The 144,179-nt window shown below is 42.9% G+C and overlaps 1 protein-coding gene and 2 pseudogenes across 1 annotated transcript; 1 reads left to right on the top strand and 2 right to left on the bottom strand.

Moving 5' to 3' along the window:
• Window positions 1–25,951: 25,951 nt before the first annotated feature.
• On the bottom strand, window positions 25,952–32,761 carry LOC130838903 (ADP-ribosylation factor-like protein 13A). Its single transcript, XM_057712623.1, has 7 exons — window positions 32,703–32,761; window positions 32,257–32,327; window positions 28,550–28,799; window positions 27,565–27,670; window positions 26,856–27,043; window positions 26,151–26,241; window positions 25,952–26,056 (listed from the first exon to the last, which is right to left on the bottom strand). Exons 1-7 carry the CDS (start codon window positions 32,759–32,761, stop codon window positions 25,952–25,954), a joined length of 870 nt encoding a protein of 289 aa, XP_057568606.1.
• A 44,628-nt stretch (window positions 32,762–77,389) lies between these two features.
• On the top strand, window positions 77,390–104,113 carry LOC130838050 (coiled-coil domain-containing protein 113-like; annotated as a pseudogene).
• On the bottom strand, window positions 103,276–116,129 carry LOC130838049 (inactive serine protease 54-like; annotated as a pseudogene).
• Between the last annotated feature and the right edge of the window lie 28,050 nt (window positions 116,130–144,179).

The raw sequence follows: 144,179 nt of genomic DNA, 5'->3' as shown, positions 1-144,179 counted from the left end.
ACAAACTTATGGTTACCAAAGCAGATAGTGGTGGTGGGGAGATAAATTAGGAGTTTGGGATTAGCATATACACACTACTATATATAAATAGGTGAACAACAAGGACCTACTGAATAGCACAGGGAACTATATTCAGTATCTTGTAATAAACTAAAATGGAAAAGAATTTTAAAAAGTATATATATGTGACCCACCTCCTAGAATCAGGGAAATAAAATCAAGAATAAACGAATGGGACCTCATGAAACTTAAAAGCTTTTGCACAGCAAAAGAAACCATAAACAAGACTAAAAGGCAACCCTCAGAATGGGAAAAAATAATTGCCTATGAAACAACGGACAAAGGATTAACCTCCAAAATATACAAGCAGCTCATGAAGCTTAACACCAAAAAAGCAAATAACCCAATCCACAAATGGGCAGAAGACCTAAATAGACATTTCTCCAAAGAAGACATACAGATGGCCAACAAACACATGAAAAGATGCTCAACATCACTCATCATCAGAGAAATGCAAGTCAAAGCCACAGTGAGGTATCACCTCACACCAATCAGAATGGCCATCATCACAGTCTGGAAACCACAAATGTTGGAGAGGGTGTGGAGAAAAGGGAACTCTCCTGCACTGTTGGTGGGAATGTAAGTTGGTACAGCCACTATGGAAAACAATTTGGAGGTTCCTTAAAAAACTACAAATAGAACTACCATATGATCCAGTAATCCCACTCCTGGGCATATATCCAAAGAAAACCATAATCCCAAAAGAAACATGTACCATCATGTTTATTGCAGCACTATTTACAATAGCCAGGACATGGAAGCAACCGAAATGCCCATCAACAAATGAATGGATACAGAAGATGTGGCATATATATACAATGGAATATTACTCAGCTATAAAAAGGGATGAGATGGAGCTATATGTCATGAGGTGGATAGAACTACAATCTGTCATACAGAGTGAAGTAAGTCAGAAAGAGAAGGACAAATATTGTATGCTAACTCACATATACGGAATCTAAAAATGGTACTGATGAACTCTGTGACAAGAATAAGGAAGCAGATACAGAGAATGGACTGGAGAACTCGAGGTATGGGAGGGGGCGGGGGGTGAAGGGGAAGCTGAGATGAAGCGAGAGAGTAGCACAGACATATATATACTACCAACTGTAAAATAGTCAGTGGGAAGTTGTTGTATAACAAAGGGAGTCCAACTCGAGGATGGAAGATGCCTTAGAGGACTGGGGCAGGGAGGGTGGCGGGGACTCGAGGGGGGGGAGTCAAGGAAGGGAGGGAATACGGGGATATGTGTATAAAAACAGATGATTGGGAGAGAAAAGATGGCGGCAAAGTAGAGAGACGTGGAGTGCATCCCTCTCCACAGATGCATGGGGAATGCACGGAAGGACACCGTCATTCCCACAGAGAACCAGCTGAACACCAGCTGACGGCCTCGGACACCAGAAAGGGCTGCGGGGAGCCCAAGATAGCTGGTAGGGAGGCATCTACGAGGGCTCAAAGAGGGTGAAGCGGCGGAGCTGTGGCAGACGGGAGGGAGTGAGAAACATACGGAGGGTCCGCAGCGCAGCTCAGCGTTCCTGGACCGAGACATCGATCCACGGCTGAACGGAGGGTCCAGGAGCGGGAGCGTGGGAACCAGAGAGCTGGTTCAGGGTGAGAAACATTGTTACCGGTAGGGTGACGGACCGAGAGGACAGGAGGGAGGAGGTCCGCGGAGAGGAGTGCCGGTCCCTGAGAGTTGCCCGGCCATGGCGGCTGGAGGCTGCAGGCTCCTGGGCGGGGGGGAGGAGCCGCGCGCATAGCCTTTCCCTCTCTTTCGGTGCCTCTGCAACAGGCAGTGGAGAGATGCCCTGCGGGCCACCTAAGGCGCTCAGGGATAACAAGCACCCTCAGGCGCTCGGGTGGGGCTAGATTAAAACCCCTTGCAACGCCAGCAGCAGGGAGGCTGCTGAGAGAAAAAAAAAAAAAAAAAAAAAACAGCATCAATAAGAATAAAACCCCGAGAGAGGCCCAACTCTAAGACTTTCTGTTTACGCCTGAGCCACCAGCGCCCTCTGCAACAGGCACCTCCAAGCCTGACTGAAACAACAGTGCGCCACTGCTCACTCACTCCCAGGAGAAGGAGCCACTATTGTACCCTCTCCCTCCCCACACACGGAGGCTTACAGACGAACAATAAAGGAACCTCTGCTGTTCACAGAATAACGCAAAAAAAAAAACTCAAGGCAAGGAGAAGGACACTTACAGCTGAGACGCTAAGGAAACAGAAATAGTAGTATCAATACCTATTGAACTGGTCCATTCTGGGATCAGTTCTGGATTTTTTTTTTTTTTTTTCTTTCTCTCGCTCTTTTTTTTTTTTTTTTTTTTTTTGATTTATTAAATACGGTCTTAGCCCTAAGGGATCTACAAGTTTTATAACATAATTTTTTAAGGATACTTTTTCTTCTTTTTTTTTTTTTTTTTTTTTTTTTGCCTTTTTAAATACTTCTATATCTAGCTAAGTTTTTGGTCGTACGGACAAAATATCTCTCATACTTTCCTTTCATCCCTATCTTTTATACACTTCTATTCCTTTCTTTTTCTTTGCATATTTCCAACCACATTATGCTCTTCTGTTCCCCTTTCTTCCAGCCATTTTAAGTTTATTTTATCTTAACATACTTATAAGCAACACTATCGGTCTGCTGAGACTCCTTGCTCTATTCTCCAGATGATGCACTGCCTTGGTATTAATATTAGGCTGTTGTCTTTATCTTAGTTCTTAGTACAGTTGTCTAATTACATTCTGAGAATCTCCATTCTCTCTGGTGGTACTCCAGCTCTTTTCTATATTTGATCCTAGCTTACAAAATCTCCCTGGATTGATGTTTGTATGTGTAGGCTGTTATTTGTTGTTTGTTTGCTTTTGCTTTTGTCTCTGATTTGTTCTGTTTCAGTTGTCAATTTCTGCTGGGTTTCTCTTTGAATATCTGATAGCACACTGGGGTTCTGTCAGGTCTTTCTAGAGCCTTATGTCCTAACGGATTCAATAATTGTGTGTCTTATACATGTATGTGTTTCCTAGACTGAATATTCGTTTAATCCAATACTTGGACATTAGTCTGAGGCTTGGACAGTCTTCTATAAACACCTCTATCACCAGGACAAGCAACCCCAAAAGCTTGGACAACCATGAGGAAACAAAGAAACCCCATGCAGGCAAAGGAGCAGGAAAAAAACCCACAAGACCAAATAAATGAGGAGGAAATAGGAAAAATGCCTGAAAAAGAATTTAGAGTCATGATAGTAAAAATGATACAAAATCTCAATAACAAAATAGAGAAAGTACAAGAAACAGTTCATAAGAACTCAGAAAAACAAACAGCAATGGATAACAAAATAACTGAAATTAAAAATACTCTAGATGCTCTAACCAGCAGAATGACTGAGGCAGAAGAACGAATAAGTGAGTTGGAAGATAGAATGGGAGAAATAAACGCCACAGAGCAGGAAAAAGAAAAAAAAATAAAAAGACTAGAAGACAGCCTCAGAGACCTCAGTGATAACCTTAAACGTACCAACATTCGAATTATAGGCATCCCAGAAGAAGAAGAAAACAAGAAAGGGTCTGAGAAAATATTTGAAGAGGTTCTAGTGGAAAACTTCCCCAACATGGGAAAGGAAATAATGAACCAAGTCCAAGAAGCACAGAGAGTCCCATACAGAATAAACCCAAGGAGAAATACACCAAGACACCTATTAATCAAACTAACGACAATTAAACACAAAGAAAAAATATTAAAAGCAGCAAGAGAAAAGCAACAAACAACATATAAGGGAAAACCCATCAGGATAACAGCTGACCTTTCTACAGAAACTCTGCAGGCCAGAAGGGAATGGCAGGATATACTGAAAGTCCTGAAAGAGAGAAACCTACAGCCAAGAATACTCTACCCAGCAAGAATCTCATTCAGATTTGAGGGAGAAATCAAAAGCTTCCCAGACAAGCAAAAGTTAAGAGAATTCAGCACCACCAAACCAGCCTTACAACAAGTGCTAAAGGAACTTCTCTAAGGAGGAAACACAAGAAAAGGAAAACACCTACAAATACAAACCCAAAACAATTCAGAAAATGGTCATTGGAACACACATGTCAATAATCACTTTAAATGTAAATGGATTAAATGCTCCAACCAAAAGACACAGACTGGCTGAATGGATCCAAAAACAAGACCCTTCTATATGCTGCCTACAAGAAACCCACTTCAGACCAAGGGATACATATAGACTGAAAGTGAAGGGATGGAAAAAGATATTCCATGCAAATGGAAGTCAAAAGAAAGCTGGAGTAGCAATACTCATATCACACAAATTAGACTTGAAAGTAAAGACTGTTAAAAGAGACAAGGAAGGGCACTACATAATGATCAAGGGATCCGTCCAAGAAGAACATATCACAATGGTAAATATCTATGCCCCCAATATAGGAGCACCTCAATACATAAGGCAAATGCTAACAGCTATAAAAGGGGACATCGACAATAACACAATTATAGTGGGAGACTTGAACACCCCACTTACATCAATGGACAGATCATCCAAACAGAAAATAAATAAAGACACACAAGCTTTAAATGACACATTAGACCATCTCGACTTCATTGATGTTTATAGGACATTCCATCCAAAAACGACAGACTACACTTTCTTCTCAAGTGCACATGGAACATTTTCCAGGATAGATCACATCTTGGGTCACAAATCAAACCTCAGCAAATTCAAGAAAATTGAAATCATATCAAGCATCTTCTCAGACCACAACGCCATGAGACTAGATATCAATTACAGGAAAAAAACTGCAAAAAATACAAACACATGGAGGCTAAACAATTCACTATTAAACAACCAAGGAATCACTACAGAAATCAAAGAGGAAATCAAAAAATATCTAGAAACAAATGACAACGAAAACACAACAACCCAAAACCTATGGGACGCAGCAAAAGCAGTTCTAAGAGGGAAGTTTATAGCAATACAGTCCTACCTTAAGAAACAAGAAAATGGTCGAATAAACAACCTAACCTTACACCTAAAACAACTAGAGAAAGAAGAACAAAGAAACCCCAAAGGGAGCAGAAGGAAAGAAATCATAAAGATCAGAGCAGAAATAAATGAAAAAGAAAGGAAAGAAACCATAAGAAAAATAAATAAAACTAAAAGCTGGTTCTTTGAGAAGATTAACAAAATTGATAAACCATTAGCCAGACTCATCAAGAAAAAAAGGGAGAAGATGCAAATCAACAGAATTAGAAATGAAAAAGGAGAAGTAACAACGGACACCTCCGAAATACAAAACATCATGAGAGACTACTACAAGCAACGATATGCCAATCAATTGGATAACCTGGAAGAAATGGATACATTCTTAGAAAAATACAATCTTCCAAGACTGAACCAGGAAGAAATAGAAACCATGAACAGACCAATCACAAGTACAGAAATGGAGGCAGTGATTAAAAATCTCCCAACACACAAAAGCCCAGGACCAGATGGATTCACAGGCGAATTCTATCAAACATTTCGAGAAGAGTTAACACCTATCCTTCTCAAACTCTTCCAAAATATTGCAGAAGGCGGAGCACTCCCAAACTCATTCTACGAGGCTACCATCACACTGATACCAAAACCAGGCAAAGATGTCACAAAAAAAGAAAACTACAGACCAATATCACTGATGTATATAGATGCAAAAATCCCCAACAAAATACTAGCTAACAGACTGCAACAGCGCATTAAAAAAATCATACACCATGATCAAGTGGGGTTTATCCCTGGGATGCAAGGATTCTGCAATATACGCAAATCAATCAACGTGATACATCATATCAACAAATTGAAGGATAAAAACCATATGATCATTTCAATAGATGCAGAAAAAGCTTTTGACAAAGTTCAACATCCATTTATGATAAAAGCTCTCCAGAAAATGGGCATAGAAGGAAATTACCTCAACATAATAAAAGCCATATATGACAAACCAAAAGCCAACATTGTTCTCAATGGAGAAAAACTGGAAGAAGTTCCTCTAAGAACAGGAACAAGACAAGGGTGTCCACTCTCACCACTGTTATTCAACATAGTTTTGGAAGTGTTAGCCACAGCAATCAGAGAAGAAAAAGAAATCAAAGGAATCCAAATTGGAAAAGAAGAAGTAAAATTGTCACTCTTTGCAGATGACATGATATTATATATAGAAAACCCTAAAGACTCTACCAGAAAACTGCTAGCACTAATTGATGAGTTTAGTAAAGTAGCAGGATACAAAATTAATGCACAGAAACCTCTTGCATTCCTATACACTAACAACGGAAGAGCAGAAAGAGAAATTAAGGAAACTCTCCCATTCACCATTGCAACAAAAAGAATAAAATACCTAGGAATAAACCTGCCTAAGGAGGCAAAAGATCTGTATGCAGAAAACTTTAAGACATTGATGAAAGAAATCAAAGATGACACAAACAGATGGAGGGACATACCATGTTCCTGGATTGGAAGAATCAACATCGTGAAAATGACTGTACTACCCAAAGCAATTTACAGATTCAATGCAATCCCGATCAAATTACCAATGGCATTCTTCACAGAACTAGAGCAAGAAATCTTACGATTTGTATGGAAACGCAAAAGACCCCGAATAGCCAAAGCAATCTTGAGAAGGAAAAATGGAGTTGGTGGAATCAGGCTTCCTGACTTCAAACTATACTACAAGGCCATAGTGATCAAGACAGTATGGTACTGGCACAAAAATAGAAAGGATGATCAATGGAATAGAATAGAGAACTCAGAAGTAAGCCCAAACACATATGGGCACCTTATCTTTGACAAAGGAGGCACGAGTATACAATGGAAAAAAGACAGCCTCTTCAATAAGTGGTGCTGGCAAAATTGGACAGCAACATGTCAAAGAATGAAATTCGAACACTTCCTAACACCATACACAAAAATAAACTCCAAATGGATTAAAGACCTACATGTAAGGCCAGACACGATAAAACTCCTAGAGGAAAACATAGGCAGAACACTCTTTGACATACATCAAAGCAACATCCTTTTTGACCCACCTCCTAGAATCATGGAAATAAAATCAAGAATAAATGAATGGGACCTCATGAAAGTTAAAAGCTTTTGCACAGCAAAAGAAACCATAAACAAGACTAAAAGGCAACCCTCAGAATGGGAAAAAATAATTGCCTATGAAACAACGGACAAAGGATTAACCTCCAAAATATACAAGCAGCTCATGCAGCTTCATACCAAAAAAGCAAATAACCCAATCCACAAATGGGCAGAAGACCTAAATAGACATTTCTCCAAAGAAGACATACAGATGGCCAACAAACACATGAAAAGATGCTCAACATCACTCATCATCAGAGAAATGCAAGTCAAAGCCACAATGAGGTATCACCTCACACCAGTCAGAATGGCCATCATCACAAAGTCTGGAAACAACAAATGTTGGAGAGGGTGTGGAGAAAAGGGAACTCTCCTGCACTGTTGGTGGGACTGTAAGTTGGTACAGCCACTATGGAAAACAATTTGGAGGTTCCTTAAAAAACTACAAATAGAAATACCATATGATCCAGTCATCCCACTCCTGGGCATATACCCAAAGAAAACCATAATCCCAAAAGAAACATGTACCATCATGTTTACTGCAGCACTATTTACAATAGCCAGGACATGGAAGCAACCTAAATGCCCATCAACAAATGAATGGATACAGAAGATGTGGCATATATATACAATGGAATATTACTCAGCTATAAAAAGGGATGAGATGGAGCTACATGTCATGAGGTGGATAGAACTACAATCTGTCATACATAGTGAAGTAAGTCAGAAAGAGAAGGACAAATATTGTATGCTAACTCACATATACGGAATCTAAAAATGGTACTGATGAACTCAGTAACAAGAACAAGGAAGCAGATACAGAGAATGGACTGGAGAACTCGAGGTATGGGAGGGGGCGGGGGGTGAAGGGGAAGCTGAGACGAAGCGAGAGAGTAGCACAGACATATATATACTACCAACTGTAAAATAGTCAGTGGGAAGTTGTTGTATAACAAAGGGAGTCCAACTCGAGGATGGAAGATGCCTTAGAGGACTGGGACGGGGAGGGTGGGGGGGACTCGAGGGGGGGGCGTCAAGGAAGGGAGGGAATATGGGGATATGTGTATAAAAACAGTTGATTGAACCTGGTGTACCCCCAAAAAAATAAAAAAAATAAATAAATAAAAAACAAAAAAACAAAAAAAAACAGATGATTGAACCTGATGTACCCCCCCCAAAAAAAAGTATATATATGTGTATATATATATATTTATAAAACTAAATCACTTTGCTGTACACCTGAAACTAACACAACATTGTAAATGAACGATACTTCAATTAAAAAATTTTTTAAAAAACCCCACTGTTCTTCACAATGCTTATCCCTTAATAGATTTTAGAGATTGTTCTACAATGATATAGAATCTACATCAGTACTTCTAGGCCTACTTAATTTTTAAAATAGGCTATATAGTTTTAACTTATATCATTTAACTTGTCCCTTGCTAATGAACTTTAAGGTTGTTTCTACTCTGTTGTTACCACAATATTACAGTGAATGTCCTTGTGCATGTATCTTTGCATATTTGTGTAGTAACTATGTATATGTGATAAGTGTATGTGATACTATATATATTAGATAAATCCCTGATGTGGAATTGCTGGGTGAAAGGATATGTGCTCTTTCATGTATTTTCTAACAGAACTCTAGAATCAACCTATCAAAAATACTCTTTTGGGCTTGTGATTGGAATTTATTGATTCCAGTTTATTAATTAATTTACAGAGAATTGAAAGCTTTACAGTATTTTTTTCTGTCCAGGTATGTGACCTGTCTCTTCATTTACTCTAGGCTTATGTCATTCTCTAAAAATACAGTCATATTTTTTCCCAATATAGGTCTTTTTTCTTCAGATTAATACGAGATACTGTAAAGTTTCTATTGCTACTATGAAAGGGACCTTTTTCATGATATTTCTAACTGGTTATTGCTGATTTTGTGTCAAGCTACCTATTCTTTTATCTGTTTAATATGTTTTCCAGTTGATTCTCTTGCATTTTATTGGTAGCTGGCCATATGATCACCATATAAAAACAGTTTTGTCTCTCTCCTTACAATACTTTTTTTTGTTGTTGTTACATTGGATAAGAAGATGTTCCAGTGTAGGAATGCTAGTGAATATCTTGTCTTGTTCCTTGTTTTAATAGGACAGTGCTATTGAAACTACTGAGTGTTAGCGAGGGAAACAAGAACTCTTCTGCTTTGTTGGTTTGAGTGTAAATTAGTACAACCTTTTTAAACAGCTATTTAGTCGTACATATCTTAGGGTCTTAAAAACATGTAGGCCCTTCAACTCAGCAGTTCCACTAAATAACTAAAAATGTGTGTGAAGATATAACTATAAGAATATTCATGAAGGGACTTTTTGAAATAGCAAAAGGTTAGAAACAGCTTACATTTCCAATAGCAAAGAATAGATAAATAAACAACATTACATTTATTTAATGAAATAGCATATAGCTAATAAAAGTGAGGTAACTACATATAATATACTGGAGAGATGCTCATGATGCATTATTATGTGAAGAAACTGTTGTAAAGCAGTATGTGTAATACGTACAGTGTGACTCCACTTTAAGAAACCAATTTAAATGTACATATTTGGAAAGATATATCCTGAAAACTTAGCAGCGGTGTTCTTCTCTGAATGGTGAGTTTATAGGTGAATTTTTGTTCTCATTTTTACCTGACTTCCGTGAAATCAGGGAAAAAATAATTTGCTTCAGTAATGTATATTACATATGTACAAATCATACAGAAAAGTGTATGACTCAGGCCCCTTGCTCCATTCACCATTGAACCCTTACTCTGTGTCACACACTGAGAACACAGAGATGAAAAATAAGCAGTTTTTGCCTCGTTTCTACCCTCCAAAAGATTATATACTCCCATGAGGAAGATGGTTAAAAAAACCCAGGTAGTTACATTAAATATGATAAATGCTGTTACAGGGAGAAACACAGAGGGCTGTGGGAACCCAGAGGAAGGACTTAAATTTTAAGGAATTGTGTCCCTGTAGTTTCTCCTTGGTTTCTTAAACTGATATTATGATCTGTTTCTACAGGTTGTGCTGTCCTCCAAACTCTGCTAAGAAGCTCCTCGGCGAGCCTTTCGTCCTAAGACAAGCTGTGCCCGTGGATCTGTTCCCTCACACCCCGCACTGCGAACTCGTGCTTCTCTTCACTCGATAAGCAGCCTCCTACAAGCCTGCAGGTTCTTTGTTAAGGCTGAAGTGTCAGGTAACTTGCAGGTTCGGCATATTGCTACCTCGCAGACCCTGAGAGCATTACCAGGGAAAGCAATCTTTGGATCCTGAGCAGGAAGAATACAGTGGGTCTCCTACCTGAGGCTCATTTCTAACCTTAGTTTTCAGGTTTGCTGGCTCTCTTGCATGTTTGCCTGGTTGTGACCACTCCTTGGCCCTGGATCTGGACTGTTCCTTCCTTTTGCTGTCAGCCTGTTATGGCTCCCTTGATCCTAGTCTATATAGTCTGTCTCCTCTGTCTGGCTCTGCCTGAGGTGGGGTGACAGCTGAGCTTTTCTCTGTATCTGGTCATAATGTCACATTGACCTGGGTTACTATATCTGCCCAGAAATTTTACTAGATGTGTTCTGCATTCATGAAGGAGACAAAGATTAGAACTAGAAACAAGTCTAGCTTTTTTAAAAAGCAGAGTAAGCTTTGAAGCGATTACAGAGTGACTGCGTGATCTCAGTAGAGATTCATTCCTTTGGGTTTTCTGGGCTTTGAGGCTTCCAGAACAGCCTTTAAAAATGTGGTTACACTGAAGAGCAATACCGCCAATTAGCTCTCACCTATGGAGGGAGAAGTGGTTGTAGTAGAGACCCTATGGGAAGGGAGACCATCAAAGAAGACACTGAATACCTGTAATTGTGCTTTGTAGTATGGAGGCAGAAAGCTCCAGAATCCCCTAATGATCCAGTATATATATACTATAATAAACTGGATATTGAAACTGACATTCTCTAGTCATGATTTCTTCAACTCTGGAGTTGATATGGGATACGTGCCCAACAATTAAATTATGTTTTGAATCGTAATAGCCTAAGGACTTGTAACTCAGCACTGTCTGATTTACAAACTGATATCAGGTCAGCTAGTGTTTTTAATTCTCAATCCTAAATATCTCTAGAGAAGCCTCTTTCTCAGAAAAATAAGGCTCTTAAAGCTACTATATAAATATCTATATAAAAAATATTAGAAGGAAGTAATCTAAAATGATAAAAAGTGTTGATTAATGGTAGTCAGATAAATTTTATTTCAATTTCCCTATTCCATTTTATGTAAATATTATTATATATTTATATATCATATACATTGTATATTTCCATTTCCCTATTTTTTATTTTATATAAATATTATTTTTATAACTGAAACATCTTAATGTAAAGCAGAAGTGTAAAGTGACTTTTATTTTCTCCTCCTTTGTTCCCCATATTTGTAAATGGCAATCCCATCTATTATTTATGTAAACTGGAAGCCAGAGTTATCTTGCTCATTCTCATAGCCAACTGCCTACAAGGTGGATTCCACCTGGGAATCTCCTAGGTACTCTGAACTCATATCTAATGTTGCATGCTTCTCATCTTTCCCCCAAACCATATTTCCAATTTTGATGAATATACCAATCTCCTTGGTCACTCAAGCCAGAAGCCTGGGAATGAGTCCTTCTTCTCCTATACCCTCTGCCCACATGCAGTGTATCACCAAGTTTCCATCCCTGCAGGTTACCATCCTCTCTCACCAAATTCTTCCTGAAAGGGCCATCTTCCCAACTTGTGCTGCTGTATTCACTGTTGCCCCCATCCATTCCAGTCTCTAGAGCCAGAGTGAGTTTTCTGAAATGCCAATCTCATTGTGTTTCTCCAGTGCTTGAAATCTGTCATGGACTTCTTTTAAAATTAAGTCCCCGATTCTTCATGTAGCCTCAAAGACCCTTCATAATCTGGGTAGCGTCATTTTTCTATACACATTGAGTTTCTTTCCTTGCAAAAGACAAATTTCTTCCATTCTGGTCCTTTCTACATTCTGTTTCCTCAGCTTGGAATGTGCTTTTTTTGTTTTGGCTAACAACTCATTTTTCTGTTTTTAACTTAGCTATCCCCTAAGGAATATCTAATGAATAAATATAAGATTAGCTGTAGATAATCAGCTTCCTGGTGATTCTGTTAGTGTTACATGTTGTAAGTAAGATGATTTTAGAATCATGTTTTCGTCCTTTTTATAATGAAAACTTTAAACATACAAGAAAGTTGAAAGAATAGTACAATGAACACGAGTATATCCACTGCCAAGACTCAACAAAAGTTAACATTTTGCCATATTTGCTTCATCTGTGTGTGTGTCTGTTCTTTGATAAACCATTTGAAAGTAAGTGGTAGACACCATGACACTTCACCTTTAAACATCTCAGCATACATCTTCTAAGTATAAGGACATTTTTCTCCATAACCATAATACTGTAAGCCCAGCTAAAAAAGAAATTCCAGTACCTCACTGATCGTTACGAATGTTATCCAGTATCTAGTCCAGTGCTTCCCAAAGTGTGGTCTGCAAACTGCTTTGATGGTTCATAGGGAGATAAGGAGCTTGTGCCAGAGTGTGTATCAGCGTGCCACATCCTTCATTTAGGAAGTTTCACTACCAAAAATATATCAGCTGGACTAAATTGTGTGCTTAGTGACCTGGTTCATTTACATGTGTGGGCTGGCTGAGTAGGACTGCTCTATATTCAGGTTCCCCCACCTGTCCCCTCAATGTCTTTTATGGCCAGTTCACATGTTGTATTTGAGTGAGGTCTCTTTTCATCTAGAACAGTCTCCCCACTTTTTTTTTCTATAAATTTATTTATTTATTTATTTAATTGGCTGTGTTGGGTCTTTTTTTTTTTTTTTGCTGTGCGCGGGCTTTCTTTTAGTTGCAGTGAAATGGGAGCTCCTCTTCATTGTGGTGCGTGGGCTCCTCATTGCCGTGGCTTCTCTTGTTGTGGAGCATGGGCTCTAGGCGCATGGGCTTCAGTAGTTGCAGCACATGGTCTCAATAGTTGTGGCTCACGGGCTCTAAAGCGCAGGCTCCATAGTTGTGGCGCATGAGCTTAGTTGCTGTGCGGCATGTGGGATCTTCCTGGAGCAGGGATCGAACCCATGTCCCCTGCATTGGCAGGTGGATTCTTAACCACTGCGCCACCTAGGAAACCCCCCACTTTTTGTGAATGGCACTGACTTTTAGAGACCAGGTCTGCCTCACTTACGAATCTGATTGTTGTGTGTGTGCCCAACCATCCTGGTTTTCCTGGGAGTCTCCTGTTTAATGCTGATCCTGCATCCGGGACATTCCTCAGTCCTGGGCAAACCAGGATGGTTTGTTTTCTTATGATGGTGTTTAGCTTTCCCTTCCAGCCCCCGGATTTCCTGTACACTGGAAGTTGTTGGATCTAGAGGCTTGAATAGATTCAGTTTTGATAAGAATGCTTCATAAATCATGCTGCATACTTCATGTAATATCCCATCCGGTGGTACATAATGGCAGTTGTCCACTTTTTTTTTTATAAATTTATTTATTTGATTTATGTATTGGCTGCATTGGGTCTTCGTTGCTGCACACAGGCTTTCTCTAGTTGCTGCGAGCGGAGGCTACTCTTCATTGTGGTGCGCAGGCTCCTCATTGTAGTGGCTTCTCTTGTTGTGGAGCACAGGCCCTAGGCGCGTGGGCTTCAGTAGTTGCAGCACATGGGCTCAGTAGTTGTGGCTCACGGGCTCTAGAGCACAGGCTCAATAGTTGTGGCGCATGGGCTTAGTTGCTCTGTGGCATGTGGAATCTTCCTAGGGCAGGGCTCGAACCCGTGTCCCCTGCATTGGCAGGCAGATTCTTTACCACTGCGCCACCTAGGAAGTTCCAGTTGTCCACTCTTAGTAAAGGTGATGGTTAAGGTGGTGGCCCTCAGAAGTCTCCATGTACTTTTAAATTTCTCTTCCTAATTAACAAGAAAACTACGGTGTTACTTTGATACCATGTGACTGTCCTGTTCCCCAATAACCTCTCATCTAAAAATTTCAGCATCCATCAGTCACTGTTTCCTGACTCGGTAATTTGTTGTTCTAATTTTTAAAATGTATTTCCTGACTTTGTGATTTAATTGGGGGTTGCAAAATGGTGATTTCCTAATTCTGCCATCCAGTCTATGCTTCCTGGCTCTGGCATTCTTCTGCAAAGATGAGCTTTCTCTCATCCAGAGGATATGAACCAAAAAGGCCAGGTAAAGACCTAATTCTTTCCCCTCAAATACCAATTTTCATGTAATAGTTACTTCCAATAGTAGAGAAGTAGTTTTGTTTATTTTTTGAAATTCACTTAATTCAATGTTTTTCTTAATGTAAATTCAGTGTTTTACATTCAGTTCAGTCATTTTCTTTGTAATGCTCAAATTTTCTCCGGTTTGAGCAGTGGGAGTCCCTTGAGTCCTTTTGACATGCTTCCATGAGTCTTTGAGCGCTTCCTTAGATTCTGACAGAAGAGTCCTAGGCTCACCCATACATTTTTCTGCGCTAGTCCTGGAATCAGCCATTTTCAAGGAGCCCTGGTTCCAAGTGGGGAATGGTATTTAGAGACCAAGATCTGGATGCTGGATGTTAGAAGCAAAATCTAGTAGTCCTGTATTCCAGTCTGTGAGCTGTAACACATTACTACGGTGACAACTGTCCTGATTTACTTGGAAACTGTAACTTTCAGTGCTAAAACCAGGAGTGTCCTAAACAAACCAGGACAAGTTGGTCACCCTGAATTGGCCATATTGTCTTTTATTATCATTTTTTAAATTTCATTGAAGTACTGTTGATTTACAATTCACATTGTCAATACGTGGTAATGATTACGGAAGAATAGTGGAAATTGGGATTGGGACATGTGGACCAATAGTAGCTAAAGTAGCTCTAAATGCTCAGGCAATTTAAGGGTTTATACTAAATGATCTCTTCCAGCTGTAAAATATCTAGGTCTAGGGCAGTGGATCACAAACTTCAGTGCACATTAGTATCACCTTTAAAATCCTGATCCCTGGGCCTCAGACATTCCAATGTAATTGGTTTAGGGAGGGGCTCAGGCATCAGTATGTTTCAAATGCCTCCCAGTGATTCTCACGTGCAGCCAAGGCTGAGAACCAGTGGTCCACTTGGGGCTCTCCCTTTCACGGTGTGGTCCCTGGACCAACAGAATTGTCATCACTTAGGAGCTTGTTAGAAATGCAGACTTTCAGGTTCCACCCTAATTGGATGAGACCCTCTGAGGGTGAGGCCCAGCTATCTGTGTTTTATTTCATGTGCTTTCCAGGTGATTCTGATGCACACTCAAGTTTGAGAACCACTGGTTTAGAGTGACAATTCTCAGCCTTGGTTGTGTCAACGGAAATAAAAACATGCAGTGTGAGAGCTGTGAGTTCAGTTTTCTTTGGGGACTTAGTGAGGACTAAAGCCCGGGAGACAGCCTGTCAGAGAGCTCTGAGGAACTGCTCCAAAAAGATGAGGTGAGGAGGTCAGCATGTATGTTATTTTGGAGAAGGGGATACATGCAAGCCAAGCACACATCTTGGTAGAAGGTTGCTGCTAGTCACGAGGAACAAATATCTTAGCTAATGATTTTGGTGCTTTCCTTCCTCCTTCCCTCCGTCCCTTCCTTCCTTCCTTCTTTCCTTGGCTGTGTTGGGTCTTCATGGCTGCACGCGGGCTTTCTCTGCTTGTGGGGAGCAGGGGCTACTCTTCGTTGCAGTGCGCAGGCTTCGTAGTGCAGTGGCTTCTCTTGTTTGGGAGCACAGGCTTTAGGCACATGGGCTTCAGTAGGTGTGGCATATGGGCCCAGTAGTTGTGGCTCACGGGCTCTAGAGTGCAGGCCCAGTAGTTGTGGGGCACAGGCTTAGTTGCTCTGCAGCATGTGGGACCTTCCCAGACCAGGGATTGAACCCGTGTCCCCTGCATTGGCAAGTGGATTCTTAACCACTGCACCACCAGGGACGTCCCTGGTGCTTTTCTAAGTATGGGAAGATACAACAATCTGGGCTCATAAAAAGTTTTCCTGAAAATATGTAACTATCTGAGAGCCTGTTCTGCCTGTTTTCCCAGAGCAGAGTACGTCATTCCTGATCTTCTTCCTGAATTCCTTTCAGGGTGTACTGTAGGTAGAACTGAATGGCAGGCAACATTCTTTGTTTTACAGTTGGCAACATTAGAATCACCTGCAGACCTTTTTTTTTTTTTTTAGCATTTTTAAGCGATTTTTATTTTAAAAGTATTTTTATTTAAGGTATGTATTTTTTAAACTTTTTATTTTATATTTGAGTATAGTTGATTCACAGTGTTATATTAGTTTCAGGTGTACAGCAAAGTGATTTAGTTTTACATCTATCTTCTTTTTCAGATTCTTTTCCCATTTAGGTTATTCCAGAATATTGAGTAGAGTTCCCTGTGCTATACAGTAGGTCCTTGTTGATTATATATAGCAGTGTGTATATGTTAATCCCAACCTCCTAGTTTATCCCTCTCCCTCACCTTTCCACTTGGGAACCTTTTAAAACAGATTCCTGGGCGTCACCCCTTCAGAGATTCTGATTTAATTCTCCTTGGGTGTGGCCCTAGCATCATTATTTTAAAAGCTCCCCAGATGACTCTAATGTAAGGTAAGGATGAGAATCATGGCATAGGGTTTTTTTTTTCCTACAAGCCCAGCGTTTGGCTTGATGAGTAAAAACGCACATCAAGTTGCAGATAAAAACTAACTAGTTGGGAAATATATAGGCCAAATAGCTTGCTTTTCTGCTTCCTCCTTGTCTACATACATGCAGAGTCTCTGAACACTGGTTTGCAGTCCTTTGCAAAGGTTTTCATCCCTTTAAAGCACTTTCTTTCCCATTCTTTCTGCAGTGATTTTGGTGGGTGTAGTAGGGAGTAGGGCTTCGATGCCATCACGGACTAGTGATCCTAGACAAGCCTTAAAGTTGACCCTCATACGTGGCAAGAGAAAAGTGAGCTTATTTTAATATTAAACTAAGACAGTTGTTCTAAGGGTTGGTCCCAGCCTGCTTTCTACCTGGCTTCTAGAACGGGCTGCTTCTCATTAGGCACATCTTAGAGTTGCTGAACCTCTGAGTGCAAATTTTGCCTTTGCCCTTATTGCGGGTGTGGAGTTGCACCTACAGCTGTGCTTCCCAGTCTTGGCTGCACATTGGACTCCTCTGGGAGATCTTCCAAAAATCCTGGTTCCTGGGACTTGGGCACTACCCCCAGATCTTCTCATTTAATTGGTCTGGGATGTGGCCCAAGCATCTGGATTTTTAAAAGATTCTCCAAAGGTGATTCTAATATTCAGCCAGGGTTATGATCCTCCAATGAAGGTTGTGGTTCCTGAACTTGTCTGCACATTAAAATCCCCTGGGGATCTTTTAAACCTTCCAAAACCCAGGCCACACCCCAGGTCCATGAAATCATCACAATCGCTGGGGTGGGTCACAGGTGTTGGTAATTTTGAAGTTTCCCCAGGGATTCCCATGTGCAGCCAGTGTTGAAAACCACAGGGTTACGGTATTTGATTGGAGGTTGGGAGAGAGAAGAGAATGATTGTCAGTTGCTGAGGTTTACATCTGCCAGCCCATCACTTTTAAAATCATGTTTCCAGTTTATAATTTACAGGGTCATTGCCATTTTTCTAAGAAATATATTTCAAAATGGCATGCCATAAAGTAGTCATGAACCAATGGAAGCTCCCTTAGAGCTCACCAATTCATGCACGTTCGAAAGGACAGTTGAAATGGAATATGATTACGATGTCCCAGACGTTAAAATTTTCCATCAGCGGATTTGATTTCATCATTGTGTGTATTTGCACATTATAGTTCCCGTGGTTTCTCGTCCAAGGAGACTGTGTTGGAGGGGCGGGGGCAATGGTGACATCTAGCCCAGAGCCACAACGTGGAGGCGCATGTCAAGTCCTCATGTCCATTCCTAACTGTTAGGGGTCCTCAGGGTCCACAGAGGGGAGAGGTGTTTTCTCTGAGGACCTAAAAAAGAGATTTCAATACATAAAGGTGTTGGGATTCCCTGCTTGCATGTACGGATCACCTTTACTTGTAACCAATACAAGGAATACTGAGGAGGAGAAGAGAGGGCAGGTACTTAGCTGTTTAAGGGTCACTCTCCTCCAACTGGACTGTAAGATTTGAGGGAATAAGGGGTGTTCCGTTATTGTATCTCTCTCTAGCATCAGCCGTGTGTCCGAAATGTAGCAGGTGCTCAGAGTGGCAATATAGCATGCTGGCCAAGACAACCAGCTTTGGAATCAGCCTGACCTAGCCTTGAATTCTGGCTCCATCACTCCCTGCTGTGTGACCTAGGGCAAGTTACATAACCTCTTCCATCCTCTGTTCCCTGCCCCTCTAGCTGTAAAAGAAGGGTAATAATAGTACTTCCTTCATGAGACGTAGTCAGCGAAACAATATTTGTAAAGCACTTTGCACATTGCCTGGCGCATAGTTGGCATGGATTAAGGGGGGGAGTTATTCCTAACAATTCAATTATTTGTTGAAGGAATACATGGATGTGATAGCCTGCTTTCCCTTTCCTCTCTTGAGATGAACGAGTCAAAAGAATCAATTTGGTGTCTGTAAGACTGCAATACTTAATTTCAGGCAAACAAAAGCAAACACATATTGGAAAGAGTCCCTTCCCTGTTGGTGTGGGTGTTTCTCAGCATTTGTGTTACAGTCAGATATTACAGCTTCTAGTAAAAAGTTTAAATACAGTTTGAAAAAAAAATGACGCATAGGAAACAGGTAAGGCCTTCCCGCTCATTTTGTCATCCTCATAATAGTGGTTGCTAAAATAACCCACTTGTCAAATCCCTGTGTACTGCTGTGAGACGTGCTGATGTGAGACATATTTTCTGAAAATAACCATGATGAGGTGTTATGAATGAAGGGCTTTGGTACAGAAGTGATAGAGTTCCCTTCTGGGTAGAATAGCTCAGGATCACAAATTGCCCAGACACCTACTAGCTTACCTGTTCCACCTCCTAAAAGGAAACTTGTTTCTAGAGGTGTTGTGTTTTGTTTTTTTGTTTTGTTTTTTTAACTAAATATACTATAATCGCTGCATGGGATCCTGGGTTGAATCCTGCACAGAAGAAGGACATTAGTGGAAAAACTGGTGAAATCTGAATAAAGCCTTAGTAAATAGAATTGTGCTCATGTTCATGTCATAGTTTTGATCAATGTGCTGGAGTTATATGAGGTGTTAACGTTAGGGGAAGCTGGGTGAAGGGTATATGGGAACTCTTTGACTATATTTACAACTCTTCCATAAATCTAAAATTATTTCAAAATACAGTTTTTTTTTTTTAAACCCTACACATAGTCTTTTAAAAACTAATACTGATTGGAAGCTCATTCTAGAAAAACCCAGTCTGGGCAGGTGTTGAGGCCAGGGCCCCAGAAAGAGAATAGTGCTCATCCAGACACCCAGATATGTGCTAGATGTTTGGCTAACGGTAAGCACCACCAGTCACAAGGTAACGGGGTGGGGCTGGGGGAGAGCATTTAGCATTTCTTTTTCAATAAGGAATTTCTGGCAGCCTATCAAAAAATAGTTCCTTTCTCTCCGTAGAAGCTAGCTTCGTTCAAAACACAGCAGCCCTACTTAAGAGAGGTCCAAATCCATGTTTCCTTAAACTCCCATCTTGGAGTTTGGTGGGCTAGATGTTCTGAAGGAATTTCTCATTGGAGTGCTAAACCTGAAATGGTCATGTACCCTGATCTTGAGAAGGGGCATGGGAAGAGGAAGGATGCAGTCATTTTAAAGCACCAGCCCCCTTAGCATTCAATTCTTGATTCCCTGAATCAAATGATCTGCAGAGTTAACTCCTGTGTCACTAAAAAGGCAGGTGCCTCAGTAACCTAGGATGAGCAGCATGACAATTTTAAAAAGTGTATTATAATCAAAGGTGTTGTGGCGGGGGGCGGGGGTAGGGTGGAAACTCAAAGGACTGTGGTGCTCTTCAGTCTCTTTGCTTCGTTAGGGATGAACTCTTCGATGTGTTTTCCATAGTTTTGATCAGCATGTGTACCTAGTTCCTATTTTGCTGTTTTCATGTACCATTATTTCACATTCTGGTTCCCACCTGCACAGGGTGCGTCATTGGCATCTTTCATGGCTGTCTACCATTCCATTGTATCGAATAGCAGGATAGTTCTTAGGGCTGGACTTGTTTTTCTGAGCAGACATAAAAGGCCTGCTGTCTCTTAGCACCAGAGGTCTATTTTCGTTCCTGGAAGTGGCGACTCGCAGGAGCGTGGGAGTGCGTGGGATTCCTGAGTCATCATCACACAGCACAGTTTGAGCGCTTTGTTAACATCCCTCTGCCCACCACCCGACAGCAGAGCCCCCCGGGCTCTCTGGTCCCGAGCCAGGCACGTCAGGGGCACCAGAGCGGAAGTACCCGTCCTACGACCCACAGGTGATACTATCTCCCTGCCAACAGCAGGACGTTCCTGCTGCTCTCTCTCTTACCTGGGTACCAACTCCACCTGTGTTTCCCACAGAGCTTAATATGAGAGAAAAGGCAAGGGGGAGTGGGAGGATGGATGATTATAGCGAAAGGAAAAAGGCACAGGTCAGGGGTGCCATGGCTGCAGTTTTTAGGTGCACCTGTGAACATGGAGTGGGATGGGGGGATGGTTTCAAGTCCTGGAAAGCTGGGCGATAGAGCTTCTGTTCTCTACACCCCTTCCTGTCAGAAATCCAAGTCTGGGCCATCCAATAAAGGGTTTACAGGGGTGAATGACAAAGCAGTGAGTCCAGGCTTGCCCCCTACTCACCCATAGCCAATGGTGTTTTATAGTTAAGAATGTTAGTTGGCAAAATTCTCCTGAGTGGTGTTGTGTTCAGTGTATTTGGTTAAGTCTTGCCGGTTGCAACGGCCTTGAAAATGAGGGATATTTAATAGGATTCTGGGAGGGAAGAGTGATATGTGAAACACAACTGGGATGGCCCATACACCAAACACTCAAACCTTCAGGGGATTCGTGACTAGGTTAGCTATTCTTGGTTTCCATCTCCAACCCTAAATCACCACAGTTCTTCCTTAACCCTTGTGGTGTACTGACTCTCTGACCCGTGTTCTGCAGGTCATACTGGATACTAACCCTACTGATGAGACACTACAGGGTGGGTAGAAACAGTATATGAAGAGTGGTGACACGATTTCAGGAGTAAAAACCACTCAGAGCAGAGGGACCCCTCTACCTATACATATGGAATTCTCTAGTCTGAAAGCCCAGGTCTGTCTTGCAAGACAAAATGGACAAGTACCCGGAGCTTGTTGAATGATGGGCCAGGGTCATATTTTCGAAGTGCATCTGACAGAAACGAGACTTTACAAGTCCTGGAGGAGGGAGGCCAAGACCTTGACAATGAAAGGAGAGAACGCCAAGGCAACCACTTGCCTGAAAGAAAATTTGCCCTCAAGGCTCAAGAAACTCTCATTCATCTTGGTCCCTGGGGTGCCACGCTGAGACAGATTTGTAAGATGTTTTTGGCAGGTTCCGGATTCTCAAAGACAAGGATATGGGAGGCAGTGGTTGGCAGTGGTTATAGTTACCCTAGATTCTCTATACTCTTTGCACTAAGACATCTCTCTTTGGGTTGTTCTCTGCAGAAAAGAGGATACTTCTCCCAGAGAAGAGGTATAGCTATCGAAGGATCTAAGACCCTCCCCTAATCATAATAATAGTAGCTAACATTTCATGAGCTACTTATTATGTACCAGGCACTCTGCTAAGCATTTTGCTCTAGATTGTCCCCTTTGGTCTTCACGACGAGCCCGTGAGGTACATACTCTTATTCCTGTCTTCACTGGGGGAAATTGCCTGGTCACGCAGCTTGATAAAGGGTTTGGAAAGTATGGTAACAGCCTGCAGCAACAATATTATTCCCTCAAAAATAAATAAGCAAAAAAGAAAAAAAATGAGTATGCTGGCTGTATTTGGAGGATATTCTTTAAATATTTTTGACTGAGAGATTTTATGTAGGAAAATTTGGTTCACACCCAGGAACACATATATTGTACAAAGGGAAGTATACCAATACACTGAAATTCAGTTTTGTCAGAGGTTGTTTCAACCTAAATTCTCCACCTTGCCCATAAGATAGCACTCCCAACCCCTTTTAGCCATACTTTCCCTTCCCTCTTGGCTGAGGAAGTGTGCCTGCCTCATAGACATACATGCCATAAAGAGAAATACGGGTGGTCCAATTTTCTGAAGAACCTTGGTTTTTTGAATTATAGTCTCCTGCCTGATACAACTCTTCTTCAGTAAAGATATTTGCTGCGTCCCTGGGTGAGAATGATTGTCAGCAGAATTCTCCAGTGACATTTATTGGGAAAATTGGAGGAAAGTAGGTGGGTCAAGAGTGGCCAGAGAAGACCCAGGGAAGGGAAGGAAGACAGCATACTAGCTTGGGCATGCAGGAGATGTGGATTTTAGGAGCATGTCTGTCAGTGGTCAGCTGTACAGTCGTGGGCAAGTCACTTAACCTCTCTGTATCAAATGCCTAATCTGTATAACAACTGGGGTTGGACTAGAGGTTCTGTAAGGTTCCTTCCAGCTCCATGAGCAATAAGCTGAGCCTTAGTCGGAATCCTGTCAAAGACCCACAAAATGCCTGGAGGTGGTCCCCTTGGATATAAGGCCATATGCAATGCATAATAGCAAATTCTGCAGCCTTTGACCGTGTCAGGCCCTCCAGATGGGGTTGTGAGACTGATCCTTATGTGCCAGGTTTCTATCTCTCAGAAACAATTATGGGCTAGTTGGTTTATATTGCCTGGTGAGACCATATAGGGTAGGAGTTAAGAGCATGAGTTATGGAGTTGGAACTTTGTTTGAAACCCAGTTCTACCATTTCCTTATGGGTGCCCTGGGACAAATGATTTGACCTCTCCAAACATCCGTTTCTGCCTCTGTAAGATGCTCGTCATAGAACCGACCTCATAGACTTGTGAAAATGAAAGGCAGTAATGTTTGTAAACCACTTAGCCAAGTCTGGCAGAATGGAAGTGCTCACGCACCCGTGTCTGCCGCGACCATGGATGTGCTTATTGCTGTCAACGTCGTTCTCCTGACATGGGCACGGTGAAGCTGCAGCATTTTTCCTCGGTATAGCTTTCTCCTTCTGGTTAGAGTCTGAAAAAAGCATAAGCAGATCTTTCTGGCCTAAAGTTGCTCTGGAGTCCGATGTGGATTTGGTTCCTTGCTCTGCATCTTACAGGCTGTGGGGCCTTGGATACGTTATTTAACGTCTCTGTAAAATGCTGGCAGGTCTACAGCCTACTCCCAAGGGTTTTTAAGAATACGATAATGAATGTGAAGAGCTTAGTGCTGCGCCTGACATCCAGAAGGCACTCGGTAAATGGGGGCTGTGGTACTGAAAGTAACAGCTACAGGAATCGTGACTCATGATCACCACCACTACCACGGCCCTCCTTGGAATGGAGAGTTGAATGTGTTGAAGCTCATACAGTTTTTTGCATACCTAACCTAAGTGTTAGGAGAGACAGCAATGGCTACTCCTGAAGGGACAGCAAAAGAATTGTTGCCAGGCTTCTCAGACAGTGGCTGGGAATGTAAAACGGAGTTATTTTCGGAGGCCTGACGGAAAATGATTCAGCAAAGCGTACTTCTCAGCAGAACAATTCTATTTATTTTTGCCAGTCCTCTTCCACCCAAGAACATGGTTTGGGGGGGGGGGGAGGGGCGGGGAATGTAATTCTAAACTGACCCTGTACTTCTAAGGCTCCGTTGCCATTGGTCACCCACAACATGTTGCTAACGAACTTCATCAGGAGCATCTGGGTACAAAGAGTCGGGGCTCTGATCTTCTTTGCTAAGGTCGTCTTCATTCTCAAACGGATGCCCCCTGACTGTTCTTGAGCCTGTTGGTGGGGGTAAGATTCATTTGATGGCTCGAATGTCGATATACAGGCACAATGGGAGTTCTCAGGGATATTATGTTAGAGTAGGTGGAGTTGTAGGTGGACTGTAGAGGTATTCACAAACAGAAATTAAAAAACTGAATAATTGTAATGGTTCTGTAGATGCAACCATTTGCTAAAGGAGGGATATGCGATGTTTCTTTGGACTTCCCTCCTTTTTTCTCTTTAGCGCTCTGTTAAAAGTCTAAAAAGAGAAAGAAAATAGGCAGTCACTGCAAGTGAAGCTAAGCACCAGGCTTCCTGTCCTTCCAGGTCAGGAGGCTGTTAGCTACTTTCCAAGGGGTGTAGATTCCCCTCCCCCCACTAGGTGCCCACCCTCTGCCCTGGCCTCATACTTTCTCTCCCTTTTGTTCGCTCCCCTCCACTTAAGGAATACTAACTGTAGGATCCAAAGGCTTCTTCCCTGGGATCTTCCAGTCACATCTCCTCTGTGTCCCAGGTGTCCATTCTCTTCTTTGCCCTTGGTTCTGAGCTTATAGAAATGAAAAATGGATTTCAATTTTGGACAGAGATGTAGGGGTAGATTCTGACATCTAGAAAGACACTTCCTCCACTCTTCTTCCAGATTCCTTCCACTCAACTCTCCATTCCCAGAGCAGTACCTCTCTCCTCCTCAGTGTTCCTGTCTAGAGCCCTCTGTGTAGGGATAACAACTCAAGGTTCTGGGGTAGCCTGAAGGACCAGATCCTTTGGAGAGCAGAAGTAACATTATAATATTGACAGTTTACTATTGTGGAGACTGGGGCTAAGGAATACTGAGATGGAGTAGCCATTAGCAACAATGGTCCTTTAAGTCCTCACAGCTTTTTTTTAGTGCCATTAGTATACTGGGAGAAATCATATATTATTATTAAAAAGCTTTCCAATAACACAAATGGCCAAGGAAAGGTACCTTGGCTCTTCTCAAAATCACCTAGAATCTTACCCCTAGAGAAAACCACTGCTTGTGTTTGGTGATTCCCCTCCAGATATTCCGTACGTGATGTGTATATACATCACGCTCTACATGTTGTACTCTCACTTGCTGTTTTCCCTAACAGAACATCAGGTTGTGGAAAACTTTCCATGGCAGTAAATACAAGTCAACATTAGCCCTTTGAAGGTCTGCATAGTATTCCATTGGGTGGGTGCACCACAATGTAGCCATTCACCATGGTTAGGCATTTAAGCTTGTTTCCAACTTTTAGCTGTTATACATAATGCTATGATTGAACAACCATGAGCATCCTTTGTGGGTACTTGTGTAATTATCTTTGGCTTCAGTTCAAGACATGAGATGATTGGCTCATAGGGTTTGCACAATTTTAAAGTTCTCGATATCTATCTATTGAGAGAGAGGAGGGGAGAGTAGAAGGGAGACAGACAACTAAACGACTCTCCCTAAAGGTTGTACCAATGTGTACTTCCACCACTGGAAATCATAACCTTAAAGATAACCCGATAGCCATCCAAACAAAGGTCTTGGGGCATCATACTGGGCTGCCAGATGGTGATCCCCAAGCACTTCATCTACTTTTCTTTCTCCTGACCACCAACCACAGTAAGAGAAAAGAGTTTTGGACTCAAATAGGAATACTGTTTCATAAATTGTGAGGGAAGGCCTTTATATCTTTTCTTCTCTGCTAACCACTGATCCAGGATTACCTTCAAAAAGATTGCCCTTGGCATATGGAGCTGGGGGCCGAAAGTCATCTTTCTGATTGTAGCGAAGCTTAGTGGTGTTACATGCACCATCGCCCCCGAGAACATTCACCCTTCTCCATGGGTTCGTCTAAAGCAAATGTTACTGATAAGTTCTTTTTAGGTCTTGTTCTTATATCTCCTTTCTGTAGAGCAGGAAGATGAAGGAAAAAAAGTCAGTTGGTGCCGGAGAGCTCACGGATGAGTCCCTGGGGCAATAACATTTAATCAGCCACTTACGTATAGGATTGACTTTAGAGGCCTAGGTGCCATTGACTGTTGTTCTAGATGCTGTCCTTTTTCTTTGGACATTTGCATCCTGGTAGCAACGCTGGGGAAGATAGAAAGGACAAAGCCATAGTGAAAACAGATGCAAGCTCCTTTATCAAATCCAGCTATCACTCCATCCCTGCCATATGTCTTTGGAAAATTAAAGGGACAACAGAACAACAGAACATTTAATCCCTTCATTCCTCAAAATCTTGATCACCTCCTGTTGTTCTTTTTCTTCTTCTTTTCCATATTCCTGTTCCCTCCCATCTTTCCTTATCATTGGGATCATCGGGGAACAGGAAGCAGAGAATGTGGGGTACCTCCAGGACATTCATCCATAGAATATTGCCAATAAGCTTCTTAAGGGGCTTTTTCTCCTTTTCTCCTCTATGTGACAAACCAGGACGTTGAAGCCCTGTTTTGGAGATGCTCTGATACTGATGGCTTAACTCATCCCACTGACGTGACCACTCCAATTGTGCCGAGGGGAGGGTGTACCTAACAATGTTGGGATGTTTGTGGTCACTGCCCTTGCCCCATTTGGGCCAACTCATCTTGAGAGACTTACTCAGCACTGCACAGAATCCATCCCCTCCCAGAACTCCTTGCTTATTTTTGAAGATTGACTTTTGCATGTTCTTATCAGTTCACCTAATAGAGGCAGCTCAGTACCTGTCTGATGAGCATCTTTCCCCAAAGCCTCTGGTGCCCTTAGAGGCTGGGATTCTCGATGGGGGTGGCTCTTGGGGAGTACACAGCTCTTCATATGTATCCCCAATGGCAGATAACAGCCAGCGCAGGCCTTCAATTATAGGCTGTTGGTTCCCTCTTTGGAGGTTTTTGATGGCTGAACAGGGTTCCTGTGACAAAAAGAAGAGTAGGCTTCAGCTCAGGAGGCTGGGACCCCTGGGGTTCACAGTCCCAGTCACCCGCAGCCAAAGAGCTCAGCTACACATAAGTTCTGCTGTGCTTGACAAAGCTCTTAATACTTCCTAGGAGACATTCAGCATTCACTCCTGAGAAGGTAAATGAGAGGTACAAAAGCTAAGATCCTTTAATCAAGTGTAACATCTTGAATGTGTGACCTTGGACAGGTCACTCAAGAGTCTCTGAGCCTTTGCTTTCTTAACCATAAAATGAGGCTATTGAAACTTCCAACTTTAAAGAGCTATTTTGCAGGCCTAATGAGAAAACAGATGGGAATGTGTTATAAAAGCGTGATGTTTATGATCGCTGTTGAGTCAGAAATCATCACTGTAGCTGTTGCCTGGCAGGGAGAGGCCTTGCCTGATACCCAGCATAGGAGGCTGATCACGGACTGGGCCAAGGGAGGCATCAGCCTTATTTGAGAGGACAAGGGAGGGGAGGGCTGGACACTTACCACTCGGCACATGGACTTGCTCTTGCTCATTAGCTTTTCCAGCAGCAGATATTTAACAATATCACAAGGTAGCAGGGCGTCTTTCTTGTCTTGCTTGTTGGCCAGGCTAAAGCCAGGCATTGGAGAGAGGGAGGGAAGGAGAGAGGAAGAGTGAAACTAAGATAGAGGCCAAGGGCAAGAAAAGAAGGGAAAGAGGGGGGCAACCAATTCTGGTACAGCTGCTATATATGCAGGGACCAGCTTTTAAGCCATCCCCAGTGAGGTGAGCCAGACATTTTTCTAGCCAGCTCTCAATGAAGGAGAGAATAGCACAAGTAATTTGAACCTGAGATAATCCCCAGGTCTCACGTCTCACTTCCACACGACACACTCAAACTTTAATTAGAATTGCCAACTGGGATAGGAACAGATTTGGAGCTTTTACATCCTCCCCCGAACTCTCTTCATGTTTGAGATGGGGGTGCTAACCAGCAACAAAAAAGGCTAAAAGGGAGTGGGAGAGAGGTGAGAATTGACAGGCCACCTGAATTATTACCCTGGAATAAGAGTTACGTAACTGTCGAGTGAGGAGGCCAATGGCACTGAATATACAAAAGAGGGGTTTTCTACCCTCGTCTCAGGGTCAGAGACTGAAGCCAGAATAAAGAAGCAAATGTAGGAAGGCAGTCTTCAGGAAGAGTTGAGGGATGGGTTGGGGGGGGGACAGTGTTGGAAGATCCAGATATTACTCTCCATTTCCCTTTAATGCTTGCCTTCAAAATTACCTTTGCACAGTTAGATAACAGGTTCCCCCATGGCAGTGCCTGGTAGAAAGTAGCTCTTAAAAACAGGCCCCAGAGGAGAGGGGGGCCCCTTTGCGCCACTCAAAGAGGAGAGGAGCTCTAACTGGATGTGACAAAGGGACCACCTAGCCCTTTCTCTGTCTACTTCTCTTCTAAAGGCATAAGATGGGAAGGGGAAATTGGACACAAAAGCAGACTCTTACAGTAGAATGGGTTTCCCGGAAACTCTTCTATCAGACAGCAGGCGGGTTAAGATGACCCTCGCTTCCTGAATGCGCCTTAAGTTACTGGAATCCAGAACAAAAACCAGCCCATGTGCCCGAGCATAGTAGTTGGGCCAGATTCCTTGGCTCTTCCTGTCTCCATTCAGGTCGTAGATGGAAACGTCATAATTATCCAGCAGGAGTGTGGTTGTTTCAGGTTTCACAGAACTGTCTGTCCTACTGGGGAGGACTATGCATAGGGGAAGAAAGAAGCGAGAAGAAAACAGGGGACTCTAGTTAGATGAAAGAATTTGTTAAACGATGATCTGAACCTTGACTAGAGCCTGCCCTGAGGAATCCTACGGAGGTATCCTGCCATCCTGCTCCCACTCACCGATCCGTCCTCCTAAATTGGCACTTTGTTCATGCCACCCTCTCCTGGCTCAGTAACCTTCTGTGAGTACCCACTGCACCGAAGATAGAATACAGACTCCTTTCCTTCCTAACCTGTCAGATCCATCGCTTCCCTGACTGGTGTCCAGGGTCCCTCGTACCCAATCTCTTCCTATGCTTCTTGACTCGTTTGCCTCTCCACCCCCGACTCCGCATGAAGGTCTTGCTCTCTCTTGCCTTGAGCCTTCATAAGATGCTATTCCTGCTGGTTAGAACACTCTTCCACTACCCTCTGCTTGATTAACACCTATTTTGTTTTTCTAATATCAATTTAGATCTTGTTTCTTCTAGAAAGTTTTCTCTCACACCACCATCCCCCAGTACAGATAAGGTGCCTTTCTCCTGCGCTTACCACTATCACAGCACATATTACAGTGTTATAGATTCTATGATTTATTTATCTGGGTTAGAAACTGCGACAAGATAGGAACCCCTTCAGTTTTATTTACTGTTATATTCACGATGCTGAGCACAGAAGCTGGTACACAGGTGCTCAATAAATATGTGTTGAATGAATCTGATGAATGAATGAACATCCTTTCTTCAAGGCCCAGCTCAAACACCTCTTTCTTTAGGAAGCCTCTCTGACTGGCCCAGCTCTCCCTTTTCTCTTGTTGAGCACATGATCTGTTAAACTGGTCCTTCCCCTCATTCTGTGCATGTGCTGTCTCCCCAGCTAAGATATAAACTCTGTGAGGGAGGGGCTCTGCATCTCCTTAGACACAGTAGGTATTCAGTAAATGTTGATCATACCGGTTACTGTGGATGAGAGTATGAAATCCTCTTATGTCTCCTCTGAGCAGCCATGCCAAACTCAGATACGTTCGCCCTTTCAAGGCTATGACCAGACCATACAATCCCACAGGGCATTCCACCCTTCACGTAGCCCCCTGAGAACTGTGGTTCAGCATGACAGTCTGTAGACACATTCCAGTTCTTTGAACTGACAGCACTTACCTGTGCTCATGCTTGGGTTCCTTGCCCCGAATGACCATGGCAGACAAAACAGTTATAGTGAATGATGTTGATAATAATGGCCTATGTCCCAAAATGTTTTATAGCTGGTGTCTTCAAATGTTCACACAAGTTACTACTTGTAGATTGGAACTTCCTCCCTAGGCTGTTACCTGTCATAACCATTTGCAGGCGTTGGGGGGGAGGGGCAAGCGATTGCATTTTGGGTACAGAGGAACCTACTAGATTGACTCTGGCAGGCCTGCATGGGCAGGGGTGGCCTGAGATAGTCTTCAGAATGTGACATCAGTGGCACTTTGCTTCTTAGCCATTAAAAACGTCTCTGTGACGTCACAGCCATAAACCTATTGGTTTATGAATCAGCCCCAAGTTACTCACCAAACACAAGGCAAGTTATACAGTAACAAATTAAATAGACTCCAGGCTCTGTCCTCTAGGAATTAGCATGGAAAGCAGACACTGTTCTCATAGGCAAAATACCGTAGGGCTAATTACAGATGAGTGCTTCCCAAAGCTTACTAGCCATTAGAAAGGCCTGGGGAGTTCTTCAAATATAGGTTCCCAGGCCCCACCCAGACTGGATGGGAATCTATGGGTGGAGCTGAGTTGGGTTCTAAAAATTATCCCCACTTTTATCAGGAATCTTGTGATTCATCCTGGCTCCTTGATTTTCTTGCTGCTGCTTACCTTTTCACCATGTCTGCCACTCAGAGAATTAGGAGAGGCAGAGTCAAGTTTGCTGCCTATAAGGTGAGATACCAGGCTGAACCACTGGCTAAAATATGCTTGGGGCTGCCACTCCAAGGGTGGGGGGAGGGGGAGAGAGGGAAAAGTTGGAAAGAGGCAACATGTAGCCTGAGGAGAAGGATCGAATGGGGGAGACTATTCATTCCATAAATGAATGAGTACCTACCTGAAGGTAGTAAAAGTACAGAGATTGAAGATACAGAGCTGAAAGGATCCATCCTTTTTCCTCAAGGGCTCACAGTATAGGGGATGGACTTGCAGTTGTGCAATGATGTTGTGATAAGTGCATGATCAAGGGAGGCACAGAATAGAGTGGGAGCTGAGGAAGGAGGCACTGGGCATTAGGGATGACTTTCCTGAGGTCAAGCTTAGGCTGTGTCTTCAGGCATTTTGTGAAGCAGGTAGATGATGGAGGGGATGAAATGCTAGGTAGCAGGAGAGCATATACAGAACGCGTGGGCATGTGAACTAGAATGGCGTGGTGCAGATGAATGGCAAGTCATTTGTTTTGGCTGCATCAGGGGGCCTATGTGGAGAGCATGGAAAACGAAGCTGGAGGAGAAATCAGGGACCACATCATGGAGGGCCTTCATAGTGTGTGGATAAGCAATTTAACTTTTATTTGGACAGCAACTGGGAGGCACTGAGTGGTTTCAAGCAGGAAAGGGCCACGATCCGATGTTTGCATTAAGTCCTTCGGGCAGCTGTGTGGACTGAATACTGGGGAGACAACCACAGACGGCAAGATCAGCCAGCAGGCTGTTTGCTGTATTTCAAAGACATTGATGCTGGCTTCAAGGCGGCCAGAGACAGGAGTCACGTTGGCCCTTTCCTCTACTTTGTAGATTGCTGCCAGGTTATATAAACAACCACCTCATCATAATCCATGTTTTATTTAATAAAAATCAGTGGAGGGCATCCTATGCCAGCCACTGTGCCGGGCTCTTTGACTGATTGGCTTCGTTAGCTGGGGCTTCGCAACTGGAAAAGTAGCTCCCTGCAATTCTGTGTAATGGCTTCCTGAAATGTCACGGTAGCAATCTGGAGACTTGGTATTAAACTAGCATGTCTCTGAACTGACACCGTTTCTTAAGCTCCAACCCTCTATATGAGCTGTCACAAAGAGTTATTGAATGAACTTCATCATCCCACACTTGCCTCTCTTATCTAGACCAAATTCCACTTTAATTGAGCTCTGAACCAGACACTTTCAAACATGCCAGCCTTCCTAATCAACTGCAGTGCTTTACGTAGTCTGAGTTCATTCATCCTGACACTGTGAGAAGAACTTCAATTAGGATATCTTGTAAAGGGAGCAGATGACAGACATGACATAAACAGGCTGATAATACCCGAGGAGAGGAGTGTGTGTGTCTGTATCTGTGTCTGTGTGTCTCTGTGTTGGGAAGTGTTTACCTTCAAAAGAGGAAACTTGAGGGTCATGAAATAAGGCTAGGAAGGAATGATTATTTCATTGGTCACCGGGACCCATGGGAGACCTCAACCAGTATCTAATGCTCTCAGTTCCTTACATCTCTGGAATGCCTCCGCAAGAAGAGTCTTGCCTGAGCTGTCCAGTCCCACTATGGCGACGGTTGCATACCTAGAAATGGAAAAGGAAAATGAGCCAAAGCTTTAAAAGTACTGTTAGTTCTTAGGCTTAAGAAAGATTATACTCTTCCTTGGTGTTTGGGGCTCTGCCTGCAGTGGTCCCAATGCAGTCATAAAAGGGACAGCCGGGTGGTAGAAGGTGGTGTGGGAACCCCTCTCTAAAGCCTCCAAGGATGCTTTTCTTCCCTGGTTCACTTGCCTTGTAGAATTGGTCATCCTCTCCCCAACCCTTCCCCTCATCTTGTAGATACTACTTAGTCACCTCCCCTAATGATATATATCATAAAGATTTGTCCTTTGAGGGACCATGGGCAGGTACATTGGAGGACATGGTGGAACAGGTCTAGAGAAATAATTATAGTATTACCTTCGCGGCTCTTCAGTTGCCTTTAGACGAGAACAGCAGCCGGTCAGTAGCCGGAGCATGATTCAGCTTAGTTCTTTAATATTAAGGGAAACAAGGAAACAAGAAATCAGCCCCGTTATTAGCTCTGAACTTAAATCAGCTTATAAGTACACAGGTACTGAGAAACAGAAAGCCTGGGACTGTCAGAAGTCCATTATTTCATTCTACCCAACCTTGTCCTTGTCATAGAGGGAGGGACTGGTTATCATCAACTCTAGTGGCAAAATGGGGTGATTTCTTATTAAAGCAACCCACACAGGCATAATGGCACCCCTTCAGCCATAGTTCATTCCTGTTTTGAATATCTTCATGCAACCTTGGAGGTGAGGGTGGGGTGGAGAGCTGTCTTAGAGAAGAACCAGCTTAGGTTTCAAGAAGGACCTATTGGTACTCTCTCACTTTGTCCCAGCTTCCCCTTCGCCCCCCACCCCATGTCCTCAAGTCCGTTCTCTACATCTGCATCTTGATTCTTGCCCTGTCAGTGGGTTCATCAGTACCATTTTTTTAGATTCCATAAAAAAAAAAAGAAGGACCTATTGGAAGATCTGTTCTAAGTAACAGCTATTCATTGGGCTTGGTTCTCTTACTGCCTCTGCTTCAAAAATGTGGGTGTTGGTGACCCACTATCATAGATTTCATACAATTCCAAGTGCTATAAGGGATTTTAGAGATCATCTACTCTAATTGATTTCAAACAACAGTCCAGGTACCCGACTCTCAAGGATTCTCAGGGAGTAGCATAAGCTCCCCAGGTGATATCAAAGTACAGCCATATTTGGAAGTGACTGCCTAAGTAGAAAGGGTAATGTAGACAATCACTTCACAATTAATCCATGTTGTAGCCTGTATTAGTATTTCATTCCTTTTTATGGCTGAATAATATTCCATTGTATGGATATACCACCTTTTGTTTATCCACTCATCAGTTGATGGACATTTGGATTGTTTCTACTTTTTGACTCATGAATAATCCTGCTATGTGCATGTGTGCATAAGTTTTGTGTGGACATATGTTTTCAGTTCTCTTGGGTATATACCTAGGAGTGTAACTGCTGGGTCATTTGATAATTCTATGTTTAACCTTTAGGAAGTGCCAGATTGTTTCTACATTTTACATTCCTACCAGAATTGCAGGATGGTTCCAATTTCTCCACATCCTCTCCAACTCTCGTTGTTGTATTTTTTTATAGCCATACTGGTGGATGTGAAGTGGTATCTAATTGTGGTTTTGATTCATATTTTCCTAATGACTAATTATGTTGGGGTCCAGAGCTGGGGGAAGCTCTGGTTGGGTTTACAAAGTACTTAGGCTGATACTCAGATGGGCTTTGCTTAGCTATCTGATGAGCATGGTGTATGTGCCCACTTATCAATGGATAACTTAGCAGGGTTCTACAGAGTCACCCACTGTTTTAGAGAATTGCCATCTCCAAATAGGGACTCACATTCCATAGCATTTCTTAGAGCATAGTTCATTCCCTAGAAAATCATTCAGATTCCCATAAGGACCTTCTGGAGGATAGCTCTGGCTTATGCCAGATGAAAGGGAAACCTTATATGTGGCCTGTGATCAAACCAGCCTTGCTCCAGCTTTGCTCATGAAGCTGATAAGACCTAGAGCCTGAAACACTGGAGTCTGATTGTCTGGGTTCCATGATAGCCACCTCCCTTTGAGATGAGAAGTAGCAGCTTCATGTCTGTTTCCTGATAATTGTCAGAGCTTGCTAACTTGATCTCAGGCAGTCTGTATTTGTTAGTACCACTAAGAAAGATCAAACTGGCATCACGCAAATTCTTGCTTAAGAACATATCTTAAAGAAGGATAAGTGGGATAACTGAGAAGGAAAATAATTGGACTAGGGATTACCAGGTCCTTCATTTCTAGCGCCTCTCCTGGGCACTCTGGAATGAAATCACCTAAATTAAACCTACCATTTTCAGATTTCTTATCTATAGAATGGAGATAATGATATATTTTGCTTACCTTGAGGTGGTTAATTATGTATCTGAGTAGAAGTTGGTTCTTTTTGGGTGAAAGACCTAAGATGGGTAGAGTAACAGAAAAGTGTATTGAGCTCTCTAGCCTTCTTGCCAGAGTAACTGAGCTCAGTTGCCCCCTTCTAACGGGTAAGGCGATGTCCTCACAATGGCTGTCAAGGTTCTGACATATCCATGGTAACCAGCAGCCAACCCACATCTCCCTACCTTGCCTGATTACAGTTAATCACTAAATGAACTTTTAGTCATCATTTTTTTTTGTTTACAAAGTATTTATATAGAACTTACTATGTGCCACCACTCATTTAAGCACTTCATACATATTAAACTCATTTCATCCTTATTATAACATTACAAAAAGTAGGAGCTATCATTCTTTTTAAGAGATGAGGTTCACAAAGAGGTTAAGTAATTTGCCCAAGTTTACCTAGCTCGTGAGTGGTAAAGCCCAGAATTCAAATCCAGGCAGTCTGGTTTCAGAGTCTGTGTATTAAGTTAAGGGTCTCACAGGCTATGCGAGTGAGATTTCAGGGACCAGGGAAACTGCCTCAGCTCTGGGTCTTTCCATCTTTTCTGGACAAACTGTATTGTACTTATTCTTTCTTTTAAGTTGACTTTATTTTTTAGAACAGTTTTAGATATACAGAAAAATTACAAAGATAGTACAGAGTTCCCATATACTTTGCACACATTTTTTGGGTACACATTTTCCCCTTTTATTAACAGTGTTGACCTAAATCACATAAATGGCCAGTTATTTCTCCAGCAAAAATGGGTTTATTTGGGATCAACAAAGATTTACAATTTGGGGTCTGCAACCATGACAAGCCACACACAAGTACCTCTTACAGCAAGGAAGAGAAAAGGCAGTTGGGTGGGCTATACTACAGAGAGTCCATTGAAGGAATTGAGAGTTCGAAGTCTTGTGGCTTTTCATTGGCTGAGTTGTGGCAATCTCTCATTGGCTGAAGTCTTGCCAGACAAGAAAAGAAAGTCTTCCTGTTGGGCTGTGCTGTTGTCATAGGGTGTGAGAGCTTCCCCTTCTGGCCTCTTGACTATTTTCATTGTGGTTTTTGTTTATTAATTTTTACATTTCCTCCCTTTGATCATGATCTTTCTCTGAAAGCATCGCTGAGTAAGAGTCAGGTTTTCTGGTTTCGGTGGCTTTTTGTCCCTCAGTGCCAGAAGGGACCTTTCCTGGGTGTAGTGTCCCACAATGGAAGGAAAGTGCACATATTGGAAACCTGCTGAGGTCACATTTGAGTAATAAGGAAGGATAGGAGGGACAACTCTGAGGCACTTTTTATCTAAAGTCCATATATCATCAAGATCATAGACATTGGAGATCACATGAAGTGTTATTTCATCCTCAAAGGTTTGGCTGACAAACTTCTGACAAGCCTGTTCTAGATATCTTGTGAAAACTGTCTCATCAGATGTGTTTGCTTCAATTCTGGGAACTGTTTACTTTCAGGTCACCAGATGTTGTGCAGGTCCACTTAGGGTATGGTGCTTTCTTTACATGTGTCATGTGAATCCAAGAATCTGTTCCCTGGAGTTTGATGGCACAAGGGTTGGTTAGTAGTACCTGATAGGGGCCTTAGCAGTGAGGTTAAAGAGAGTCCTTCTGGAGGTGTCTTTTCCAGTAGATGAAATCTCCAGGTTGCAAGGGTGCTTAAGGTCTTCGTCTCCTGAGAGTGCACTGTGAAAACATTGCTCTACCAAAACATGGTTATTTTTAATAGAAGCAATTAGGTCTTTGCAATGTTGAAGTATTTCTCGTTTTGTCAGTTGTGGGGCAAAAGAGGTATGAGCCAAGTGCATTGAGTGTCCTGTGACTATCTTAAAGGGTGAGTGTTTGAGTTCCCAAAAGGGATGGATATAAGATTTAGAAGGATCCATGGCAATGCTTTTGGCCAACATATTTGGAGGGCCCATACACATTTTGCCAATTGAGTTTTAATAATGTTGTTAGTGCATTTGACTAAATCAGAGGATTGAAGGTGCTAAGCGTAGTGAAAGTGTCGTAAAACTGGCCAAACAGCATAGACATCAAAACATCTGACCAGTAAAATTGGCCCCTCGATCATTATGAAGTTGGAGAGGATTTCCCCAGGTAGGTATAATATTTTCCAAAAAGATTTTAGCCACAGAAGAGACAGTAGCCTGTCTGCAAGGGAAGGCTACAGTCCAGTGGGAAAACATTCAGACCATGACCAAAACATTTATATCCCTGAGATGGAGTAAGTTGTATGAAATCCAATTGCCAGACTTTGAGTGGTCCATTAGGCAGTTTAAAATGTTTGGGAGCAATAAGAACAGGCTTCCCTGGGTTGTCCTTTGGACTAGTGGGACAAATGAGGTAGGCACTATTTGCAGCTTTGTTCATGTTTCCCCACCAGTATTGACTCATGAAAGCTGTAATTTTGTCAGTAGACCAGTGGTTTAGTGCATGTACAGTTCGTTAGGAGTAGGAATTTTATTAGAGTCTCCAGTAGGACTGAGTTGTTATTTGATCTGAACCAGAGATTTCACTTTTTATCAAACCAAGAGTTGTTGAATTTCCAATCTTGTTTTTTCTTTTCTGAGGCCAATTTTTGGGCTTCTCCGGCCAGTTTTTTTTTGAGTTATCATTTGGGGAAATATCTCTTTGGACCATGACAGAAGTTTGACTGCTATTGGTTCCTTTAAAGGCAGTATTCCCTGTGGAACTGTCAGCAAGGTAATTTCCCTTAGCTTCCAGGGAGTCAATTTTAGAATGCCTTGGAATTTTAATAATAGCTTAAGTGGCAGATAAAAGTATTACATTCAATAATTCCTGACCATAGGGGCCATTTTAAACTTTATTTCTACTGGAAGTTAGGAAGCCATGTTGCTTCCACAGCATTCCAAAATCACAAGCTTCTGCAAATGCACATCTACTATCAGTATAAATATTGGCAGTTTTGTACTTGGCTAAAGTACAACCCTTTTGGGCTGAAGTAGCCATAGGTAAAGATGCTGCCTCAACAACATCAAAAGGAGATCCAATAGCATACTCAGCACAATATTTACCATGATCCCCTTTTAAATAAGAGCCATCAGCAAACCATGAGAAGTCAGCATGACCCAAAAGATTTTCTTGCAGATCATCGCGAGGCATCAGGAGGTGATCCATCAGTGTTAAGCAGCTGTGAGGGACTTCATTGGTGATGGAGGACAGAGGAGTAGCAGGATTAAGGTTATTACAACTGAAAAGAGTTATGTGAGGAAGTTAACAAAAGGACTTCTTAGGAGTTGAGGCGGCTGACTGAGAAATGTTAAGTGTGGTGAGAATTCAGAAGGGCTTCCACTGCAGGAGATACAAAAATGGTTAAAAAGGATCCCACCACGACCTTTTTGATGGCCTTAACCAAAAAGGGAGTGACAGTAATGGCTCTAAGGCAAGGGGGGGGGGTGTGTTGGGGGGGAGGGAGTGTCCCTGTGCCACAGGGTCCAGTTGCTGCTGTAATACCCTGTGGATCAATGGTGGTCCGCATGTTTTGGGCTGAGTACCCCAAAGGCATTACCTTCCTTTTCATATATAAAAATGGAAAAAGGAATCTGATCATTGGATCCCCAAGGATGTGTGGGTTCATCAGATTCTCCCTTAAGGCCTTAAGAGCTGTTTTGTCTGGTTCTTCCCATAAAATTGGGTTGAGGTTGCTCTTTAGTAAAAGATACAGAGATTTGACCATAAGAGAGAAATTTGGAATCCAGTTTCAGCAATATCCAACCAGACTGAGAGAACCTTGCAGTTGGTGCTTAATTTTGGATTTTCAGAAACTTAGGACATCATGAAGCCTTCTGGATCCAGGAATAGCCCTTCTTCTGGTATCAGATGCCCTAAGTATCAAACCTGGGTTTGGGAAAACTGCGATTTTTCCTTGGCAACCTTATGTCCCTTTAAGGCTAAAAGATTTAGCAAGTGGATGCTGTTTTCCTGTTTGGAGGCTTGAGAAGGAGAGCAAAGAAGGAAATCATCCACATATTGCAACAAAGTAGAAGCCCTAAGGAACTTTATATCATCCAGAACGGCCTTCAGATTTGTGAGAAATAAGGACTCTCAGTAAAACCCTCAGGCATTACTGTCCAGGTGAATTGTTTTTCTTCCCAAATGAAGGCAAAAAGGTATTGGTTAGAATGCACAGCATAAATCAATTAAAGAGTTTGCTTCTGTTGGAAATGGATATTAGTAGTGTATGAAAGTTAGGAATAACAGGGTGTTGAGGGATAATAGTCTTGTTTATTGCTCAGAGGTCCTGGACAAACTTCCACCCTTAGTCATTAGGTTTTCTTACTGGTAAAATCAGAGGATTACAGGTACAAGGCTTAATGAGGCCTTGAGCCTTGCTATCTTCTATTATGGGCTTTTTACCTTGAAGGCCGTTTTTACTTATGGGGTGTTGATTAATTCTGGGAAGAAGTTGGCGGGGGTTGAGGGGGAGGTATTTGGATCTTGATGGGAGGTACCCTGCGAATTTTACGAATATCAGTTGGAGATTTTGCCCATAAGGAGGGTAGTAGCTGACCCAATAGGGACAAATGATCAATGTTTCCAGAATCAGCTGTAGTACCATCAGAGACAGAGCAAATAAATGATGTCAAAAGGTCATGTAATTCACCTGCTTGACTGCTTTGATGACTACTGTCAAATTGTAGAATTATTTCTTCCTTCTGGGAGAGAAAAATTCCAGCATGATACTGTACTTTTCTAAGAAGTCTCGGCCAAAGAAATGGATAGGGGTGGAGGAACTAAGGAGAAAGGGTGTGTATCTCTCAAAGGACCTAAACAAAAGAGAATAGGTTCAGAGACAGGAACCTCTGGAGGTTCATTAGTGATCCCTACTATTTGAACTGTCTTAGTACTCCAAGGTAGAGACTGTTTTATTGTAGTGGGGTTGAGCACCAAGAGTGTGGCTCTGGTGTCAGGGCTGGAAAAGATTTATCCTTAATCTGGAGAAATGTTCTGCAAGATAATTAAGAGGGAGGGATTGGGAATAGCCCTTATAGTTCCTTTGCATCCTGTCACTGAGAATTGGGAGGATGTTGGATAGACAAGTTAGAAGGCTGAAGGCACTTCAAGTGCTTACATTGGTAACAATCTCTTTTCTGATATCCTGGCTTTTTGAAATAATAGCAGAAACTAGGAGGGTTTTGTTTTTATTTAGGGGCCTCCATTTCTGGAGTTGAAGATTAAAAACGTTAGCAGTCTTCCTTTTATGAGACTCATCGAGAGTGTAAGAGAGCTGCTTTGCCAGATTAACTAAATCTGGAGTGAACAAAGTCTCCCAGTCCATCCTGGTCTTTTTTACTAGAAGAGAAAGATCCTGGTTCTGCCCACTAATAAAAATAGGTTAAAAGCTACCCAGGGGGAACAACATCTGAAGTGAGATTAGAATTTTCCTTAAACACATTCTGAACTTGATCATAATAGTCATGAACAGGTTCATTCGATTTTTGTGTGCAAGCCTGAATTTTGTTCCAGTAAACAGGCTTTGGAAAACACTATGCATTGCTCTATGAAGTCACTTAGCAATTGCCTGAGCTTGATCATACAGGTTAATGGGCTGGTCTCCCAGTTGTAATTCTAGAGACCTTTCAGGATGTTCCCAGTTGGTGATTTTTATCCAAAGCTGGGCCTGGCCTTCACCGACAAATATATGAACTAGCTGATTTAAGTCAGAGTTGATAAGTCTGAATGACTATATTAAATTCCTTGGCAAATCTGTAAGGATTTCAGTTACTTTGGGAAAATTTTTGACGATGGCTTTGCAGTTCCGCTTTAGTCCAGGGGATATAAAAAAATTAATAGTTTAGCCTCTGGATCCTCAGAAGACTTAGTTTTAAAGAGACAGGTTCTGATAAGTTCAGAGGAAATGGCAGTGAGGAGAGTTTCAGAGAAAAGGGAAAGTCCGGTGAGAGAATTAGTATGGGGGAACTGAGGGATATAGAGGAAGTATAAGTGGTATGAAAGGGAAGAAGGAGGATGGGGCTGGAGGCAAAACCAGGGGAAAGGAACAAGATGATGCTGGAGGTAGTATCTGAGATGCAGAAGCCAGGGAAGAGGTACATGAGGCTTTGGCAGCTATTTTATCTTTCTTTGTTTGCTTCAGTTGATCTTAAAATGTTATTTTGCAGAGGTGCAATTTTAGACTCCTGATAACATTTGGAAGCCTCCAAATAACTGAAATAAGATTCCATTCAGTTTTGGAAATTTCACAGATGCAGATGTCCAATTTGGTTTTAAGAAAAGTAAGTTTGGGATTTCCATAGTTCTCCATAATGGCCATCATGTTCTAAATTGCCTTTGGTTAGGTTGGTCCATTTACTGAGAAGTGTACATGAGGAAGGACTGCGGTTTTTAAACATAAAATGTGCCAGGGTCCCCCTAGATAGGAGTGCCCTCAAAGTGTTTAGATAATTGGGATCCCATTTCTCAGAGGTTTTTCTTTAGAGTAAAATAGTGATTTTCAAACAGCCTGCAGGCCTAATACCAGCTAGTTCTAAGGGAACAGTCTAGTTTCAAAGGAATCAGACCAAAGGCTGCTCTGCACAGCTCGAATGGAATAGCCTAATCTTGAATGAGTCAGGCTGAAGGCTGAATAGCACAGGTCCAACGAAACAGCTCCTGTTCCAAAAGAAATTGAGCTGAAGGCTACCACGGTTCTGGTTGGAATAGCCTGATTTCCAAAAAAGACAGGCCGAAGTGCCAAACAAGTACCCACAGACAGAATAAGGCCTTAATAAGGAAGAACAAACACTTAAAGTTAGATCCTACATTAAACCTGGAGAGCTTCAAAACACAAAGAGGGCAGAAGTTTGGATCCAGGAGAAAAACGTACCCTTAAACCTCAGGGCTGGCAATAAAGAACAGTTCAGTGGGGCTTTGAGGTACGGTACCTATCTCCTCACCACCTCAGAGTTGTTGGATGTCTTCTCTCCATGCCTTTATGGGCCACCAAAATACTGACCTTAAACAGACGACCAGTTACAGTTACTTTTCCAGTGAAAATGGATTTACTCAGAATCAGCAAATAACTGTAATTTGGGGTCCATACCTGTGGAGAACCACACGCAAGTCCCTCTACCACAAGGCAGAAAGAAGTCTTTTATAGAAGGGAAGAGGAAGTTGGGAGGGCTAGTAAGCAGGAGTCCACTGGTGGAATTGTGTCTTCAAAGTATAGTGGCTTTGCATTGGCTGAGTTGTGGCAATCTCTCATTGGCTGAGCTCTTGCCAGGCAAAAAGAGGAAGTCTTTCTTTTTCCTGTTGGGGGCTGCTATTGTTGTAGGTTGTGAGAGTGCCCCCTTCTGGCTTCTTGGCTCTATTTTATTTGAGGTTTCTGTTTATTCATTTTTATATCACCTTACACTAGTATTTGTTAAAATTAAAGAACCAGTATTGATACATTACTATTAGCTAAAGTATATACCTCATTCACATGTCATTAATGTAGTCCCTTTTGCCTTTAGTGTTATAGAGTCCACTTATTTCCAAAGTTAGCTGAATCAATACACTTACCAGGCCTGCCTCAATAAAGTTGTTTCATACATTTGTAATACACATACTGTAATAAGTTAATTTTGGGTGTCAACTTGACTGGGTCATGATGTGCCCAGATATTTGGCCAAACATTATGCTGGCTGATTCTGTGAGGGTGTTTTTGGATGAGATTAACATTTAAATAGAGAGACTGAGTAAAGCAAAGACACATAGATTCATGTATCCACCACCACAATCTATATCCAGAAGAGTTCCATCAACCCAAAAAACTCTGTTGCTACCCCTTTATAGCTTCTACTCTCCCCCAACTTCCCTGCCACCTTAACCTCTGGCAACTAATAATCTGTTCTCTATTATATAGTTTTGTCATTTCGAGAGTGTTATATATATATGGAATCATACATTTATGATTAGAAGTGGCTTTTTTACATCAGCCTAATGCCATTGAAATTCATCCAAGTAGTTGTGTATATAAATAGTCGGTTTCTCTTTATTGCTAAATAGTATTCCATTGTGTGGATGTACCACAGTGTATTTATTCTATCTTTGGAGGAACATTTGGATTATTTCCAATTTTTGGCACTTGCAAATGGAGCTAGAATAAACATTCATATTCAGGATTTTTTAAAAACAAAATGGATATTTATATTTTTTAATTGAGGTGTAGTTGATTTATATTATTAATTTCAGGTGTACAACATAGTGATTCAAAATGTTTTTAGATTATACTCCAATTATAGTTATTATAAAATATTGACTATATTCCCTGTGCTGCACAATATTTCCTTGTCGCTTATTTATTTTATACATAGTAGTTTGTGCCTCTTAATCCCCTACCCATATCTTGCCTCTCCCCGCATCTCTGTCCCTACTGGTAACCACTAGTTTGTTCTCTATACCTGTGAGTCTGTTTCTTTTTTGTTACAGTCACTAGTTTTATTTTTTAGATTCTACATATAAGTCATAACATAGTATTTGTCTTTCTCTGTTTGATTTATTTCACTAAGCATAATACTCTCCAGGTCCATCCATATTGTTGCAAATGGCAATTTTTCATTTTTTTTTTATGGCTGAGTAATATCCCATTGTGTATGTATGTGTGTGTGTGTGTGTGTGTGTGTATATATATATAAAGCAACTTCTTTATCCATTCATGCGTTAATGGTATAATCAGGAGTTTTTGGTTTTGCCTTTTTTACTTTTTATTTTGAAATAACTGTAGATTCACAGTACAAGGAGGTCCTATGTACATTTCACCTGGCTTTCCCTATTATTAATGATAATAGCTTGGATAACTATAGTACAATATTAGAACCATGAAACTGACACTGATAAAAATGTACAAACCATACTCAAATGTCACCAGTTTTATGTTTGTATATCTTCTTTGGAGAAATATCTATTCAAATCTTTTGTCCATTTAAAAAGTTTGGTTGTTTGTCTTTTTGTTGTTGAGTGGTAAGTTATTTATGTAGTCTGAATTCAAGAACTTTATCAGATATGTGATTTTCAAGGTTTTCTCCCATCATGTGGGTCATGTTTTTACTTTCTTGATGGTGTCCTTTGCAGCAAAATTTTTTAAATTTGGTGAAGTCCAGTTTATCCATTATTCCTTTTGTTATTTGTGCTTTTGGTATCATATCTATGAAACCACTGCCTAATCCAAGATTTATGCCTCTTTTCTTCTGAGTTGTATAATTTTACTCCTTACACTTAGGTTTTTCATCCATTTAAAGTTAGTTTTTATAAATGGTATGAGGAAGTGGTCCAACTTCGTTCTTTTGCTGGTGGATATCAAGTTGTCCTGAAATTCTGGGCAATTTTAACACGTGTGCAGATTTTTATAACCACCACCGTAATGAAAATACAGAACTGTTCCTTAACTACAAAGATCCTTCTTGCTACCCCTTTGTAGTCACAGTCATTTCTTTCCATGTCTCTAAGTCTTGGCAACCACTTATCTGTTCTTCATCTCTATAATTTTATCATTGAGAATGTTATAGAAATGGAATCATACAGTATGTAACCTCTTGAGATTAGATTTGTCACTCAACATAATTCCCTTTGGACCCATCCAATTTGTTGTGTGTAGTATCAATAGTGTGTGTGTGTCTGTGTGTGTGTGAATTTCTACATAGACAAGCATCTCATCTATAAATAGGTGGTTTTATTTCTTCCTTTCCAATCTTTTTTCCTTTAATTTCATTTTTCTTGCCTTGTGCTGGTTAGAATGTCTAGTACTGTGCTGAATAGCAGTGGTGAGAGCAGACATTCTTGCCTTATTTCTGAAAGCATTCGGTCTTTCAGCCTTAAGGAATATGCTAGCTCTGGTTTTTTGTGGATGTTCTTTACTAGGTTAGTGAAGTTATCTTGTCTTTCTTATTTGCTGAGAGCTTTGATCATGAATGGATGTTGAATTTAGTCAAATGCTTTTTCTACATCATTTGATATGACAATATGGTTTTCCTTTTTTAGCCTGTTGATAGTTGGATTACATTGATTTTCAACTATTGAGCCAGCCTTGTATCCTGGAATAAACCTCACTTAGTTGTGGTGCATAATTATTTTTATATGTTGCGGAATTCTATTTGTTCATATTTTGTTGATGATTTTTGAATCTTTGTTCATGAGTGGTAATGGACTGTAGTTTTCTTTTTTTCTACTGGCTTTATCTGATTTTTTTTTGTGCTTTATCTGATTTCTATCTCAAGATAATATTGGCCTCATAAAGTAACTTGGAATTCCCTCCTCTTTTCTGAAAGAGATTGTGTAGAATTAATGTGAATTCTTTAAGTGATTTGGTAGAATTCTCTACTAAAACCATTTGGGCTTGGAGATCTCACTTTCAGCAGTTTTTGAACCATGAGTGTAATGTTCTTAATGGTTATAGAACTATTCAAATTATTTATTTCATATTGGGTGAGTTGTGGCAATTTGTGCTTTTGAAAGAATTGGTCCATTTCATCTAAGTTGTCAGATCTGTTTGTGTAAAGTTGTTCATGGTATTTCCGTATCCTGTTGACGTATACCAGTTCTGTGGCAATATTTCATCTTTTATTCCTCATATTGGTAGAGTGCATCTTCTTTTTTTGGTTAGTCTTTCTAGAGGTTTATCAGTTTTGTTGATTTTTTTCAAAGAACCAGCTTTTTGTTTCATTCATTTTATGTATAGTTTTTGTTTTCAGTTTTATTGATTTATGATCTTATTATGATTTCTTTCCTTCTTTGCTTTGAGTTTATTTTACTGTTATTTTTATAGTTTCTTAAGGTAGGATGGGAGCTTAGATTTTTTTTTTTTTTTGAGAGTTTTCCTCTTTTCTCATGTAAGGATTTTAGTGCTATAAATTTCCCTCTTGGCACTGGTTTTGGCTGTATCCTGCAAATTTTGATACTATATTGTGTTTTCATTTTTATTCAGTTCAATGTATTTTTAAAGTTTCCCTTGAGATTTCTTCTTTGATCCATGATATGTTTATATGTGAGTTGTCTAATTTCCAAATGTTTGGAACTTTTCCTGTTGTTTTTCTGTTATTGATTTCTAGTTTGGTTTCACAGTGGTCAGAGAACACACTTTTAAAGTTTTGGTTTTTTGAAAATTTGTTCAGATTTATTTTATGGTCTAGGAGATGGTCTGTCTTGGTGAATGTTCCATGGGCTCTTGAAAAGAATGTCTGTTCTGCTATTGGGTTGAATGTGTTGCAGATGTTGGTTGATGGTGTTGTTTAGTTCTTCTGTATCCTTGCTGATTTTCTAATAGTTCTATCCATTGTTGAGAGAGGGATATTGAACTTTCTAAGTGTATTTGTATATTTGTCTTTTCATTTCTATTAGTGTTTGCCTTATCTGTTTTGCATCTCTGCTGTTTGATGCATACACACTTGGATTTGCTGTCTTCTTGTGGAATTGACCCTTTTGTCATTATGTAATGTCCTTCTCTGTCTCCTGTAATTTTCTTTGTTCCAAAGTCAATTTTTATCTTTTGACACTATTTGCATGGTATATCTTTTTACATCCTTTTCTTTTCAACCTACCTATGTCATTATGTTTGAAGTGGATTTCTTGTAGACAGCATGTTTGGGTCATGTTTTTTTAAACCACTTTGCCAAACTCATTTTTAATTGGTTTATTTAGGCCATTTACATTTAATGTAATTGTTAATATGTTAAGGCTTATGTTTGCTGTTTTATTTTTTTTTCTTGTTTGTTCCCTCTGTTTTTTGTTCCTCTTCTCACTTTTTTCTGCCTTGCTATGCATTACTTGAACCTTTTTAAAGAATTCCATTTCGGTTTATCTATACACATTTTGAGCATGTTTTTTAATAGATTTTTTAGTGGTTTCTCTAATTATTACATTATATATAAGTAACTTATCACAGTATACTAATATCTACATTTTAATCTTTGGGAAGCTTTCAGCCATTATTTCTTCAAATACTTTTTCAGCTCCATAGTCTTTTTTTCTCTTTTGCTGAGACTCCAATGATAGAAATTCTGTCCTTTTTTCATTTTGCCACAGCCCCCCTGAGGCTCTGTTAATTTCTTTCCAGTTACTGCTGGGAGGGCATGGCAGTTCACCTCCCTGCTAGATCCCCTCAACACCAGGTGGAAAAATGGGGAATGGAGGGTTGACTCTTACTACCTCATGCTGCCAGGTGAGGATGGCCCCACTAACATTATTCCAGTGGCAAATGGAGTGGCAACTAGCACCACCTTGCATTGCTTTGTTCTACTTCTTTGCTACCAGGGAGGTGGGGTAGAATTTCTGCTCTCTGGTCCCACTGCTATCACACCTGTGGGGGAGACAGAGGGCCAACTCTCCCTGTCTAACTGCTGCCATGTGGGGCCAGACATGGGTGGCTCTATCTGGCACCCCTGACACCACAGGGAAGGGACAGTTTTTCCTTTGATGTTTGATTAGAGTAGGTTGGGTATTGTCAGAAAGATTTTCTGTTCTGCCTGGCCACCATGTCCCTGATTATTTAACAGAAGGGAATGATCTTCTCTTTGGGCTTTTCTTGGTCTGGGCCTTCTGGCAATTTCAGGTTGTAGTCTTCTCCAGTGCCCTCTTTGCAATATATGGGAAGCAAAAAGAAATCTCAGGCAACTCACCACTGTAGTGTTTCTCACATTCTAAAGTCCCCAGGCAGTCCACTTTCTTCTTTCCAGTTTTCAGAGTCTACCTATGCTTGATTGTTATTTTGTCCAGGGTGTTTTTGTTGTTGTAAGAAGGAAGACTAGTGAAAAATGGGCCATTAATTTTCAAAAAATATTTAATTCTTTCCTTCTTTCTTTGAGTATATTTTATTGTTATTTATATGTATTCTTGAGTTGACTTTCATTCATTTATTGTCAGTCAGAATAATTCATGTATTATCAGTTGAAATATATTGGAATATATTGGAATAAATAAATGAATTTAACGCTACAACTTTCTTATGCATACCACTTTAGCTGCATATCATGGGTTTTGATGGGTGTTGATTTCCTTGCTGATGATTTCTAAAGAGTTTGTAATTTCTGTTTTGATTCTCTATTTAACCCAAGGGTTATTTAGAAGAGTGTTTTTAAAATGCCAAGTGGATAGATGAGAGCAGAGCTTTCCTTTGTGCCTGCATATTTCTACATAAGGCCAGGCAGTTCTTCAGAGACCCTTTTTCTGAGAAGCTCTGATAGAAAAATGAGAATATAATTTGAACCCTGCTATTCTTTCCCTATTCTTCCTTCATTAGATGTGTATCATGTACGTATATTCAGTAAGTCTCAAGATGCTTGGTCTTGACAAGGAGACAAAAATAAAGACATAGTTCCTGCCTTTAAGAAGTGTACTATCTAGTTGGGGCAATGGTATGTATACCCCAAACTACTTAAGGCAATACCTGACACTAGTGCCTAAGTTACTGGCAATGAGGGTCCAGAGAAAAGGGAAATCCCTGTAAGCTAAAGTAGCTGGGGGAAGACCTTTTGAAGGAAGGAGAAGTGTTTGAGTTCGACCTTAAAGTTAAGTAGGTAAGATTTAAAGGAGGAAAGGGAAGAATGTTTCAGGCTGAAAGACGGACATATCAAAGGCCACCTTTGATGGAAATGGGAAAGTTGAGTTATGGTGGTAGAGGAAGATGATTTCAGTTTTAGCTGGGTTGAGTTTTGGATGAGTATAGGACATCTGATGGGGAGTTGCCTTGGACGTCATTGATCCTCATTTGGTGATAAACGAGTTGAGTGTAGCTTTGTCTAGCATAGTAGTCTGTTCTCTCTTGGCTTGGTCAGAAGAATCGTGTTCTGTTTTGGAGAGTATGTTTTGGTGGAGTATATGTGTTGTGCTGATGTAGCAGGTATCTTTTGCTTACCCTTCCTGATCCGCCCTCTAGCCTTTTCTACCCTGCTGTGTGCCCCAGGAGGCTAACCTATATGGATTCCATCAGTGACTTCCCTTTCCTTCTTGGCCTCTGCTAGGGTTTGGGCCGTGAAGATCCCTGGCAGGACATCGAAGGGAGGAAATAAACTGAGGTCAGGGTGTTTCTTCCTGGCTTCCTCCTTATAGGATTGCCTCTGGCTGGCTGCTATCCTTAATTAAAGGTCACAGAGCCTTGCAAGGGGACCCTCTCTACACCACATTCTCCTTTTTCTGATATCTGTTCCCTCCCCTCATCCTTTCGGGTGTAGGGGTGGTCATAGCCCCAAGTTGCTGCACTATCTATCCCTCTTTGTTTTCCTATACTCTGCTCACACTTTTGTGGATAGTCCTTTTGTTAAACTTTCCACTCATTATGCTAATTTGAGTGTACCATCTGTTTCCTGCTGGGACCCTGATTGAAACAGATGAAGTCTCAATTTTCAAAGGCTTAGAATACAATAAAGGCAGCCTAACATAAAATATGACTACATATGATTCAGTCTGTCTCTCTCTGATTAATCTAGGCTCTTGCAGTGCTTCCAGATAATCATTCTGAAGCACAGTCTTCAGAGAACCATCATGTGTAGGAGTGCCCGTTCATGGAATATTACCAATAGCTGGCATTTATCAATTACTTACTCTTTCCATGCACTGGGCTATACATTTTGTATATGCATTATTTTACTGAACCTTCCCAGCAACCCTATGAAGTAGGTCATTACCTTTATCTTTTTATAGGTGAGGAAACTAAGGCTCAGAGAGATTAAATAATTTACCAGCGATTTCACAGCTAAGAAAGCAGAGCTGGGGTTTAAACTCAGGTCTGTGTGACTCCATAGCTCATGTTGGAAACACAGAGTCTGGTCCTGGATCAGCAGCATCCAGGAGCTTGTTAGAAACACAGACTCTCAGGCGTCACCTCAAACTTCCTGAATCAGAATCTGCATTGTTACAGACCTCCAGGGGATTCACACGTACATGAAGGTTTGAGACGCAGTACATTCTAAACCATTACAATCTATTGCCAAATACTGTAGAAAGCTCTGTTTGGTGCTGGGTAAAAAGAACATTTATTTTTTTAAAGAAGGTAACTGTGTGAGGTGATAGATGTGTTAATTAGCTTGATTGTAGTAATCATTTCACAATGTATACATGTATCAAAACATCACGTTGTCCACCTTAAATATTTACAATTTTATTTTGTCAGTTATACTTCAGGAAAGCTGGAAGGGAAGACTATTTACCATTCTGTGCTCTTTAACATGGGCATCACATGGCCTTGTGAGTGGAACCTGCCAAGCCAGATCTGTCATTTTTTGAGATGAGGTCCTCGAGAGCCCACTGAGAACTCGATTTGGTGAAAGGTGCCAGGAAGCAGCCAGAGCTGCTGCTGTTGTAGAAAAGAGAACCTGGCCTTTGGTCTCTGCCAGATTTTTATGATTTACTTCAAACATGTCTAACATACACTTTTACATGCACCTCCAGCTGCTGAACTTAAGAGACTCCCAAATCTGTGTGCACTTGGCTAGCCCTCAGAAAAACTGGTCTGCTCAGAAAGTGTGATTTAATGCCCTCTGGATCTCCTTTCTACAGTGTTCTCATCCCACCCACATCCCTTAGTCACTACCCCCCACCCACACCCCATATCCTTCTTCTTACCTCTTTTTCTTTCTTGTCCATATCTGCTTGAAGAAAGCATATCAGATGATAAACCTATTAAATGTGCTCCATCTCACTAGTCATCATGGGAATTAAAACAAACCACAATGAGATCCCACTACACATCCATCGCAGTAGTTAAAATGAAAAGAGACCTACACTACTATGTACTGATGAAAATGTGGGTCAGTTGGAACTTTCTCCCACTATTGGTGGTAGTGTAAATTGGTACAACTACTTTGGAAGTATTTGTCAGTGTCTACTAAAGTTGAACTTAGGCATACCCTATAACCAAGTAATTCCACTTATGGATATTTCTTAAATTGTACATTTTATTTACTTTATTCATTGCTTGCTTGACTGAAGTATAGTTGATTTACAATGTCGTGTTTCAGGTGTACAGCACTCATGGGTTTTTAATCAAGAGAAACTCTCCCAAGTGTGAACAAGGATACATATGCATGTACAGATGCCCACTGAAGAATTTAGTTTGTGATAGTAAAAAATGGAAAACAACCTAGATGACTATCAACAGAATGAATACATCAATTATAGTATGGTGTAGTCATCTGATGAAATTCCATAAAGCAGTTGAAATGAATTATAACTACATGTAGCAACATAGAACGGAAGCAAAATGTATCAAAACCATACTGTTGAGAAAAAAAAACTTGCATAAAATTCTGTACACTTACATTTATGTAAAATACAAGAACACAAAACAATATCCTATCATGTTTATGGTATATGAATGGATAGTAAAAGGAAAAAAGTTCTCACTAAATATTTGTACACACACACACACACACGCACAGAGCCACTTAGTGGCAGAGCTAGGAAGAGAAACCAATATTCCTTATTTTTCTTTTTTTATTAAGACTTTATTGTTGTAATTAATTTTATTGAAGTATAGTTGATTTACAATGTTGTGCTGTAACACATTGTACATCAAAGTGTACAGCAAAGTGACTCAGTTATACATATATACATTCTTTTTCATATTCTTTTCCATCGTAATTTATCACAGGATGTTGAATATAGTTCCCTGTGCTATACAGTAGGACCTTGTTGTTTATCCGTCCTGTATATACTAGTTTGCATCTGCTAATCCCAAACTCCCAATCCATCCCGCCCTCTCCCCCCGCACCCACCTTGGCAACCACAAAGACTTTATTTTTTAGAGCAGTTTAATGTTCACAGTAAAATTGAGGGGAAGGTACAGAGATTTTCCATACTCCTTATTCTTCTTTAACCTAAGCAATGGAGGCTTCAAACCCTAAAGGGTCTGCACAGTCATTAACATAGCCCCCTGTCTCGAGTAACTACGCCTTCTGTAGCTCAGAGTACATTATGGGAGCCTGGTGATTTTGGGGGATCAACAGGTTGTTTCTTTTACATGAAGTCAGGGCTCAAGGTTGCTACAAACCTTTTTCTCCTATATCCTCATCCTCTGTGTACCGGCAACGAATGCTGAGTTTGACCTGCTTAAGGGTATCAGTAAACAGGGTAACGTGAAACGCTAGTAAGCAGGTGACTGTTCCAGCCTAAAGCCAAACTCCTCCAGCATTTCTCTGTCATATTTGACTAGCTCTGGCAGTAGCTGCTGGACAAAGCCTAGCCCAGAGAACAGAAAAGCTATAAACAGTCTCCAGTGTAATTAAAATGGACTATTGGCAGAGTGCTTGAATTGAAATGATAAGTCCTGAACAACAAAAGTTTTAATGTTAAGGGCCCACAGGGTATTTAGGAAAAAAACAGAATTCCTGCAAATGAAAGGCAGTATATGCTTTGGTCCCTGCTCTCCTTGACCTACTATGGTTACTTTTTCTCAAGTACTTAGTAATTGGGTTTAAATTCCCCAGGCTGTTAAGACCCTGAAAATCTATCAGAGGGGTATGTGAGACAGAATAAAAGAGTTTTAGAAGGACAGGGGAAAAAAAGGAGAAAAGAAAAGAAGAGATTCCCTTTGATGGGTTGTTTCCTTTCTTTGATGTTGGAATTGATGGTCTGCCTTGCCTATTTTAGGCATTTGATCTAGTAATGACCCTTGAGAAAAACCTTAAGAGAGGTTTAGGTTTCTAGTCCCAGCACCACCACTTACTAGCTCTGTGACCTTGACCAAATCAATTAACCTCTTTGAACTTTAGATGCCTCATCTATAAAATGGTGATAGTAATAGTACTTACCTGATAGGGTTGATGTAAAACGCTTCGCAGAGTTCCTGGCACACGGTAAGAGCGCAATATATTAATGATGATCATTCTTGTTGTTACAGCATCATAGAAGCAAAGGAGGAGAGCATTTTGAGTAGACAAAGGAAATCTGCTCGACATAATGCCAAGTATAGCTGAGAGGTCGAGTAGGATGAGAATTCAGAAAAGGCAAGGGTTTTGAGACTTGATTAGAAATGCTGAGTGATATTTACATTTGAGGCTTATCTTCTGAGGGCCTTATTTTTACTAGAAATAGGAATCAGAGTTTAAAAAGAAAACCCATCACTTTTTGTGGTCAGGATACATATTTACTTTAACTTCAGAGCGAGCAGTGTTTGTAGGGAGAGTATATAAGAAGCTAGCTGGGGTTGTGACAGCCATAGTAGACTCCTGCCATGCTGTCCATTAGAATCTTCTGTGACGTGGAAATGTTCTTTATCTGTGCTGACCAATACACATGTGGCTGTTGAGCACTTGAAATGTGGCTACTGTGACTGAGGAACAGACATTTTAATTTTATTTCCTCTTAATTACCTTAAATTTAAATAGCCACATGTAGGTAGTGGTAGCCATCAGTCTAATTGGGGAAGCAAGGCATAATACTCTTTTTTGTTAAGAACTTTTATTGAGATACAGTTAACATACAATAAGCTGCATATATTTATTTATTTTTTTTTTACAATAAACTGCATGTATTTAGAGTGTATAATTTGGTATCCCAATCTCCCAATTCATTCCCCCCCAACCCTCCCCGCTTTCCCCACTTGGTGTCCATATGTTTGTTCTCTGCATCTGTGTCTCTATTTCTGCCTTGCAAACTGGTTGATTTGTACCATTTTTCTATATTCCGCATGTATGTATTAATATACAATATTTGTTTTTCTCTTTCTGACTCACTTCACTCTGTATGACAGCCTCTAGGTCCATCCATGTCTCTACAAATGTCCCAGCTTCATTGCTTTTTACAGCTGAGTAATAGTCCATTGTATATATGTACCACATCTTCTTTATCCATTCCTCTGTGGATGGACATTTAGGTTGCTTCCATGTCCTGGCTATTGTAAATAGTGCTGCAATGAACATTGGAGTGCATGTGTCTTTTTGAATGATGGTTTTCTCTGGGTATATGCCTAGTAGTGAGATTGCTGGGTCATATGGTAACTCTATTTTTAGTTTTGCCAGGAACCTCCATACTGTTCTCCACAGTGGCTGTATCAATTTACATTCCCACCAACAGTGCAAGAGCGTTCCCTTTTCTCCACACCCTCTCCAGCATTTACTGTTTGTCGATTTTCTAATGATGCCCATTCTCATGGGTGTGAGGTGATACCTCATTGTAGTTTTAATTTGCATTTCTCTAATAATTAGTGATGTTGAGCAGCTTTTTATGTGCCTCTTGGCCATCCGTATGTCTTCTTTGGAGAAGTGCCTATTTAGGTCTTCTGCCCATTTTTTGATTGGGTTGTTTGTGTTTTTGATATGGAGCTGGATGAACTGTTTATACATTTTGGAGATTAATCCTTTGTCGGTTGATTCACTTGCAGATATTTTCTCCCATTCTGAGGGTTGTCTTTCCGTCTTGCTTATAGTTTCCTTTGCTGTGCAGAAGCTTTGAAGTTTCATTAGGTGCCACTTATTTATTTTTGTTTTTATTTCCATTACTCTAGGGGGTGGATCAAAAATGATCTTGCTGTGATTTATGTCGAAGAGTGTTCTTCCTATGTTTTCCTCCAGGAGTTTTATAGTGTCTGGCCTTACATTTAGGTCTTTAATCCATTTGGAGTTTATTTTTGTGTATGGTGTTAGGGAGTGTTCCGATTTCATTCTTTTCCATGTAGCTGTCCAGTTTTCCCAGCACCACTTATTGAAGAGGCTGCCTTTTCTCCATTGTATATCCTTGCCTCCTTTGTCATAGATTAGTTGACCATAGTTGATCTCTGGGCTTCCTATCCTGTTCCATTGATCTATATTTCTGTTTGTGTGCCAGTACCATACTGTCTTCATCACTGTAGCCTTGTAGTATAGCCTGAAGTCAGGAAGCCTGATTCCACCAACTCCATCTTTCCTTCTCAAGATTGCTTTGGCTATTCAAGGTCTTTTGCATTTCCATACAAATCATAAAATTTCTTGTTCTAGTTCTGTGAAAAATGCCATTGGTAATTTGATAGGGATTGCATTGAATCTGTAAAAGGTATATGCTCTTGAAACCAGTTAAATACCAAAAGGATTGGGGTCAGACAGTAGAGACTTAATTGTTCAGAAAAAGAGTGATACCCTTCTGGGCTGGAGAGTTGAAGGATTTCAAGTCTTGTAGAGCAGATGAAACTTAGACTACAACTTGAAGGATATATATAGTGTTTGGATAGGAGGAAAGAAGGCAGGAGGTCATTTCAGATGGGTAGGAGGGTGTGGGCAAAGGTTTTGAGTTAGAAATGCCTCTTATATGAGACGTTTGAGGACAATGGCCTTTCTAGAATAGAGTATTCATATCAGGAGTTAGGTGGGTTGGGGCCAGGTCATGGACATCCTTGAGTGCTAGAACAAAGCATTTAGGCTTTGTCCACATAGGCCAGTTTGTTTGTTTTTATAAATTTATTTTTATTTATTTTTTTGGCTTTGTTGGGTCTGTGGCTGCGCACGGGCTTTCTCTAGTTGTGGCGAGCGGGGGCTACTCTTCTTTGCAGTGCATGGGCTTCTCATTGCGGAGGCTTCTCTTGTGGAGCACAGGCTGTAGGCACGCGGGCTTCAGTAGTTGTGGCTTGCTGCCTCTAGAGCACAGGATCAGTAGTTATGGCACACGGGCTTAGTTCCTCCGTGGCATGTGGGATCTTCCCGGTCCAGGTATCAAACCCGTGTCCCCTGCATTGGCAGGTGGATTCTTAACCACTGTGCCACCAGGGAAGCCCACATAGGCCAATGTTTTGCAAAGCCTGCTTAAAACACAGATCCCCAGGCCCCACCCTAGCCTACTAAACCAACTTTTCTGGGTTGCAGCTCAGGAAACCAGTATTATAAGTAAGCTCCGCAGGTGTGTATGATGCACATTCAAGTTTGAGATCTATCAGATACGCAGAAAGGAGCCCTTGGAAGCTTTTTGATCAAATGAGTGACATGATGATAGAGGAATTATAGGAAGCTTGCTAAGGAGAGAAGCTGTAGGATATAGAAACTAGCTAAGGAAACCAGTTAGGTGACTGTTAAAGTAGTTCTCCAGTGGACTGAGCTAAGAAATACACACACACCCCCACACACACACACCTCGTTTCCTTCTATATTTATTTCTCTGTGTATATTGGAAACCATGAGTTCACTCCATATCTCCAGTTCCAGTCTAATACCATAGAATTCATTCTCGTTTTCTCTCTCACTACATCTGTAGTCCTCTTTTCTGACAGCAGGTGACCTAGCACATGCAGGCTCTTTTAGATGGAGGAGGGAGTGGTAAGAAAGTCTTCTCTGAGGAGGCAACATTTAATCTGAGACTTGAAGCAAGTGAGGGAATAAGCCATGTAGATTCTGAAAGAAGAGTGTTCTAGGCAGGACACATGTAGGTGTGTCTTAGGAACAGCAGGAGTCCTGTGGCCAAGCCAGTAGGCAGATGGCATCAGCCAGGGGTAAGAGGGGCTCTTTCAGGTAGCGCCTTGCATGGTAAAGACTTTGGTTTTTATAGTGACTGAGATAGGAAGCCTTTGGAGCATTTCAAATACAGGAGAGGCATTGTTTTAAAAGGGTTGCTCTGACTGCAAATATGGAAGCCGGCAGAGCAGCAGGAGAGACCTGCAGTAAATGAGTGGGTGAGCAACACGGCTAGGGAGGTGGTGAGAGAGGGTCAGGTTCCAGAATCATTTTTCAGGGGGAGCCAACGGAATTTGTACTAAATTAGATGTATCGGGTGGAGGGTGAGAGATCAGTGGTGGCACACGGTGCTACATAGGTGTTTATGAATAAACGAACAGATAGAGACTTCCTTGGCGGTCCAGTGGTTGGGACTCTGTGCTTCTACTGCAGGGGGCACGGGTTCCATCCCTGGTTGGGGAACTAAGATCCCACAAGCCAAAAACAAAAAAACAACCAAAAAAACAAACAAATAAATAAAATAGAACACGTGTGCAAAGCGCTTAGCTCAACCTGGGGCATGTAATAAACCAATCATGATCACTATCAGTTGATGAATGAAGGTGAAAACTTTCCCAGCAGACTCCTTATTCCAACTCTGGCTTCATCCTAGCCTCCTGCAACGTTACCCCTTGAGCAGAGCTACCCCTTTTCAACCCAAACTCCCTCCTGTCCCTCCCCAACCCTTCCCAATGAGTCAAAACTCCAACTTCCTCTGAGCCCTGTCTCTGCAGGATGTGGGTGAGCATCTGATAAGCTAATTCACAATAAGGTATTGACGTCTTGCAAAATGCCAGAAGCATCCACATTTTTAAAAAGTTGGCAACTTATTTACTTAGCTCTGGGAAAGTGGTGGAATCTCTGACAGTGTGGCAGCGTGTTGAAGGAGGTCATTTTCTTCTGGCCAATACTCAAAGGACAGCTTACAGAGGTCTGGGACCTTCTTGAAGGGGTCCAGCCCAGGGCCAGGCTGCATTCCTCCCCTCTCTTGCCTCATACAACAACCTGAGTATTTCCTGCCTCCATTTATCATAAGAACATGATTCACACTTGGCCAGAAGACCATGCATTCTAGATGCTTTCCCCGAGATGGGCAGGGTTTGGTTAGCTGCCCTGCCCCTCTGGGAGTCCCCATCTGTGGGATGGCTCGGCAGGGCAGTCTTCCCTCATCCATCAGACTCAACTCACCAAGAGAGACTTAAACCTTGAGGCCACTGGGCTGAAGACCTCGATTGTGTGCAGAATTGGTTTCTATGCAAGACTGGTTTGAGAAGCAAGGCCACAAAAGCACAATAAGGTACCATTTCACACCCGCTGGTGAAACTATGGGTACTCAGGAGTTAAATCCATTACACCTGTAACCTGCTTTCACTAATCAAGGTAATTTTAACTGCTGCAAAAACCTTGCATGTCCTTCAAGTTTCACCTGGCCTAAACAACAGGAAGTTTGCTGGAGTTGTTTCCCAGGAACTTGGATTCAGCTGTGTCTAATTAGAGCTGAGCAGGTTAAGACTGGATAGAACCACTGACCTTCCAACTGGACATGTGCAAGTGTCCGCTGTGTGACCTTTTGATGTCAGATGGTGGAAAACTCTACCCTCAGATCATGGTAAGTGCTTCCATTTTTTTTCTTTTTATTTATTTTCTTTTATTTTTTTCTTTTCCATTATGGTTTCTCGCAGGATATTGAATATATGATAGGATCTTGCTGTTTATCCATCCTATATATAATAGTTTGCATCTGCTAATCCCAAACTCCCAACCCAACCCTCCTCCACCCCCTCTAAGCACCTCCAGTTTTGAACATGCATCCTATGAAGAAGTACGTAACTCAGATATGCCTGAGCAGAGCACGGATTACCTCATCTTTTGCCCTGCCTCCTTTCCCCATTCCTAAGACCAACCTACTTCTTTATCCCATAAATATCCCAAGCCCCTCACCTTCAAGGAGGCAGATTTGAGACGTTCTCCCATCTCCTCGCCTGGCTGCCTTGTAAATAAACCCTTTCTTTGCTGCAAAACTCGGCGTCTCAGTGTTTTGGCCTGTTGCACCTTGGGCAAAGGAACCTGGTTAGGTAATACTAGGATGGCTCTAATCAAGAAGACAGATAATAACAAGTGTTGGCAGGATGTGGAGAAATCAGAACCTCCTACACTGTTGGTGGGAATGTAAAATGGTGCAGCCCCTTTGGAAAACAGCTTGGCAGCTCCTGAAAGGTCAGATATAAAGTTACCATATGCTCCAGAAATTCCACTTCCAGGAATATACCCAAGAGAAACAGAAACATATGTCCACACAAAAACTTGTAACTAAGGTTTAAAAAGTGGAAACAACTCATATGTTTATCAGCTGACTATAATGTGACATATCCAATCAATGGAATGCAATTTGGCAATAAAAAGGAGTGAAGTTCTGATACATGGTACAACATGGATGGACCTTGACAGTATGATGCTAAATGAAAGAAACCAGACACAAAAGACTCACATGTAGTATGATTCCATTTACAGAAAATGTCCAGAATAGGCAAATACATGGAAACAGAATGCAGGTTACTGTTTGCCAGGAGCTGGGAGGTAATGGGGAGTGACTGCTAATGGGTATAGGGTTTCCTTTTGGGGGGATGAAAATGTTTTAAAACTTAGTGAACAACTCAGTGAATCAACAAAAAAAAAATGGAAATTGTACACTTTAAATGAGTGTATTGTGAGTTATATCTCAGTAAAGCAGTTCTATGCTTTTTAAAATGAAAGTAAGTAAGAAAGAAGAGGGAATTCCCTGGCAGTCCAGTGGTTAGGACTCCACGCTTTCACTGGCAGGGCCCCAGGTTCTAACCCTGGTTGGGGAACTAAGATCCCACAAGCCACACAGCGTGTCCTAAAAAATAAAAATAAAAACCACGTATTAAATCAAAGTGTAGGATATGTTTAATACAAAAGAAAGGAAGCAGAGAGAGAGAGGAAGAAAGGGAGAGAGAGAGAAAGGAAGGAGCAGGGCCATACTGAATAGGAAAACTTATCAGATACGGGGCTCATTGGAAACACCCAGGTCCCTGGGGACTGGTCTCACCTTCCTAGAATATGGGTAGAAGGGAGGGAGGAAGATGAGAGATTCCAAGGGGACCACAGAAACCATGGCCACTTTCCTTTAGGGAAATACTGAGGAGAATTTGCTTGGGGAACCAGGGCAAAGAATAGAAATATTAAGAAAAATTATCCCAAACTTGGAAATAAAGCGAAAGGAGGACTGCATCTCCTTTCAGCTCATGTTGGAACATTGTCTAACAGACCACCTCTGAACTATTTCATTATCTGGGAGAAAGTACTCTGTTGGACTTAAACTTTCCTATTGCTTGGGGCCTAGATTCTATAAAGTTGTGTGTTCACTTGTAGAATTTTGTTCAGTATAGATGCAAATGATTTTTGTCTGGTAGAAAAGTTAACCCCAAAGGTTACAGTCTTATTGCCCTGTAGAATAGTAATTAGTGTTGTCTCTAACCTAGCAAACTGATTTTAACATGTCTTTTCTGATGGGCTATGTAATCCCTTTTCCTCTAATTCTCCTTTGCCCCATCTTTCACCATCCTGCTGTTTCCCTCATTAGCAAATTAAATATATCTAGGGTGCATGCTCATTTGTATGAGAGTCATGTTTCCAATGTTCTTAAAGTTATAGTTTAACAGGGAACAGAGGTCATTTGCTGTATTTCAAAAAAGGTACGGACAAGCGATCACCTTAATCAGTATAAACAATCAGAACTTGCACAGTAAGGAGTAGCTCTCTGGATGCAAGAATAGAGAGTGGTTGCAAAGGACTCTGGGGCTTAAAGCAAGAAGAGATATGACAATGTTATATGAAAAAGAGAGTTTTGCCTATGTTACACACACGTGTGTTTATACACACACACAGTCTACACAGAAGAAGAAAGAGAAAAAAGACTGGAAGGCTATAAGAGTAATCACCAAAGTTATGTTATCAGTGATCATCTGGAGGGAGCCTAAAGGGAAAATTCTAATTTTCTTTCCTGTGCTTTTCCATATTTTCCAACTTTCAACCAAAAATATGTATTCCATTTGAGAGTTTCTCAAAGTTATTTAAAAGAAAACCCACAAATAAACTTGATAGAAAAAAATCTGGGAGTCAATTAAGAGACATTCACCCCCTATCTGGGCACACAGGGGAATGGCATAGTGGGAATATACATCCACTCCTAGAAAATCATAACTAGCTAGTTTTACCAGAAACAAAGGAAGCAAAAACAGCTAATTGGGTCACTTGTTGCTAAGAGAACTTCCGATCCGTTTTCAGCCGAGGGTGATTTTGCCCTAGGGAACATTAGGCAAAGTCTGGAGACAGTTTGTTTGTCACAGCTGGGTGGGGGGTGGAGAAATGCTACTGGCATCTAGTGGGTAGAGGCCAGGGATGCTACAAAACATCCTCCAACACACAGACCAGCCCACAATGAAGAATTCTCTGGTCAACATGTGAATGGAGCCAAAGTTGAGAAATCCTGGTTTTTAACCAAAAAGCCAAGGGAGAAAAAAACAGGATCTGAAGTGTCTACCCTGTGATTATCATTAGGTACTTAGAGTCAAGGATATAGTTAAAACTATGTACACCCCATACCCACCCACCAAACCCTCTCCTGGACCTGGGGGCACTCTCCTGCGGAGTCATCCCTCCCCCTGGGGGATAAGGAGTGATGAAAAGATGCTCTTTTCCCCCTTTACTTTCCTCTGGAATAAAGTTCCTGTCCCTACCATGGAGCACTATACAGCTACCATAAAGAAAAAAGTAGATCTATATACACTGACCTTGAAAGATGCCCAGCATATATTATGTGAAAAAAAAAAAACCAAATTGCCCAACAACATGTACAGCATGATCCATTTTTATAAAGTGAGCTATACAGAGAGGTATTAACATTTGCTTATGGGCACAGTGAGGTGTTATCGCAGCAATTTCTATTAGGGAAAACATTGGAAGCGGGGTGTTTTCAGTCAAAATAATAGATTGAGGACATGTATTTGCCCCCTCCCAAAGCCCTACCAAAATCAAAGGATCTAACCAAAAGGTATCAACCCACAAAAGAACCAAAAGGAACTGGTGAGAGGACAGTAGCAGATGAGAAGCGTTAAATCTGGGGGCGTGGAGAGCAGGTGAATTAGCAAAGCTGAAAACAGCAGAAGAGGGTGCCAACAGGCAGTTAGGCTCGCCGCTAGCCTTACAGCCCCTTTGCATGAAGAGGAAGCAGTGCTAGATGCTTGACTTCCATCTGGTGGGAAATTGACATAATATGGTCTTTCCCACCCCAGCCCCCTTTACTGCCATCTGCTGGAAAATGATCTTAACAGACAAAGTGACAATGTTTACAAGGCGAATGGCACCCCTAAGGTGTGATTCCACTGTGTGCTGCCTAGCTTGCAAATCTGTACACGGGGCTCCCCATGAGAAGCAGGAGGATTTATGGACTAAATCCAAAAATGCCAGTAATTGAGTCAGAACGACGTGTTGGAGGTGGAGAGTGATCACCCACAGAAGCGTGGCTAGGAACCGTATATGAGAACCCATGAGACCACTGTGGCACACTGGATTTTCCCAAGACGGTCACAGCAGTATCTCTCATTCCACATGGATTCCACAAGGTGACCGTGACACTCCTGTTGCGAGCTGGGGTCTCTGTCCCCTCCCCTTGAATTGGGGCCGGCTTGTCATAGCCGAATGCTGTGTCATTTCTGAAGCTGGAACTCTGGTGCTGGAGTCCTAAGCCCCCATGTAAGCCCTGTGACTGTTCTGAGACCACCGTACTGTGAGGAAGCTCAAAGTTGCCCCCAAACCCCATGAAGTGGACCTGAGACTAAGGAGAGAGAGAGGAAAAGACAGACAGACAGAGACAGAGACAGACAGAGACAGAGAGATATGCCTGGCCTGCTATTCCAGCATCAATCACCTTCTGGTTGTAACCTCGTGAGAGAGCTCAAAGGCCAGAAGCACCCTGCTGAGCCTTTCCCAAATTCTTCAGCCACAGAAGCTATGACAGAGGTTAAAATGCATGTTGTTGCTTTGATTAGTTTTGGGTGACTTTTTACTTAGCCATTGTAACTGGAATAACAACCACCTAGGGCTCCTTTCAGATCTGATCCAGGCAGGAAACTGCCCCTTCCCATCCCTGACAGAAATTTGTTCTACAGAAAAATGGAACCAGGGAGCCTCCCTACCTAAGGACACCAGGAACAGTGGAAGGTAGGGAGAGTCATTATACTACAAACAGGCATATAATAGGAAAGTCCAGGTGCTGGCTAGGAAGAACCCTGGCCCCTCCTGCCACTTGGCTCTAAGGATGCTGCTAGCTGGGCTCACATCCTCATCACAGTGGGAGACTGGAGCGTTATCTCTGGAGAAACCCAAGAAAATCAACCAATAGATATTATGGGCCAAGCTAAGTCTCTATGCAGCAGCAAGAGTGAGATTTTTTAAACAAATGTTCGATCTCACTTATAATTAATATCCTCAGAGAGACAATAAGGTATGGCGTCCATGAAACGTGAATACAATTCTATCAAATTGAAAAGGAGTGTCTTGGTTGGATCTCCCCAGAAGCAGGATCTGCGACAGTGATTCCAGTGCACGTGATTTTTGGCAGGTCATTCCAAAAAATACTGGTTGAGGAGTTGGGAAGTGAGACAGGAAGGGCAAGGAAGCCAATAAAAGGCATATTATTCCAGCCTGTTACTACCATGAGCATCTTGCTGGGGACCCCTTGGAGATAGCATAGAACATCCCTCAGACATATCCCAACCAGTGTATAAGGATTCACTGCTTCTGAGGGAAGTGACCTTCACTACTTCTAACTTGTCCTACACTCAGACTGAGGATGCTCCTTGGAAGAAAACAGCCCTTGGACAGAGCATCATAGATATTTGCAGTTAACAGCCTTGGGCAGCACACAGGGGTGAATGCCAAGGGCGTATAGCAGCAGTGTCTGTTAACAAGCAATCAGAAAACAAGAAAGAGTTCTTGCAAATTAAAAATGTGAGAGCAGCAATAAAGCATTTGTTGGAAGGTTGAGAAGGAAAAAGTTGAAGATAGAGCCTGACTTAATTCATCTGGAGTACAGGCTGGGCTTCAGAATTATTTAAATCTCCCTGGGTGATTTTAAAGCTCCCTGGGTACAGTTAGCATTGAGAACCACAGCTTGGCAGGAAAAAAATACTTCCACAGTCACAATAATGTAAACAGAGAATACTGATTTAACCCGAAAGTTGTCATGTAACTATATAGGAAGGACAGAGAGAGGGGAGGCAAGCATAAAGCAAGGAATCTGCATCTCCCACCATAGGAAGGCAGCAGATCATGTCTCAGGTTGATACATCAAGAAATAGCACATAAGCATCTTATTCAGAAATATGGAGGTAAATACCAGAAGAAACAGCTGAAAGAGTAGTAAGTCATTTTCTCAGAGGAGCAGGACTTCAGAGGGATGGATGTGTGTTTACATGTGTGTGGGGAAGTGGGGTGGGGGAAAGCATTACTGACTTCTGCTGTAAACGTTGTAATGTTATTTAATTTTTAATATCATTAACATGCATGAATTTAATCACAATTAAAAAACAATTTTTATGAAGGGACAAAAGAAAAAATTGGGAGCACCCCAAGTATCCATCACCAAGAAGAGGCTAAATGGGGACTTCTCTGGTGGTCCAGTGGCTAAGACTCTGCCCTACCAATGCAGGGGGCTTGGTTGGATCCCTGGTTGGGGAGCTAGATCCCACGTGTCGCAACTAAAGATCCTGCATGCCACAACTAAGACCCGGAGCAGCCATATAAATAAGTAATATTAAAAAAAGAGAAGAGGCAAAGTGGATTGTGATATATCATTTAATGGAGTACAGTGCTATGCTTAGAACGAGATAGCTGTGTAGGTCCTAACATGACTGGATCTTCAAGACTCAGTATGACTGTGACTAGCAAAGAATAAGTATGATATGCCAGCATTTATGTAAAACACATGCACACAAAACAGAGCTGTATATTTCCCATAGGAATAGAAATATGAACAAATAAAAGCACAAAGAGAAAAGTGGGGAAGAATATACTTGGGAGAGGTAACGCATGGGCCATGGCAAGAATGGACTCAGATAGAGGGTAAAAGTCAAGGCAGATTTTGTTCTGTTTTTTTTTTTTTTTCCTTAAATTAAATTTTAAAAGTTGAATATACATCAGGAGAATGAGAAGACAAGCCACAGATTGGGAGAAAATCTTTACAAAAGACACATCTGATAAAGCATTGTTATCCAAAATCTACAAAAAACTCTTAAAACTCAACAATAAGAAAACAAACAATGCAATTGAAAAATGGGCCAAAGACCTTAACAGGCATCTCACCAAAGAAGACATACAGGTGACAAGCAAACATATGAAAAGATGCTCCACATCACGTCAGCAGGCAAATGCAAAGTAAAACAACCCTGAGATTCCATTACACATCTATTGGAATGGCCCAAATCTGGAACACGGACAACACCGAATGCTGGAGACAATGTGGGGCAACGGGAAACGCTCATTCATTGCTGATGGGCTTGCAAAACGGTTCAGCCACTTTGGATTACAGCTTTGTGGTTTCTTACAAAACTAAACATACTCTTGCCGTATAATCCAGTAATCACACATTAAAACAAATCACACACAGATGTTTCTAGCAGTTTTATTCATAATTGCCAAAACTTGGAAGCAACCAAGATGTCCTTCAATGGGTGAATGGAGAAATAAACTACTGTGGTACATCTAGACAATGGAGTATTATTCAGTGTTAAAAAAGACATGAGTGATCAAAGAATGGCCATCATCCCAAAATCTGGAAACAACAAATGTTGAAGAGGGTGTGGAGAAAAGGGAACTCTCCTGCACTGTTGGTGGGAATGTAAGTTGGTACAGCCACTATGGAAAACAATTTGGAGGTTCCTTAAAAAACTACAAATAGAACTACCATATGATCCAGTAATCCCACTCCTGGGCATATACCCAAAGAAAACCATAATCCCAAAAGAAACATGTTCCATAATGTTTATTGCAGCACTATTTACAATAGCCAGGACATGGAAGCAACCTGAATGCCCACCAACAAATGAATGGATAAAGAAGATGTGACATGTATATACAATGGAATATTACTCAGCTATAAAAAGGGATGAGATGGAGCTATATGTAATGAGGTGGATAGACCTAGAGTCTGTCATACAGAGTGAAGTAAGTCAGAAAGAGAAAGACAAATATTGTATGCTAACTCACATATACGGAATCTAAAAATGGTACTGATGAACTCAGTGACAAGAACAAGGACGCAGATGCAGAGAATGGACTGGAGAACTCGAGGTTTGGGGGGGCGGGGGGTGAAGGGGAAGCTGAGACAAAGCGAGAGAGTAGCACAGACATATATATACTACCAACTGTTTAATAGATATCCAGTGGGAAGTTGTTGCATAACAAAGGGAGTCCAACACGAGGATGGAAGATGCCTTAGAGGACTGGGACGGGGAGGGTGGGGGGGACTTGAGGGAGGGTGGGGAGGAGTTGAGGGAGGGAATATGGGGATATGTGTATAAAAACAGATGATTGAACCTGGTGTACCCCCAAAAAAATAAAAAAATTTAAAAAAATGCTAAAAAAATAAATAAAATAAAGTCGAGGTGGAATGAGAAAAAAAAAAAAAACAGATGATTGAACTTGGTGTACCCCCCAAAAACAATAAATTAATTTAAAAAAAAAGAAAAAAAAACTAATAAAAAGACATGAGTGATCAAGCCATGAAAAGTTATGGAGGAACTTTAAATGCATATTACTAAGTGAAAGAAATCAATCTGAAAAGGCTCCATACTATAGGATTCCACCAATAAGACATTCTGGAAGGTGCAACACTATGGATATAGTAAAAGGGGTGGTTGCCAAGGGTTGGAGATGGAGGGAGGGGTGAATAGGCAGAGCACAGAGGCTTTTCAGGGTTGTGGAAACACTCTGTATGATACTATCATGATGGATACTTGTATATTTTGTTCAAATTCATAGGATACACAACACCAAAAGTAAACTATAATATAAACTACAGACTTATGTAGCTTCATCCATTGTAACAAATGCACCATCAGGTGGGGGACGTTGGTAGTGAGGGAGGCTGTGCAGGTGTAAGGGCAGGAAGTATATTGGAAATCTCTGTACTTTCCCCTCAGTTTTGCTGCAAACTAAAACTGCTCCAAAAAATAAATTCTTAATGATATAAAATAAACAACAAGGTCCTACTATAGAGCATAAGGAAGAATATTCAATATCTTGTCATAAACTATAACAGAAAAAATGTGAAAAAGAATATACATATGTATATGCACAACAGAATCACTTTGCTGGACATCAGATACTAACAGGACATTGTAAATTAAAAAAAAAGTCCTAATGAATAAACTTGAATATGCATTATACAGCGTCTTGGATGTTCCACACCAAGCTGTTAATAGTGGTTTCCTTTGGGGTGTGGATTGAGATGGAGGGCAGGGGGGCAGAGAAAACGTTCTCTTTTTCCTCCATGTCATTCAGTAAGAACAGTTTGACTGTGATAGTCTGAAAGATTTTAGAGTAGAATGGGGTTCTGGGGTCTTGGTGGTTCTGGCTGGCATGCATCTCTGGCTGGCATGCGTCTCTGGCTTTTGACCCAGGAGGAGAGTGAGGATTCTGGGTTGGCACAGGCGGGGCCCAGCTCCAGGGGCATCTGGTAGAACCAGCTATGACATCAGATGGGCATGCTGACAGAGTGACTCACTTTTCAGGAGGGGTGGAGATCGCTCCCTCCTCTTCTTCCCTGTGAGCTGCCCCTGGGGCTGGAGCCTACAGAGAGCCCTGTTTCAGCCGTCCTAAAGGAGGAATCCTTTCCAAATCAATAGAAACAAGGGACCATTTCAATCCGGGCCTTTGCACAGGGCGCTCTTAGAGCCAGCCTGGGGTTGGGGGGTGGGTAGGGGTTGTGCAAGGTTCATTGATTAGAGCAAAGGATGAAGAGGAGGGGATAGAGGGGAACTGGGAAAGAGCCTTAAAATGGAGGTCTGGGGACCCATTGGGCCTGTGGGGTGTGAGTTTGTGATAGTGAAAAGTTTTTGTCATCCACTGTGCTTCATTAGTGACTTTTTATTTAAAAGAGCTTTTAGGTATAGTCACTTTCTTATTTGGCCTTCGGGACCACTTGTGAGCTAGAAGGAACTGGTGTAAATATGCCCATTTTCCAGATGAGGAGACTGAGGCCTGGAGAGATTAGACCACTTATCTGAGGGGCATGTTGGTAGCTGGGTGCAATGTCCTCTCAGCCTGGCCCATAGCCTCTCTTTGCCCCTTTATCTGCCACAGTGTCCCTCCTTGAGAAGGAAACAGAAAGACATCTCTGTCCCCAAGACAATGGTCCACCTCTTGAAATCCAATAATGCCAGGCTGGCAGGAACAGAAGGACCATCAGACAATGCTAATCTCTGAGCTTATGAATCCACCCAGCGTTGATGGGGCATGTGCTCCTGGCCGCGCCCTGCGCCGAGTGCTTCATGTTCATGATCTCATGTCAGTCTCACAACAAGCCTGTAAAGTAGGAAATGTTATTCTCACCAGGCTGACCAAGTGGGCAATTTCGGTAAACTTGTGTTACAATTTTTTGTTTTGTTTTTTAACACATACAAGTAAAACAACGGCTGGTCTTCCTCAATTCCCGTTTGTTGAGCACTTGGTCTGTGCTGGTCTCTCGTAGACACGAGCGTACAACAGTGGACCAAACAGATGGTATCCCTGCCCTCAAGAAGCTATGGTCTTCTGTGGTGGGAGTGGCACAGAGAGACCATAAACAGATGTTATCACTTTGATCCTTATAGCATCCTGGCTATGGGATAGGGGAGGAGATGAGTGGTACAGGAGCTTACCTCTGAGGTTATGCAGAGAGTGGCTGGCAGAGGACTGAGATCCTCTGTGGCCAAAATGGAAACAAATAGAACCACAAGTGAGAAGGAAGGAGGTAGCTGTGGGTACCCCAGAAGTCCTGAGACCCCACAACACACAGAGTGGAGAACTCCAGACGTCAGCAATCCCTCCCACAGCCGTCAGTTCTGTTAGCAACTGTTGGGGGAGGCGGGCAATGTCTCCTTACCTCAAGGGAGGCTCAGAGACACTGAGTAACTTGTTCAGGTCACACAGCTAGTGGGAGATTTAAGAGGAATGGGGGGCGGCTGGCTTTGGACTCCAAATCCAGTGCCCCTCCTCATCCCGTGGCTCAGTGGAAGTCAGAAGATGGAGGTTGAAAGCAAGACTAAGAGCATCCTTACTTACAGACTGACACCCCCAATGTGGTCTGAGGCTTTGAGGTTTACAAAGCTTTTTGACACCCACATCTTTGGCACACCATCTGTCCCTTCTTTTGTGGTTGATTAGGAAAGACCTCACGTGTGCATCAGCAGGACACAGGTGACACATTCAGCTGGGTCACTGAGGAGAGTGTAAACAAAGTTCTTTTTATAAAGGTGAAGGCAGGATGTAGGGAAACCAGCAAGAACTGGTGCCGGACCTGTCTCAGCAGGGAACTGTCATCTCCCCTAGCGTGAGGGGCAAGGAGAGGGAGTGATTACTGGGCCCAGGACCAATGGTGCTGTATGAAGCAGACACCCTGGCAGAAGCTGGGACCTTCAGTGTAGACAGCTAGATAGCCCATGCTGACCTGGAAGGGAGGGAGCTTGAAAATACACGCCCTGACTCTACCCTCTCCATGCCCTCCAGTCTCCTGCCTGTGCCTTCGATGTGTTGAACCCAACCCAAACCCAGAAGGCAGGAGAGCCTGATTTTATAGGCTACATGGGTCAGCCCCCCAAGGCACAGAAGGGGATGGAAAGGGTGGGGAGGGGCTATGGAGGGGCAAATAGAAAAGATCTAGCACAGCATGTGATGCAAGCAGATCAATAGTCATCAGCCCTGGAGCTTAGATGGAGCTACTGGGGAAAGGCTCTCTCTGCTGGGATTGCTCAGCTGGTAGGCTGTGAACTTGGTGCCATTGATCATCTTGCTGCCACAGAAGATGAGCGAAACTTCAGAACAAAGCCAACAAAGAGGAAAAGGGAGGCCAGAAGAGATGGAGGGGATTGGTATCCTGATGGCATAATTGTGTCCTTGGATCCAGCCATGCCTGAAAGTTCAGGAAGCACCCTTGCAGCGAATGAATTTTGTTTTGTGTAACCTGGTAGGAGTTGGGATTCTGTCACTTGCACTGGAAAGGGTCCTGACTGATGCACAACTGCCTGCAGGTACCCAGGGATGAAGAGAGATCAGAGTGGAGATCTTCCAGGCCTGGGCCATGAGGGATAGTTTGTGAGCACCAATCCTTGAGGGCAGAGAATATAAAAATGGGAAGGTGTCTCTAAAGGCAGCAGCCTCTGTGTGAAGTCATGGCAACCACCAGCATCATGTGTAATAATATTCTCCTTTGCCAGCTGCTGTTCCTCGTGCTTGACATACCTTCAATGGTGCCACCCTCTCCAAAATCCTCTGAGGGTGGTACATGCCCATTTTACAGATGAGGAAACGGAGGCATAGATAGTGTCACTTGCAGAGCCAAGATTTGAAATCAGGTAGTCTAACTCTTCTTCTTCTTCTTTTTTTTTCTGGCCGTGCCACGGGGCATGCCAGATCCTAGTTCCCTGATCAGGAACCCGTGCCCCCTGCAGTGGGAGGGCAGAGTCCTAACCGCTGGACAAGTCTGGCTCTTCTTAACCACCTTCCCCACCCCACTGTCCTAAAACTTCCCCAAATAAAACCGAGTAAAACCCCAATATATCAAGATATAAAACGGATATTAACAAAGCTACTCTGAGGGGGGAGAGAGTCAAGGTCAGGGTTCAAAGAAGCCAGAGGTGAGCTCTCTGAGATTCACCATCACACTGTGGAATTCCCTCTTCCTCCTCACTTGAGCACCATAGTAGAGGGCTATTAGGAAGTGCACTGGGGAGGCAGAGAGGTAATTTGGACCCATATTCAGGAAGAACCACAAGTGTAGACTTTTGGTGTAACCGTCTTAAGTGAAGTACAATTATATTTGCAAGCTATTTTTTTTGAAACTATTGATCTGTTAAATGTAAACACAAACACATACTACAATATGTGCAACCCCTCATCCCCTGCTTCTTGGACATTTCCCCTCCTCTTCCTTTTCCTTGTTCCTCTCCTTCCTCCTTTTAAAAATTGAAGTATCAATTCTCTCCTAAAGGCTGTTTGGAGAAATGGCTGATTCTAGATTTGGGTAAAGGAAATGTAGATGAACATCTAGTTTGCCAGAAACTAAGCAAGCACACACAAAAAATGGTGGGGACACATCAAAAGGGTGAAGGAACCAGCTTGAAGGGGCTCCCACTGGCCAAATTTGGGATAATTTGAGCATTAAATTAAGTAATGATAGTGAGGGATTACAAATCATGGAATAAAATAAGAATTCATGAGTCCACACAGATACAAATAAATAAAGTAGAATCTCAACTAATAAGTGTAAAAGGAATCCTGAAATTAGAAATATCACCATTTGGCAGCTGTCATTGTAATAATTTATTCAGGCAAGAATCACCAATGATGGTGGGTGAGAGTATAATGAGAAACAGAATATCTACAGACTAAAAGTATCTCTTCACAAGACACTTATAAAGGACAAAGAGAAAACCTTACAGTAACCTTACAGCAGAGAAACCTGACAGGCACCACCTTAGACAAGTGATCAAAGTTAAAATCACATGATACCAAATGCCTCCTGACACGTTGCACTGAGAATGACATATCATTTCTGTGATTTTCCTGCCTAATATCTAGAACCTAAGTCTAATCATGGGGAAACACCAGACAAGCCCATATCAAGGAGCGCTGTTCAAAATAACTGGCCTTGACTCTATACAAATGTCAAGGTCACAAAAGACAAAGATGAAGGAACTGTTCCAGATTAAAGGAAACTGAAAACACATGACTACTAAATGCAGTTCTGGACCAGAAGAATTCATGTTTTTATTTTACTAAAAAAGACGTTAGTGGACTTCCCAGGTGGCGTAGTGGTTAAGAATTCACCTGCCAATGAAGGGGACATGGGTTCAAGCCCTGGTCCAGGAAGACTCCACATGCCGAGGAACAACTAAGTCTGTGTACCACAACTACTGAAGCCCACGTGCCTAGAGCCCGAGCTCTACCACAAGAGAAGCCACTGCACTGAGAAGCCCGCGCATCACAATGAAGAGTAGCCCCCGCTCTCCACAACTAGAAAAAACCCGGGCACAGCAATGAAGACCCAATGCAGCCAAAAATAAAAATAAATATAGATAAACATATACATAAATAAGCTAATTAATTTTAAAAAAGACGTTAGTGAGAAAACTGACAAAATTTAAATAAGATCTCTATATTAGATAGCAATATGAAATCAACGTTAATGTCTTAACATTATCTTATAAGATAATGACCCAGCTTTTAGGAAACACACACTGAAATATATAGGGATGAAGAGGGCATGAGTGCAGAGAATTAGATACACATGTGGTGGAAGAGTAACGAGGCACTGAGAGTTGGAAGGTACTGCCACCCCTCAGCTGGAGGGGCAAGGGGAGCAGGTGCTATCACTGGAGCCCGGGGCCAGGGTCACTTGCAGAAGCTGTAACCATGACTGGCCTGTCCTCTGGGAGCTGTGGAAGAGATGCGGTGGCCACAACCAGAGGTGTTGCCCTAGGCAGAGAGAGAGGAGAATCCCATCCTCCCACACCCATCCCCTCACCCCATACCCCAAGCTTCTTCCTTTCACCTGCCCACTGGGCTCCAGCCAGTGCCCTCCAGCTGACCCAGGAGCCTGGGAAATGCAGCCCAAAGGGCTCATTTCACCCCCCTACCCCCCCCCCACCCCACACACAGAAGAAGAAGGGGAAGGAATAGACCTCAGGGCGCAGGGGCCAAGACTAGCCCATGGCCTTTCCACCCTGGCATTCCAATAGCTCATCCAGTGTCCGGCACAGACCCAGGCTTCATAACTGTGTGTGAACAAACGACTGACCACTGGGGCAGGAAGGCGCAGTGCCCTATGTCACTGATTGTTTTAAAAAGTGAACACCTGGTACAATCACTCTGGAAAACTGGCAATATTTACTAATGCTGAACACACTATGACCCAGCAGTTGCACTCCTGAGTGCGTACTTAACATAAATGCGTGCATATATTCTCCAGAAGACATTTACTAGAATGTTCTAGGGGTGCGTATTACAACAGCCTCGTACTGGAACCTCCCCAAAAGCTCATCCACAGTGAAATGGATAAACACAATGGAATACTGCAGAGCCACAGTAATGAGTGATCTATAACTGCTCCCTTCAGTGTGGATGACTCTCGTCAACAGGATGGTGAGGGAAGGAAGCCAGACACAAAGGAGTATGGGCTGCGTGATTCCATTTGTGTAAATAGAAGAGCAGGCAATGCTGATGTCTGCTTCAGAAGTCAGAGTCGTGGCTGCTCTTGGAGGTGATGGTGACAGAAGGGGAGTATTTGGCGGGGCTGGGGGTGCTTCTGGGTAATGTTCTGTTTCTTCAGCCATGTGCTGGTTACATGAGTATGCTCAGTCTTCGAAATTTTGTCAAGTTATATATTTATGATCTGTGCACATTTTCCTGTTATTCTTTAATTATGTTTGCTTAAAAAAAAAAAAAAAAGAATATCCTAAGAGAGGGCCTGTTTTCTTTTCCCGCTTCCTGCATCCCTCATCTCATCTCAGCCCAGAGAGCTTCTCTGGAAACTGGATGCAGGAGGAGGCTGGGCCTGGGTTCACAGCCAAATACGAGAAAGAAGCAGGCCCCGAGGCCTGGGGTCTTCTTGCGTGTCAAGCTGTGCGGTAAGCTCTTACGGGAGTGGTCTCATGGCCCCCTCAGTTGCGCATGTGCACATGTGCACGTGTATACACACACACACACACACCCACCCCTCAAGGGGGCAGCACTGTGGTTGTGAGGAATGACGCTCAGTGAGGTGGCTTGCTCCAAGTCACACAACTCATAGGTGGTTGGGATGGTTGGGATTTGAACTCAGGCTGTGTTGGTCCCACAGCCCAGGATCTTAACCCCTTTGCTCCTCTATGATCCAGAGGAAGCAGGAGACACAAGTGATGTTGACTATGGCTCCTGGCCTTTAGCCCCACTCCTCTGATTCTGATTTTCTGGAGGAAAACCAGAGGGTTCATATTAGTAATGACCTTCTCTGCTTTCGTCTAAAGGGGTGAAATATAGATGACCATCCTTCAATTCCCCAAATGTGTTCGCTCTCCTCTTTGGGCCTTTGCACAAGCTCTCTCTTCTCCCAAACTACTCTTCTTCTGATCTTCACTTGGGGGGCTAATGTTGTACTTGAGTTTGGACTAATGAGTCTGACTCACCTGGATTTGAGTCCTACTCAGTCTTCAAGTCTCAGGTTAGGCCTCACTTGTTCCAGGAAGCCTTCCAGGACCCCTTGAAATTTGGGTACCTTGTACTTCCCTGTGATAGCACTCCTCCACTGGACTGTAATTGTTTACGTTAGACTGGCAGCTCCATCTGAGCAGACACACCAGCCTTACTGCTTGCTGCTGCATCCCCAGGGCCAAGCACATAGTAGGGCTCAGCAAATATTTGTTGAAAGAATGGAGGAAAGTGCTCTGGCAGCCATCAGACAGATGATGGTCTACCTTGAAGGGCTAGTCCCTTTCCCATAACATACAAATATCACTTGCCCATGAGCCCAAGTTCCTTTGTTTGATTTTTGGGCATCTTTCTTTTGGGGGAAGAAGAGGCGGACACTTCTCATTTATGGTTGAAGCTTAATACCTTGGGTGGATCTGATCATGCGATTCTTAAGTCATAGTGCAGAGTGCTACAAAAATGCCAGGCAGGGGGCAGCATCCACATGGAGATACTGGAGGCTATGGGAAGCAGCGGTCCCAGAAAAATGGAGGGCGAGGGTGGCCTCTGGACTTCAAGCCACTCTGAGACCCTTTTTGTTTGTAGCTGTCTGGATTAGCAGAGACACATCTTCCTTGCTTCCCAGAGAAGAAATGCCTCTCTCTGAAGCAGGGTTCCCCAACCTCAGCACTACTGATATTTTGATATACATATTTGTTGTGGGAGATTGTCCTGTGCCTTGAAGGTGTTTAACAGTGCAGTGGGTTGAAAAGCATCCCTGAAGATTCATGTCCATCTTGAACCTCAGAATGTGACCTTGTTTGAAATAAGGATCTTTGCAGATGGAAATAGTTAAGGGTTTTGAGATGAAATCACCTTGGTTTTAGGGTTGACCCTGAATCTAATGACTGGTATCCTTATGGAAAGAGGAGAGGCCACACCAGACCTAGGGAAGAAGGCCATGTAGAGATGGAGAAGGAGACTGGAGTGATAGAGCTACAGGGCAAGGAACGCCAAGGATTGCTGGGAGCCATCAGAGGCCAGGAAGGACTCTTCCCTAGAGCCTTTGGAGGGAGTATGGCCTTGACAACACCTTGATTTTGGACTTCTAGCCTCCAAAATTGTGAGACAACAAATTTCTGCTGTCTTAAGCCATTTGTTTGTGGAGATTTGTTATGGCAGCCTTGGGAAACTAATACAAGCACTGTCTCTGACTTCTATCTTCTAGAGGTCAAGAGTATCCTTCTCAGTTAGACAAAAATGTCTCCAGAAATTGCAGAATGTCGTCTGGTGGACGGTGCGGGGGTGGTGTGTGTGCAAAATAGATCCCTCTCCACTCCTTGTTGAGAACTGCTGCTCCAATGAGGCAAAAATGATGAGAGAACCGAGCAGAGGGGGATGAACCTGGGTTTAAATCTCAGCCCCACCCAGAAAAGCTACATGACCTTGGGCAAGTTGCTAAACATCTCTGAACCTCAGTCTCCACATCAGTAAAATGGGGGTTAAAAAGGTACTTGGGGGACTTCCCTGGCGGTCCAGTGGCAAGTTTTCACTCTGGTCATTTTTTAAAGCATTCTCTTCTTGCTTTATAATTGTGATATCTTCTTTATTACTGTTCAATAAACAGTAACTGAAACAGTAATTGTGTTTTTATTAAGCAATACTAATATGACCTAATTGGTAATAAACATATTAAGAAATAACAATGGCAACGATCATTATCATTATTATTTATAATTTGCAAGCAGAGTCAGTTTTTCTCATAGAAATCTACTATGGATTGCTTGCAAACCCAGGCAGTGGCTCTTAAAGACGGAGGAGGTGCTGGGGTTCCCATCTTGGCATCCTACTTTGCAAACTCCTGCTTTCTCTTCCTCCATCCCATTCGAGCCCAAGAGGGAGCTTGTAAGATGTATAGGGTAGTCACTTAAAATGCGTCATCCTCATTTCACAGAGGTAGAAATTGAGGGACAAGAGCATTGAGTGAGTTATCCCAGTCAAGTGGCCAGTTGCCAAGTCAGAGCTGGAACCCTGGGCCACTAAAACACTCTGCTCCTCACTCCCCCACCTCTAAGGAACCCCTTCCCCCACGTCTTTTAGAGCCCTGGCACTACCTCCCCGGGCCTGTCGAACTTTATGGCTTGGTGGTTCCAACAGAACCCGGCTCAAGATGGGCAGGACTGGATGCATAGTCAAGTATTCTGTCCCTACCGGGGTCTAGTAACAGCCCAGGAGCTGTTTCTCAGAAGGCATGAAAATTCCTGCTGTAGATTGCCTGGTCAGTCTTGTTCCAAAAGCCCAGGTCCTGTAATTCCCCCACTGAATCTTGCTTTAAGCTTCATGCTTTCCCCACGACTAAAACCTCCAATACCATAGGGCCTGCTGTTTCACGTAGCCCAATTGACAGGGCTGTTTGCACCATAGCCTGACCTGCTGCAGAGCTCTCTCTTGCTTTGGGCCCCCTTAGGGCTGGCACCTGTTTGTCTCACGTGATATATGAGCGTATTAAGCATTGCTCCCAGAGCCCATCCCAAGAGGCCTGCCTGCAGAGAGAAGGTGGTGGCAGGGCTCAGTTCCTCTGCTATCATCTCTAGTAAGTCTCCTCTGGCCCTAAACTCCTGCATCCTAAGCAGCAAAACAAAAGTTCTTCTTTGGATTTCAGTGACTATGTGTTGATGCCAATACATGTCTCTTGGGGGGTGGGGGGGGGGTGGGCAGGGAATGGCTGACCCTCATTCTAAGCAGTTTATCACAGTTTGCTTGCTGACTACGTCCAGGCCCACCCTCCCTCCAAGAAGTCTGCCCTCCCTGCTCGCTGTCCTCTTCCATCCTGATGGGAGCAGACAGACAGCAACCCTGCTGCCTCACCGATCATCCTACATTGGCGCAGAATTTGGCAGCACGGATTTGAGTTTAGCTGGAGCACGACTCCATTGCTGGGTGGCCGTGGGCAACTCATCTAAGCTACCATATTCCTCAGTCTCCTGATCTGTAAGAGGAAGACAATAATACCAATGTCATAAAACTGTTTTGAGGATTAAATGAGTTGATGACTGTAAAACGGGGTGAGGCACAACGCTGCCACCACCGTCACTCCAGGTTGCAACAGCTGGTTTAGGGGCTATCTCTTCATTTACCTAGAAGCTCCTTGAGGGCTGGAATGGTCTGCTCCATACATTCCCCCACGATACTCAGGGCATAATGCACGATCAATACCTATTTAGAAATGTTTCGAATTTATACCCATTTAATAGTCAGCCAAGATTTTTCCTTCCAGGAATGCAGGTTATTAGTATTCGAGAGAAACTGCAGTGAGTATGTATGAAGTGCCAGATGGTGAACAGAATAGAGGCCTCAGAGTGAGGTGGAAGAAGGAAGACACTCGGACAAATCGAATGAACTTCCTGGGTCTCAGTTTCCCAGCTTGGAAAAAGAGAATAGATACTATTACAAGGTTGTTGCAAGGATTTTCATAAACTATGCTTAACACGGTGCCAAGGGCATACTAAGTGCTGAGCAAACAGTAGCTGTTATTATCATCATTTTAAGAATTATTGTTGAGAAAGTAAACAGCGAACGCGCTTAGGTGTCTCATCAAGCCCGGTGACCTCGCTCCCGTCAGCGCGGGGCTGGGCGGGAGCGCTGGGCGGGGCCTCAGGAAGCCCCGCCCCTCCACGCAGGCGTCGGGTCGCCCTGGCAACGCACTGCTAGGCCGCAGCCCGAGGGACGCGTGGCCGCTAGCACCCGGCGCTCTTGGCCACACTCGGCACTGACAAAGGGCGTTGACCAGGGTAGCTTGGGCAGTGATGACGGACGAGGACTCTGAGACCTCTGCCTCCGAGGTGCAAGCCCAGGATGAGAGCGAGCTGCCTGTTATCCAGCTGTGCGGGCTGGTGGAAGAGCTCAGGTACCAGCCCGCCGCCTTCTGGGGGCGGTCCCTCCTCAGCGTGTGGGCTCCGAGCTTGGTCCAGCACCAAGATGCTCCAGGTCCGCATGGAACACAGGAAACTGACACCCTCAAAGTGGGGAAGGCGCTTACCTTTGCTCTTTATTCCCGTGTTTCCACCGCCATGGCGCTAACAAGCCATTGATAGCGCCAAAACAGAAGGTGGTGCGAAGCCCAGAGGATAATTGGTGAAGTCAGAGCTTCAGCCTGGTGGGTCTGTCTGGTGCCCCACTGTGTGCTTAGCCGAGGTTCCTCCACAGTGTGGCGGCAGCTTGGACCCGGTGACCTCTAAGCCCCTTTCCATTGCTAAGATTCTGTGATAAAATTAATGTGGCAGCAAATAGAAAGGAAGCTATTGAAATGTTTTTAGTATAAGGCAGCTTATACCTGAACCAGAGCATGAGCATGGAGGTGGACGGCAAAGAAGGACTAGCTCAATATTCTGTATTTTTAGCAGTCTATTTTAATATCTACTATAGCAAGTAAATTGGATATCAAGATTCCATGTTATCGTTGAGGTTAATTGTACAATTTACTGGTCTCACACAGAATATCCTGGCCTGGCAGCTGAATGGGTGTTACTTCAACATATTTATAAATAGTTTAGGTCAGAACTGAGGTATTATTACTAAAAGAGCTACAGTCTTTTGCGTGCTTATTATGTGCCAAGTATTTTGCCTATATGACGTTATATAAAGGCACAATAATCATAGAACGTTGGTGAGGAAACAGACACAGAAATTAAGTCACTTTCCTATGGTCACACAGCTAGTCAGTGGTAGTGCCAAGATTAAGACTCAGGTGTAACTCCCCAGCCTGCACTGGGAACATGACATATACTGAAAAAGAAAGATGCTTTGCTATATTGTGCTTTTCTGGTGAGCCTTTTCCACTAATCTTAAAATTCAGCCAAACAGGATTTTCAGCTCAATAAACAGATATTCAACTCAATAATACATGAAAATATCAAAGCTGCTCTCTCTCATATATACATTTACATACGTATGTGTATTATGCACACTCATATACAACATACATGTATGTTATATAAATTAAAAGGGTCATAATCTTGGCATATCCAGGATAAACTAGGTTTATCATCTCTCGTTGTTTAAAAAACATCTATTCAAAGCTTGTCCACCATTTATAATAGAATTCTAGTGGATACTTCATCCATTGCATGCTGGAAATAAAAGAGCTAAGAAATATAAACCAAAGAAAACCTCTGAAGACTGTGGATGTGTGTAATTTCAAGAATTCAGTAGTAATTCAGAAGGAAACTCACAAATGGGTTAGAAGATACTTGAAGAAGAAACTTGTAGCAATTTAAAATATATAGGCATATCTCATTGTATTGCATTTTGCTTTATTGCACTTTGCAGATATTGTGTTTTTTACAGAATGAAGGTTTGTGGCATCCCTACATTGAGCAAGTCTCTTGGTGCTATTTTTTCCAAAAGCATTTGTTCACGTCATGTCTCTGTCGTATTTTGGTAATTCTTGCGATATTTCAAACTTTTTCATTATTATTATGTTTGTTATGGTGATTTGTGATCAGTGATTTTTGATGTTACCATTGCAAAAATTAGGACTCGCTGAAGGCTCAGATGATGGTTAGCTTTTTAGCAATAAAGTATTTTTAAATTAAGGTATGTACTTTTTTTTTAGACATAATGCGATTGCACACTTAGTAGACTACACTATAATACAAACATAACTTTATATGCATTGGAAAACAAAACAATTTATATGACTCACTTTATTGCAATATTTGTTGTGGTGGTCTGGAACTGAACCCGGAATATCCCCAAGGTATGCCTGTAATCCCAGTGCTCTGAATTTTGTGGCTCATTAGATGTATTTTAAAAATATATAGAATACTTAAATAGTATTTACTGTGGGCCAGGCACTTTCCCAAAGTCTTTGCATTCCTCATCACAACCCTCAAAGATAGGTGCTCTTATTATTTCCAATTTACAGATGAGGAAAGTGAGGCACCAAGAGGTTAAGTATCTTGCAGAAGGTTGTACAAAGCTAGTAAGTGTTAAATACTAGTTATTTGGGGTTTAAACTCCTACTGGTGGAACTAACTCAGGCATCCTCTGTCTTGCAGCTATGGGAACTCTGCTCTCAAAACTGAGACAGAGATGTTTGAAAAATATTACAATAAATTGGAGCCCAGGGACCAGCAACCTCCACGATTATCCGAAATTAAAATATCAGGAGCAGAAATTGCACAGGTACGCAAGGGAGATCTAAGAATTCTTTTATTCTGTTTGTCCCTTTAGATGCACATGGTGTTTGTTCTCTGTCTTTGGTGTTCCATCTTGGCCAAGTGGCATGTGACTTTCTCCCTGTTCTTCTTTTGATTCTTCCTTCCCCTCCAAGGTTTCTCTTTCCAATGAGTGTGAAGGGAATCAGGTCCAACTCCCAGCGGATTGACTCTCACAGAATATCTTAGTTTATTTGAAATAACTCCCTTCAATTGGGGGACCCAAATGTGTACAAGGCCTGGCCAGCCACATAAAGGAGTGAAGATGGGCCTGGTGTGGGCGCTGGAGAGTTCCTCCCTCATCTAAAAGGGCTAGCCAGATGACCTGGTGTTGCCAGAGCAGCTGATTTTTTTCAAGAGAAGCTGGAAATCTGGATTATTTTGGTGGAAGCCTTTGATTTTCAAATGTGGGTAATTAATTTTTTTTTTTAATTTTAAACTGTGTACAGGTCTATTTTTTTGAGGAGCAAACAATGTCATCTTCAGGTCCACACATTCCCTGGGCCACCTGCTTTTGACCTTTGGTTTCAATGCCTAGGAAATCCAAAATTCTTGTCTATTTGTTTTTTGCTGAACACCGTGGCCCCTGATGCAATTTCTCTTCTGTGTTCAGTTTGGGAAGCCCTGAGCACTGGGCTTTCCCTGACACTGACTTGAATGCTAGTCTATAGGAGGTTCACGGTTTTCCCACCGTCAAGACACTTTCCCTTATTTATTTTCAGTTCCCTGTCAAGCATAGGCCTTTGAAGTATTTGGCACAGTGCCTTAGGTTGACTTGCGAAATGAACATCACCTCAGGCCCAATATCCAGAATTCTTTCACATTGACTTGGTTCTCTCTGGCTGTCATTCAGAATGATTTCTAGCAGGTCTGAGTGGTCATTTTGATGACCACCTTAGGCTGCTTTATTACCAATTCCTCCTTGACAATGGCTTTGTTTTTCTTGTGTTATAGTTATGAGGCAGGCGTAAATCCAAATCCCGTGTAGGTCTGGAACGTGTGCCAGGCCTCAGCGTGGACCAAAAATGCGAGCTTGTGCAAAAAGAGCTGGAAGACACAAAGGATGAAATAAGACACATGAGGGCAAACGCTGAGAGAGACCTGCAGCATCACGAGGTATACCTTCCTGCAGGCCTCCTCCCTGGGCTCCCCGCCTCTGCCTCAGTGAGAAGTACCTGTAGTATGTTCATGTAATGGTTGGTGCTTTGAGAGAAACACAAGTAGGAAAAGATAAATTGAGGACCTGCCTTTAAGGAACTTACCATCCGCTTGAGGAGATATCAAATTTTAAACTCTTTAAGATGAAAAATTTCAAAATACACAAATGTGGGGAAGCTAGCACCGTGAACCCTCATGTATTCAACACCCACACGTAAAGTCGTCAACGCATGGCCACTCTTGTTCCCTGCGTATCCCTACCATCTTCCCCCTCGAACTAGGCCACTGGGCTATTATGAAGTGAGTCTTAAACATATTGTTTATCTGTAAATATTTCAATCTATGTCTCTAAGATATGGATTCTTTTTAAAAAAAACCCATAATCATAATAACCATAAATGCCCTTTAAAATTTATAGTAATTCCTGGGCTTCCCTGGTAGCACAATGGTTAAGAATCTGCCTGCCAATGCAAAGGACAAGGGTTCAAACACTGGTCCGGGAAGATCCCACGTACTGTGGAGTAGCTAAGCCCGTGTGCCACAACTACTGAGCCTGCGCTCTAGAGCCCACGAGCCACAACTAATGAGCCCACACTCCGCAACTACTGAAGCCCACCTGCCTAGAACCCATGCTCTGCAACAAGAGAAGCCACTGCAGTGAGAAGCCCATGCACCGCAATGAAGAATAGCCCCTGCTCTCTGCAACTACAGAAGCCTGCGCCCAGCAATGAAGAGCCAACACAGCCATAAATAGAAAGAAAGAAAGAAAGAAAGAAAGAAAGAAAGAAAGAAAGAAAGAAAGAAAGAAAGAAAGAAAGAAAGAAAGAAAGAAAGAAAGGAAGGAAGAAAGAGACAGAAAGAGAGAAAGAAAGAAAGAAAGAAAGAAAAGAAAGAAAGAAAGAAAGAAAGAAAGAAAGAAAGAAAGAAAGAAAGAAAGAAAGAAAGAAAGAAAGAAAAAGAGAAAGGAAGGAAAGAAAGAGAAATTTTAAATAGTCCTTCTAAAACTTTGGAATAATTCCCTAATAATACAAGGGGCTTGAGGTTTAAGTCAGTGAGTTGGGTGAAAAATCCCTTGTTACCCTCCATGTGCAACATCCGTGACTGTGCTTCATGTCTTGTTGGAGACCAGTGCAGTCAATTTTCCTCCAGAGAAGAAGCATAACTGTTGATTTGCCCATGGGAGGAAGTTGGTGGCTTGCATTTGGTAGCCATGTTGTATGAAAAATAGATGCTTCTGTTCTATTTCTAAATTTTTCCATTTCTAAATGGAGGCACACACAGAAGCACACTCATTTCCTCAAAAGAGACAGATCAGTGGACTCCCGTCTCCATTGACAGAACCATCTGTACTGTATAAACCTATCCCTCTCTTCCTCTCTCCCTCCCTCCCTCCTGCCCTTTCCCCCCTCCTTCTTTCTCTTTCTAAACATGCATTGTTGAATTCTAACATGTTAAAGGAGCTCAGGATGTGGTAGACCTTGTGATTAAACATCACGGTGTGGGCTAGAGTGGTCAAAGAAGACAGTGTTGAGGAGATGGGGCTGGATGTAGGACTTGGCGTGGCCTTGAAGACTGATGGCATTTTTTTCAGATATAGGAACACAAGGGCACCCTAGCTAGGTAAGGTGAATGGCATGAACAAGGAAGTGGAGGTGGGAATGAACATGGCAAGTTCATGACCTTGAGGAGGCTGGTGTGATTAGAGAAGAGGGTGCTTTGGGGGATGTGGTAGGAAATTAGGTTGAGTAGGGCTGTGAGACCTTGAAAGCCAAGCATAGGGGCTTCTCTTTGGTGTCTTAGAAATCAGGACCCCAGTGAGGATAACTGAGCAGGAGAGTGATGAATAGAAAGTAGCATTTAAGGGGGCTGGATATTCTGGCCTGTGAAGATGATGCGGAGGGAGGAGGCTGGGGCCAGATGCCGGCTGATGAAGGAAGGTGCTTTTGCTCCTTGGTGCCCAGTGAAAAAGCCTGAACAAAGATGCTTTGCTCTGCAGCTACTCATTTTATTCTTTAAAATAATATGTGTGTTTGCATTTTCTTATTTAAAGACAATCTCTGTTGTAGCAAAATTTAAACATACAGGGAAGCTAAAAGAGGAACATTTGAAGACATCCACAGTCTTACCACAGTCTTACCACAGACTTGTATTTGGCTCTTGTATTTATCTCCTAGATTCATATTATTTTCTATGTGTGTATGAATTTCTTTATGAAAAGGTATCATATTATTTTGTAAACTATACTTTTCACTTAATAATGTCTTTCCATATCAGTACGTAGATTCATTTATAACATCTTTTTTTACATTACAGAAGTATATAGGAAAAGTGCTTCTTTGCCTCCCTACTAATCCATCTTTCCAGATGTGACTGTGGTTAATGTTTTGGCATGTAGCCTTCCAGATATTTTTCATATATATGATATGATATTGATGTTATAATTTTTAATGATAATGTTTCAGATATGGAAATGCATATTTCTGGAGCTACTCAAGGCCCTGTTCTTGTTTGTTCTTTGCCTTTATATAGATACTATAACTTTTGTGAGGCATGGTTTTAAATAACAACATTCATATTGTCTAATTTGTATCTTAAGGATATCTTTCTGAGACTAAGAAGAAACGTTATGTATTGAGACACACATAGGTCACCCAATACGTCTGTTTCCTTAGACAGCTGTATCCTTGAGAATTTTTGGCAACTGCTCTCTCTTTGTGCTGACTCCCCCAGGCTATCATTGAGGAAGCTGAAATTCGATGGACCGAAGTTCAGAGAGAAGTGCATGAGTTTGAAAAAGATATTCTAAAGACCATATCCAAGAAGAAAGGGAGTATTTTGGCCACTCAGAAAGTGATGAAATTCATTGAGGATATGAACCGCCGGAGGGTAAGTTGGCAGGCGGTTAGAGCTTAGAAGGAAAGATAGATTCATAGAGCAATGACCCAGAAGTGGTCCATGTGAAGCAGCCCCACTCCCTTTGATGCATCATAAATGTTACCCACATATGCAGATTTTTTGTGTCCCTCACAGTGTGTGTGTCTTAAAATGCGCGTTTATCGAGTCTAAAACCAACCAGACAGGATGAATATTCATACTATCTCAGACTGTATGTAAGTCCCCTACATACGAACCTTCAAGTTGCGAACTTTCAAAGATGCAAATGTGCATTATAAACCTATTACAGTACAGTGCTGCATAGTCGATTGTGTTAGTTGGGTACCCAGGCTAATTTTGTTGGACTTACGCACAAATTGGACTTACGAATGTGCTCTCAGAGTGGAACTCGTTCGTATGTAGGGAACTTACAGTATTTTGCTGTTTGTTTCAAGATCTGATGCTATCTTGAGAAAGGTGTGAGTCTATCTAGAGAGGTGACTGTGGCGTGGGACAAGTAAATCTTAATTTCTTTGAGTTCCATTATTGTAAGAATGAAACATAAAATGCTCCTTCACTTCCAGAGATTTTGTAGCATATCAAACTTCGCTTCCTGGAGATAGGTAGAGTTACTAACCCCAACATGTTATAGGTAGTAAAAATTATATAAATTACCAAGAGAATAATAGACCAAGGAATTGTAAGATCATCTTATCAGGAAAGGCCTCTATAACCAAAGATATACCCAAGTTATCTTGAATTTAAAATCAATAGAAAAATTGTATGGAGCAGACCCAGTTTCCTCTGCTTCTGGGTCATGAGTAAAATACCATAGCAACACCAGCTTGAGTAGCCATTAAAGACTTAAAAATAGGCGACTGCATGGTAGCGCTCAAGGTTTAGTTTTGCAGCCCTAGACTTGCCAACTTTTCAAACCAAAAGGGAAGAAGAAAAACAATGGATTAAAATTTGCTTTTATTTTTTTAGGATAATATGAAGGATAAATTACGTTTGAAAAATGTTTCTCTCAAAGTCCAGAGGAAAAAGATGCTTTTACAGTTAAGGCAGGTATGTGGCTTTGTCTTTCTTTTTCTTAAGGTTACTGTGGTGGATAGAACAACGTCTTCCCAAAGATGTCCATGTCCTAATTCCTGGAGTCTGTGACTATGTTACCTTATGTGGCATAAAGATTGCGCAGATGTGATTAAGTCAAGGATCTTGAGATGGGAGATTATCTTGGATTATCTGAGTGGGTCCAGTGTAATCATAAGGGTCCTTATGAGAGGGAGGCAGGAGAGTGAGACTCAGAGAAGCTGTGGTAAAAGAAGCAGAGATCAGAGTGATGCTCTTTGACGTTAGAGGAAGGGATCATGAACAAAGGATGCAGGCCACCTGCAGAAGCTGGAAAGGGCAAAGAAACAGATTCTCCTCTAGAGCCTCCAGAAGGAATGCAGCCCTGCCGACACTTTGATTTTAATCCAAAGAACCATTTCAGACTTCTGACCTCATGAGCTGTAAGATTATACATTTATGTTGTTTTAAAGCCTTGAATTTGTGGTCATTTGTCACAGCAGCAATAGGAAATGAACACAGTGGCTGTGCTAGTAGATGAAATTGGCTTGAATTTAAAAGACCCTCATGACATAATTATTGACCCTCTTGGGGAATGTGGCCTGGGTGGCACAGTTAGGAGTATGCCTTGGTAAGTCTTTGAACAGCTGACCTTAAAGGCTCCCGACTAAAGGCGGTAAGGCAGACATGGCACGGGGCTGCTAGAATGTGGTTACATAGCTCCATCCTCTTTTAGCTCAATATCTTTGTTATTAACTCATTAAATGGGCAGCGGTGGCGTGCGCATCAGAGGTGGCCACTGACAGTGACACTGAGTTTGGGAGGAGAATTAACATGTCGGGGGACCATTGCTTGATTGACTTGGGATCCCAAAGGCTCAACAGGCCGGGACAACTTTAACACACAAAGTGACTAAGGACAGATGTTAAGATCCTCCACTTTGATCCCCCCAAATATCTGCACAGGTCATGGGTGGCTCAGTCACGGAGCAGCTGGTAAAGTCCGCTCAGGTGGGGGTGGTGCTGTGGCCTAGGCTGCACTCCACAGGGCCCCCCAAAAGAGGTGCTCTTGCTGCACTCTGTTCTGAGGAGCCCACCTGGAGCACTGTGTCTTGGGGAGAGCTCCATGCTTGAAAGAATCTGTAAACTAGAGTCCACACAGTAGAGGAAACGGAGAGCAAGAGGGGAGAAAGCACGTGACTGATGCGGCCCACGAGAAGGGGTCCACAAGGGCCATGGATGCTGTCCCCAAGTGCTCTGGCCGCTGTGCGGAAGAGAACACATCCCTTGGGAGGTCCCCCAGGGTGGAGTTGGGCCGAGGGGTGGAGGTGTCAGCCAAGGAGGGTTGAGTTCAGTGTAAGAAAAAAGGTGGCCTCAGCAGAACTGCCTCCTGATACCGAGTTCCTGGTTCTCTGGGCTTCATGCAAGCCCAGGCATCCTGAAGCGTGAGAGGGGAAGCAGATGGATGACCTTTAACCTAAAAGCCATTGCTACAGAGAGATGACACTGATGTGGTCGTGCCCCCGCGGGCTCACAGGCTATCGGGGAGTGGTGATGGGAAGGAAGGGCGTGGGTGTGTAACTGTCGGGCAGAGGCAACAGCGACAGGGACCGGGTGTCACAGCCTCCAGAGGCTGCGTGGAGGGAGGAATGACCCTCTCGGGTGGAAGATGGGCTGGGAACCTTTGAGCTGGATTGTGGGTCAGTTGGGGCTTAAGGAAATGGTTGTGTTTTTCGGGGAAAGGGAAGAAGATGCCTTCTAGGAGGGAGTACGGCATGAGTAGCACGTGGGGGTAGGGAACAGTCCCGAGTCTGGCTCTTGTGTACCGCACATGTAAGATGGCATAGACCTGGTGGGGCAGGTAAGGTGGGGCCGGGGCCAGGGAGGGAACCCAATGCACTAATACATCCCCCATGCAGAAATGTCACGCGATCAAAGGAAGGGCATTTATGGGCTGCTCGTCCTGGGTTTTCCAGGTTCAAAACAGCGTTTAAATAGCCTTTCTTCCTTCACAGCCCTGTTTAGGCACCATGTCCTTGGGGAAGCCTCCCCTGACCCAGCCTTTCTCTCCTGGCCTGGCTGAGGGGCTTCTGTTGCCCTCTGTCCCTGTGTGTCCCACTATACCACGCTGTGACCTGTGAACTGTCATTGAGTGTGGAAGTATCATATTTACTCAGATCTCTATCCCTGGTGCCTAACACCATGCCTGGCACCAAGCAGATCCCCAGTCCAAGTGTGTTGAATGACTGAATGATGACTGACTTCCGAAACCTCCCCTGAAATTGCAAGGTGCGAGCCGTACGTTCAGAAGTCGCAACCTCACATCGTTTCTTCTTTCTGAGCTGTAGAAGGAAGAGGTGGGCGAGGCCCTCCACGATGTTGACTTTCAGCAGCTGAAGATCGAGAATGCTCAGTTTTTAGAGATGATTGAAGCAAGGAATCAAGAACTGATCCAGCTGAAGCTGGCATCCGGAAACACCCTGCAGATCCTCAATGGGTACAAAGTAAGGTCCGCGCCGGTGCCCAGGTCCCCAGGGCTTTCTGTGCCCACCTTTCCGGCCACAGCGAGGTTCCAGGGCACCCCTGTGGTTTTGCTGAGAGCCTAGGCCTCCTTCACTCTTCTGCTGCTCTATGATTTTTCCCGACAAAGCCATGTCTCCTAAAATACTGCAGATGTCCCCACAATCCTGGCTGCGCAGTAGAACCATCCAAGGAGACTTTTGTGTTTTTAAAGATACACAGACACTCTAATCCACCCCTGACCAATTGAGTTAGGGGGTGAAGGCCGTGCATCTTTTTTTTTTTAACTCCCAAATGATTTTTATGCGCAGTGGGTTTTGAGAACCAGCCACATTCAGGGCCCTGTTTAATTTAATGTGTAATAAGTACTTCTCTGCTTAAAACCCTGCAAAGGAAATCATCTTAGCTATAAATCAGAAAACTACTAAATAATTCCTCATCCACACAGAATGTTTTTTGTAGAGAAAGAGACACTATTGATAATTAACCAGGGACTGTGGGCATGAACTTGGCCTGTCCCTGGTAGACCAGGCTGTCTGGTCACCCTGCTGGCAACTGTCTGAGGCAACCGTCAGCTAATTGTGGGCCTGTGTCTCCTGCCCACTGGTCTGGGAGCTAAGGATGGTTTTTACAGACTATTTGCACCTGATTTGATAGAGAACACTCCCTTTGAAACCCAATTAAGCAAAATTGATTTCTCCCCCAGAAATTCCATTCTTCTCATTAGTACACCTGTATTCCAAAATATACTTAATATTTTTTATTTTGAATTTTATCAATAAAACCTTTGTGGAAAGTTGGTTTTTTTTCTTATTAATATAATTACACAATGTCCTCAATTTTGCCCCTTGGCCTGCAAAGCCTAAAATATTTACTACCTGGCCTTTTACAGAGCAAGGTTGCTGATCCCTGGCCTAGTGCCTAGGCGGCAACAGCGTCTACGGGCTTAGGTAGCTCACGGGTAAGCTTCATTTGGCCCACAAAGTGTCATTTAAAAATGTGAATTCCAATGTATTTAGACTAGGTTTATGTTTGTCCAACATTTTCCTTTTACAAATGAAAAACCTGCATGCCATATGTACTCAGTACATTAGGTAATAGAGGAAAATTATTCTGTATATTTTTCATGAGGTCTCACACATGCGTGTTTGACATTTATATGAAAGTGATCCCTCCCTCCGCCCTTCCATCCCCTAAACATACACCTGAATTTTCAGCAGTTTTAGGCAATACTGGCTGAGCACCTGCTTTGGCCAGGCACTGTGCTCAGGGATGGGGACACATCACAGACCAGCTGGAGCTCTGTCCTGGTGGCGAGTCACAGAAACCTGCTTCTGAGAGGTAAAGCGTCCGTCCATGGTCCCCAGTGGAGTCTGAAAGAGGCAGAGTCATGACCATATTCAAGCAACATGTGTGCGACAGAGCTGGGACTCCTAGTGCAGTGCGTGTCCCACCTCACCCAACGGCCTCCCCCTGGCGTCACGTGTGTAGACAAGGCTGTGCTCACATTCTGAAATTCTTGTGTTCGACTGAAGAGCCACGAGATAGGTGGTTACATCACATCGAACCTTGATCCTACCCTGAGGAATCAACTGGGCGGCACAGGGCCAGTTTGGTCCTGTGGGGAAAAGGCAGGGCTTTCGAGCGGAGCTACTGGTTTATAAAATGCAACAGCCAGGTCCAGGGCTTGAGCTCCTTAGGACATCTAAAGGCACCGTGCCTGTAGGTTGTGATCCCCAAACAGGGCAACACAGGCCATGGTGGGTGGAATGGGAGCCATTCTGGTCAGAATCCCAGGGGCCGGGGTGCCTGTAGGCCTGTTTAGAATAGCAGCAGGCAGGTGGTGGAGCTGGGAGGAGACACCTGCTGGAGTCCTAAGGGGACACAGTGAGGGACTGAGAGAGAGACAGGCTCACTTTTCCGTGTGTCAGTTCTCAGGTCTCCTGGGGAAACAAGGCCCAACAACTGTGGGTTGTCGCGTCAGGCCTCTCCTGGGGACCTGGATGGGGACTCCACGGGGGACCATGGGCGATGCGTCACCTCTCAGAAGCAGGTTTCTGTGACGCGCCACCAGGACAGAGCTCCAGCTGGTCTGGGACAGTGTCTGGCCGAAGCACGTGCTCAGCCAGTATCGTCTAAAACTGCTGAAAATTCAGGTGTATGTTTAGGGAATGGAAGGGTGGCAGGAGGGATCACTTTCATATAAATGTTAAACACGCACGTGTGAGACCTCATGGAAAATATACAGAATAATTTTCCTCTATTACCTAATGTACTGAGTACCTACAGCAACGCCAGGGACAGGGCTGAGTGTTGAGGGTACCGCTGTGAAGGAGACAGACACGGTCTCTTCTCTTCAGTGAGTTTTATGAGTGGGTCTCCATCAAGGGGGCCCCTTTTTCTCTGCTGTGCCCTCAAGCCCTGCCTGATGGAAGCTGGTAGAATATAGGCATGTGACTACAGCTTTGAGGTGTCACTCTTAACTGACTGTAAACTAGTGATCCGTGTATAAACTAGTGGTGCCTGTGGCAGATAGAATTCTGGGATGTCCCCCAAGACTCCCCACCCCCTGGTTTATTCACCCTGCACATTGCCCAGGGCTCTGACTATGACGGGTTCTGTTAGTAGGCTCCGTTCTGTTCTATGATTAGGTTAGATTAGATGGCACAGTTGACCCTGAGATGCAGAGATTATTCCAGTGGGTCTGACCTAATCACATGAGCCCTTTGAAAGTGGAGTTTTCTCTGGATGAGAAGTTCTCCATGGCCACCTTGAAGATAGAGGGACCACATGCAAGGGGTCTGAGGGCGGCCTCCAGGAGCCGAGGACCACCCCCTGCTGACAGCCAGAAAGGACATGGAGAGCTCAGTCTTACAACTTCAAGGAAACGTTTTCCGCCAACAACCTGTGAGCTTGGCAAGGACCCTAAGTCCAGAGGAAAGCCCTGGCCGACACCATGGGTCCCTCCCTGGGCAGAGAATCCAGCCACACTGTGCTTGGACTCCTGACCTATAGACACTGTGAGATAATAAATGTGTGTTGCTTTAAGACACAAATTTGTGACCGTTTGTTACAAAGCAGCAGGAAGCTAACATGCCTTTTTAGAAATAGCCGCCTCTGGTGACCGTCATCCTGCTCAGGGTCGCAGATTCTCTCATCACACCTCCTTGAAGGCCCCGCCCCGGCAGAGCCAAGGGCTGCCTCGCGGTTCTGTTCTTTCCTGCCCAGTCTCTCTGTCTCTTTTAGTTGTCGGATGAATGCCTGTCTTCCCTCTGCTTTCCTTTTCTCCCGCCCGACTGGCTGGTGTGCAACGAAGTCCTGTCTGCCTCCCCTTCCCCACAGCTGACCCCCTCAGTCTGGCCTCTTATCCACTTTTGCTTTCCTCAGTAGAGCAACTTCATGCAAGATGTGGACCAGGAAATGAGCCTTAAAGAAGGGATTGGAGACAAGAAGAACGGGGAGGGAGGTTGCCCCCAGGTGCTCTAAGTTCCCCCAGGCAGGTGGCTCCAGGCTTTTCTGCCAGGTTGAAGATTTGATACCCTTGGGCATCGCGCCAGTACCTTCCTCTCCCCAGCCCCTTTTAGACTCTCCTCTCTCAAAGCTCTTTCCTTAGCTTGAAATGTTCCTCCCATCCCTCTTACCTAGACATACTTGACTTCACCTTTCAGCTCTTTTTCCAGCATCCCCTCCCCCAGGGAAACCTTCTGGACCACTGTCCGTGCATTCTTGGTGCTTGGCACAGTTACAGTTTGGCATTTCTTCTTGCACCTCCGTCAGGGCTGTGAGCAGGCCTCTTGGTGGCAGCCCTAGGTTGTTTCGCTGACCAGTGCCTGGGTGGGCTCTCAGGGTTTGTCGAGCCAGCCCACTGGAGTCACTGGCTTCTGTCCCTTGGCCCCTTCCTCCTCAGCCAAGCAGAGCACATCCCAGCCCCTCCAGGTTGACTCTTCCCCACTAGGAGATGGAGGTCCAAAGGGGGCAAATCTAAGAAGCAGGAGCTAGGGAGGAGCTGGTGAGGGGTGGCAGCAAATGATGCAGTGGGAGGCTGTGGGGCAGCTCCTGCAGGATTCCTCCAGCACCAGCAGGCTTTGGAGACAGTGGTGGCGTCCATGGCTGTGAGATCGTGCTGCCTAGGGTCAGATCCTGGCTTCCCCTGGTCTCTGTGACCCTGGGGGAATTGCTTCACCTCCGCAAGAGTCAGCTCCCTCACCTGTACTGTGGGCTCACAGTAGCGTCCATCTCTTCATCCAGGTGAGGTAGTGATGGCAGCCTTGTGCCATGGGCTCTCCACGTGTCAGGCACCATGCTCAACACTTTACCAGGTTTGTCTCCCTTAAGCCTTTGCACAACCCTACAAGGCCACCAGCCCAAGTTTAGAGAGGTTCTCTTAGTAGGTGGTGGGGTGGGATTTGGATCCAGGTGTGTCTGACGACTTTGCCGGTGAGGACAAGCCTCCCGAGGTCCTCTCCTCCCCTGTCACGTAGACACTGGGATTCTGAAAATCTGGGCACCTGTGAGAAGGTCAGGCCCAAGTTCTTGGATGGTCCTGCTATTGTCCTGCTTACAGAGAGCTGTTTGTCTGTCTATCCTTCCTATAGTTCTGAGCAATCATCTTTGCTCAAGACTTGCCGTGTTATTATATTTCAGAGCAAGCTACACCGAGCCATGGAAACGTCCCTCCATCTGGACAAGGAGCTCTTGCTGAGAAAAGAGTTACTTGAAAAAATCGAAAAAGAAACCCTACAAGTAGAGGAGGTAGGAGAGGGTAAAACATGCTGTTTCTGGTGTTTTTCTCCTTCTGTCTACAAGGGCTTGAGTCCGCATTCACCAAGATCTAGGCCACCTTGGTTTTTGTCTAGAAAAACCTAGATCATAAAAATCAAAATAGCTCTGGGCCCTCAAATGAGAAGGTGGGCCCTGGAGGCTCCCAGTCCATGGTGTTGCATTAGAATCTGGAGTCAGAAATCTCAAAGTCATCTAGAAATTACAGAGTCCAAATGATTCTCAAGAATTCCTTAAGTGACTCATAAGTTACCAAATTCAAAGTGTCGTGTGTTCAGTCTGGCAAAAAGTGTATGATGCATGTGAGAATGTAACTGGTATGAGAAAAAGAACACATGGCAAATATAATGTTCTATGTAAAGGAGAGAAAGCTCTTTAAACATGGCGTTCTCACTCGGTACAGCAGATGCTCGAATGGCAGACCTGTGATGTCTGTACCGGACACACTCCAGGGTGTGCGGTCACCCTGTGAAAATGTGTGGAGTCATCTGAGCTCCCTACATCTGCACTGGGATTGAGTGCTCTCATTATTTTGCTGAGCATGTAGAGTTGATTTCCACCAGTTCAATGCACCTAGGGTATGACTCAAAGGGGACTTTGGGGGGACGGTGGGGGAAAATGAGTCCTGGACTTGTATTCAGAAGGCCTGGCATCAGGTTTGCTGTTGCCAGTCTCTAGCCTTGAACAAGGCTTTGAATTAGAACTCAGTTTCCACATCTGTGAAAAAGACGTCACAGCCCTTGTTGTGGTAATCAGATAAGAGGACGCTTTGTCAACCTCTTAAAGCCATTAGTTCAGTTATTACTGTCATTCTCTGGAATAAACCTGACGTGTCCCCAGCAGTGTGTATGACCCCAAACCCACCTACAACGGCCAAAAAGCCACAGGGTTACTACCTCCAACTCAGTTTTGCCATGGCATCCGTACCATATCCTTGAAGGAGAACCAGTACCCTTTGCAAAAAAGTTGGTCTCACTAGAGTGGCCTGTAACAAAGGTGAAGCAAAAGTCTGTGTGCTCTCTCTACGCAGGGTTCCTGTGGTCTTTCTCTGTTTGAGTTGATATCTATTAGATTACAAGTAAAACATGAAATCAATTTTTAAAAGCCTAGCATTCACGCCTTAGTATATTTTCGTTTTTTTAACTTCTTAAAAAACAGCTCTATTGGGATATGATTCATATATTAAATAAATTACCAATTTAAAGTGTACATTTGAATGGTTTATAGTAGATTCACAGAATTGTGTAACCATCAACATAATGATTTTACAACATTTTCGTCACCTCAGAAAGAAAGCTCGGACCCATTAGAAATCCTCCATTTCACCTGACCGCATTCCTACCCTCCAGCCATAGATGACTACTAATCAACCTTCTGTCTCTGTGAATTTGCCTTTCCTCAACCTTTCACATAAAAGGGACCATACAGTGTAATCCTTTAGCTTTAATAATATTTTCAAGATTCACGTAGTAGCACGTAGCAGTACTTATTTCTTTTCGTGGCTGAATAATACTCCCTTGTAGGTACCACATTCTGTTTATCCACTCATCCGTTTGATGGGTATTTGCATTGTCCTCATTTGGGGGCTATTATGAATAATGCTGCTGTGAACATTTATGTACAAGTTTTGGTGTGAATAGATGTTTTCTTTTCTCTTGGACATATAGCTGAAAGTGGAATTGTGGGTTATATATATGGTACCTTTAGGTTTAACATTTACAGAAACTGCCAAACTGTTTCACAAAGTGGCACCATTCTACATTCCCATCAGAAATGGGGATTTCTGTACATCTTCACCAACGCTTGTTATTTTCAGGTGTTTTTTTAATGCTGTCCTAGTGGATGGGAAGTGGTATCTCCTTGTGGTTTTGATTTGAATTTTCTTAATGACTAATGACAATGAGCACCTTTTCATATGCTTTTTGGCCACATGTCTATCTTTTTTTGGAGAAATGTCTATTCAAGGCCTTTGCCCAGTTTTAATTGAGTATTTTATTTTTTTTATATCACTGAGGTATAAGAATTCTTTACATATTCTGGATTCAAATCCCTTATCAGGTATATGACTTGCAAATATTCTCTCTCAGTCTGTGGGTTTTCTTTTCACTTTCTTTTTTTTTTTTTTTTTTTTTGACACACGGGCTTAGTTGCTCCGCGGCACATGGGATCTTCCTGGAGCTGGGATCGAACCCGTGACCTCTGCATTGGTAGGCGGATTCTTAACCACTGCGCCACCTAGGAAGCCCTCTTTTCACTTTCTTGATGGTATTGCTTGCAGCGCAAAAGTTTTTCTCATTTTTAAAAAAATTGTGGCTTTTTTTTTTTTTGGCTGTGCTGCTTGCAGGATCTTAGTTTCCCAAGCAGGGATTGAACCCCTACCCTCAGCAGTGAAAGTTCGGAGTCCTAACCACTGGACCACAGGGAATTCCCACAAATTTTTTCATTTTGATGGACTCCAATTTATCTATTTTTTCTTTTGCACCTGTACTGTTGGTGTTGTAGCTAAGAAATCATTTTCTAACCCAATAGCATGAAAATTTACTCCTGCATCTTCTTTTAAGAGTTTTATATGTCTCAAATTTAGGTTATGATCCATGGTGAGTTACTTTGTAAATGGTGTGAGAAAGGGTTCCCAAAGCTAAAAGAAGAAAGGAGATGCAGTGTGTTCATAGAATTTATGTTAACCTTCCTATTTACCACTTGTGTGGTTCTCTTCCCTTCTTCCTGTAGATTTGAGTTACCATCTGGTATTATTTTCCTACTCAAATACAGCTTCATTTCAGCCTGCCTCCTTTGTGCTATAATTGTCAAATATATTATATTTTATATGTTATAGGTCCAATATAAAATTATATACATTATTTTATGAAAATGCTTTTTAAATCAATTAAGAGCAGGAAAATATGCAATTATACTGTTTTTTTATAATTACCTACATAATTACCTTTGCTTGTGCTATTTGTTTTCTTGGATGTAGTCTTCTTCTACAGAAGTAAAGTGCCATTTTCATCACATCATATCAAGGGAGCATCCTGTCAACATGTCTTTTCATTGCTGATGTTAAGCTTGATCACCTGGCTGAGATGGTGTTTCACAGCTTTTTCCACTGCAGAGTTACTCTTTCCCACTTTTCAGACTTTACTGCTTGGGAGGAAGGTCCTGTGTACAGCCCATGCTTAAGAAGTAGGGAGTTATAAATCTTTTTGGAAATCTTCCCCATTTGTTTCTTTTAAAAATTATTTATAGCAGCATTGGGGACTTCCTAGGTGGCACAGTGGTTAAGAATCCGCCTGCAAGTGCAGGGGACACAGGTTCAAGCCCTGCTCTGGGAAGATTCCCACATGCCACGGAGCAACGAAAGCCCATGAGCACAACTGTTGAGCCTGAGTGCTAGAGCCCGTGAGCCACAACTACTGAGCCCATGTGCCACAACTGCTGAAGCCCACGTGCCTAGAGCCCATGCTCCGCAACAAGAGAAGCCATTGCAATGAGAAGCCCGCACACTGCAAGGAAAAGTAGCCTCCGCTTGCCGCAACTAGAGAAAAGCCCGTGTGCAGCAACAAAGACCCAACGCAGCCAATAAACAAATTAAATAAATAAACTTATTTTAAAAATTATTTATAGCAGCAACTCATGAATATTAATTTTATATATTGGGCTATAATCTAACATTATTTATTTTGTTGCTCCCGTTGTTCCAGTTTGGCCATTGGGAGCTCTTTCAGTCAGCTCCTGTGTCCCGTTAGCATATCCCTATTTTTGTCAGTTGTTGTCATCATATGTGTGTCTGTTTTGTTTTGAGCACCTCTTTCCTTTATGGAAATAGAAGATGCTCCAGGCTCTTCTTGTATATTTCCTACCCCAGTCCTAGAATTAGCCATTTCCCCAGGGAGTCCTGGGTCCTTTTATTTGGTTAATATTGGAAACCAAGATCTGGGTGTGCTCACTGCTTTCTTTCATTTTTGAAAGACAGTTTTGCTGGATGTAAGATTCTTGGTTGACGGTTTTTTGTTTTTTGTTTTTCCTTTCAGCACTTAGAATATATCATCCCACCACGTTTTTGGCCCCCATTTGGTTTCTGATGAAAAGTCAGTTATTAATCTTATTGGGCTTCCCTTGTATGTGATGAATTGTTTTCGCTTGCTGCTTTCAATATATTCTCTTTGCCTTGTCGGTCAACATTTTGAGTATGAAGTATCCGGGTATGGATTTCTTTGCACTAATCCTACTTGGAGTTTGTTGAAGTTCATGGATGTATAGCTTAATGTTTTTCATCAAATGTGGGAAGTTTTCATGTGTGTTGATGTACTTAGGGGTGTTCCACATTTCTCCAAGATTTTTCTTTCTTCTTTTTTCTCTGTATCCTTCATATTGCATAATCTCTATCAATTTACCTTAATTGATTATTTCTTCTGTTGGCTTAAATGTACTGTTGATCCCCTCTAGTGAATTTTTCATTCCGCTTGGAAAGACTTCAGATTTTCTATTTGGTTCTTCTTTTTTATTTTTTAAATAATTTCTACCTCTTTATTGGTATTCTCTGATAAGACATTATCATCATATATTAATTCTTTAAACATGGTTTCCTTTCATTTTTTGAACATCTTTATAATAGCTGCTTTGAAGACTTCACTAAGTCCATCATCTGGACTCTCTGAAAGGCAGTTTATGTTGCCTGCTTTTTTCCCTGTGTGGGTCACACTTCCTTGTTTGTTTCCTATTTCATAATTTTTGTTGAAAACTGGACGTTTTAGATAGTACGCTTTAGCATCACTGGATACTGATCTCGGTCTTGTCATTGGTTTTGCTTGTTGTTTAGTGATTTGGCTGGACTAGTTCAGTAAAGTCTATTTCTCCTGCTGTTAGTAGCCTCTGATGTGGCTCCCCAGAGGGTTCAGCCTTGATCATGGGTGCAATCTCCCTGACAACCAGGGTGATTTCAGCTTAGTTCTCTTTGACGCCTCCATCTACCAGCTAAACTTCTGGCCAGTCTACCTCTATTGGTATCACACCCAGCTATCAGCCTCCATTAATTACTAGCTGATCACTCTATTGCTTTAACGCCCTGAGACGTTAATTGTTCTACATTCCGATCTAAAGTCAGGCCCCATCACAGGGGCAAAGTGTTGCCAGTCATTGAGGCTCGCTCTAACCCCGTGAGGCTCTTCTTAATTGTCTCTTTCTCTGGTTAAGTTACACATCTAGCTGACCTACTTCTTGCTTGTTGCTACTAATATGGAGCTATCAGGTTGATCTTAATCGCTCACCCCAAAGATCTCCAATCTTTTCCACAAAGTCCTTAGGCATGAACTCCCCACACTCCGTTCCAAATAAAGCTCATCTTCTTAGGCAGCATTCCAGAGCTTTCTGTTTTACAGCCTCTCCCCTTGGGCAAAATTTCTACACTGTTGCCCTGGAGCTGGATGTGGGAACAGTGGCCTGCCTTTCCTGTAGTTTCACCCCTGTTCTACGAGTGGGGTGCTGGGTAGGGACTGCAGTCCCTGGTCTTCTCAGCATATCCCTCGTAGCTAGTACTTATTTTTTAATGCTTTAATTCTTGCTACTTCGTTATATTTTATCTTAGGTATTCTCTAATCACCATTCTCACAAGAGTGTCCACTGATGGTTCTGGGTACTTTTTTAGGTCTCCCCACAGTTGTATGTCATGCTAGACAGCAGACATGCACTGAACGCTTCCTGACAAATTTTTGTTGCATTCTGAAAACAAGTTAATAAAAAAATAAATTTATTGGGTTGCTTCAAACTGAATTAAAGCAGCACTTCTCAAACCAGAAGGTGACAACCAGTCACCTGGGGATCTTCTTAAAAGCAGATTTTGATTGGATAGGTCTCAGGTGGCCTGAGACTCTACATTTTCACCCAGTTCCCAGGTGATGCCAGTGTCACAGATTGTACTTTGTGAATCAAGGAATCAAAATACAGTACTAGGGTAGGAAGATTCAACATCATAAAAATGTTAGCTCTGTTCAAGTTCATCTGTGAAATACTAGTATTCCAATTAAAATAACGAGGAGATTTTTTTAAAGGCTTAAATAAGCTGACTCAAAAATTCTTTTGGAAAAATAAATAAGAATATCCACAAAGTTCTTAATAAGGAAGAGACTAGCCCTACTAGATACTGAAACATGTCATGAAGTTACAGTATTTAAAACAAGTCCATGGGGACTTCCCTGGTGGTGCAGTGGTTAAGAATCCATCTGCCATTTCAGGGGACATGGGTTTAATCCCTGATCCAGGAAGATCCCACATGCTGTGGAGCAGCTAAGCCCATGCGCCACAACTACTGAAGCCCGTGCACCTAGAGCTCGTGCTTCGTAACAAGAGAAGCCACCACACTGAGAAGCCTGCGCACCGCAACAAAGAGTAGCCCTCTCAAGAGGAAGGGGATGTGGGGATATATGTATAAATACAGCTGATTCACTTTGTTGTACAGTGAAAACTAGCACAACAGTGTAAAGCAATTATACTCCAATAAACATGTGGGGAGAAAAAAAAGAATAGCCCCCACTTGCCACAACTAAAGAAAAGCCCATATGCAGCAACGAAGACCCAACACAGCCAAAAACAACAACAACAACAACAACAACAACAGCAAAACAAGTCCATGAATAGACTGGAAGATCAAAGAAAAAAGTATAAGCCGTATGATGAACTCCAATACAGATCATATATGATATGTATATGATCAAGTATCTGATAGTTTTGATATTGATCCATTTAGTTTATGATAAAGGTGGCATTGCAGTGAGAGACAGCAGATTATTCAGTAAGTGATTTGCAATGACTGGGTAGCCATTTAGGAAAAAATTAATTTGGAACTATATGTAATGGTGAAATTAATCCAGGCATATCAGAGATTTAAATGTTAACAATAAAAGCACTGAAGTCCTAAACTTATATAGTGGGAACGGTTTTACTGTAATCTTGGAATGCGGAAGACTTTTAAAATATAAAACCTATAAACCATGAAATCAATAAAGTCAGCTATATAAAAATAAAAAATTTGCTGCACGGCAAAAGCCATCATAAGCAAGCCAAAAGATAAGTAACTGGAAAAATATTGTATCTGATATCACAAGGAGCTAATTTTCTTAAAACATAAATGTCATAAATTTAACAAGAAAAGTCTAACAAAAAATAGGAAAAACACTGGGCCAAAGAATTAAAGTTACACACTGAAACACAGTACATTAAAATTTTAATTTATGCATTAAAAAAATAAAGTTACAGAAAAGCTAAACAATCTCAAACATATGAAAAATATTCGTCTTCACCCATAAGGAACAGAAAATAAAGCTATATAATGAGTTACCATTTTCCCTCTGTTAGATTGACAAAGATGGAAAAGTAAGATTGTGTCTAGAGAACTGGGGAAAACACAGTCTCAGACACTGCTGCAGAAGCATAACTGGCTTTATCATTATAATAGAAGGCAAGTTAACACAATTTACCCTACAAACACCTATGCTTAGGGCAGGGTTTCTCAACCAAGACCCTACTGACAGTTTAGATCAGATAATTCTTTGCTGTGAGGGCTGTCCTGTGCACTGTAGGGTGTTCAGTAGCATCCCTGGCCTCAACCTACGAGTCGCCAGAAGCACTCCCCTAATTGTGACAAACAAAAATGTCTCCAGACATTGCCAAATGTCTCCTGGGGGCAAAATAGCTTCTGATTGAGAACCACTGCCTTAGAATAAGCAATTTCACATTCAGTACCTTATCCTACTGATACACTTGCATTTTTACAAAATGTTATATACCCAGAAGATTTATAATCACAGAACTCTCTGTTGTAATAGCAAGAGATGGAGAAGCTAAGTGACTGCTGGGGACTTGTTAAAGTATGGTACATCCATACAATGGGAAATTATGCAGCTGTTTAAAAGAATGAGTACATTCTTTATGTGTTGATACAGAAGAACCTTCAAGATTTATCGAGTGGAAAACAAAAGTTGGATAAATGAAAGTGAATAGAGTTAGCTACTCTTTGGGTCAAAAAAGGTAAACACATGTGTTTGTATGGATATCGATTTCTAGAAGGATGCACAAAACCTAAAAATAGTGTATGCTTCTTGGAAGGGGGACCTGCGTGCCTGGGGATAAGGGTGGGTTGAAAGTTTGTCACTGTGTACTTTTATACCATTTGAATTGAATGTGTTGCCTCTGCAAAACAATTGTTAAAAGGACAATGTTTCTTCGAAAAGCCACTTTTCAAAAGAAAAAGACTAGTTAATTTTACTGTATAATAGTTCTAAAAATAAAATTTAGAAAGACAGTTTCCTTAAAAAATTAAATAATCGGGCTTCCTAGGTGGCGCAGTGGTTAAGAATCCTCCTGCCAATGCAGAGAACACGGGTTCGATCCCCGCTCTAGGAAGATCCCACATGCCGCGGAGCAACTAAGCCCGTGTGCCCAAAAAAAAAAAAAAAAAAAAAAAAACAACAAAAAAACAAAATTAAATAATCACATGATCCAACAAGTTGTCTTCCAGGCATATACCCAAGATAATGGAAAGCGTGAACTTGAACAACAGGTATTTGTACACCCATGTTTGTAGCAGCATTATTTACAGTAGCCAAAATGTAGAAGCAACTCAAGTGTCCATCAACAGATGAATGACTAACCAAAATCAGCTGTGTGGATATATAACAGAACATTATTCATCCTTAAAAAGGAAAGAAGTTTTGCCATGCTATAACATGGATGAACCCTGAAGACATTTATGCTAAGTGAAGTTAGCCAGTCACAAAAGGACAAATATTGTATGATTTTGCATATATGAGGTACCTAGAGTAGTCAAATTCACAGAGACAGAAAATAGAAGGGAGCTGCCAGGGCCTATGGGGAGGGGGTTTGGGGAGTTAGTGTTTAATGGGTACGGAGGTTCAGTTGGGGAGAATGAAAAAATTCTGGACATGGCTGGTGATGAAGGTTGCGAAACAGTGTGAGTGTACTGAACGCCACAGAACTGTACACTTAAAAATGGTTAAAATGGGAAATTTTATGTTATGTATATTTTGCCAAAAAAAAAAAAGACAGGAAAATGAATTGAAATTGATCTAGTCAAAGTATACTTAAATACATAATTTTTCCAAAGCAAAAAAAAAGCCCCTAAGCAATCAAAAGGAGAGCATATTGCTTAATAAAGGAAGGAAGGGAAGAAGGAAGAAAGGAAGGAAGGGAGAGAAGAAAGCCTGTTTTAGACTGTACTTAGTGCTTCTACACTGGATGAAAATGTCGCGATCTGCAAAGAATCAGAATCTCGTGACTTCACTCACTCCTTTGCAAATGTAGACATTTTTAGAACTACATGGAAACTGGGGAGAGATGCCAGGGTCAGTAAGTCCCGGGAGGCTAGAACTGCCAGGGAGCCCCATGTTTACTTGGTCGTTCCCAACCCAGGACCGAGCCAAGGCCATGGCTCTGAACAAGCAGCTCCGGAAGCAGCTGTCTGAGTTCCGAGCGCCACAGGTGATGCTGTACGTCCAGGAGAAGATCTGAAACGGGGACCTGGAGAAGACCATCAGGATGTGGGAGAGGAAAGTGGAGATCGCAGAGGTGAGTCACAGGGCGTCGCGAGACCTGCAGTGTCTTATGCCCCTCACATTTTTGTTTAGGATTTTGTTTTCTGAGCTAAGAATACTGGCGTTTAGACTTGTAATATGTGTGAGAAATCCCAGCCATTGCTTCCACTCTTACAGCAAAATAAAGGTTGGCTTTTTTTTTTTTTTCCTTAAAGCTCCTTGTTAGGGACAGGGTCTTTTCAGGTTATTGAATTCTGGGAGCCTCTGAATTCCTCCCCCCGCCATTGATAATTGATTGATGACTATTTTATACGTGGAGAAACCAAGTTTTTAAAAACTGAGATAATAATGGATTTTAATATCACTCAGAACCTGATTCCATGCATGTACATAGTTGCCATGGGTCTTTGCAATGTTGACTCACCCCACAGCCTTTTCATATGGTACAGAGTGCGCAGAAGCACCCTTGCCCCTCGTAAGCCATGGAGGAGAAAAAAGCAAAGTGCAAACCATATGCTGGCATAAAAAGAAAAAAAAAAAAAAGGAAAGCACTGAGACTGCCACAGGCCAGCTTGCACACTGAGGGCACTTAAGACATACTTAGAGTAGCTTAAAACCCCAGTCAGGTCAGTTGGGAAGCTTGGTGTTCTCACATCTAGACCCCAGCTCCATTTCCCACGGTCCTTTTTCCTGCCCTTCCGGTGGTCACTTGGCAGCAGGAAGGTAAGTTAGGATCCATACTCAGGCCCGACAAATCTTGGGCTAGGAAGTAGTAGAGAATCACAGCAGAAACCTGCAACTCCTCCCTTCGTGGAACAGAAACAAGCTCTTTAGAAGATTCTTCCAGACGCCCCAAGGTGGCCCGTGTCTGCCGCATGCACGCAGACACTGCCCCACATACAAGGTCATCCACACCATCACAGGGCTGGATGCGGGTAGAATAGGCATAATCCGTTTGTCCCAAATGACCTTCTCCCTCCTCCCCCTTTCTCCTTTTTGCAGATGTCCTTAAAAGGCTACCGCAAGGCTTGGAATAAAATGAAAACCACCAACGAGCAGTTGCAATTTGCCCCCCTGGGAAATAGCCAGAGGGAGGCTACGGCTGCCGACCCAAAAGTGACCCATTAAAGTAACTGGCTCCTCTCCAGTCATGGGGTCCTCTCCCTGCTCCCTGTGATGGCTGGTGTCCCCAGTTCTCCAGCCAGGCTGCCGGTCACCTCCCAGGCCACCTCGGACCCTGGGGACTGTTTTCACAGCCTGGCTCTGGGAATCGTTAACACTGAAAGAACCACAGGGCACTCTCATGGTTTGACACTTGTTAGCCCACCTTTAGTTCACAAGCACACATGACAGTGACCTTCCCGCATGTGGGAGTGGGACGGAAGAGGGAGAGCTGGCCCAGTGTGTACTGTGGGCCTTGTCCGTGGCAGCCCAGCTGTGCAACTCTCAGAAAGAGACACCAAAACAGCGTGGTGAATGCCTGGCACTCAGCGTTCTGAGCTTACTCTTCAGTTTGGAGGGTTAGCTCCTAGACTAAGATACCGTTACCAAAGAAAACAAGCACAAAGAAAAAGAAGGTAATTTCTTGGGGCTGATGTAACCTGTTCTGGCCTGATAGAGACACACTGTCCCCAGCCTCCCTACCGTAGTAGTCATAGTACATGGGCTGGATGGCCATCTCAGACCGGTCTGACTCCGTCAGACCCTTTTCCCTAAAGTCTAGACTCACTTGAGCGCCATTTGCTGGCCGTGAATGCATGGTGGCCCTTTTCTGTCCTTGGAAGTGTGGTTGGGACCGTCCAACCTGGCTCAGCCTGGCATGTTTTTTCTGTGTCACAACATCGCGTGATGAGTGGCTGGGGGAGGGAATCGGGTTCTCCCAGTGGTGGAAGGAAGACAGGGGCGGGCTGGTCTTCTTGGTCTTGGACGTGATCCAGTTGCTGTAGTCTTCCACCCTGATGTACAGGAAGACACCGGGGCATTTCTCACCGCCGTGGGACAGGATTCCTCTCAGCACCCACAGATTCAGCTCCTGCAGCTGACACATCATTGGGTTCCCTGGGTCCCCCTGTGACAAAGGACAGAAGGCTTCAGGTCTTAGAACAAGTTTTCTTTTTTAATATGTCCCTGTGCAATTTACTATCTGTTCGAGAAAAGCTTTACACTGGTTCTCACTGGAAACGGGGTAAATTATAGGATAATATTTCCAATCCAGGCCACCGCACCACAAATTCCAACAAGATGACTTTTCCTTCTATTATACAAATTGTGTGTAGGCTCCTGCAGTTTGCCTGTCGCTTCCTGGATCCCGTTACATTTTCTTGCCCCTTTCCAGTACTTTGAATAAAGGCTCCCCCTCTTTTGGTTTCTCACTCCTCAAATGTTACTTTATTCCTTTCTGGCCTGGGATGCTCCCGTTTTCCGTTCTCTTCTCTCTTTTGTTTCCATCCTTCGTTTAAGCTGAGCACACCTGCTCACAGTCCTGCTTGGGTCAGAGTCAGACTTCTGGGGAACACACGCCACTGGGCTGGGTTCCCAGCCTTTCCAGACGGGCAGCTGTCGGCCAGTGCACCCTGCGCCCCCGTCCCCTGGCCACGCTCTCGGGAGCCGTCCTCTGGGCCACGGGAGTTCTGCCACACGGACCTTATCTCCCTGCAGGTGGGTGGGCAGAAGCCCAGCACACTTGGCTGGACACGTGACCCTGGCAGGTTACCTAATTCTCTGAGCTAACGTGGGGACAAGTGTAGTGCCTGTAACACCGGCAGAGCTCCTGGTACAGGGCCTGACATACTGCATGCACTCAGGAAACAGCTGCTATTACCCTGGTGTTGAGAAAAGGCCATCATTTTTATGTGAAAAACTGAGGAATGTGGGAAAAGCAACAAGACCTCTGTGACCTGCCAGGCGAGAAGGGCTGGATGGTCACACTTTGCTCTTGTTGTTTGAACTGAGGCCTGGAGGGAGGGGCTTGCAGTTGACAATGGGAAACAATCTGAACAGACTCAACAATGAGAATTAGAGAGAGCAAAACAGTGCCTCTAGTGGTCACCTCAGCCCCTGCCCATTCCCAGGCTTGGGTGTCTGAGCGTTCTTGGGTTTCTACACACGTGCAGCCTCTTTCACTAAACCCTCCTTTTTCTGGCGAAGTAAAACCAGAACAGAAATGCAGGTGAATGGGAGAGGAAAAGAGCAACTCTGCAAGCAGGGCCATGGCAGGCATGCTCTGCAAGGCTGCCCTAATTCCCCGGTTGTCCCATGGCCACACACACAGCAGGATGACATTCCAGACTTCACTCTGTGCTTCTCATTAGATGGAAGAAGGTGCTTGAGTGTGGAACTCTTCATCTTTCAGTTTTTCACATTCTACTGTTTGCATCCCATGCTGCCAAATGGCAGAGGGTCGAGATTTCATCCCTGAGCTCTGGCTGGTCCTCCTAGGACTGGTGAACAGGCTCTCATCTGCACCCCATTGTGTCCGCCTGGGGCACAGAGGCTCTCTGGCCAAGAATGGAGTGGCCTCCCCTCTGTTCACCAGTCCCACGCCCAGTTTGTTTTAACTGTGCTTTTACAGCTTGAGGAAGAAAAAGAATGCAATTCAGGACAAATAGTTTGACAAATGATTGTGGGGTCAACATCCCTGGCTATCGTGTGGTTTTGTAAGTTGCCGTTCCACTCGGGTGTAGAACATGCTACTTTTTCTCTTCCCCATAACGTGTAAGGCTGAGGCTTCTGAAGCTCAAGCAATGGAGGCCAAAAGTACCAGGTGCTCCTCTGGAGCAGTCCCACCTCATCTCTCAGGGGAGCAACCCCGGCATAGAGGGGCCCTTTCATTGCATGAACCTCAACCTTGACATTCAGCAAAAGCCCTAACAGTTGTGGGAAAAAAGGAGGGGTGAGTTCAAAGTGATTCTACTTTTGTTGGGTTTCTGAGCACCCATTAGGGCAGACACTGAACCTGGGTGGCTTATTTTACATGTTAGAAGTGTGGCTTTGAGAACCTCTGTACACTAGAACACATTTCCTAGGAAGGATCCGAGGTAGACAAGTCACCTTTTTTTTTTTTTTTTTTTGGTCTGAGACAGTTTGCAAGCATAATTCTCTTAAAAAACAGGCTGTCTGCAGGTGTGCTACAGTTAAAAACCAATCTGAACTTTGTGGGTGGTTTAAAGAGGTGATCATTTAGCGTGTAAGCAGCGTACCATATTCCAGTGAATCTAAGATGCTCTTAAAAATTAACATCTTTGAAATGGGATGTGTCTTTTAATCAGCTGCTTCCAGAGTTTCAGTGGCAGCATTTTTTTTTCCTCAGTGTTACATAAAATAATAGTGCGTTCTACAACCGACAGCATCTTGGATTTGATGAAGTGTGACACTAGATTGATGGAGTGACTGATGGCAGGATTTTGTTAAGTAGCTACATCTTCTACTGTATTTTAACACATTCTCTAATTTAAGAAGCTGCTACAATCCTCCACCTGGCAAAGAGCCCAGGACAACATAGGCACTCAATAAATGTTGAACCAGCTTTGGAAGGGCAAACTTATTGCCTGATGAAAGACAGTCCTTCATGCTTTTGCAATAAAATGACTTTAAGAAAGAACCGTCCACGTACACGTATTTTTCCCCTTTCTCTAAAAAGCTTTCTCTAGATCATCTGGAAAAAAAAATTCCCCATCAGGGAATCTTGAAGGTTCCTTCGAGAAAAGTGGATGATCAGTGTTTTGGACAATTTTAGAGGCGAGGAGGGAAACTGTCCGGAAATCTGGCAGACCTGGGTTCTCGTCTTTAACGGTTAGTAACCGTGTGGCCCGGATAAGCCACACTTTTTCCAGATGTGGATACGAGGGGCCCTGGACAGGTGTTTGTGAATTCTACGCATTTCCTGTGGCAGTAGGACAGCCACATCTGGACAGCCCACATCCAGGCAGAGGGCCGGGCTTCTTACGGAAAAAAGAAATCCCGTAACTGATGAGCAACGGCATCAGTCTAGGTTCCAAAGAAGCTGAACACAGCGAGCCCACGCTGTAGGCGTGCTCCACGTGCATCTGCATGTGTGGTTTGGACTCACTCTTGCAAACTTTTAGCGAATGAGAAAACACGTGACTTAGCCGCGCTTCGTCATATCCCAGTGAAATCGGTGACTGGTTAGTACATTCAGCAGGTTGTTATGCAGCACCTGCTACCTGCCAAGCGCTGTTCGCCCACGAGACGCCCGTGAATCCCAGGCGACGGTCCCTGCCCTCACGGAGCTCACAACACAACGAGGGCGAGTCCCCAGGCTCCCCGTGAAGCGACCACTGCTTACCCTCAGCATGTGGCTTCTACTCCACTGCGGTCTTACCAAGCAGACGGCATCGGTTTCCATCTCTATGTGATGGCCACATCCTGTTTTCTCAATTTTGTTTAAGGGACACAAGTCGATGTCTTTCACGGAGATTTTCCTCAGGATACTCATCGTCATGTGATTTCCCGTCTGGACAACAGAGAGCCCAAGAATTATTAACAAGAAGACATCCCCCAGGTCAACGCAACTACAACCCACATATCCAGATGGGAGTGAGTAGGAAATGTTCTGATAAATCCCCTTTTCCTCATAGAAATCAGAACCTGTGTCTGAGTTTTTATTGAAAACTACCTTTGCTTTGAACTTAAATGTGAAAATAGGCAGAGAACATGTTCACCCCTCCTTCACATCTACAGAGCATGAATGCATTTCCTTGTTTACTTCCCAAGAATAAAAGAAAACAAGGATGGCCCAGACAAGAGGGCTGTTAGCTCTGGTTCCAGGAATAATGTCCCTTGCCCCCTCGGTAACCTTGCACACATTTCAGGCTGTTTGCTTCCAATGTACTTCCAGTGTACTTCCAATATTGGTGTAGGAATAGAAGAAAAAGGACCAAATGTAAGAATGGTCTCAAAGAGGGCAAGCGCTGGGAATCTTGGCTGGTTAAGTAAAGGTTCCAGCCCAACTCTAGAACCTTGGGCCCCCTGAATTATTGAGCTAAGCCCTAGAAGAGTTCATCTCAGTCACCCCCACTGCTAGCACACACACAGCCTCCTCTAGGAGAAGAAGGGATTAACTGCAGTTGTGGGATTCCATCCTGCCACCCAGCAGTTCTGCAAGGCTGGTGGCAAGTGCAGCTTTCTGCCGAGGAAGCAGATAGGCCGGACCAGGTTGTTGAACCGCATCGCTGTGTCTGTCTTCAGGAGGGCTATGTTATTTTTCATTGTTTTATTATCGAAGTCCTCATGGATGATGATGGTGTTGACTGGATACTCTTCGTGAGCAATCAGTTTTGCATCCATCTCCGCTATACCAACTATAGCGACAGCATCCTTCCTGGGGAGAGAGCAAGGGAATCTTCAGAAGCCCAAACAGCGAGGAAGCCTCACACTTCCCTGTTTACACATTTATTATTGTTTCAGCCTGGAACACTCATCCAATTCATCTTCCTAGAGCTACTTTTTACTCACCCTTTTGAACCCAGTCCCCAGGAAATCTTTTTTTTTTCCCATTTTATTGAAGTATAGTTGATTCACAAATGGTATTAGTTTCTGGTGTACAGCAAAGTGATTCAAAGAATGTTAACATTCTTTTCCATTATGGTTTATTACAGGGTATTGAATATAGTTCCCTGTGCCATACAGTAAGACCTTGTCTTTTTATCTATTTTATATGTAGTCGTTTGTCAGGAAATCTTTTCTGAACCCCTAGACTTGTGTCCTCCTTTGTGAGCCCATAGGATCTTGAGGATTCTTCTGTCTTAATGGCATATGCCCTACCACCCAAAGATAATCTGTCATATTATGGCTGATAATCTTATATATACATATATATTTACATAGTTGTAGTCACAACCAAGATGTAATCTTGATTCTTGACTTTCACACTTGACATTTTAATTCAAGCATCTTTTCATATTATATACTCATATTATAGACACTTCAGAGAAATTTCGATTTTCATAGTGATCGAGTTCAATTGGATGTTTCCCATTCTCCTCTTTGGAATCACCCGAGGAATTACGATAATGAGAAACAATTGAAAACACCATAAAACTAAGAGACGCTAGAGCATCCAAACCCTGGAATCAGGGAAAGGGCTGACAGGAGAGTAGAAGGACTACACAAGGACAGGGAGTTACAGATGCTACTTACTGCCGCAGAGTCAGATAAAGCTGGTTGAACACACTTCTCAGCAAAGAAATGGAAAGTAGAGAAATGAAACCATGACCAGAATGAAAGCCAAGTTGGAAGCAGCATAAAGGAGAGTAGAGACCACAGAAAACACAATGAGGGACACAGAAGGTAGGACCAAGAAAGGACCAAAATGAAATGGTCATTAACAGAGATTTTTAAAAGGCTGGAGAGAAAAGAACAGATATGGCGGTCCATGGAGAGTCAGCAGACTGCAGAGAAGGTAACCAAAATAATGAAACAGAAAAAAATATTTCAAGATCTAATTTAGGAAAGGTTTCCAGAAATAAGAATTGTGTCTACAGTGTGGAAGGGTACCCCATATCCTAGGGGAAAATCTATACAGAATGATTAACACTGAGACATACCCTTGTCAGCTCCCAGCAGGAAACAGATGACACACTCAAATAAGGTAAATTGAGGGAAGTTTAGTAAAGGGACTCTTTACAAAGGTCTTGCAGGATGTAGGGAAATCACAGAGAACAGTACAGTGTGCTGGGTTCCAGGTGGCATATACAGCTATCTGCTGAGGTAACAACAGTGTGCTGATGGGAGGACGTGGTCAGACAGAGCTGTGGGAGTGGGTCCCCCGGCTGGAGGAGGCAGCCAGTCTGCAGCATCTGTCAGGGGAATAAGGACCCTGACCTCACTTCCTCCCTCCCTCTGATCTCTTACCAGTGCTCCCTTTGGCCAAACCCAACTGGAACCCAGGAGGCAAGAACGCCCATTGGTGTAACCCACACAGGTCAGCCTCCTGGGACCCAGCAGAGTGGAAAAGAGTTGAGAGTGGGTCTGGAGGGGCAGGTGGGAGAGACTCAGCAAAGCTCGTAAAGTTGCTGGACTTCAGTGACAAAGAAGGAATCCTTGGGCAACCACACAAAACAGATTAAGTCATCCTAAGTTTGGCCTCTCATTTATGGTCTAACCGGGGAACTTGTGAGAGTGAAAGGGGTGCTAAGATAGGATAACAAGTGTAAAGCAGGCCCCCGCCCGGGGGAGTACTAGGATGTGTGGGCTCCCGCCTGCAGAGGAAGACATCAGAATGGCTTCAGACTCCTCCACAGCAAGATTTAATACCCGAAGCTGAGGGATAGTGGCAGGTGGGAGTGCCTATGAAGTCCTCAAATGGAAGCAGGCGTGATCTGTGAATTCTACACATACGTGGTCATTCAGGGCAGCACCACACTTCTGAATATGTAAAACCCGAGGAAACATGGTTCTTGGGAGCCCTTCAAGAAACTACTTGGAGGGACTTCCCCAGTGGTCCAGTAGTCAGGACTCTTGTACTTCCACTGCAGTGGGCACAGGTTCCATCCCTGGTCAGGGGACTAAGATCCCATATGCTGTGCTGAGTGCCCCCCCCCCCCCCAAAAAAAAAAAGAAGAAAAAAAGAAACTACTTGATGACAAATTTTAGACAGTTCTAGTGTTGAATGGAAAAAATCCAGCAAAGGGACTATCAGTAAGTGCAGAATTCATTACAATATGGGTCTAAAATTAAAATGAAAGAAAAACTTTTAAAGTTATAGATTGGAGTAATGATGTAAACCCTGGCAATAATCAAATGGTGTAACTAAAGCTAAAATAAAAGCAGAGGAAGGTGTATACACCAATTTTCTCATCTTTTATGGGAGTCGAAACTATTATGTATTTACAGCTAATATATGAAATAACAAGGGTGTGCAAATATGTACATGAATCAAGGTAAAGATTAAAGTACATAAATAACCTACTAGAATCGGGAGATCATGAAGAAGGAGGGAAGAAGCGAAAAGACAAGAATTCTGGCATCGGCCACAGAAGAGTCTAGAGAGGACCATCCAGAGAGAAACAGAAGATTTGGGTGTCTTCCGTGAAATTATAACTGTAAGATGAACACCAGAACAAATTCAAACTTTCCATATTTGTCAGAAGAGACATACAAAACAAAGCCATAGAATGAAAAGAAAAACAGGAAGCAATAAAAACAGAACAATCTAAAATAAAAAGCAGGAGTTTCATTCTGAACATCAGAGCAGAAGAGCATGCAATAAGACAAAGAAAGGCTTTTCATGACGGTAAGGAGTTCGGTCTACAGTGAAGACTTCAGTTATAAATATCTGCAGTGACACAATGTTCACAAATTAAATTCCAGAAAATAGGAGGAGAAAAAGCCAGAAGCTTGTAATTCACCTTGGTCAGCCTAGCACAGATCAAGTGGACTCCCTGCCCCAATTTCATGTATTCAATTGTACTCCAAGGACAGAGAATGAGCTTTTTAATTTACCTGGGAAATTATTCATATGGACCACATAGTAGACTGCAAAGACAACATCAACAAAATACTGAGTAGATCATCATGCAGTCTAACTCAAAATTAAATTATGTTAGAAAACAAAACAAAATACCCTCTCACCTGGATATTTTTAAGTGATCTTTAATAAAACCTAGAGTCAAAGAGGAAATCAAAACCAAAACAGCAGACCAGATAGAAAACAGCAGTAAGGAAAACACTACATAGAAAACAGAACCTCTCTGGAGGCCTGGTTGGCAACAGCTATCAAAATTTCATCCAGTTGTTCCACTCCTATGTTATTCGTGCTGCAATATGCTTCCACATATATGAAATAATGTGTATACAAGTATATCTGCTGCAGCATTTTTTGCTACTAGTGAAAGACTGGAAACAACCCAAATTTCCATTATTAGAGGACTATGTAATTATGAAACATCCATGTGGGACACTGATGAAAATAATGAGGTAGCTTTCTATGTACTGATAGGAAAAGATCACCCAACATTCACGGCAGAGTGAAAAAAGCTGAGTGGAAAAACGTGTATGGTGTGCTACCAGTTGTATTGGCAGGTGTTATGGACTGAATTGTGTCCCCCTAGATTCATAGGTGAAGCCCTAACCCTCAAAGTGAATGTGTTTGGAGATAGGGTCCTTAAGGAGGTAATTAAGATTAAACGAGTCCATTGGGTGGGGCCCTAATCCAATAGGACTAGTGTCCTTATAAGAAGAAGAGACAGCAAGAGTGTGTGCCCACAGAGGAAAGGAAAGTCCATGGGAGAACACAGAGAGAAGGTGGCAGTCTGTGAGCCAAGGAGTGAGTCCTTGGGAGAAACCAGCCCTGCTGACACCTTGATCTTGGACTTCCAGCCTCTGGAACAGTGAGAAGTAAATGTTTATTGTCTAAGCCACCCTGTCTGTAGTATTTGCCCAGCAAATTAATACAGAGGGGGAAAGAAAATTCTCTCTCTGTCAATAGATATAAAAGTCAATATAGATAGGCCTATAGGTATATAGCTATCTATGAGTGCATGGAGTTTTTCAGGAAGAACGCCCAAGAAACTGGTGACAGAAATGGTTCAAGAGAGGGAAGCAGTGACTGAAGGGGAGGGAAGGGAGGAGCTGCTTTTCATTATATGCCCTTTGATTCCTCATGAACATCATAGTATCACATGTAGTTTCAAATAAAAAATACAAATCACATGTTAAAAAATTCAGCAGCTGCACAATATTCCATCAGGGGTTTACACTTTAATGTATTTAGCAGCTGCAGGAATTATACTCTCTCCCCCCATACTGTGTGTGTGTATATAATATATAATGTATAAATAGTATATAATATATAGTATGTATACTATACTATAATATAGAGTATACATCACATGTATCTAATATAGATAGATCTATATGTAATTGCATATAGTATTTATATACTACAATGTGTGTTATATATAACATATATTATAAACTATATATGAACGAGTAACTATATCCTTATTTATGCATGATAATCAGACATTACATTTCCAGTGTTTTGTGTGTAAGTAACCATCCTAGGAAGAACTTTGTGCATAAAATTTTTCTAATAGTTAAAATTATTTCCTTAATTTTGATACCCAAAAGTGAACTCTGGGTCAGAAAGTGAGTTGTTTTACAAAAAAAAAAGTTTTTCTTTTAATAGCACAGATAGGTTTTTTTTTTTTTTATGGTTTAAAAGAATGCCCATTCATTGTAAAAAATTTGGAGCATACAGATAAGTTCAAAGAAGAAAACAGAAACCGTGTGCGTTCTGAGCACCCAGAGATGGGCGCTCCTCAAGTGTTGGCGCATTTCCTTCAAGTCTTTCCTCTACGTGCGTGTGTTTGTGGCAGTCACATTGTGAAGGCCTCAGGTAAGTGTTTTAAGGTAAGGGGCTCCTGTCAACTCGCTTAACACGGTAAGCGGTAGGGACTTCTAGTATCTGGAGTCTGTGCCTTTGTGACTGTAGTAGGATGGGAATGAATAGCCTTCCTGCGGTGGATGAAGAAGCCATCGTTTCACTTTGCAGTTGTGCAGCTGGCAGTCCTCCCAGCAGAAAGACACAGACTGCACCAACCTCGGCAACGGGTGATTTTAGGACCCCCCAACTCACAGCAAGCGCTGAACTGGTAAAAAGCTCTGTTGTCCTGTGAGCAGGAATCCACCTTCCAGGCCTCCCCACGCTGAGCAGGAAACAGAGTCCCCCCCCCCCCACCTCACTGGGCTGTGTGGGCTCCAGAGCAGGGGTACTGGCCTGTTCTGAAAGGGGGATGCAATGCTGAGGATCCAGAAGTCACTGAGGATGCTGCCGAAAGCCAGGTGGCTGTACTGGGAATCCTGCAGCGACACCACCCACGGGAACTCCTCGTCTTCCACCAGGCCCTCCTCGGAAGTTTCCACAATGTTGACTTTCTGGATGCCGCAACCTGCAGGGGGTGTGCGGGGGCCTCACTGCTGGGGCGAGGAGTCCAGGCCTGTGGCCGCCGCCACCGCACCAGAGCCCAGGGCCCGCTCGCTCTCCTGCTGGTCCCCCACTCTGGCTCTCTGTCTTGGTCACCACTAACTCTGCCACCCACGTTTATTTTCCTAGTGGGTCTCCTTCCGCATAAAAGACCCTTGGTGGGTCTCCCCCGCTCATCCACGTGCCGCGTCCCGATGAGTCCCCATCCTCGGCCTCCTTAGCGGACTCAGGGGTGCCCATCTCATCCTCGCCTACGCAGAGTGGGGCACAGGGATTCTCAACCCGACGGAACATCTCCTCCGCCTGCTGCCCACCTCCTGCCAGACCCCTGGGGACAAGGCCTGGGCACTGGCATTTTTAAAAAAGCTCCCCTGGTGGATTCTAATGTGTATTCGGAATTGAGAACCACTAGTGTTTTAGGAAGGCTCTGGACACAGGGTCCCAAGTCTAGCTGGCCTTGGGGCAACTATGTGTTGAGCCTTGGGGCGAGCCACTCCCCTCTCTGGGCCTCAGTGTCCTTTTGTGAGAGCTGGGGTAGCACACGCCTCTCACAGGAGGAGAGGTGTGTCCCCGTGACTGGTAATGCCAAGCCCAACGGACAATCCCATTTTCCCCGCATGTAAACCACTGCTCTGGGTGCCACCGCATGAGAACCCAGTGCTGGTTTCTAGATCGCTGGCCCTGGGTCCTGTGTGTCACATGGTGGGGTCGCACCAGCTGACAAAGTCAGGTCATGGGTGGCTTCTTTTTCAGCCATTCATCCAACCACACACACAGCCCTACTGAGTGAGAGGCTGGGCTGGCAGGGAAGGATGTCAGGATCCTGTCCCCACCCCAGGGGAGGTCGCAGTGCACAGGGGAGACAGACAGGTTGGAGAGTGACGGCATACAGAGAGACTTGTGACACAAGGGACTGTGCCCGGAGGATACACAGGAGGGGGATTCTGGATTCTGCCCAGAACATGAAGTCTGGGACGGCTTCCCCCAGGAGGTGACCTTTGAGGTGAGCACCAATGACAGAGAGTTGCCAAACCAAGATGCTGACGTTGACTGAACATTCAGTATAGTCATAAAGGACCACAGCAGACCTCTCCATGCTAGGGCATCGTGTGATCAAACATCTCTACATCTCTATGAATGGACACTTGGAGACGTTGCTGGAACAGTGAGAGCTGATTGTTAGCAAGATGATGTCTGTAAGGCCACCAAGTACTTCAGGGTCACCAAAGAGAAGAATTCTGTTTTTTCCCACAGGACATGGGCCATCTGTGGTGAACATGGTGCTAGCCAACCCTTCCTAACACAGCAAGAACCTACAGGTGTGTGATGAGTTTTGCTTTTTCAAAGCTCTAGCTGGCTGATTCATTTGACCTTATAAAGCCCTTGAAAGGCCAGGATATAATGAGGAAATCTGACCCAGAGATGAAATGTTTGCCCCGGGTCACTCGCATGAGGCTTTTTAAGAGGGAGGAGATGCCCTTTCTGTGTTTTGTCTCCTTGGGCTGGAAGGAAGTGGAGGAAGCTAGGAAAGCGGGGTGGTCCTCCTGAGCGCGCGCACACACACACGTGCGTGCGTGAGAGCTCGGGGAGCTCGCTCATCTCTCCCATCTAACTCCAGGAAGCCAGGAGAGAGCAGCTGGGGTGGCAGAAGCTGAGGCAGAGACCGCTTTCATCAAGTGCCCCTCCTCCATCTGCCCCTTTCCAGGCTGGAATTTTAGTCCTGGACAAGCTGGGAGTCGGAGAGGACTGCAGCTGACACATCTGCCGACAGAGACCAGGGAGCCTCTAAGGCACCTCCCTGCTCCCGGGCCCAGTCCTGCAGCTGGGGGTCAGTTTAGAGGTAACGATCAAGGTCTAGGGATAAAGAGCTTCATCGGAACAGTGATGCTGAAATAGAAACACAGGGAAGGCCTGGTGCCCAAGTGCATAAGACACATCTCAGGTCCCCACACAGGCTCAGGAAGGATGTCCCCCACCTGACAGAGGGAGATGTGCCCCAGGAAGAGTAGGGCAGGGCTGTGAGTGGGGAGGCAGGCCTCATGCCAACCCCCTCTACCCAGAGGGCCTCTCCGTATTCTGAGGCTTGTTTTCCTAACCATACTCTCACTGAGGACTAGGCCTGACATCAGGCTGCTGAGGCCATAGTTTCCTACATCCACACCCCACGTCCCGCTTCTTTGCCTGGTTCCCACCACAAACACGTGCTGCCCAGAGCAAAGCGCCGTGAGTCACCCACCCCCTGAGTCCCTCTCTGCACGTTAAGGACCATTTCATTTTCCGAGACGATTCCCCCTGCCATGTCACACGATCGGCTAAAGTCATGAAGGAAGAGAGAAACACACTCACTGGCAGAAGTGCGGGAGACGTAGAACAGCACCAAGAGCATCCCTCTCATCGCTGCCATTCCCAAGGAGAGCCGCAGCAGGCACCATGGGCAGCTGTGAACACAGAACAGCCAGACGCACGGGCTTTTCCCCTCCTCCCCAAGGTGGTGGTTTCCCTCCCCCATCAGAGTTTCTGCCTCTTTCCTTTCCACTGACAAAACTCCCAAGACATGGGAAACAGACCTGTCACGTCTCTATTTTTTGGCTGCGTGCAGAGATGAGGCAGGGACCAGCTGCCTAGCCCCAGTACTCAGCCGGCAACTCGTAAGACGGCCCAGCAAGAGGAGGCAGCCACGCCGGCCAGTTTTCTCCACAATCCAGCCAAGGTCCCTGGGTTTTCCACAGAGCTGAGTCTCAGAAAAGGGTCAATTTTTTTTTTTTTTTTTTGGCACACGGGCGTAGTTGCTCCGTGGCATGTGGGATCCTCCTGGAGCAGGGATCGAACCCATATCCTCTGCATTGGCCGGCGGATTCTTAACCACTGCGCCACCTAGGAAGCCCAAGGGGTCATTTTTTGACTCGTGGAATTCAACCCTTGCCTTAACTCTGTAGCCGTAAAATGCTGCTGAAAGCAAAAAGCAGGGATTCCATGAAAGGCCACCCTGGTTTTGTCCCTCCTATTAAACTCTATTGGAATTTCTCTTAACTGGTGACAGCTCTTACTTTTACATAGTAACTCCCCTGGCACGTCTCTCAGTTCATTCACACAGTAACCCTGTGAGGTGGACACTAGCATCGTCCCCATCTTACGGATTCAGAAACTGACACTCAGAGATGTTGAGAATCCCACCCAAGGTCACACAGCTGCCAAGTGGTGGAGCTGGAATTCAAAGCCCAGGCGTGCTCCGCCATCCGCCGCACCCCCAGGCCTACCCTCGCCTCAAGCAATGCACAAGAACCCAAGGAAGCCCTGCCTGCCGTTTCCAGTCACCACGTTCCGCTCATGACACCAGAATGTTTCTTGTCGTCAGGATGATTCTCAGAGTTCTTCCGTGAACTGCTCCTGCTGAAGGAGAAGTGAACTCACTCTGACCTTACACTGCACAGCTCAACAGAGGGATTCCTTCTACCACCTCGGGAAGAATGTTCCACTGTGGCATCACGGTTACCATGGTGCCACCAAGCAAACGTCTGGACATGGGGATGCAGGAGGAGTCAGGGTGAAAAGCCTGCCTGTTTTCTAAACTCTGCAGGGCTATTCTGGAAGCCTGGCTCTCCCGGAGTCTGGCTGAGACGATATCCCTTTCACTGGATCACAGACTCCTGTCCAGTCGTGGCCGTGGTCTGTCTGCCTCCTCAGCACCCGCCCTGTGTCTACATGAGCCTGTCTGACTGGACGGAGGACGCCCACGACTTGGGTGGGTTTGGTTTTTCCATCCCTGACGACATTCTTACACTCCCACTGTGGTTTCCTGGAAGCTCAGCCCAGTTTTCTTTAGCCCCCTGGCTTGTGTGTCCACGTGGAGCTACCAGAAGGGCCCTGCCAGACCACAGGGCCAGATGGATCTGCACTCTGGCCGCTACGAACTGCTCTGGCTTCAGCACAAGTGCCAGAAACGTGTTGACAATGTTGGTGGTAAGATGTAACTCCACGGAACCAGAGGGCTTGCAGGCTACTGGCGCAGGCACGTAAATGGCATTTTGTTGGACACACAGATGAATGGCTGATGGGGGGAAGGATGGCTGGCTAGAAAGCAAAGCCTGACTAGAGAGAAGCCGCTCTCTGCTTCCACTCCTGGTTTTCCTGATGCCCATCCCATGTGCCTCGCGAGCCTCTGTCACCTGGCAGGGCTTGGCTTCTGCTGGGAGAATAGAATGGGAAAGACTTCAGGCCGTGGGAGACATGGGAGCTGTTGATCCTTCACTCTGCCGCATGGCAGGTCTCGGCGCTTTCACATTTGCTGTCAGGATTCACAGCCACCCTACCAGGATGAGGGAATTACCCACGCTTTCCAGATGGAAACACAGTGCCTCGGGGTGGGAAAGTCACTTCCCTAAAGCCGAACACCTGGAGAACGTGGCAGGACTCCAACCCAGATCCTTCCGGCTCCAGGGTGGTCAACGATCTCCAAGTCTGCATGTCTCAGCCTGGACCACATGCTGCCTTTAGAGGGGATGGAAGTAGAAACAGTGACTGGCACGACGTCAGGGGCCGCCCTTTAAGAGTGGGGATGCTGAGGTTAGTGCCCAAGACCCTGACTCTCTCCAGACTCCTCTTTAAATTTCTGCATGAAAAGAAGCCACTTGCAAGCTGCCAGAAACTCTCTGTCTGCTCACAGGAAGAATCTAGCATAACCCACAATAAGAAAGGCTCAGAGTCCTGTAGGGGCCCAGCAGACCTTACAGACAGCGGGCCTTAAATTTTCATTCTCTCTGGGCCACTGAATACAGACTGTCAACTTTAGGTAAATTTTAGGTAAATCACAACGTTTTAAATAATTATTTGGTTATGAAGGTTAACAATAAATGTTTTTTACATCTTTGAGAGGAAATTTATTTGCAATCTTACGCCAAGAGCTCCATACCCAGGAAAGTGACAGCATGAAACATAGGTCGTTTTTTCAACATGTCGCTTTCTATTTTTACTCTTTATTTTCGTTAAGTTGGAAAATCCTAACTCTCAAGGGACATCTGAAATTGCAGCATGTCCTGGGGGCTCGGTCAGATACTCAGTTCAGTGTATTCCGATTGAACATGAACTCGAAAATCACGGAGAGATTTTTTTCACTGATGGCTGCTCTCTGGTGCTCAGGGGCCTGTCTGTCACGCTCAAAACCTGGGGAGCTGCAATTTTCTTCTGGAAAGTTGAAAGTTTCATTCTGAGAGAGAGCGATGGTTGCATTTCTAGTCCACCTGGTTGCTTTTCCCTCTGGAAAATATTTCTTCATGTCCCATTGCAGCTTTGGAAAATGTCCTTTAAACATGCCAATAAGCGCTTGACTACACTTCAAAAATCTCTTGTGAAAATAACAGCACAAAAAAATATCAGGCATTTCTTCATTTCTATACCACCTATCTTCCAAGCGTTGCTCCCTACTCATCACTGGTTTGTTGAATTGTTAAGCAAAATATCTGCTCACCCAAATATGTCATAGTCATTGCTCACCTGCCTGGGGTGACTTTTCTACTGTACTGAGACCACATCCTACAACGTCTTTTGAACAGGAATTTTATCGATAGCTCGGGAAAAAAAAAAAAGCAAAAAAATTTTAAATTCAAGAAAGCATTATAATGCCCTCATTCTGGGAAAAAAAAATCTATAGCTTATGTACCAAAGAGGTCATTGTGCTTGTTTGAAAATGACAAAAATATTTTAATGGTGTCATGCCATGATGTGGAAATTTTATTTTCAAATATCTGTGTTAGATTTGTGGGTTTTTCATGAAAGAGATCCATCCACAGAATGTTTTAAATCTTCCTAGAAAGGTTTAAAATAGCATATCAATTTACCATGTCCTGAGCCCCTAAAGAGAGAACGCGTGTGCCAGAGTTTTTCAATTTTTATCAAAATGAAATGCATTTCATTAGCCACTGGCCCGTGAAAGTCATATTACCCAATCAACAATCTTTGAGACTGGCTGATAACAAACACTCGTACCACATGCAGCTGTGTCACTTTCCCTAGTGAAAACTTTTGATTTTAAGTTATTTAATTTAAAAGGAACATTTAACAAATTTATTTCTTTTAGTCAAACTTACCACACAGCCCAAGAGCTAGGACCTTACCATTATCTTGTATTTGCCTACGTGTTCCACCCTCTCTCTCATTCTCTTGTTCTTTGCTTAATAATAAGTTTATCCGTGTGTAGATATGCTTAAACTATATATTGAGTACATGGGCAAGAGTTTCTTTAGGCTGTATATACTAGAAGCAGGGTTGCTGGGTCAGAGGACATATTAGGATATATCTATTTTTAGAAGATAATGCTAAATTGTTTTCCAGCATGGTTGTACCAATGGATACTCATACAAGCAGTGTATGTGGGTTCTTGCCAATCCGTGTCCTTTTCAACACTTGCTACTGTCAGCCTTAATTTTTGGCCAATCCAATAGGTATAAATGATCTCTCATTGCTAATTTGCACTTCCCCAGTTACTAATAAGGTTGAGGATATTTTCCCACATGTTTATTGCCTCTACGAGTTAATACTTGTGTCTTTTGCCCTTTTTTCTGGTTGGGTTGCTTTCTGTTGGGTTCTTTTTTTTTTTTTTTTTTTTTAATTAATTTCGTGGTTGCATTGGGTCTTCGTTGCTGCGTGAGGGCTTTCTCTAGTTGCAGAGAGTGGGGGCTACTCTTTGTTGTGATGTGCAGGCTTCTCATTGTGGTGGCTTCTCTTGTTGAAGGTCACAGGCTCTAGGCGCATGGGCCTCAGTAGCTGCGGCACATGGGCTCAATAGTTGTGGCTTGTGGGCTCTAGAGCGCAGGCTCAGTAGTTGTGGCTCACGGGTTTAGTTGCTCTGTGGCATGTGGGACCTTCCTGGTCCAGGGATCCAACCTGTGTCCTCTGCATTGGCAGGAGGATTCTTAACCACTGCACCACCAGGGAAGCCCTCTGTTGGGTTCTTATTGCTATGTAAGGATTCTTAATACCTTCTGAATATTGTTCACGGTATGTATCGTGAATATCTTCTACCAGTTGTGGCCTGTGTTTTCACTTTTGGTTTCTTTATGGTATTTTGAATAAACAGAGGTCTTAATTTTAGTTTTAATGAAGTCCAGTGTATGACTATTATATGGTTAGGGAGGGCGCTTTTGTCTTGTTTAAGAAACCCTTCTGTAGGTCAACATCAGAGATCTATTCTACTATATCATCGTCTCAAATCTTTAAAGTTTTGTTCTTCACATGTAAGTCCTCGATCTGTCTGTAATTTTTTGTGCATGGTGGAGATCCACTTGTTCTTACGGGGATACTCACTTTTGCCAGCATGATTTCTCCACAGGTCTCCAGTGTGACCTCAGACATATATCAAAGTTTTGTTTGTGTCTGGGACTGTTTCTGAGATCTCTCTTTGGTTATACTGGTCGTTTTTGTCTACATCCCTGCGTCAGTTCCACACAATCTTACTATAGTATTATATCATATTATAGTGTTATAGTATTAAAATATTATAGGGAATCCCAGTGTTTGGGACTCTGAGCTCTCACTGCTGAGGGCCCGGGTTTGATCCCTGGTCAAGGAACTAAGATCCTGCAAGCTTCACGGGGCAGCCAAAAAAAAAAAAAAATTATACATTTGTGCAAGTCCTATATCTAGTAAGGAAAGTGCTCTCACCTAATTCTTTTTCTTTAGGAATGTCCTGACTAGTCTTGGCTTTTTGTACTTTTTAGAATCAACTTGGCAACTTCCACACACACAAAAACAAAAACAAAAACCACCTGCTAAGATTTGGATTAGAATTGCACTGCATCAAAAGACTGATTTGTAGGTAATTTAACATCTTCACAACATCGAGCCTTCTTATCCATGAGCACAGTTTATCACTCGATTTAATTAGGTCTCCTTTAAGATTTTTAGATACAACTTTATGATTTTCTGCAAAAAGGTCTTGTACCTCTTTTGAAAGAATTTATTCCTAGGTATCTTACATTTTTTGGTTGCAATTAAATGATGTCTTCTTTTATTATTCTTTTTAACCATTTCCTACTAAACCATCATTATTTTCAATAATTTATCTTTAGATTATTTCGGATTTTCCATGTAAAGAATTATATCACCTGCAAATAATGACAGTTTTGTTTCTTCCTTGACGGTTGTTTCACCTTTCATTTCTTGTCTTATATCCTAAGACCTCCGGTACAAAGTTGAATAGAATCAGTAATAGCGGGCATCCTTGTCTTGGTCAGAGGGAAGGTTTCTAACACTTCCTCCTTTAGGATAATGTATCATAATAGATTGCTAAATAGATTTACTTAATTAGGTTAAAGAACTCCCCTTTTATGTACAGGTCTTATTTTGTTTTAATCAAAATCTGGGGTTGAATTTTGTCAAATAATTTTTTGGTGTCAAGGAAGGTAATCATATGGTTTTTCTTCTTGAATTTGTTAGTGTGATTGATAAAATGCACAGAATTTCTCAAATTAAACCACTCGAATTTCAGGGATTAATGTTTTATCTTTTTATACACTACTTTTCTCCAATGTTTTATATAGAATTTTTGGCATCTGTGTTTGTGAGTTAGATTGGCTTGTAATTTTCCTTTCTTGCTGTTGCATCAGTTTTGAGCCCCTGTGGAATTAGCTGGGAGATAGAAATGGTCTGTTCTCTGAAATTTTGCAGAACTCATTTGAGAACTATCTAGGTCTGGCATTTGCAGGGAAATTTCTAAACGCTGGTTAATTTTTTTAGTGCTTCTAGGCCTATACAGACTGCTCATCTTGAGGTAGCTTTGGCAAGTTATGTTTTTCTAGGAACTTTTCCATTTTTTTAGTTTTCAAATTATCGGCATGAGGACTATAGTACTATTATTTAAACTCTCTATTGTAAAAGCTAACATTCTCTTTTCACTCCTAATATTGTTTATTCATGCCTCTGTCTATTCTTTGTCAGTTTCTCCAGGGTTCCAGTTTACCTGTGTTTTCAGACTAAATTTTTGTCTTTGCTGATCTCTTTGTCTTTTTCTTTTTGGGGGTTTTTTAGGATTTTTTTTTTTTTGGGTATCTTTGTATCTTTGGTTTTTTTAAAATTAATTAATTAATTTATTTTATTGGCTGTGTTGGGTCTTTGTTGCTGCACATGGGCTTTCTCTAGTTGCGGCAAGTGGGGGCTCCTCTTCGTTGTGGTGCACGGGATCCTCATTGTGGTGGCTTCTCTTGTTGCAGAGCATGGGCTCTAGGTGCGTGGGCTTCAGTAGTTGCGGCACATGGGCTCAATAGTTGTGGTACATGGGCTTAGTTGCTCTGCAGCATGTGGTATCTTGCTGGGGCAGGGATCGAACCCATGTCCCCTGCATTGGCAGGAGGATTCTTAACCACTGCACCACCTAGGAAGTCCCTGTATCTTTGTTTTTTAGCTTATTGCTGATATCTTTTTTTTAGTATTAGTACTGGTTTATTGCTTTGTATCTTTGTTTTCTAGTTTATTATTTTCTGCCCTTATATTTATTATGCCTTCTTCTACCTTCTTTGGGTTTGTGTTCTTTTTCAAAAATTTCAGGCTGGACATTCAGCTCATGAGTTTTTTGCCCTGTTTCCTAAAATAAGCATTCAAGACTTTGTATTTCCCTTTAAGTTCTACTTTCTTGTCATCTCTTAAGTTTTGATACTTGTGCTTTTCTTATCATTCATCTCTTAAGTATTTTTATATTTCCATTATGATTCTTTTTTGACTCTTGAACTACTTAGAAGTGTGTTTTTAAGTTTCCAAATGGATGACTAGTTTTATTTAACTCTTACTATCCACTTCTAACCCAATTGGTTAGAGACTATCTGTATGATACTGGTTCTTCAAAATCTCTGTGGCTTGTTCTGGGGCCTAGTGTATAATAAGAAACTTTTTAACTGTTTCATGTTTGCTTGAGGAAAATGTAAACTGTCTATACCCATCAGTTCACCTTCAGCTTGTTAATTGTCCTCTTCAAATCTTCTGTATCTCTAATTTTCTGTCTGCTTGACATGTCAATAATTAAGAAAGGTGCCTCCTATTATGGTAACTTTGTCAATTTCTTCCTATGGTTATAGCAGTTTTTGCTTTATGTGTTTTGAGGCTATTTTATTAGATATATATATCTAGAATTGTCATATTTTCCTGGTGAATTGAACTACAGTTCTCTATCATTACTCTCTGTAGCTACATTCTGTAAAGTTGTGGTAACCACTGAATTAATGGATACTGAGCCATTGTTCCTAGGGGAAATATAAGGTTAGGTTCCTGCGAGCCACTCATTATAACATTTTCATCAACTAATCAATATGCAATCTTGTTTTATGTGTGCTTCTGTCTAAAGGCACCTTATTTAATATATATAGTGTGTTCATTAACACTGAACTTGTGGCCAGCAGCTCTGTAACTCATGCCTGAATGAAGCTTACCTAACCCATGCATTTTCTCAATAAGGCACATCACAGCCTTCTTGCACAGAGGAACACTAGATACCAGCTCGATGCTTGGGGAGCATTTTCAACAGCAAAATCACCAACAAAAAGCACAAAAATACAAAAGCCACAGCACTAAATAGACAGCAAAAAGGATTACTTGTTTACAGTATGAACTAAAACAGGAAGGCAGAGCTTGACCTTGTTCGGCCTCAGCTGGGAATGTGCGTGTTGGGTGACTCAAATTTTTTGTCACTCTGTGCCTGCCTGAAAGTGACTGTGAAGCACTGCAAGTATTTATTTCAGGGTTAAAATAAAGTTCAATGAGTTGGCAAATCCGCAAATACAGAATTCATGAATAATATGTATTGACTATATTTAGGATCTCTATCCCTGAATAATTCCTTTAATCTTAAAGTTTATTTTATCTGACATGAGTATAACTATGCCTGCTTTTTATCTGTTGATGTTTCTTTTTCAGTGCTTTTACTTTTTTACTTTCAAACTTTCTATAACCTTATGCTTCAGATATATCTCTTATAAATAGTACACTGTCAGATTTTTTAAAAAAAAGAATCCAATCTGGCAATCTGTCTTTTTAATTGGCCTGTATACTCCTTTTATATTGATTGAGATTATTGATATATTTGGAATTTTTTTTACTATCCTCCTTTTAAAAAAAAATTGTTTGTTCTGCTTTTTCTGTGCTTTCCCCCCTTCTTGCCGTTTTGGCTTGTGTTTTGTTTTGCCGAGTCCACATTCTCTTGCTACTGGTTTGAAATTTTTACACTCTATTTCTATTCTTGTAGAGGGTACCACTCCAGTTATCCCACCATACACATTTACCTTCATCACCTCTCACATTAATTTTTATATAAGCTCCCCCAGGATAATACTACCACCTTAAAATGCTTGCATTTTAATCTCCTTCTTATGATTTACATGCTATTGTCATTCCATATTTTAGCCCTTTCTTTAACCCCATACATTATACTTTTTAAATTATTATGATGATTATGATGGTGATTTTATTCAGACGATTGTTTGCATTTAAATAATATTTATTATGTTATTTTCTCACTGTTCCTTTTTGTATCTTAGACTTTATATCTACATCTTGTATCTCTTCCCAGAGAACATCTTTGAGAAATTTCTTTAGTACGGATTTCTTAATGACAAAAATTTATCAGGTTGTGCTAATCTGTAAATGTCTCTTTGTGTGCATTGCAAGAAAACATCTGTTTTCTCAGTCCTCAGAAGGTATTTTCCCCCTCTTTTCTAGATTCCATTGTTTAAAGAAGGGTCCCCTCAACCTGATTGTTGTTTCTTTATAAATTATCTGTCCTTTCTCTCTTTTAAGACCTTCCTGTTTTGAATGCACTATGCTTTCACTAAGATGAGTTGAAGCATGAATTTCTTTTCATTTATGATTTTCGAAGTATGTTATACTTCCTGGCTTTGTGTTTTTATGTTTTCTTATAGATTCTGGAATGATCTCAGCTATTGTCTTTTCAAGTATTGCCTGTTCTTCAGGATCCCTATTCTTTACTTCTGGGACTCCAAGTAGACATATGTTAGACTGTCTTATTCTATCCTTCACATCTCTTATTATCACTTCGTTTACATCTGTATCTTTTGGTCACTGTGCTGCATTCTGGGTGACTACTGTGGACACACATCCTAGTTTAGTAATTCCCTCTTCACCTGTGTCTAATTTGCTATTCAACCATCCTCTGGAGGTTTTTTCAGTTCAACAAAGAAACAGTTTTATTTTTTGAACACCCATTTTTAAGGTCTCTCTGTTTGTCCCTCATTGTATCTGGTTGGTCCCCATCTTTGTCATGCACATACTTTATTTCTTTCATCGTTTCATATATATCTGTTCTATATTTGGTATCTGGCAGTTCCAAGATCCGTTATGTGAGAGGTGGAGGAACTCTAAAGATGTTTTCTCTGTTATCTGCTAACTCTTAGACAAAGTGGCTTGCCTTCCCAGTGCCTTCCTGATGATGGGAGTTAGTTTCTTCCTTACCATCTCTGGGGGTCCTCTGGATCTAAACTGGGGACACTTTCTCCCAGAGAGTTTGTTTCTGCCTCTGGTCACCAGAGGGCGCCACTACCAGGGACTGTGGCTTGGCTTCCCACCCTCTCCACCAATGAAGTATTTTAACAGCTGTGCTGCTGAGAGCACCTGCCCCTAAAGCAACTGTGTTAACAGCTCACTTTTCTTGAACTCTTCTCCTGAAGCTTGTGGGAGCAAAGATCAGTCACAGGGTGTGTCCTCTGCACTGTTTTGCACTGAGAGGCTCCCCAGACCACCCAGTCTGCAGCGATGCTGGAAACCGAAAAGCCTGAGCGTTCCCGCAGACCACACGTTAGAAACTGGACCCGCAGACTCCCGAAGGAGCTCCGTGTAATTTCCAGGTAGTCGTGGTGGTACTTCCTATTTCACTTTCGGATTTCTTTGCTACTACTGTTTGGTTTTCTTCACCTAGATTTTTGGCTGCTTTCTCAAACACATCATACTCTCAGATTCATTTATCCCAGCAGAAGTCAATCACACTTCGATCCCAGCCACTCCTTTGCTGAATTACAGTACTTACGCTTCTATTTTTCATTACTATTTTTATACTTCATGGGACCTCTTTTGGCCATCCCCTCATTTTTGTGAATTGGGGCTATAGCACCGCACAGACCTGATATGAGAACGAGCCCAGGGGTGGACCTGTGACCCAAGGCAGACCCATCAGATCCTCCCCTCCCTGCAATTCGAGTCTTGAGCCAAAGGGCAGAAAGACCAAAACAGCTGGAGCCCCTGGGCCTGGCCAACAGCAGGCCCTGCTGGCTCTGCTACCACATTGAGGGTTCCTCCCTGACACCCAGATCTTCTATAAACTAACTCAGATCCCGCCAGCAAACGTCTTTATTGTGTAAGAGTCAGAGGCCGTTTCTGCTGCTTCTGACCAAAGAAAACTTGACTTATCCACTGGTCTTGTGCTCGGAGTATGTTTTATGCCTCAGAATTTTTATGACATGTCTGGTAAATGGCTATTGCCTAATAAGGTCTCTTCAACAATAAGAACAACAGGGGACTTCCCTGGTGGTCCAATGGTTAAGACTCCGCACTTCCAATGCAGGGCGCAGGTTCAGTCCCTGGTTGGGGAACTAAGATCTCATACACCGCGGGCACAGCCCCCCAAAAAACAAAAACAAAAACAAAAAAAACAAACGAAAACAATAAGAGCAACAGCAGTCGCTGACAAACAGTGATATTCTCCCACTTCAGTCTGTAACTGGGTGACACACATTATACAACAGCTGCACTGCAGCATCACTTCCATTCAACATGAAACCTTTTTGAAATTTTAATCCTTTTTATTTTCATAATTCCTCATCACTGATTTTCTATCAATGTCGATCGTAGTTCTTACTATGGCTTAGTTTGTAATGCAGTCATAAGTTGCATTTTTCTGATACAAACACATTTTATTTGCATATTAAACAGAAAGGAATATTCCGTCACCTCCTCAAAGAAATATGTCCTCACACTTTTCATGAAACATGCAACCTTGTCCATTGATCTTCCATTTCCTAATTTTTGATAGAGACTTAGGTTCAAAAATTATTTCACATTCTTCTTCACGCAGCTATGAGAAAAAAGACAAGTGTGATGCTGAAACACGACTGATCCCTGTCAGCGTTGTTGTGGTGGAGTTGAATTGGGAGCAGTGGGAACTGCGGGGCTGGAGACCAGGGACCCTCTTTTAAGAGGGTAGCCACAGCCAGATTCCATCAGCAGCCACCAGCTTGCAGTCTGTGTGGGAAAGAAAATCTTGCCTACTATTTAGGAGGACAGAAAAGTCCAAGGCAGGCATGAGTTTATGTGCACACAGGCATTAACGGTTTGTAGGGCAGAGGGAACTAGGAGGTTTGGACTTTGTTTTTTCAAAGATTTATTTTATTATTTATTTATTTTTGCTGTGCTGGGTCTTCGTTGCTTCGCGCGGGCTTTTCTCTAGTTGTGGTGAGCGGGGGCTACTCTTTGTTGCGGTGCTCGGGTTTCTCACTGCGGTGGCTTCTCTTGTTGCAGAGCACGGGCTCTAGGTGTGCGGGCTTCAGTAGTTGTGGCCCATGGGCTCAGTAGTTGTGGCGCACGGGCTTAGTTGCTCTGTGGCATGTGGGATATTCCTGGGGCAGGGATCGATCCCAAGTCCCCCGTGTTGGCAGGTGGATTCTTAACTACTGAGCCATCAGGGAAGCCCCAAGCTTTGGACTTCATCTTCAAAATTTAGACCTACAGACCTCCCAGATCAGAGTCCCTGATGCAGCTTTGAGTGTCCAAAAGCAGAGGCAGTGACCCCATATGGCAGATCTTTAGTGGCCCAGGTCTTATACAACCACTGCCTCAGCAGCCACTGAGGACTGGAAGGATGAAAACCAAGTATTCCAGGGAAACCAAGTATTCTCTCATTGCTTAGGACTGGAGATGACCGTAAAATGCACATGCACGCACATACAGATGTGTGCAGATGTGCACATATACATGCAGGCCTGCACATGAAGAGCTCCCATTCCTACCCCTCTGCCCCCACCATGCACATGGCCCCTTTGTCACTCAGGTGACTGGCTGGCACTCTGCAGGTTGGAACTGGCCCATCTGAGAAGTCAGTTTGGACCCCATAGAAGTGAATAAAACTGGAATTATTTCCAACGATTCAAAAAATCCAACGATTTCCCATCAGATTATGGACTTCTGACTTCCCTTAAAAGAAAAAGAAAGAGAAAAGAAAACAACCTCAAAACATCTGGTAACATTGGGCCCACGTTCCAGCATGGCAACTTAGAGCTCCGAGGTAGCTGCCCCCTCCATACCAGCTGTGCTCTCAGAGTGCCACAGGCCCCACCACTCCCTATTATCTTACACCAGCATGCCACGTTATGGTAGAGCTTCGAGTAAAGGGGACCATGAGGAGAAGATGGGGGCACAGGCTGGGAGCAGGAGAGGAGTAGGAGAAGAGAGAAGGGTAAGGTAGGATGGATGCTTCAATCTTATAGACGGGTACCAAGTGACTTCAGAAGACTTCCTCCGTCTGCCACCCATCATCATGACTGCCATGTATTGGACAGCAGGGCTATCATATTTTCTGGAGGTTACGTATATTATTTTAATTCTTGCAACACCCCTGCTAGATGAGTTTTATTACCTCCATTTTATAAATGAGGAAACAGATTCAGGACATAAGTACCTCGAGCCCAGATTTTAATCCAGACCTGTCTGACTTTCAAGCCTTCCCACCACCTTTTTTAATTTAAAAAAATCTTGAAAATACAAGCACAAAGGGTAATATAACGAGCACTCATGAGCAAAAGTTAATTGTTTTCATATTTTCTTTTTAAAAATTAACACGCAATCAACAAAGTGAAAATGCAACCTATGGAATGGGAGAAAATGTTAGCAAATCATATATCTGATGAGTTAATATCCAGAATATATAAAGAACTCCTACAACTCAACAACAAAAAACCAAGTAACCTTATTTAAAAATGGGCAAAGAACTGCATAGACACTTCTGCAAAGATGATATACAAATGGCCAACAAGCATACAAAACAATGCTCAACATCACTAATCATTAGAAAAAAGGAAAATCAAAACCACAATGAGGTATCATGTTGCACCCATTAGGATGGCCACTATAAAAAATAGTAAAATAATAGAAAATAAGTGTTGGCTAAGATGTGGAAAAATTGGAACCTTTGTGCACTGTTGTTAGGAATGTAAAATGGTGTAGCTGCTATGCAAAACAGTATAGATGTTCCTCAAAAAAAAAAAATAGAACTATGATCCAGTAATCCTATATCTGGGTAAATATCCAAAAGAATTGAAAACAAGATCTCAGAGATATTTGCACACCTGAGTTCATATAAACACTGTTCACAATAGCCAAGAGGTAGAAGGAACCCAGATGTCCATCAACAGATGAACGGATAAAGAAAATGTGGTGTATATCCGGGATATATATCCAGAGTACACAATGGAATATTATTCAGCCTTAAAAAGAAATGCTGTCACATGCTACAACATGGACGAAACTTGAGTACATTATGTTAAGTGAAATAAGCCAGTGAGACACACATGCGTGCATGCGCACACACACACACAAATTACTATGTGATTCCACTTGTGTGAGGTGCCTAGGCTAGTCACACTAAGCAGAAAGTAGAATGTTGGCTGCCAGGAACTGGGAGAGAGGGATGGGGAGTTCCAGTTTTGCAAAATGAGAGAGTTCTGGAGGTCTATTTCACAACACTGTGAATATGTTAACACAGCACTACTGAGATGTACACTTAGAAATAGTTAAGATGGTAAACTTTGTTATGTGTTTTACAATAAAGAAAAGAAAGAAATTAATATTACAGGGGCCAGGGAAGTCCCTGATGTGGCCCAACTGGGCAGTCTCTTCCCCTCCCTCCCAAGGTCATCATTGACCTTGGGAGGACCTTCTTCCCAAGGTCATTACTACCATGTTACTACAAATCACACACGTATCCATAAACAAGACACAGCATTTTGTGTGTTTTTAAAACGGTCTCATACCACATATAATATCCTGCTGCTTGCTTTTTCACTCCACTTTAAGATCTACTCCGTTCAGTTTAATTGCTGTCAAGCAGTCCATCCTATGAATATGCCTTGGTTAATTTACTCATTCTCATGCTGATGGGCATTTGAATTGTTTCCAATGTTTTGAATATTAACAAATAATCCTGCAGAAAGTGTTTTTGTACAGGTCTCCATATGGAAGCGTAAAGGATTTTTTTGTGTAATCCATGACACTCAAGAAACATCATTGCTTGACTGTGGTGAGTCAATGTAACAATTAGTTTTCCTGGGAGGAAATTTCTCTGAATATAAAATAAATCAACTTATTGTATTTCTCAATGTCGATGACCAAAGCCCTGAAGGAAATGGAAAATGTGACCTAAACATGTTTTGTTGGGGCTCTGGGCTCCTTTACAGCAAGAATCTGATCTAGCAGCAAACCTGTATATCTTGCCTCCTCCTCCTGCTCTCCGTAGGGCTGGCCAATGCCCAGTTCCCCCAGGACCCTCTTGCTGTACGGGAGGCTTGGAGTTTCCGAGGCCACGGCATCCAGCCACAGGCTGGCACTATTCAAAGGACAAAAGCCACCCTTTTCCCAAGGATCCCCTTGCAGATTGCATTGAAGACTTCAAGGTCTGCTTTTTCTAGTAAAGATAGCTGTGCTCAAGGCTACCGATGCCTTTAAGAACAAATCCTACGTGGCCAGTACTCTTCAGGCTGTACATAGAAGGGGGTGCACTCGGTGCCGGGACCTCCAAAAGGCCTTGTTCATCTATTATTGAAGGAGAAAAGCAAGCTATAAAACAGGCTGTGGACTGTGAGTTCATCTCTGGCTTTTTTTTTTTTTTTAAGTACATTATGAAACAATAGACTTAGAAAGCTAGCCACACCCCTGAGGAACAGATTAAGAATGTGTGTGTGTCGGTGGCGGGGGTGGTGGCGAGGAGGTAGGGATCTTTTGCTTTGGGCTTCTGTATACCTCTCTTGAATCAGCACATGTTCCTCTTACATACTAAGGAACATTTACCAGATGCAGGCCGCAGTGCTCCTGTGGAGCTCAAATGAGCAGCGTTAATTTTTAAAACATTTTGTTATAAATAATTATTAACAAAGATTATCGTACTTCAAAAAAGACATCGTATCTTTAACATTTATTGGCCCATAAGCACTTGCTGAGCAAGAGTTAGAATGAGATCTTTTTTCGGAATAAAATATGATGTGTCTAAATTAGGGAAGGACTTCCAGGTGTCCCTCACTATAAAACAGAACAATGGAAGAGACTGGTGACCCATCTGTCAGACTGGCAGTTAAGATATTCAGCCTCACTGCAGAAATAGATATCCTAGATTCATCCACATCAGCTTATTGAGACAGAGAGGAGGGACAGGAAATTTGGGGCAAAAAAATACCTCAACTGACAATTGCGTGAGATGGGAAAAAAGCTAGAAGAGTGTCATGATTGTGGCCCAAGTCATCAGCATGGCCCCAATGCAGGCTTTTCCCCAGCTTGCTTCTCTGCACCTCACCCCTGGCCCACCCCCTCCACGGCCTCCTGTGAGTCCTGCCCCCTCACGACTCTCCCTGCCTCCTCCAGCCCACCCTCCATCCTGTTGCCAATCACCTTATTCCAGGTAGCTTTGCCTAGATCTCTTCTCCTGCAGACAAGAAGCCCCGGCATGGCCACGAACACCTCTGCCATCCGGCTCCTGCCCACCCCTGAGCCTCACCGCTTCAGCCCCCCTCTTCTTGAGCACCCAGCTCACCAAACCTCACCACATCAGCCGTGCCCCAGGCATGGTCCCGCCTACCCTCCTCCTGGAAAGTCTCTGTATCCCTGCCCCCACCCCCTGTCCCTGACTCTGATAAATCCTGCATTTTATGTATAGAGTCCTTAAGACTCAAGTCTACCTTCCCCACTTAAAACAGCTGCTATTAATAATAGGTAAGATGTGTTATTGTATTAGCTCATTTAATTCTCACACCAAACCTGAGTGGTAGATATTATTATTGCCATTGTACAGGTGAGGCAACTGAGGCTCAGAACGCTTAAGACTGAGGCTGTGAACCCAGGTCTCTGTCACTCCAAGTGCTGGGCTCTTATCCGCGGAGAGACATGAGAATTGTTTGTGGGCATGGGCGTCATCTGCGTGGAAACGTGAGATTTCCAAAAGGAGCGCGTGTGTGTCATTTGCCTTTATAGTCCTAGGAATGAACGTGACCTGGTTCCTCACTGTCACACACTCATGGGGGAAAAAACCATTTTCACTTAATAACATCTTTGATGAAGCCATTAAAGTCAGTAATTGTTTTAAACCTTGACCTTTGAGTACGTGCATTTTAAATATTCTGCATGATTAAATAGAAAATAAGCATAAAACATTTCTTCTGCAAACTGGAGAACAATGGTTGTCTCAAGGAAAAGCACTTCGTGATTGAGTTGCCAGCCAAACCAGCCCCCTTTATAGTGAAACATCATTTTTTACTTGACAGTATGACTTACAAACGATGGTCATTCAGACGTGAGTATTTAGCAGGCATTTTCTTGAAAACAAATGAAGTGAAATTATCATTTCAGTGCAAACACTGAAATATTTGTTGACGATGAAATCTGAGCTTTCAAGTGAAAATCAGCATTTGGCAAAATTATATTGACTGCTGTGAACTTGACAGCTTTCCAGCACTTACACACTTTTCTGATGGAATTGGTGGTGATACTAACAAACATGATTTTAAGATTTTACATAATGAAAACATTTGGAAACTCTATACAACTCAGTGAACCAATATTTTCCAAATGACGAAAACATGATGTTAAAAAACCTATGTGTGGTTAAGAGAGACCTTCAAAGGCAGACCAACGAATTTCAATATAACAGAGTACAAACAATCTAGTGATATGTTTTCTGATTCCACACTGCAACTAACCTTTAAGGAAAAACTATCAATTTTCAAGTTTTGGCAGGGTATCAAAGAAGGATGCCTACAAGTGTCTAAAAAGGCCATTAAAATAGCCTACCTTTTTCAACTACCCATCTGTATGAGGCCAAATTGTCTTCATATACTTCAACGAAAATAATATTGCAACAGATTGAATGCAGAAGCAGATATGAGAATTCAGCTGCCCTCTGTTATGACAGATATGAAAGAGATTTACAAATATGTACAATAATGAAACTCCTCTAATTGTCTTTTGTCCTGAAAAAATATTTTTCACAAAAATGTATTTGTCAACATGTAATTGGTTTATTATTTTTTAAAGAACTAAAAATTGAATAATAGCTTTAAATGTTTTAATTTCTAATAGTTTACTTTTGGTAGCTATACTCTATATAAAGAAAAGTTCTTTGGAGTCCCTAGTAATTTTTATAGAGTAAATGATTTCTGAGACCGAAAAGTTTGAGACCCACTTGTTTACAATGATAATTTGTGTTTAGATCTTTTATCTGAATATCCCGCGAGGAGACTGACCTCAGGGCCTTTGCACTTGCTCCCTCTGACTCCCACATTCATCATGTCCAGTATTGATGATAACGGGATGTTTGGAGGAGACTTATCCATCACCTCCCCTTCTCTGACAATGAGCAGTTGTCATTTTCACTAAGCTGAATACTGTCCTGAATCATCCCCTATACAGAAAATCTGGAGTGCCGTTATTTAGGTTTTAGTCTAAATGTCACTTCCTTGGGGACACTTGGCCTGAACCTCCCCTCCTCCACCCCACCCCATAGATCAGAAATAGGCACTCATAGCACCCTCCCAGCACCTGACACGGGGGAGAGTGTAGAGTGACTTCTGAGAATATTCATTTCAGTCTTCCTCACCTAAAGTAGTTCCATAAGGCTATTTTCTTGTCTCTTTCGTTCACTGCTGGTTCCTCATTTTCTAGGACATTTGAATGAATGAATGTATGTGTTCAGCTGCGTGGGACCAGCTGAAGCTGTGGGCTGTGGGCTTTGCAGCCGTGCATGTGGGCATGTAGCGTGGGAGCATGGCTGATGCTTCACGTGATTTGTGAGGATTTTTTTTTTAAACCAAACCACAGTGAATTTCATTACAGAATCTATCTTCCAGAGCATTTATAAAACAAGGTATCACTGTGTTGAGTGAGAGAGATGGGAAGCAGGGGGGTGTGCCTTGGATCATCACAACCTCTACCCCACCCCGTTCTGCTGCTCCTGAAGGGTGATCGCATTGAAGGAGAGAATGGAGGGACCAAGAGAAGGAATTAGGTCACCTTTTTCCTGGGATCTCCTTTCACTCCTTCCTCTCCAAGGAGAAGGCAGTGTGCACATAAGCATTTTTATCTTAATGTGGATTTGGAAAATGTGCAATTCAGAGAGGCCCTGTGTGGATTCAGTGGCAGACCCAGAAAATCAGTTTTAATGATGAGGAAGGAAGGGAATGATTGTCAAAATATGAATTCATTAAGGCATATTCCCCATGGGCCTATTCTGGCAGTAAAGATAATTAAGCTTAAGTTTTAAAGGTCAGTTTTAACTGGCTCACGAGGCAAATGGCAAGGATGACATCATTCTGGTCCTCTGTATCTATAGCAACGGAATTTCTGAGCCGTGATTCAACATCAAACCAGAACTACTGCATTAGTCCCAGCAACAGCCCCAAATAAATATTCGAGAAAGTAGGTGAACTTTACACAGCCTCTTGGGATATTTCAGCCATTTACTGAGAAAACAAGCAATAGAACCGGCTGTTAAAACTGCCGGCTAATGAAGCCAGGTCACCTGCCCCAGCCTCCTCTTGCACGTGGCCCCAGAGGAGGATCACCCCCAAATCAATTGCTTTTCATTCACTTATTGGTCTAAAGTTGGAGATCTAAGGTGGCATAAGAAGATGATTACTTGGGCATATGAATTATCTTTAAAAAAAAAACTGTTTTCTTCCTGATCATAAAAATAATGATTAAATAAGAAAACAATGCAGTCGTCCCTCTTTATCTACAGTTTTGCTTTCCGCGGTTTCAGTTATCCTGGGCCAACCATGGTTGGAAAATGAAAAATTCCAGAAATAAACAATGCATAAGTTTTTTTAAAATTTTTTACAATAAACTGCATATATTTAGAGTGTACAATTTGGTATCCCAATCTCCCAATTCATTCCCCCCCCCCAACCCTCCCTGCTTTCCCCACTTGGTGTCCATATGTTTGTTCTCTACATCTGTGTCTCTATTTCTGCCTTGCAAACCGGTTGATTTGTACCCTTTTTCTATAGTCCACATATGTGTTAATATACGATACTTGTTTTTCTCTTTCTGACTCACTTCACTCTGTATGACCGTCTCTAGGTCCGTCCATGTCTCTACAAATGTCCCAGTTTCATTGCTTTTTACAGCTGAGTAATATTCCATTGTATACACAATGCATACGTTTTTAATTGGACGCCATTCTGAGCAGCGTGATGAAATCTCGTCCCACCCGGGGTGTGAATCATGCCTTTGTCCAGCGTATCTATGCAGTATCCACTCCCCACCATTCGTGTAAGAAAAAGCACAGTACAGGTGACCCTTGAACAACACGAGTTTAAACGGTGCAGGTCCACTTACATGCGGGTTTTTTTTCAATAAATAGTTACTACAGGATCCAAGGTTGGTTGAATCCAAGAACAGAATCATGAGTACAAAGGGCCGACTGTAAAGTTATACTTGGACTTGTGGATTTTCAGTGGCAAGTGGGGAATGGAGGGATCGGGATCAGAGCCACTGACCCCTGAGTTGTTCAAGGGTCAAACCAACACATTGAACACGTCAAACGTACGCAACGTTATACGTCAATTGCATCTCGGTAAAAAAATTTTTAATTAAAATTTTAAACAGTCGCTATCACAACTTGAGGCTTAGTCTGAGCTCAGTTACATCTTAAGTGTTTTTGTTGTTTATTTAAAAACATATTTTGAGATATAATTCACGTACCATACAATTCACCCACCTAAAGTTTAAAATTCAGTGGTGCTTAATATAGTCACAAATTGGTGCCCCCGCCACCATTTTAGAACACTTTCATTACCACTAAAAAAAAAAAATCCATACCAATTGACAGTCACTCCCTATTTCTCCCCAATGCCCCCTCTCTAGCCGCAGGCAACCAATAGTCTGCTTTCTGTCTCTATGGATTTGTCTATTCTGGATATTTCATTAAAATGGAATAACTATATGGGGAGAGAGGGAACAGAGAATGACTGCTTAATGGATTTGGTGGTGATGAAAAAATTCTGGAACTAGATGATTGACAACATTGTAAATCTATTGAATGCCACTGTACACTTTTAAATGGTTAAAATGGTCAATTTCACACTATGTGTACTTTACCATAATAATTTTTAAACATCCAAACTAAGGGAAACCAGTATTTGTGAAGTCATTGGACAGGATCATATCTAACTTAAGAATTAGTCATGAACGTTTAAGTGAATATTTAAGTTTTGTCATATTGTATTAACAGAAACAGACATTACCAGCAAAATATCACCCAACACAACAAATATTTAAGCTTATTTAATTAAAACAAGGAGTGTAGGCATTTCGTTTCTTCAACAGCAAGGTATAATAATTTTAACAGAACAAACATGGAGTTAAAAATATTTTAGCTGAAAATATGAAATGTGCTTTTGCTGCCTTTTAATAGATAATATGAGGCATGTGAGTGTGAAAGCCTTGGAGTGTCAGGGTGAGGCTGGCTTCACCTTGCTCTTTCTCTTTATTTACAGGAATGAATGATATAACCCTCCAGCTTTTTCAAGTCCCTACAGATTTCTCTCTTGAACAGCATTAGGCTACATCCACAGAACAAACTTCTTTTTTTTTTTTTTTGCTGCACCTTGTGGCTTGCAAGATCTTAGTTCCCCAACGAGGGATCAAATCCACACCCCCTGCAGTGGAAGTGCGGAGTCTTAACCACTGGACCACCAGGGAAACGCCCAAACTGCTTCTTCATTGACTGCTGCCCAAGACCTTCCCTCTCCCCTTGAGACTGCCTGGTTCAGCCTGCGCACAAGGGAGCAAGTCATCTCCCGCAGAGGCTGTCGGATCCTGAAGGTGATCACACACAAAGAAATGGCATCAAATTCTAGAGCATGTGCATAACATTGGGAGATCAGCTTGATGATGGATGATGACTTAGAGGGCTGGGATAGGGAGGGTGGGAGGGAGTCTCAGGAGGGAGGGGATATGGGGGTATATGTAAAAATACAGCTGATTCACTTTGGTGTACAGCAAAAACTGGCACAACAGTGTAAAGCAATTATATTCCAATAAAGAGCTTAAAAAAATTCTAGAGCATAGAATTCAAAGCATCTACCATGTTTGTGCTAAATGTCCTTTTGGTTCCATGTGGAGGAAACTTAAGTCAATTTCTGAATGGTTTGGGACTTGTAGAAATCAAATGAACCAAGAATACTGCAACCAAACAGGCGTACGGCAGTTTGTGACATTGGCTGCACATTAGAATCATCTGGGGGCTTTTAAAAACCTCCATGCCCTGGTCCCACCCCAAACCAATTGAATCAGATGCTGCGTGTGGGACTCGGGCACGAGCAGTGCTTTAATGCTGCCCAGGTGATTCCAATGTGCAGAGGAGGCTGGCTGTAATGGCGTGAGACGCTTGACAATTAAGAGGTCTGAAATGCCTTCCAGCCACCAGCACTTTGCAGGAATAAGCCTGTAGGAGGAATGAAAGTCCCACTCCCAAAGGAAGCTTCAGAGGTTCTGTCCTGAAAGCTCTGGGCAAGCTGAGCAGATGGAAGACACACGAGGAACAGGTGAACCATGGTTCATTCGTCACCCACCCCCGCTTTGCTCAGTCCCTCACTCATTCACTCAACATTTCTGCGGCTCCGCTCTGTACCAGACCCTGTGCTGGGCCCTGGGAAACTGAGCTCAGCGGAAGGCCTGGTGCCGGTCCCCAGGAAGCTCACGGTCAGGCAGCCGAGTGCAGGAAGTGCTCAGAAAGAAGAGTGTCCTGTGTGTCCTGGAGAATTCAGGGGAAGGGGCAGGAGGAGGGAGCACCCTTGAAGACATCGTCCTAAGGAGAGGACAACTGCTTGAGATCTGGAGCCGGGCCAGGTGTGAGGTAAGTGCCGCACTTCCAAGAAATCAGCAGCGAGTGCCCTGTGGGTGTGGTTCTCAGAACGGGCTGCACCCTGGACTCACCTGGGAGCTTCTAAACGCATCTGAGTCTGGTCACACCCCGGAGGCTCAGGTTTAGTTAGTCTTTGATGGGGCCTGGGCATTTACATATTTTTAAAAAATAATCATTATAATTTTTTATTGTGAAATTCACATCACGTAAAATTAACCATGTTAAAGTGAACAATTAAGTGGCACTTAGTACATTCACAAGGCTGTGCAGCCACCATCTCTGGTTCCAAAACATCTCCATCGCCCTAAAACAAAACTCAGCATGCATTAAAGAGTCACTCCCTGTTCTCCCCTTACCCCAGCCCCTGGCAACCACAAATCTGCTTTCTATCTTTATAGATTTAACTAGATATTTCATATAAAAGGATATTTCATATAAAAAGGAATCACACAAGATGAGACCTTTTGTGTCTGCCTTCTTTCACTTAGCATAATGTGTCCAAGGTCCATCCATGTTGTAGCCTGTATCAGTACTTCATCCCTTTTTAAGGCTGAATGCTGCTCCACGATGTGGATATACCTCAATCCGTTTATCCATCATCTATCAGTAGACATGTGGGTTGTTTCCACCTTTCAGCTAGTGTGATTAGTACTGCTATGAATGTTGGTATACAAATGCCTGTGTAACATCTGCTTGCAAATATTTTGGGTATGTACTAGACATCTATAGGTTTTTAAAAGCTCCCCCTAAGATTCCAATATGCAGCCAAGGTTGCCAATCACTGAATTGGAACAGTGGTCCCCAAACTGTGGTTCTGATTTAATAGATTTTCGGGCCTTGGCTCTGGAGAGAGTCATTTAGTGACTCAAGGACTCTCTCCATGGCCTCCTCTCCATCTCGGCACCTTCTTCCTCTGTGTTGGCAGGCCAGCCTACCTGTCAACTGCAGGAGCCTCTGACAATGTGCCCCTCATCAAGCCCAGGAACAGCCCCTTTCCCTTGAGAAGGGGAAGGCCCCTGACTCCCCCAGCTCAGGGTCCCCAGTGCCCTCACAACCTGACGTTATGAGTGCCCCCAGGTGAGGCCAAGATGCTCTTGACCCTTCCTGCCTGGGCCAGCCTGTGGGCGATTCTCGGGCACCCACATCCGCCGAGAACGCGTCAACATGTTGAGAGATGGTGCAGTCTGAATTGATCTTTAAAGCCCAACACCCTCCAACTCTATAAGGACATAGTCGGGCCGTAGCTGCTTTCACCATTCACATGGCCCCGCTGTACATCCCGGTCTGAAGCGTTGGTATCTCAGTTACAAGTTGCCACCACAAACTTATTATATCTGTGTGACTAAAAGGCCCATTCCGGTGATTTTCGCCAAGCAAAGGAAACTGTTCCAAAAGTGATCAATCAACCTCCAGAGATAGAAAACCACCAACAATTTTCACATACACTTCTTCAGTTCCAAAACAATTAAAGTTCATGAACACTATTTAAATAAATCAAAATTGTATAGATTCTGGTGCCAGTGTCAAATTCAAGGACACTGTGGTATGACATTTTGCAGGGATTCAGCAGCCTCTTCCCTCATCTAAGAATTGGAAAGCCAGGGAAGCATAAGGCTTGTTTGCCACAATACAAAGGGTCAAAGTAGCTCTAAAAAGCTCAATCAATAAAGGGCAAAACTTTGGGAAATACTCTTATCTCCACAAGTCAGGGAACAAAGCCAGTTAAATACACAGAAAAATACTTATAACATTTATTTTTAGTACAGGCCAAACTCTCTACTCAAGGTGTTAGCACATATTATCTCATTTAATCCTCACAACAACTTTATGAGGTAGAATTTCTTATCCACATTTTAAAGATGAGGCAACTGAGGCCCAGAGAGGCTACACAACTTGCCCAAGGTCACACAGCCAGTTTGAGTAGTGGAGCTGGGATGCAAACCCAGATCTGTTGGACTTCAAGGTGTGTGCTCTAAATTACAAACATTTGCTTGAAAAATATATTTCAGGAAAGGAATGACCTGCTGATCTGCACAGATGCTGCTTGCACTCAGAGTGGTAAGATGGACCTGAAAAAGCATATTCACTGGGCACGTCTGAAAAACAGAACATGATGTGAGCTAACTGCCACACTGTGCAGTCTGAGGCAAGGGACCTGGTGAACATTCTTGCTCAGTATTGGGTGTAAGCAATGCTGAGTAAAAACTGGTCACTGCTGGCACACCACTTCCTATAATGAGAGGTCTAGTTATTCCTATGGATACCAAAGCAACGTGTTTTGTGAAGAACTTATGGGTTAGATTGATCTTGAAAATGTAATAATTCATAAATCAATACAATTCTTCCTTTCCCCCTTCCTTCCTTCATTCTTGGGTTGCACACGGGCTTTCTCTAGTTGTGCTGGGTGGAGGCTACTCTTCATTCTGTTGCATGGGCTTCTCAGTGCGGTGGCTTCTCTTGTTCTGGAGCACCGGCTTTAGGAGCACGGGCTTCGGTAGTTGTGGCTCACAGGCCCTAGAGCAGAGCAGGCTCAGTAGATGTGGCGCTCAGGCTTAGTTGCTCCGTGGCATGAGGGATCTTCCCGGCCCAGGGATCAAACCCATGTCCCCTGCATTGGCAGGTAGATTCTTAACCACTGCACCACCAGGAAAGTCCAAAATTCCATACTTTTAGAGCTTCTATTTTGAGTTTGTAAAACATTCATTTTGGACAAGTTGTTCCAGAGGCTTAGAGGATTCCAGGAGAGTCGCAACAGAAATGGGAACATTTTTTTCTCAACTGAGTAAGTTTTGAGCTCACGTTTACTTGCACATAAATCACTCGTGTTGTCCAACAAAGTCCCGCCAGAGAACTCGCGTTCATCCCCAGAGTCGCGCCGCCAACCAAATGCCACCGCAGCGCCTCCGGGCGATGCTCATTTCGGCCGGTAGGGGGCGATCTTGCTCGCAACGTACTAAATTCGCGTTTCGCAAAAGGGCAGCCAGACGCTGCGCTCCAGAAAATCAAAGGTTTCTATGCTAAGGGTTCCTTGGCTGCGATGCTGTTGTTTGCAAATAGCAAGAGAGAAGTGCTCAAAAGCAAACCAGGGAAACCTGGCTTTAGAAGGAACTGCTTTAAAAAGAAAGAAAAGGGAGGAAGGGAAGAAGATGGGAAAGAAGGAAAGTGCCTACTTTTGTCAACTTATTGAAAGTGTTATAACTGTAATTAAAATTTTGGCTTTTTTTTTCTTCGTTGGTGTCATGTGGCTTTCGCATTTGCCTCATTTTCCAAGGCGGCTTAGCACCTGGACTTTGAAACGCACTCAAAGCAGATGCTGAGCAGGCTGACTGGCGCTGCAGGAAAGTGTGGGCTGCCCTGGGTGGCAGCCCTTAGAATTCTAGTTCTGTAACAAAAGAAACTTGGGGGTCCGGTCGCTCCTCGGTTTCCCTTGCAGCATTTTAGGGACACGCTGTGAACCAGGAGGCTGAGAAGCGACCCCTTTATCGGAGCGCCTGTTTTTGTGTTGGAAATAAAAGGTAAGACTCCATTTGATGAGATTCCCTGTTGCTGGCAAAACAAAGCAACCAACACAACACCCTCAAAACCCACCATTTCCCAAAGACCCAGGGGTGTCAAGTGGCGTGGGGAGGCAGCTGCGGACTGTATTTCGCATCTCTTGACTCAATAAATAAATGAGGCTGGCAAAGACAAAGACCCCTACAGAAATGCTGTTTAAACTGTTACGGTCATTTTGAACAGATTCTCAAACATGAGTGTTTGTAAGCTTGAATTGTGAATGAAAGTTCAACAAACTCAAGCTTCAGAAAGCTATAATCAAAAAACATTTTATTTTTTTAAAGGTAGTATTTTATTTTATTTTATTTTATTTATTAGTGCATTGGGTCTTCGTTGCTGCCCGTGGGCTTTCTCTAGTTGTTGGTTTTGGGGGGGGGGTGCTATTCTTCATTGAGGTGAGGTGGGCTTCTCAGTGCAGTGGCTTCTCCTATCTTGGAGCATGGGCTCTAGGCATGTGGGCTTCAGTAGCTGTGGCTTGTGGGCTGTAGAGCACAGGCTCAGTAGTTGTGGCACACAGGCTTAGTTGTTCCACAGTATATGGGATCTTCCCAGACCAGGGCTCGAACCGTGTCCCTCACATTGGCAGGAGGATTCTTAACCATTGCACCACCAGGGAATTCCCCAAGAAACATTTTAAAAGATTACTAGCACATAATCCTTTTCGGATTTGCACAAGTTAGAAGTATTCTAAAAACTCTTGTTTGGGTAGATGGAAATGGACATCCCTGCATAGAGCACAGAGGAGATTTTCCAGGAGCACACCTGAAAATGGGATTGTATAACATCCGTGAGGTTAGGGGCAAGTACTGGGCAAGAGAAAACACCTACTGGTCTCATTCAGACCTCTCTCTGGGGAGAGAGTCTGTCCTCACCTGGCTGGCAAGGTGGGGCAACTCCCCACTGCTGGGGCTCCTTCTCTCCTGCCCTGTCTTCCTCAGTCATTGATTGAGCGCCATGTGGTTGCCTCAAGGAAAAGCACAGTCAAACTCTTTGTTCTAGCTCAGATGGCAAATGGTAAAGGACCACAATGGGTAATGTCGGAGTTGGAAAGGACAGGACTCAGACTGCCACCCCCCTCAGTTGGCAGAAGCGGGGCTTAGTGACTGGCCTGGGTCACCTTGAATAGCACAGCTGGGCTAGAGGCAGCGGACCGGATGCTCGGTTAGGAGTTTTCTCCACTGTATCCAAAGTGACGCGGACCAGTTCAGGGGGACTGCGCACATCAGAAACTGCCTTGAAATGGCTCATGACCAAGTCCCTAGAGAGTTCTCTTTTGGCCACTGATGGAACTTAGTTCCCATGATGTGAAAACCAAAGGAATGATGAGTTTTCAGAAGATTCTGGTTGTTTTATTATTTTTATTATTATTATTATTAAAAGAGCTTTTAAAAAATAAATTCTGCAATCCCCTCTTTTACTCAAAGTTGGTGTTTAATACGTATTTTTTTGCTTGATTGACTAGAAATGGTTCCAAATTGAAGGTGTCAATTCATAAATTCACAGCAATGTCAAGATTTTCAAATTTCTCTCTTTTAGGCCTTCTCCCCCCTAGACCAGGCCTCCTGAAATGTTTTTCTTCTCTCTTAAAGTTATTCTCTGGATCACTCATTTGGCGTTTAATCTCATACAACCTTTCCTGTTACTTGTTTCACACACGTTTTATTTTCCCACCAACGTTGTCCTCTCCTCAAAGGCTAGGCTAGTGTTTTATGTGCCTGCAGTATCCAGTCAGTATCTGGTACCGTTCCAGGTACAGAGAGAAATTCTGAAAACACTATTGAAGAGAAGAGTTTTGACAACTTAATTTTTTAAATTTGCACAT

The sequence above is a fragment of the Hippopotamus amphibius genome, chromosome 16 (assembly GCF_030028045.1).
Source record: "Hippopotamus amphibius kiboko isolate mHipAmp2 chromosome 16, mHipAmp2.hap2, whole genome shotgun sequence".
In the NCBI taxonomy this organism is placed as follows: Eukaryota; Metazoa; Chordata; class Mammalia; order Artiodactyla; family Hippopotamidae; genus Hippopotamus; species Hippopotamus amphibius.
This window is presented reverse-complemented; position numbering and strand designations above follow the sequence as displayed.

Excerpts from the sequence above, each read along its gene's own strand:
- LOC130838903 (XM_057712623.1), bottom strand. The coding sequence starts at position 32,761 with ATGCTCCGGCTACTGACCGGCTGCTGTTCTCGTCTAAAGGCAACTGAA. Across the intron at positions 28,800-32,256 it reads TGCGGAGGCATTCCAGAGAT|TCCTCCCCAGTAGGACAGAC; the intron begins GTAAGGAACTGA and ends CCCTATGCATAG. Across the intron at positions 26,242-26,855 it reads GAAAGATGCTCATCAGACAG|CGTTGCTACCAGGATGCAAA; the intron begins GTACTGAGCTGC and ends TATCTTCCCCAG.